The following is a 144,179-nucleotide window of genomic DNA, read 5'->3' as shown; positions in this document are numbered from 1 at the left end:
CTTTATTTTTTTCAACAGACCCTAAAGAATGCCTACCAAAAATTAAGTCCGTAGAAAGCAACACAGAAGTATAGAGCAAATGAAAATAAAAGTGTCCAACATAAGCATCCATCTCTAGCACAATTTGTAAAAAAAAGTTGAAACAAAACAGCTAATACAGTCATTTAGTGAAACAAAAGAAGTTTCAAGTACAAAAACTTTGCCTCCTCTATCAAAATGTAAACCAAACCAAAAAACAATTAGCAGAAAATCAGCTATCACTACAGATAAAACTGCTTCTTTAAATCTTGATATAGTTCAAAGTAAGCATACCAAGAAAAGTATTTTAGCCAAAATGTTCTGTCACAAAGTCCTTCAAAATCTTATAAAAACAGGAGAGAAACCAGGTTCAACGCTTAAAACCTATCGTAGGAAATTAATCTTAGAAGCGTTGATAGACAGTGCAATTCTTCTCAAAAGAAAGTTATTTATTTTAGTGTTAAACAAAATGAAACCACTAACAAAACTAAAAACTAAATTACAAAAAATACTTCTCAATAAATGAAATGTCAACAGAAAGAACTTCTTAAGTATCTGCAGAGGTGAATGGAGTCACACTATGAGCACAGAACCATACTTTAATGAAGAAGCGTACAAACAAAAGCAAACAAATACTATTGCCATAGATAGCAGTGGTCGAGGTGATGAAAAAGTTAATAATACCATAATGGAACAAGAAGTACTCCTTACAAAAATATGTCCTGAAAACTTAAAATTACCCCTCCATTCAACTGAATTAGAACGTCTAGTGTACAAATGGCCATGCACATCAATGTGTAACATTCCCAAACAATTTTTCAAGTCTTTACGCCAATTCCTCAATGAATATGTGAAAAGCAAAGACAAAATCAAAATTAAACTACTGCAAAATATGGATACCTGTCCAGAACTCAATTACACAGGACTACAAGAACATTCATTGGCCTGCATTACAGGACCTACTTGCAAAAGCACCTTCCATGATATCAAAAGGATATCAACACATCATTCAACTATAAGACATCTAGTTTATAAACTGTACTATGCTAAAAGTCATGCTTTAGCACTAGCCAATTTAAATAACATTCTTCTACATGGTACAGCAAAAGACCTACTAGAAGAAATCGACTATATCCAGAAAAAATATTTTGGAAGTAAAACCCACTTACAGAATGAAATAGCTGTAAACCAAATTAGTAACAAGTCTACACATGGCAACCTTTACCTACACACATACAAAAAAGAAATAGTAAAATTTAAAAGTACATCAGCTGAAGTACCAAACCATGTGTGTGTATGTTGCCGCAGAACTTTATATAAAAGTCTAGTTTATAAACTGTACTATGCTAAATGTCCTGCTTTAGCACTAGCCAATTTAAATAACATTCTTCTACATGGTACAGCAAAAGACCTACTAGAAGAAATCGACTATATCCAGCAAAAATATTTTGGAAGTGAAACCCACTTACAGAATTAAATAGCTGTAAAACAAATTAGTAACAAGTCTACACATGGCAACCATTTACTACACACATACAAAAAAGAAATACTAAAATTTAAAAGTACATCAGCTGAAGTACCAAACCATGTGTGTGTATGTTGCCGCAGAACTTTTTATAAAAGTAACACAAAAACTGAAGACCTATCTATTCTGAAATAGAAGACAATGAAGATTCTAAATGGTTTGAATTAGCTCTCTACCTTATAGCAGAAGACAAATACGAACTAAATGACCCCGTAATACTTTGTAGTTACTGCACTACAAAACTTGACAACAACCAAAATCCTTCATGTGCTATCACAAATAATTTGGAATTATATCCACTACCAAAACCCCTTCAACAACTTAATTTATATGAGAGCATCATAATTCAAACAGTGCACCCATTTTAAGCAATAATACGCCTTCAACCAAAAACTGCAAAATTACCTCCCTCTGAATTAGTGAAAGGTAGTCATGGAAAAGTAGTGTATTTACCATTAGACCTAAAAGAAAATGTGCACACTATAGGAGTGCAACGTCCAATGCAACAATCTTTAATTATCTTGGTAAATGAAGTACCTACAAAAGACAAAAGAATTTGGCAACAGCTGGTATGTTTACGTAAAGTTAGAGAAGCCTTGCAATATCTTAAAGAGAATAATGAATATTACAAAGAAATTAATATTGAAGAAAACTTGAAGGATACAACTGAAATAATTCAAGAGACACAAGAAGCTGGTCAATTTGAGCTCCTAGATCCTGCTACAATATCAAACACTGTAGACCATTATACAATTCCTCCATTGCACTCTAATGACACCATAGAGTGCGTCAAACAAAAGGATCACCAATCAATTTATGGGAAAAAAGTATAGAAGCACGTGCTTTTCCTCTAATCTTTCCTACTGGCAAAGGAGGAAGGTACGATTATAGACCAATTCAAATATCAGCAAAGAATACCGCTCATTACGGATGTATTCTGAAGATCCCAGATTTAGACAAAATGTGGAATACATATTCCACCTACTCTTTGAAAGTGAGCTAGCAACTTTATGTTACGGAGTTGCACACATATTAAAATCAGGATCACACTTTCAAAATATGACAGCTAGACAATTATTACAAAAAGTGCAACAAAAAGATGAGGTTTTACAATCAAATATTACAAATCTATTAGCAAATATGCATGGTACTAATGGGGAAGGGCCATGGGGAAATGGGGAAATACCGCCCCACCAACCTTGGAATGGGGCGGTATTTCCCCATTTCACCATGGCAGACACGTTACAATACCGGCACCAACCATGGTGCTAATAGCGCCATGGTTTAGCACCGGTATCGTAATGAGGGCCATAGTGTTAAAGGTAAGTCACCTAAAAATACATATTACATAAAAAGAAAAGAAGAAAAATATATCAATGATTATAATGCAATCATTTCCCACTTAAGGAATTCAAACATAGATGTGCAGTACATTGCAGACAAATCTACTGCAGTTGCACAATATGTCACAGCATACTTAACCAAAGCAGAAAAGACAGAGCTGCAAGACCTCTGGAATGACCTGTCATCAGATAAAACAGTGTCTCAAAATGTATACAGCTTGGGCATAAAATGCTGTCCCATAGAGAATGTGGATCCTATGAAGCAGCTGATCATTTAACTGGTAATGCACTGTATGGTAAATCTGAAAATATAGTATGGCTAAGTCTTCGTCCACCTAAATCTAGAAAAAGAGTTCTAAAATCATACGAATATATAGAACCAATAGCCAAACATGATCCCAACAGCCAAGACATTTTAAAAAACAATTTATTGGACACATACTACCCAAACAGGAGTACCACTTTGGAAACCATGTGTCTATACCACATAGCCTAAAACTACACATACAAAATTAATATAAAACCTGATGAAAAAAACGGTAAATAGAGATTGACAAACTCTGAAGGCAGCTTAGTAAAACTCACCAAACCAAATTGAATTAATCATATCAAATTGTCATTAAAGACTCCTCAACATAAAGAAGTATATTACATGTCCCTGCTACAACTCTTTTAACCATGGAGAAAAGAAGAAGAAATACTAGATAACTATGACTCATATGAAGATGCTTTCAAAGCAAATGAAAGCACTATAACTGAGGTAATCTTTACACAGTACAAAACAATGTTGCACAATAAACAGCAACACGAAGAAGAACTCCAGGCCCAACTAGATAAGGACACTCCTGACAGTAGTTAACCTTCTGTAACAGGAAGCCAAGAACCACTGGGAGAGCCACTAATAACAAATGAGGCAGAATTAGCTATGATAGAGTAGAAAACACCATGTGTCAGTATGAAGATAAGGAAGACTTAACTATACTACAATCAAAACTAAACAATGAGCAACGTAGCATTTTCAAAAAGTAAAAAAAGAAATTGCACATGGTGTACAACATGAAAACAAAGAATGTACCTGCCAAAATCACAAACCTATACTATTGTAGGTCCGTGGTGAAGCTGGTTCTGGCAAAATATTCCTAATGAAAATCATCAGTAACCTCCTTCAACAATTGACAAACAACAAATTGTCAGCTGTTGTCACTGCCCTCACAGGATTAGCTGCCTACAACATAGGTGGTGTAACTTTACACCGATTACTATTCCTGCCAGTAGAACACCAAAAGAAATTAGACTATTACAAACTTTCTACAGAAGGTGCAATGGACCTATGCAGAGTATTGAAACAAATGAAAATGCTTCTAATAAATGAAGTGAGCATGGTGTCCAACCTCTTATTGGCTTTGATTCACCTCAGATTACAAGAAGTACTCAAAAAAACTATGAAGAGCTCTTTGCAGGAAAACACATTATTGTTTTCGGAGATCTTCTTCAATTGACACCAGTAAAAGGTGAGCCTATTTTTAAAACATTAGGAAACAAACTCTGCCGTAAAACTGTTGGCAGCATTGCAAATGTCAACCTTTGGCAACATTTCCAATACAGAGAATTAACAGAAAACATGTGGCAATCTGCAGATCTCACTTATGCCAAAATCTTAAAAAGTATCAGAGTTGGTATACTTTCTAAAGAAGCAGAAGCAATATTGAAAAACCGCACATTCATGCACTTTATGGGGATAATGCATGTGCTACAGATGTTATAGAACAATTAACCCACAAAAATGTCAATTGTATGGCCTTAATGCCAACTCTTGCAAGCTGTTTCAAATTCAATGAAATAATGTTAAGTAAAGAAATGCAACCAATAATGGAAATTAGCGCCACAGACAAACTAGATGTACATGGTATGACACTACCCATGTGTGACCAAGCCACAACAAGACTAAATAGTTTAGAAAAATCAATCTCAAACACAGCAGGCTTGGAAAAGATATTCAAATGATCCTTAAATTACAGAGTAATGCTTAAACGTAACCTTGACGTGGACCAAGGACTAGTTAATGGAGCACTGGGTACAGTTGTTGGCTTTCAAACATACCCACCTGACAACAAAATTCAGTTTGTCAATATTCTCTTTGACAAACTTTCAGAAGTAAAAAGGATAGGATGCTCAACAGCTCGATTCCTTCTCTTCAAAGACATGTATGTATGCAGAGAACAATTTTCTCTAACTCTTGCATTCGCAGTCACCATTCATAAATCACATGGTCTTACCCTAGACAAAGCAATGATAGACATTGGTAACACCGTCTTTAAAGAAGGCACGAGCTACGTAGCACTATCACGCTTACGTACACTTGACGGTCTATTTCTAATCAACTTTGATGCAAGTAAAGTTAACTCTGATATTCCTTGCATTTTAGAATACAATAGACTTTGCTCACTATACACCCCCCCATCTAAACACATATTCTGTACCACAAGAACTAAAACGTTGAAAAAGAAAACTAAATCAAACAGAAATGCAACAGGATGTCACTGCAAGTCCTCCAAAGAGAGTAAAAGAAACTAAAACTTCATCAATTACCACAAACATAAAAGAACCCATTAGGGAAAGTAAACCAGGTACTTCATCAAAGAAGGAAGACAAACTAAAATAAAATCAATCAGATACAGAACTACCTGGTGCATTTAAACTCTCAAATATAATTTGAGTAAGTTGCTACGTAAATGTAGCAATTAATATTCTATTTCAATTGCCACCAATTGTTGACAACATTTACTTACACAGTACAGACCAATTGTGTTTGCAAATGTTAGTACTTCACAGAAATGCAACAAACAATCCTGATAACACGTATAGTGTTTAAGGCATAAGACAACAATTGGACTACTGTGCTGGAATGGTTAAATTCACTATAAACTCACAGGAAGATCCACAAGAATTTCTAATGTACTTACTACAAGTACTGGAAAATAAAAACATACCTATAAATGAAATCTTCCAGATTTCATACATGTGGAAACATACATGCACTCTCTGCAACAATGTGGCACAAGAAGAAATCCCCAATGAATGCTTCGTATATATATATATATATCAATACCTAATTGTGAATCCGTTCCATTTCAGCAACTTGTACAAAATGCAAACCATGGTAGATTATGTACTACCTGTAATTCGGATAATTGCTCCGCGTTAGTAATACAAACACATAGTAAATACGTAATACTAATGCTTCTACATTGCAATGCAGATGGTACCAAAAACAACTGCAACCTGACTGGATTCACACATGGTCAAATTTCACTTGGTATGAAAACCTTCACATCAATAGGTATAATCTACCACGCAGGAGCCACAACCAATTCAGGGCACTACACTGCATATATAAAAAAGAAATGTGGATGGTTTGAATGTAGTGATAGTACCATTACTCTAAAGCAGAGATTACCAACAAACACTTATTTAATGTTCTTAAAACCAAAATTTGATAACTAAACTGTGCTTAAACCTTAAGTAAACTTATTGTAAAAAAATATGAACTGTTAGAATATTCCAAAAGCTATCTAACTGCCCAAAGATTCTAAAACAACTAATCAGATAAATGAATACCACTAAATTAGAGCAAAAAATAGACAGTTAGAATACTCCAATTGGTATCCACCTATCCCAAAATTTAACAATATCCAAACAGATAAATCAATACCACTAAAATATATCAAAATATCAAAAAATAGACAGTTAGTCAGTGATGTCATCAATGACATTTGTGATGTCTTAGCAGTGCCCGGTGGTGACGCGATTTATGGTTGCTTAGCTTACCATAACTGGCGAATTTCAGGGGGTTTTCGGTTTTACTTGGAACCATAGGTCCCTTTAACAAAGTTTTTTCAGTGAATTTCATAGGTTTTTAGTAGCTCAACTTAACCATAACGTCCCTTTAACAAAGTTGTTTCACTGAATATATATATATATATATATATATATATATATATATATATATATATATATATATATATATATATATATATATCAATGTCAAACTCTGATGTTAATCAGGCCAGATGAGCGGCACTCTCACTCTCCATGCTCAAAGGACGAAAACAATCCATCCGGATACCGTGTCTTCTTTACCAAAGTCAATCTTTATTTAAATCCATAAAAACAACACAGCTAAAAAGCTATTTAGCAAATATAAGCCATGAAAAGTAAGGCTCTCCCAAAATGTGAAAAAATATTGACGCGTTTCGCGGCAAAACTCGCCGCTTGTTCACAACCACAATCCCGGTTGCACAAGTGTGTTTTTCTTAAAAAGACATTCAACCAGCAAGCAAACTGCCAATGATTGGCCACGGTGAGATGAACACAAAAAACAGACCATTTTCTTAATGTGTTATATTGCTAACTAGCTAGCAAAAACCCTCCCACCATCATGGAATGGTTTTAACGTCGTCTCCATGCACCATGTACTAGTATATTTGAACCAGGAGTTTCGACAGTAACACGCCTGTTTGTGCATGACTGAGATACAAAGTGTAGCATCCCGCATCTCGTGATTTATTGGGAAGAATAATTGAATGTATTAATATCTTTCCCATCTCTGTATGGAGAAGTGATCTAAAACTGTTTATCAGGACCCGAGAGATGCAGAAACGCTGCACAACATGCAGTACCTTCAGCCAAATGATTACAGCCCGTTTGGGGTACACATTACAGGATCATGTGCCATTGTTTATTCTGCACAGTGCAGAAAATGGCTCGAGTTATTATAAATGATATCTAAATTGGTTTTCATTATTTTGGCTACAAATGAACTAAAGTGGAATGTTGGCATCTATGATTTACAATGCATTAAAGCTGGAACTACATTCAATATCTAATATGCAAATTATTCCCACCATGTAAGGTCCATGTAAGGTTCCTTAGAGGTGTCCAATGCTTAACGCATACTGTTACTAAAGTGCATAGTGCCAGAACAGTTGTTATGAATTAAGCAACACTCAGTATAAATATTACAAAATGTAAAATTTGTAAAACAACATTCAAATCCTAAAGTGCAAAGTGTTAATAGCAGCATGATTCTTCTAAATTGAGAAGTACAAATCTGGCAGTCATTACAGAAGCACTAATAATACAACATGATTTTGTGATCCAACATGTCGAATAGCTGTGTCTCAAGTTAATCATCTCCGTAGACTCCCCCATAAATGTTGAAGGTTGTTAACTCCATTATAATACAGTGCCTAGTGCCAATTGTCATCTATTTCGAATAAAGAAAGGAAATCTTTTCTAAAGACCAATATCTGCTCTATTTTGCATTGTCAGTTTATCATAGTGCCAGTAGCCATCTCAACAATAAACTTGGCCAAAAAGCTTTCCACACTTGTCAACCACAAACTAAATATCCAAAGAAACAACCACCAAGTTGAAATGTAAATATAAAAAAGAGAATAAAAACACTGTATATCGAACAACCCCTGTACAGAACACTGCTGCTGGCAACCAATTGTTCTGATGGAAATATGGTCTTAATATTTCTAAACTTTGTACTCCATGGTCACGGTTATTAAACATGAATTAGGATCAAATACTGTTCATATAATGAGCTCAAAATCCTCCTATATGGTCCCATACAGGGTAATAATGTTACTTATTGGCCCAAAAATGTATAGAGTTCCTCATCGATATTATGACCGTTGGGAAATTTGCTCTCAAAGTCCAAAATGCACCTGGTTTCTTGTGGTCGCAACAATTTTTCTTTGTCGCTTCCTCTTGGTCCAGTGCCTATTTTCTGAATGCCAAAGAAACCAAAGCTACCCATGTTCTTGTTATGATTTTCAGCAAAATGTTTGGCCATCGGGTAATTCACATCGCTGTTAATGATGGCACATGCATGTTGTTGGATGCGTATTTTCAATTTGCACTTAGTGCTGCCTATGTACCATTTCTGGCAGGAACAGGTAAGTACATAAACTACATATTCTGCTTCACATGTGATGGTCTCTGGTATTTCGACCATTTGTCCTGTGACAGGATGTTTAAAGGAATTGCAGTTATTGGCAAATTTACACATGTTGCAACGTGTACATTTGTGAAAACCCTTATTATTGTTTCTTAATCAATTCTTTTTGCTGCTTTCTTCAAGTTTCGGCATATAACTTTGAACAAGGGGATCCTTAATAGACCGATTTCTTCTGTATGTTATTTCGGGCCTATTCTTCAAACTGGTACATAGGTCCCTGTCCACCATGAGGATTTGCCAATACTTATGTATAATTGTTTAATGAATGACACTTGAGTATTAAAGGTGAGAATGAGGCGTATACTCTCTGTTTCTTTGCCTACATTTGCTTTCTTGCTTGATCCTGATAGGAGACCCTATCTCTCTTTTGATCTTGCTTTGAGATAGGCCCTCTCTATCACTTTCTTTGGGTACATTTGACGTTTGAAACCTTGAGCTGTAATTTTGCTTTGCGAGTCAAAAACTTCTAATGTGATTTTGTTTCTTCTGAGTCATATGAACTCTCCATATGGGACACTCCCAATTATTTTTTTGGGGTGTCCGCTTTTTGCATGTAGTGGGGTGTTACATCCAGTGCTCTTTCTGTGTAGCTCGCAAGTTACTTTGTTATTTACAATTCTCACATTTACATCTAAAAAAGTAATTAAAGTGCGGCTGTGTGTTTCCGTAAATCTCAGGTTGTTAGAGTTCTGGTTCAGAAGTTTCACAAAGTCCAACCATTTCCTTTCTGTGCCTTTCCAGATTATAAACAAATCGTCTGTAAATCTTTACCACAGTACCACATTGTCTGTGTACTCGCGGTTTACAATCTGCCCATACCTCAAGTTCCTCCCATGCTCCCATTGTCAAGTTTACATATGATGGCGCAAAGGTTGTGCCCATGGCAGTCCCCTGCATTTGCTTAAAGTATTCATTATTGAACAGAAAAACATTGTTCGTGAGGCAAAGATCAATCATTGTAAGGAGCATCTCGGTATGTTCCAAATAATTCAGAGAATTGGTATTCAGAAAATGTTGGCACGCCTTTTTACCGTATTCATGGCTGATGGACGCGTATAATGATACCACGTCCATGGTCACCATCAAATAATCTGATTCCCATGCTATGTCCTCAACGCGCAACAGAAAGTCTGAGGTGTCTTTAAGGTATTACGGAGGCACAGATACAAAGGGAAAAAGGGCCTCATCGATATATTTGGACATGTTTTCGAGAGCTGAGCCGATCAAACAGACAATGGGCCTTCCTGGTGATTTATTCAGATCCTTGTGTACCTCTGGAAGAAAATAGATGGTGGGTACAATAGAGTTGCTGATTGACAAAAACTTTTGAGTCTCCTCTGTAAGAATGCCTTGTTGTTCCCATCCCGATAGGAGTGCATTTATTTTGGTCTCCAATTCCTTAATTGGCTTGGTGCTTATTCTTGTATAGCATGTTTTGTCATTCAGCTGTTTGTATGCTTCTTTAATATAGTCTGTTCTATTCTGTAAGACTATATTATGCCAGTTGTCTGAAGGTTTGATGATACAATTTTGCAGCTCCTGTAGCTCTGTTAAGGCTTGTCTGTCAAGGACTGACATATTATCCTTGAATTTCCGGTTATGTTCCTTCCTTAGCAAAGTTTTGAGATCTTCAATAACCAAACTCTGAAATGCTTCAATGTTACTTCCAGTACTCATAATGGGATTGAACCTGGACTTTTGTTTAAAATTGCTTTTGGCTGTCCAGTCTGTTCTGATGTTAAGTTCTTCAACTCAATGGGCTCATCTTCGGAGCCCATGTCTAGGACCTTTTCCAAGCCTATTAAATCTGATAATGTGTTCATTTAATTTATTTTGACCCATTATTTTCTGTATTGAGCATTTCTTTATTTCATTTGTTGCAAAGAATTTCTTTAGACTTATTTTACGCACATATTGGTTGAAATCAATCCTAGTTTGTAAATAGTAATTTTTTGCATTGGGACACAAGCTCTGACCCAGACTGAGAACTTTGGTCGGGCGGGGGGGTGAGAATATGTTCAGATAAGTTGATTATTTTGAACTTGCTGTCATCTTCTTGCTCCGTATCACTTAGTTTCCAGAGTGCAGAGATCTGGCCGGGGTAGTGCTCTTTGTATTTCTGGCTCCTCTGCCCCCTCCTCGTGGTTTTTTGCCACCTCTGCCTCGCCCCCAGTTTTGATTTCCCCCTCCTGTTGACTTGTTTTTCCTGCCGTCCTGGCGCAGTAGATGCATCTCGTCTAAAAAATAAAAATTAAAACGAATGGTGGGTTCATCTGTCTCACTGCTGGTTAAGTCTGACTCAGATGCCGAGTAGGGCTCACTAGTGTTGGTTTCGGTTTCTTCAGTGGGCTTCGAATGTTTGCTCAAGGACACTTGTTGCAGTTGATCAAATCTTTTAGCAAAGGTGTACACTCTTCTCCTATCGTAGACCTCCTTATCTCTGAGGAACTTCCTTTTTTTCCTTTGGTTAATCTCCTCTTCATACTCAACCAAGTTTTTCTGCTTGTTAGTTTTCAATTTTTTTGCCGTTTTTCGTTTCAGTTATTTTCTTCAATTGATTTTCCACTGCACCTATTTTTTCCAACGTCTTGATACGGTCCGCACCAGCATATTTTACCAACAGTTGTAAAAATGTTCTTGAACACCCATTGGTTGCATCACTCCATTCTTGTAGCATCATAGGATCTTGTTCCTCAAATGAGGGAATAGTGAGGATTCTTAGACCACGTGGGATTCTACCCACCTCCATGTCGTTTTGGAGCGAATGCTCTTCCCACCATTTGCTTACTTCTTTTTTCTGTAGCTTTTCTAATTCCTTCAGCAAACCTATTTCGCTGTCATCTTTGGGTGCTGGTGCAGCCTGTGTGGTGGTGTTACTAGCTTGCAGTGTTTCATTGAACAGGGATATTGCTTGTGCCTTCCTTAATGCTTCTCTGTTAATTTGGGAGTTAGCCATATTGTGTGTTTTTGTTGAAATGTTTCAAAACGGTATCCCAGCACTTTAATTTGACGTAAATAATCGTCAATTAATATATATTGGGAGTGATACTGATAATATGTTTAAAACAAATAACAAAACACAAAGAAAGAATAGCACAAATAAATGATTGGGAAATGATTGCATTGTAATCATTGTTGTATTTGGATGCTTCATCCCTTTTAATGTTTTATGTATTTTTAGGGAATTTGCTTTTTACTCTGTGTCTAACAGAAGACATCAAGCGATTTACTTTTCCTTTTTTGCAAACTGGTATAGGGAAGCCAAAGTGACATTTGGTATAGTATTTTCGTTTGTTTTCATATCTACCTCAGCAGTATTTGACACATATGTTTTTGGAAGCGAAAAACCTATGTATGTAGGTCACTATCCGTGGTTTCTGAAGGGATGTCACAGCTAAAGTAGTTTTCAATAAACTGTAAAACATGGTATCACTATCATGGCCAAATTAGGAGCATCTTTTATGCACAAAAGCATGTGTATGTGGGTTGCTCCACTGGATTGCTATTCTTTTCTCCAAAAGAAGAGTTAAACTTCTCTGAGCAGAGGGGTATTTTTTTGCAGATAAAAAGCAGCATGGCATGAAGCAATAATGAAAGTACCTTGATACATTGACTGGTGTTTTATTTCTATTCCATCTTAATTAAAATTTTCAGTGCATAAGAAGTTGAGCAAGTCATCCCATGTGTACTCTGAAAAACTTAAAGTAACAAACCATGTAGGTGGGTCTAGGTTGCTTAGCATACAGCGTTCATCATTGTGATGTTTAAACCAGTATTCTTTTGTACCGCACATGTTTGCCAAGAGATTTGTGACTCCAAAACTTCATCTGTATTTTTTATTTTTTTTAAGCAGTTGGGTAGCGGATACGTTTAAAAAGTTAAAGCCTGTTTTTATTGAGTGTACAACTCCATAACATAGAGTTGCTAGTTCACTTTCTAAGAGGAGGTGTAAAATGTTTCGGGCATTTTGTCTGAATCTAATCATTCTTAAAGAGCAAAAAATTCTGATGCACTAATTTGAGTGGACCTTTCATCATATCTTCCTCCTTTTCCTGTAGGGAAGACTAGAGGAAAAGAACATGCTGCTACAATTATTTTCCCATATACTCATTGGGGATGCTTTGGCTTGATGCATTTGTTATGTTTCTAATGCATCCTCAATGGTATCTTTGGAGTGTGGTTTGTAAAATGTATATTGGACTAAAATGTTGGCTGCAGTAACAGGATCTACACATTTAAATTGGCCAGATGCTGGTAAGTTTTGTATAATTTGGGTGGTTTCTCTTAAGTTTCTCTTAAGTTTTTCTCTATGTTTATATCTTTGTAGTATTCATTGATTTCTTTTAGATACTGTAGGCCTTGTCTAACTTGGTTTAAGTTGACTAGTTGTTGCCAAATATTGTTGTCTTTTGTTGGAACACCATTAATTAGTATAATCAAAGATTGATCTATTGGCTGTTGTACTCCTAGAGTTTGTACATTTTCTTTTAGATCTAATGACAAATATACTACTTTGCCATGGGTGCCCTTTAGTAACTCGAATGGAGGTAATTTGGCTAATTTTGGTTCAAGGCGTATTATGGCTTGAAATAGGTGCACTGTTTGTATTATAATGCGCTCATGCAAGTTAAGTTGTTGGGGAGCTTTTGGAAGTGGGAATATTTCTAAGTTGTTAGTGATAGCATGTGATTGCATTTGGTTGTTGTCAAGCTTTGTGTTGCAGTGCGTGCAAACTGTTAGGGGGCAGCTATTTCGTATTTAGTTTCTGCTGTTAAATATAACGCTAATTGGAACCATTGGGATTCTTCAAAGTTTTCTATTTTTTAGGCTAGATCTACTATTTCTGTGTTCTTTTTATAAAACATTCTGTGATAACAAACACATTTTTGGTCTAGTATTTCAGGCGATGTGTTTTGAAACGTAGCTTTTTCTTTTTTGTAACTCTTTATTAGGACGTTGGTGTTTATGTCAACTTCAGTTCCAAAGTATCTACGATGGATGTGCTCTATTTCTTGAAGCAGTTCTTTGGGTGTTCCATGTAGGAGAATGTTATGTTTGCAGTTCTAGAGGACATTTTGCATAGTATATTTGAGGTGCAAGATTCTGTATAGTAGAATGGTGTTTTGCTAACATTTGGATGTGGTGGATCATGCTTTCACAAGTACTAGACAGGTTGTCTGGTTTGTAAAGTTTTCATTTTACTTGTGTCTTTTAGTTTCACATAGTGATTGAGGAATTGTCAAAAGGATTTAAAGGATTGTTGGCGTACATTACACATTAAGCGGCATGTCTATTTGTACACTAGACAGTTTGGCTGGATGAAAGGAGCAGTTGGTTCAAAGTTTGTTCATTTAAATATGGTTCAATGCTGCTTGTGTAAATCCATTCACCATTACTGAAGTTTGAAAAGGTTTGTATATTGACACTGCAGATGTTTAGAAGTACATTTTATAATCCATTGATTAACTTAGCTAGTAGTTTCATGCTGTTTAAAATCAATACAAACAATTTTCTCTTAAGTAGAAAAGTGCTGTCAATTAGAGCTTGCAGGATTAGTCTCCTGCAGTAGTTTATATGGTTACATCATGCCTTTTCAGCAGTTTTTTATAACATTGTGAAGAACTCTGTGGTTGAACATCTTCTGTAACATCCGTTTTTTGGATTGCTTTACCATTAACACTGGCAGATAGAGTTTTGGGTTAGTTAGTAGATCTGCTTTTCTTTGTACGTAATGTTTTACTTTTATTTTTTGTAAGAGGGGCCTTACCTTTTTTAGTCATGGCTGGATTTGTTTTGTTGAGTGAGGTTATTAACTCTTTTGTTTTAATGTTTTCTATACATTGTTTCAGAGGTGGATGACTTTATGGTGTCGTTTTATTCTTATCTGCTCTATTTCTTATTTCTTTTCTATGGACTTGCTTTTTAGTAGGCTTTTTGTTGTGTCTGTTGGGAAAAGAGAAAGTTTGCTTTGGAAGGTTGTGTAATGTATATGCATGTAGGGTGCATGAGTCTGTGGGTGTGATTGTAGAGATGACTACAGTTCTGTTTAATTGTGAGGTGGTATATTAGGTGCGGTTGGGAAGGTTGTGAGAGTAAGAGTCTGCAGAGGTGTGATGCAGTTGGGTTAGTGAGTAAGGAGTGGTGGCGTAATGTAATCTATGGTGGTGTGTAGATGGAATTAGTAAGAGTGTCAATGGTGAAATATAATGGGCTAGAGTGAAAGAAATGTTGGTTTGAAAAGAGTAGTCTGGGGTAATATATTGTGAAACTGTGCTGCTGTAATTACAAACCTATACATGGTACATTAATGTACTTACTTTTTTGGATGCATAGGGTATTTGGTTTTCGGTTGTTATCTTCGGTAGTGTGCTTCTTTCCTGTTATTGTAAAAGAAAGTTAGTGGGGATATGTGGTAATGGTGAAGTACTTTTAGTAAGCAAGGTTGATATTTATGAAGGAAGGTGGAGTGGTGGGAAAAACAGTTAATACAATTGGTGGATGGATACAAATGTTGCCTTTAGGTGCATTTTCATAAGAATTAAGAAATGTGTATGTGCATTTGTAACGGCTCTATTAAGTTTTGTAAAAGAGAAGACAAGTTGATGGAAAATATTTGTAGTTCACTTATAAATGGCAGTTGGTGTGTGGAATTCTAATATGTTAGGAGTATATAGATACTTGCCAATGTGATGAAGTCTAATCTGTAGGTGTTATGTGGTGCTACATTTTTTGTTGGCATTCTGGGACTTTCAGCTCCACTTTTCCCATTGTGAGAGTAGGAGTACAAGTCAGAGAATGTAAAGAAAAAAGTATGACTTCATAAGCAGCTGAAAATTGGAATGAGTTATTGATATTGATATTGATATTTTATTTCTATTGTGTTCATACACAAGTGTTATGTAAGGAAGTATACATGTACTGTCAATATTTTAAACTGGCACACACTGAGTGCCAATTACATGGTATCTATTGTATCTGCTTTTACTTCCATTTATGAAAAAGTGACACCGTGCTGCTGTAAATGCAGATATGCATTTTCAACTTTCTTCAAAATGGTTCCCAAAAAAATATTTTGAAAAGCAAAGCTTTTTATATGTTTATTTTATATATATGTCACAGTTTTTAACCTTGAAGTTAAGTTGTGTGTTTTTCTTTGCTTTCTGGGAAATGTAATTTGAGTTTTATAAAGGGCGAAGTTGAGTTGGAAGTGACAGAATGCAAAGGAAAAAATAAAGACTTCATAAGTACCTATAGATTGGAATGGGTGATGTTGGGATGTATGCATATGTTGTGAACATTTTAAACTGGCAAACACTAAGTGCCACTTAAAAACTGTCTAAAAATCTATTTGTATCTGTTTTTCCTTTATTTTATAAAACAGTGACACAGTGCTGATATATATGCACATATGCAATTTTAAATGTTCATCACAATGAATTTTTTGAAGAGCAGAGCATTGTAATTGTTTCATGTGCTCTGGTGATGACTGCTGCACTGCATGGCATTTGCTAGAGTGGTTAAAAAAGTGAATATGCTTATTGAGAAGCTTATTACAGGGTAAATAGCCAATGAGGGACTGTTGAGAACATGAAAGTGGAAAGGGTAGAAGGGCTGCCCCTGTGATATTGGGTCTGCAGACACTGTGGTAGTACGTGGGTGGCACGTGCAACATCCAGGTCTTTTGTGGATGCCTGGCATGGCAACGGGGTGTGTGGGGATTAGCCAACCAGGTTTGGTGGGTGTGGTATACAGGACAATAGGGTAGCAGAAGTTGTGTTTGCAGGAGTTGTGAGAGCACTGACATTGGCTATGGCTATGTGTTTGAGAGGCCAGATGTTGTGGGTTCTTGAGGCCTCTTCAATTCAGTCATTGAAGGTGTATGCTGAAAATCATGGCATTGAAAAGGCCCAGGAAACAGCCAGCTTTACTTGCCAATACACTTGTGTTAAGTCTAGGTACCGGGATTGCCATTCCTGCTTCAGAATCCCATTGATTCATAGCATAATGTATGTGTGACCTTTGGCAAGCCGATTTACCTGCCGACAGTCCATAGTATAGGTCTATTTTGTTTTGCCATCAGAACTATGGGGCTGGCCCAGTCACTGTTCTCCTTGGTGAACACTCTGAATTCCAGACTCTTTTCAACCTTCTTGTTGATGACCTCAAAAGCAGCCACTGCAACAGATGTGAATGCAATGCGGTAGTATTATATGTCTCCATGTAATAATATAGACACATTCAGGGTCTGTGTATACCTGATTCAGACCGATGGTATGGGTTTTGATTTAGAAAGATTGCCTTATTATACAGTCTAATTCCATGCCCTTAGAGTCTTGACACCACTCCCATGTGTCTGCCTTTATAGTTGTCTCAGGGGTTTGACAACTTTGGTTCTCAGATATTTTGGACTACAAATCCCATCAATCCTAGTGATCATAGTCACTGTAGACCGACCATGCAAATTGTAGTGCAAAGCATAATCAATGGTGAGGAATCATGGAATTTGTAGTCCAAAACATCTGGCGATTTAGAGGTTGCAGACATTTGCAACACAACATCAATGGGCCATTGTCAAAAGCAGGTGCTTACTCAGGTCAATGCAGGTTTGTAAGTACTGCTCTCTTAAGAACCAGGTTCTTCAGTGCTGAAAATACTACAGCCACCTTATCCATAAACCACAAGGCACACAGGCATTTCTGTCAATGCTGCATTCCATTTTATGAACCAAATTGTGTTTGGGATATTTTTTAAACTCAGCATTGGAAAGTCTCAGGGGCAAACTTAGGTTATCTGAATAAAAAGTCCCTCACCAGTTCTTTCATGTTTTTTTTCTGCTAAACTTTGGGCCAAAGCCTCCCTCTGACAGAGACTACTCATCTTCTATGACTCTTGCTTTTTGTTAGGGAGAATTCTCTGTTTAGGCTGAATTTCCTAACCTAGTGAGTCCCCCAGCAGCTTTGCTGGATTTCTGGAGTTTGTTTTTTCATCCTGCCAAGAGTGAGACTCTTTTTCTCCCACGCTTGGACATGATTTGTGGTATTTCTTTGAATTTTAAGGTGTTCTATGGGCTATGGGGTCTTTTACTCCATAGGGTCTCATGTGTTTTGCTATGTTTGTTACACAGCACCCTCCGTGTCGTAACACTGGGGTGTCCTAGGTGACCCCCACCATAGACTCCATACCCTGGGACTGACTACTGTCTCCCAGGGCATGTAAATTCACCATTGGCTTTACTAGACCTAAATTTATTAACAGAAGCAGTACAAACCATCCTATTGTGGACGTACTGGTAGGGGTAATTCGATTACCCCTGGGTCTGTTGATCGAGGGGGCACTGTCCCATCCGCCCTCGTCGAGTTTTGGCTGGTGGCAGTGGATACTACTTTTTAATTTCGACCGCAAATATATTCTATGGGATTTTCCCATTGTTCGAGGCTAATACTTTTTCACATTAGTCTATAACATACCGCCAGGTATTTATTTAATATTATTCTACCGGTTGGTATTTTCTGCCAAAACTCGGTTTTAAAATGGCGTATGTGTTCGCCTCTGTAACTCCAAACCAAAGGTCGAGCCCTTTGTTCCACTTTTTGGCGGGCTTCTACACAGAAGCCTCCAAAAGTGGTGCCACTCTGTCTGGGTACCACAGGGGGTTTGGGAGGGGGTTTAGGCACCCTGGACTGAGTTGCCTTGCCAACTCATGTCGCACTCTTGTGTGATTGGCCCAAGTGGTGAGCCTCCCAGCTCACTACTTAGCATGTTTGAGTGACAGGTAGGCTGAGTGAATGGGGGTTTTCTGCAAAAAAGCAGGGCTTTGGGGACTGGAACTTCAGAAGTCGCCACAGGACCTAAGAATCCGATGAGGGTAAAGCTGAGCCGACCTGCAACGACGACACCACCGGTGGAGCCCTGCTGAACCGACTCACCACTTCCCAACGACAGAGGAGATCTCCCTGCTGGAGAGTCTTCTTCCCTTTGACTGGTGGGAACAACCAGTCCCTTGCTTTTTCTTCGCTTCCAGGACGTCTAGTGGTCGAATTGCACATGCTGAGCACCCCGGCAACCGGATAGCCACTAAACCTTGTATGGCGACCAAAAGGTGGTGCCTTGTGACTGAGCACTCCGCGGCTGGTCTCTTCCCTGGTGGTGCAGCGATCTTCAACTTTCCTCTACGACGAGATCATCTCTTCTTCTGGCAAAGCCCCGACTTGCATCCACCACCAGGAACAACTGCCCCCGCCGGAGCTGTCTCTCCACTCTCAAGGGACTGTGCCCGCCTGGCTGCCCTTGAAATGGTTAGCGTGGGGTGTCTTAATCCTTGCCTTTCCGCTCGGTCGCCTCCAGACCTTCTTAACTTTTCTTCTAAAACTGGTCCAACCTTTCGGTGACATTTGGCTACAAAGACTTGAAGTGCCTGGCCTCTGAACTTTGTGATCTACAGTAGACCCTGCCTTGCTTGCCTTGCATTTGTTTCGTAAAAGTGTTGGTACTGAGTTGGTTTCATACCCTGCCTTTTTCTCTCCCTTTCTAACGAATACTAGAGTGCCATCTAGGTCAAGCACTCACCTCTGTCTGCAAATAAGTGGTGTCTTTGAACTTAGACTTGTCGAAATATTGTTATGGGATTGATATATACTTATAGTAACTGTGATTGAAGTTGTTTGCCATATTAGTGCCAGTGTGTTTTTCGTAGATGTGTTTTTAAATAAATAACTATATATCGTTACACCCAAGCTCTGATCAGTGTCTGCTTGTTCTACTGTGTAAATTGCCCTATCTTGTATACTCTAAATACTGCCTAACTCGTCTTGAGAGAAGTCTGACTGCTCAGCCACAGCTACCAGGTAAATCTGGGTGGTGCAGACTGCTACCAATTGGGTTTACTGCTAACTTCTGTAGACTTAAACTTTTTGCAGTGGTCCCAGAGGGAACTGCACAGGTTTCTGCATAACACTTTTGCACACACCTCTAAAGATATATGTAAGAATACAAGCTTGGTTTCCCACTTTTCCTTCTCCTATGCTCTCTTAGAGTGGGAACTAGATACCATGTTGGAAGATCCAGAACCCACATTGTGTGCATTTCCCACTGCTCCTGCAGTTTCTTCCTCTTCCTGGCCATCTGAAGATTTGGGGATTTCCGCAATAGATCATGGCACATGGGTACACACTGTTGTGAGAACAAATAACACGGTGTAAAGTCAATACTATTACTCAGCTGCTGTGTGTCTCAATGTAGTATGGGTCAAATTGCACACTCCTCATAAAGTTCATATTTTCACTAATGGACAAATGGAAAGTGGTATTGTAATGAATACATCATCTACGGTAATGGTATCTGAGCAATGTGGCACTTTTATTACTGGAATCACACACTGTTCTGAGGTATAAGATGGGAAATGATACAGACAAGTTCTTCAAGCAAGTATCCAAAATTCTAGACCTTTTTGAGAAACACAAACCTTCAGAACTGATGAAGGCTGACATCGAAATTAGACTTTAAGGAAGAGCCACTGATCAGAGTCTACAAAGAAAGAGATAATCCTAGCCATTTGCAATACATCCAATTATCCTGAAGAATTGTGAAATCATCTCTTACGTTGTCATTGCTGGTGAATCCTATTGCTCCTTTACCCCAAGTATTGACCATATTTTGGCCAGAGCCTAAAGAAACATTGTTCTGATGCCCTGTCTTAAAAGGGCATATTCAGAACTAACAGCTTGCTATGATTGCTTATCCTGACTCAGCAGACGAAGAACAATTCCCATCAAAATTCATGGTGCCCAACAATTCCTTCTCATTAGCATCGATAAAAGCAAGCAGTTGAAGATCCTCAAGTATATGCTTTGTTCTGTGAATTAACTTATCATGTAGAAAGTCTTAACCGACAATATTTTTGCAGAAACACAATCTTGGCTTTGTACTGTAATTTAAACCAACAGTATGATGTCATCATACTATTACGTAATGTGATGTCATCATGGGAACGTTGTCTTCATACCTTGGAAAAGTTTTTAAAACGATGTTAAGCACTTTGAAAATTAGTTAATACCTTGAGTAAAAGAAGGCTGACAGTTAAGAAACTACATTTTAACTCAAATAATAATTCAGATAGAAACTTATAGACTTTATTAAAATATTCTGCTTTCTGACGTTTTGCTGTAGTTGAAAATCTGTTCATGCAGATATGAGAAATACAAATTCAGAATAACGGAAGAATAACAATCAAGAGGTAGCCCCAATGCTTCACTTATATAATCTTTGCGAAAATCGTATCATTAATGAACATATTGAAATAAGCATTTTATGATTTAGGATGAAAAATGGAAAACTAAAAATGGGATAGAATAAGAAGCAAAAAATAAGATCTTTGAAAACAATGTGTGAACATTTGAAAGTCAATTTGCTACACAAAAATGTATCTAATTACTTGAAAACTATATAATAATGTTGGGTCGTCCAATTTTGAGACACTAATCCAAAATTCACTTTGTAATATAATGTTTTACAAAACACATATATTAAATTATATTCATACTTTTCATGATCTTAGTGATCGAAACACATTGTAGCTAAAATGGTAAGGGCCTCATTGTTACTGTGACATTCCGGAAATAAGGGTGCCAGTCGCACAGTACCTGCACCCTTTTCGGATCGCCACAGTACAAAGCTGCGGGCGGGGGCCGTTGTGTCTGACAGGTCTGACCTGCCGGGTGCAACGGCTAGTAACTGTGCCAGTGCTTCTGTGTCCCCACTCACATGGAGTCCTATGCGGCTCCTTGGGAATGGGGACTTACATTTTCTGGTGCCTGTCTTCCCGATCCACTGGAACTTGTAATGTCCGCGTGGCACCAGGAAGTCATGTGCCATTAAAGTGTTACGTACATATTCATCTCATTAGGGTGCTCTTAAGAAAGACGTAAATAAAGTTTTAATGTATATTAGAGATTTTCTTTGAAAATTATTTTAAGGTGAAGTTGCAGTTTAAAAAAAAATCCTCGACCTTAAGATAGTGACCCACCGTCTTTATCAAAACTTAAATGTACCTATTAACTAACGATGCAAACTGATCAGGCATTTGTTCTTCAAATACCTGAACCTCAAAAATATTTCATCCTAAAATATATGCTGTGTGCGACTGCGCAATACAAGCCACATTCATTCCTGTCAGAATATCATACTGATGTGGACATTAATAAACCACATGCCAGGCGCTACATCTCAGAGTGATCTCTCTTGACACTAATACTGGGAAACATTGACTCTCACCCTGGTGGATGAGTAAAATGGATGGAAGCATAGTCTCTGTCACACCTATTAAGGCCAAGCTTGTCTAGCACACTCATTGTCAGAAGCAAATACATGCAGTAAAATGTTGGTTGCATTATGGAGTTACCCTCACTAGTAGGTCATTTTCCTTATGTGCGACATATATTAGTCAATTTCGACCATGGATTGCCATATTATTAATTCATAGACTCGCTGTTGGATGAGCCCCTAACACAACAAAGAATGTCTGGTTCTCATGTAGGCAAAGCTACAGGTGTGAGGTTTTCTGAAACTATAGTCGACTGATGTATTAACGTCATGTGTTTAAGTATCAAATTGTTCACAAATGTACTTTATGATGTGTGTATCATATTATGTTCTATTGTTCCAATGTATGCCAATTTGTGGAGCTATTATTTTGAGATATGTCAAATTTGTATATGTATTGATGTGTTTCGGTGTGTGTTGGAAGTAATGATGTCATTTTGCATGAATTAACATGTATTATTCTTCATGTATGTTAGGTATGGTGCTTGAATTAATGTGATGTTTTATTGTAGAAAACACTATGCATGGTCACTGCTGACAGGCAACAATGTGATTCATGTACACTTTAGGAAAAACGTGAAGAACATTTTATTTGATTTGTGTGTTATTGTATTCCTGATTTATATTGTGCTTAATGTTAGACTCCTACAGTTCGCTGAGTGTGTTGACCCTGAGCCATAGTCCTCTAGTTGGCTCTCTGGTTCCATTAGGAGAGAGAATAACAGCCTGGATTATTTTGTGGATCTGTTTGTGAGAAGAGTTTTATGTTATGGCATGTACAGTCCTTTTAAAGAACAACATGGCCTTCAGAATGCACCCAGATTCTCATCCCCATCACTGGCGACTATTCAGCTTACACCAAGGCTTTGAACGATGTTTACCTGGTTATCCAGGCATGGATGGCCCAACACGAACTATGCCGTACCAACGACAAGACTGAGCTCCTCATCTTGGGTTCCCCACAGCGTCTGAGCAAACTAGAGCCATCCTACCAGTCACTTACCATAGATGGCAATACCATCAAAGTCTCCAAAGACACAAAAACATTAGGTTTTTACCTTGATGCCACTCTATCCTTGCCTTGACAAACAAATGCAGTCAGATCAGCCTCTGCCCACACGTGTAAACTTATTGCAGCTAGTAGACCGTTTCTGACTACCATGAACAGCGTCACCCTAGCCAGAACACTTATTACGTCTAAAATTGACTATTGTAGTGCCCTCTACTTAGGGACTAGCCAAGGGAATCTGAATAAACTACAAATCACCCAGAACAATGCTATTAGAGCAACGCTAAACATTCCTAGAAAGCACCACATTTCCGACTCCAGAATCAACTTGCATTGGCTACCGGTCAAGCACATTGTGAAATAAAACTGTCATGGTGAGGTCATAAAAGTGGCGTATAATAGCAAGCGTGACCCAATGAGTGGGATTTAGAAGTCAAAGTGTAAAAACAGCCATATTCAATATAAGTTAGTTTAAATCGTGTCATGGCCCATATGGTAAGATAGCTCTCCCAGTAAATACTTCTTTTTTGCAGTAAATATAGTATTTATTGTTTGTTATTCCACTGATAGTGATATCTTTTACTTTCCTTAAATGCACATACCGTTTTCAAGTTATAGTGGGATCTATTCCGTTTTGGTCAGTGTTCCTGCGTTTCCATTTTTGTTGGAAATTCTAAATTGGTAGGCATATTGGCAATGGGATCACTTACCACAAATCACAGATGTGTTTCCGTATCTTGGTTCCCGGTGGTGTTTTTCTTAAGGTCTCAAAGGGTAGTGGATATGTGATGATATTGTCCTGGCTCCTCTGGTGTGGTGAAAAGGTACTGCTGGCTTGAGCACTGGCTACTGCAAGTACTTGAGAGTGTGAATACCTATTATCATGTATGTTATTGGTGGGTGTAGATTGACAGGCCGATTCATGGAATTAATGTGCGCTGAAATTTTCAGCGCAAGCGTGCGAAAGCGTGTGAATCGCAGTGCCAGTGAGAAAATCTCAGCGAAACCCGCCCACAGTGATTCATGGAAGTCCGTGCGCCTGTAAATCCCAGGATGTGTGCCAAAATTCTGTGTGGCGCACGCTGGTGCACATGTCTCCAAACAGCGTGCGCTACGCGCACAGCGAAATCGCACATAGCGCGGCGCACACAACAAAAGTAGGAGGAACAGAGGGAGTGACACGCGGAATGTGGAACAACACGCAAAAATGTGGGCGTCACGGGGGAAATACAGGAGGCAAATGCGCGGAACGCCCACACGCACATTCAAAACACGTATTCATGGATTCGAACTATAGTGGGGGGGGGGTTTCATAGGCCACGCAGTCACGCTGCCTACACCAGGTCTTGGCCATCATGACTGCACGCCCATCAGTCCGCAGGCACATATACCTGCCCTGAATACCTGCAGAAAGGCAGGCTGCCGTCCAGGATTTCTACGGGGTGGCATAATTCCCCAAAGTCCTAGGTGCCATTGATTGCACCCATGTGGCTCTACATCCCCCCAGGGTATCAGAGCACATCTATAGAAACCGCAAGCACTGGCATTCCATCAACGTCCAGGTAGTATTTGATGCCAAGGGAATCATCACCTCAGTATATGCCAACTATCCAGGCTCCACCCACGACAGTTTTATTTACAGAATGTCAACCCTAAACCGAGACCTAGAAGCTGGGCGGCATGGCGATACATGGCTGCTCGGGGAGTATAAATGCCACAGCTCATGCATGCATGTCAGATACTGAGTAATGTCACAACCCCACTAATGATAGCCATCAACACCTCCCCAGGGGACAGTGCCTACCCTCTGAGCACCCACATGATGACGCCAAGATACAACACACGCCCACATTGCAACCCGAGGCATAGTGGAGCGCACATTCGGAGTGCTCAAGTCATGCTTTCGCTCCCTTGACAGTTCTGGCGGGCAGCTATTATACGCTCCCCCAGTAGTGTGCAGGATCATAGTGGCAGCATGTGTCCTGCACAACGTTGCAACACACCGGGGCCTGCCCGTGGACATGGTGGTGCCCCCACATCCCCAACCACATGCACGGCTGCTACACATGGGAGGGGAAAGGGCACGTGGTGAGGAAGCCCGTACGCAGCTGGTGGCTAATTACTTCACCTAAAATCACACCCCTGTGGAGTGCACACAGCCCTGGCACATACCATCTGACAATCAATGATGATGACATAAGGGACAGTCAACTGTCACAACCATACCAGCCTGAGATTGGTCACCTGGAAGTGTTACATTGTGTGCATCCCTACCTACACAAACACCACCAATGCTGTGTCATCAAAAGACACACTTCTATGCTGCTCAATTCATTACCCCCTTGCAAAATACAACATGACAAAAGTGCCATGTCACCCAACCCCTCCCCAGCACCGCCACCCAACACACCATGGCATGTCATGCTATGTGAGAGCAAACAAAGCAATCCCCAAAACCTGGCACAAGTGTCACAAAGTACAGTGTCCCTAATAGAAATGGCCACACACAATATGATCCCAGTAATGTAGAACTAACAACACACATGACCAAATACTTACCAACAATACAATGCAGCTACACAACCCCAAACATAGCAAAAACATGACAGTACTAAGTTAAAGTAGTGGTAGTCTTACAACCTGATTATGCCAGTACATCGACCCCTTCCAACTGTACAGTGTTGCTGCCACGCAAATGTGTAAGTGCACTGCTTACAACATGAATTCCATCTCAAAAGTAGACGGCCTTGTGAAGACATGAGGAATGAACCTGCAAATTAGGAGGAAGACATGGATGCACACGCACATATCAATACATCATGCAGTGTACAATACAACAACAATATCCACTAGGAATGTATACACAGTATTGACTACAGACTGCCCACACAGCTCATGGGCGTCCAACGTCACTGTGTAAGTCACTGACACTTGGGCACACCCTTTGCAAGCCGATGGAAACGGGAAGCAGGAGGGGTGTGTGTCTCACAAACCCAAGCATCTAACCCAAACTCAGAACAAGCCTGCATGTGCCCAGCCGGAATACAGTGGATGCGCACGGGAGACACGCAAGCCAACACACTGTAAATAAAAAAAAAAATAAATAAATAAAAAATAAAACATCAAAAATAAAAAATGGCCATGTGGGGGCTGGGAGGGGGGAGGCTACCCAGGAGGTCCGAGGACAGGGTGCGCACCAACAGCCACCTGTGTGGATGTTGGGAAAAAAACACCTCCATGGGCTCATGGCCTGCACGGCTATGCCAAAGTGGGAGAACTGCTGCTGTCGCTCTCATCACCCTCTGCTGCTGCATCAGGAGGTGGTGGTGCTATGGGAGGCAGCCCACGCAAATCCTTGGTATGGTCCTCCATGGCAGCAAGCATGCGGGTGTGGAAGGTCTCGTTCTGGAGGATTATAGTGCGGAGATTCCCATTCAGCACCTGACGTGATGCCCGGATCTCCTGCCGAGTTGCCTGCATCTCAGCTGAGAGCGAACTAGTGAGCCGCTCCAGCTGCTGTTCTGTCCTCAAGTTAGTGGAAGCCTCAAGGTCAACAAGAGTCTCCCTGACGTGATGGAGTTCTACCCTCAGGGCTTCCCTGTGGCCCTGGGACTCTATTGATATCGATTGGCCTAGAGTCTCCAGTGCCGCCTGTCTGTCCCTGTTGGATGCCAACATGTCCTCCCTGTGTGATTGCAAATTGAGTCTGTTGCCTGCTGTAGTTGCTCCATCTGCCTTTCAGGGGGGGGGCAATGGAAGTGGCCACCCTCTCCATTGCTTGAGCCATCATCTCAACTGATGCTGCCTGTTGGGTTGCCATACCGTACATGGATTGTTCCCATGCGGTATTGCCTGGTGGCGTACGGCCACCGTGTCGGCGGGCACCACACCTGTTTGGAGCAAGACGATCTTCGCCTTCCTGTGCCGGCACTGCCTGAGGCTGCAGGACTGCATTCCCCCTCTGATCTGCTGGCCCAGGAACAGGATCAGATGTTGTGGAGTGTGACCCTGTATCCGTAACTGCCAAATGCGGACTTACCAACACTGACATCCCCCTAGAGGGTTCTACCCCTGGTGCAGGTGGGTTGGACAGAACAGAATCCCTGCCAGAAACACTTACCTGCGACGGCACATAGGTCTCATCATCCGAATCAGCATCTGGATAGAGGTCTGGGGAGGTGCACCCAGAGACACCTCTGGACAGAATGGTCTGCAACAAGATTGAGTTCTCACCCACCACCACACCACGTCCCCCACTGGTGCCCGGTCGTGCCTGAGATTGCTCCTGGGTCTGCACCATCTCATCAACCTCAACAGCATCGAGTATGTCATCCCCTGCAAAAACATGAAAGACAAAAATGGAAACAGGCATTAGCACCATAGCACACAAATAGGCCTAACAAGCTACAGAACCAGTACATGATTTACACATGTCCCACATGACTGTAACCCTCCCATGCATGCACTGTCACTGAGTTGGAAGGGGAGGCAAAAGGCAGACACTGATGATACCAAGATGGAAGAGCAACACATTTGCTGCATGCTGTGTAGCACTGCCATCACACATTGGCCTGTGAGTGGCATGTCCAAAACACATACATGACACATGCCATCACACAGATGGCATGTACCATAGCCATGGTACATTCCACAAGTACATCCATATGTCAGTGAATGAGTACTGTCAGACATCCATTGAGATGGACATGATGAGATGAAAAATGCTACATAGTGTGACAAAATGTGCATGTGCCACACACTGCAACACATCCAGTGTACAAAAATACAGTGATTGCAGGCCGATGTACACATCAATGGTTGTGCACTTCAACATGACAGGAAACAACTATCATGTTCCACATTCAAACAGACCCCAAAAATGTATGTGATCAGGCCAATACTCAATCAGCCTGAATGGTCAAATCATTCAACTAACAAGATAACACATGTGGGCCAATGTGGGGTTCATCAATGACAGAAGCATGTCACAAATGTGACAATAGGGCTGAGGAATGTGTAGCAAAAGTGGGAGAATTGAAACAATCGGCCTGAACGAACACTGAAAAATACAAACAATGTTGTTACAAGATGCCACTTCAATGGCAACTGCCGTACTGTTGCACTAAAATGTTCAGTGAGTTCATTGTCCTCTTGTGGAGACCCACCGCCAGTCACCAGAGTAGCGTCATGATTTGAGGCCAGCTTGTTCTTTTCTCTGCGTTTCAGGTCATTCCACCGCTTCTAGCAATCATCAGCTGTGCGCCTCACAAATCCAAGGGCACTTATGCGGTCCGCAATGGTCTGCCAGTGTGCCCTACGTTGACCAGGTGTGGTCTTGCACCCTGCAGTCACCAACATTTCGCGACTATGTGCCGACACATAGGACACAAGTGCATCAAGTTCCGCTTCATTAAAGCAAGGCTTCCTTGATGTGCCGAGTGTGTAGCCGTGTCTGGGGTCTCAGCCTGTCGTGCCAGAGCACCCTTCTTCCTCTTCTTTAAAGGTGGAGCGGAGCCACACTGGCTTACGCCGCTCTGGTCAGTAGGGGCAGAATCACTGGTGGACTGGGTAGTAGGAGTGTGGGAATGCACAATGACCATAGGTCTTGATGCAGGCATTGGTTGCAGGGTAATGTTGGCAGAGGGAACTTCAGTTTGATGGACCTGGACTGACACCGTCCTGGCTGCGAGAGTCAGAGCTGTAGCGAATGGAGCTGCAGCTGCCCTGCAGCCTCCCCACCCTGCATACTTGGGGCAGCAGATGACATAGCTGCCCCAGATCCACGTGGCTTGGTGACAACAACTTGCACCACCACACGTGGCCTAGACTTGCTGACCTGGAAGTCAGCCTAGGAGTCATCCTGTGCCAGGTCAGGTGCCTCAATGGGCTGGTCTAACAGGGGCTGAGCTGGGATGGTGTAAGCCATGTTTCCCTCAACCATGGGGGGGCATGGGTGTCCCTGATTGTTCCTCCCCACATGGGGGTATAGGGGCACCCTGCAAATCCTGGCCACGTCCCCTACCGTGCCCACCACGCCCACCTTTTGAAGGTCGGCCACCTTTGCCTCCCTTACCGCTTGGTCGCCTCCCAACCATGGCACTGATGTTGTTGTGCGTATGGGAGTTGCAGTAAACTATTGTCCTGGGCAATTGGGGGTAAAACGGGTAGGATACTAGATGGAATTTGTACCCTAGTGCTCTAACAAGGCTGTCTGTGACACCTGGGGGAAGATGACGGGTCACGCAACGCACAGGCAGCCCAAAATCAAAAATAAACGTGCATGCAACCCCTCGTAAACCATGTGCGTGAAAAAATGAACCTGCACTACGCTGTGCCACCCAGAAACACAAAAATAAGCGTACGTGTAATACACGCAGCCTACAATGACCTCTGAAGGGGAACGCGACACACGGGGCAAGCACAGTTGCTAAGTACGTGCGGAACTCACCGTCTGCCTGGAATAAGAACGTGAAAAATACGCACGTGTGCGCGTTGGCAACACCCCCGCCAAAAGAAGAATTGTACGCTGTCTGAGGAGACAGGACAAAAGGAGAAGTGAACTCTGAGGAAACAGGCCCAAGAAAAAATCAGAAAATAGCTGTCAGAGGTAACAGGGAGTACCAACTAGAAACGCTGTGAAGTAATCGCATGTGAACCGACAAGAAGTACAGATTTCACCCACTCGCTCTCCACGAAAAGCACGTACAAGGAAATGGTGCCCTACAAGTTTCTTTTAAACCGGCCCACACGTACATGTCAGATACGTGTGTACTCGGGCCCTTTCCTCCAATTACACGCGATGACAATCGGACGTGCAATTTTTCCATGTGTGCTCTGTCATCACGTGCTATGAGGGAAACGCCAGCGCGCGTAATGTAACTTATGCGCTTACGCGCTAAGGCGATGACACTCAGACGTGCAGTTTTTCCACGTGTGCTCTGTCATCACGTGCTATGAGTGAAACGCCCGTGCGCGTAATGTGATTTACGCGCTTACGCGCTAAGGGCCTTTGGTCCAATGAAATCGCGTGCGTGTGCTGACGTGCTTACGTGCTAAAGCCCTTTCCTCGAATTACACGCTGTATCAAGCTGGCCACGTGAAAACACACGGAACACCACGCTCCTGCCTCTGGGGTTGCCATGTCCAGCACAACACCGTCTGGCAGCACTGGCAACCCCCAGCCAGAGAGGCAGAAGGCCACCAGCTTCACTGCCACCAAAGTTGGTGTCCTGGTGGAGCAAGTCCTGGGGAAGTATGACGCCCTCTTTGGAAGTTTGTGCGCCGACAATGAAGGACGGACCAGGATCTGGATGGACATCCTGACTGCCATCAATGCGGAAGGGGTGGCAGTCCGCGCATTACATCATGTCAAGAAGCGCTGGGAGGACTTCAGGTCCAGGACCCTCAACAAGGCCCGGTGCCTCGCTAAGGCAGCGGATGCCAAGGGGCGCTGGGGCCAGCTGTCGAACCATCAAATGAGGGTGCTGGAACGCATATGCCCAGCGCTCTACGTCCAGGCCTTGAGAGGCAGACCCGTCTGGAGTCGAGTGGTAAGTGTACATGCATGTTGATAGTGCGCTGTGCGTGTCATGGTGTGCCAGTAGTGTGCAGGTTGCACATGTGTTTATGTAGGGCCGTGTAGGGATGTGTATGAACATGGGCGTGAGGCTGCCACATGAGAGTCCTCTCAGTTGTGAGACACATTGATGGTGTATGTGTTGGTAAGCATGCTGGGCAAATGCAGGTGTCGGAGCACACATGTTTGAATTTCTGTGTATGTACATTGGCATGGTTGTGGCATGGATGGTGGTTCATAATGCATGTATATGCACTGTGTACATGTGCATGTTTGTGTATCTGACAAGTGTGCAACTGTGATGCAACATGGATGCACGTGACACTGATATGTATGGATGAATGGCAGATGTGACATGTATGTCGATCTCATCACTGCAACAGTTGGAGTAGATGTAGACATGCATGTAAGCGTGGTGGCGTGTGTGCATGTCTAGTGCACTCCTTGTGTTTCATGTGATGTCAGGCTCACCTTTGGCTGTCCATGCTGTTGTATGTGTATGGATGGTGCTGCCTGGTGCAATATTGCTGTTGAAATGTTCATGTGTGTGAGTTAAAATGACATGTGTGTCGTGGAATGTGATGCTGTGTCGGTAGTTAAACAATGCCACTCATGTGCAACTGTCAGTCCATTGTACAGTACCCTGATGCCAGTGTTATATCTCTCCCTGTCAGCAGCATCAACTGAAGAAGAGGGCGGAGAGGGTGCTGTGGAGCACAGCGGCAGGGATCATCCCGCCAGCCAGAGACGCAAGGCCCGGCTCCCCTCCCAGGTTGTCATCTTGTCGGGGAGTGAGGAGTCCGGTGCCGTGTCCCAGGCCACAGCTGCCGAGGGAAGGTCCAAGAGGCAGAGGTCAGAGTTGGACTCCTCGGCAGCAGAAGGGGCAGCTGAGACCCCACAGGGTCTGACGGAGGAAGATGGCACGGAGTCATCCAGGTTGGTGGGGGGTTTGGTGGAGGAGGAGGCCGTGCAAGGGACAGACACGGGGCCTGGAGGTGGGGATTACACTGGTGCTAGTGGTGCAGTGCAAGGGCAGGGACAGGAGGCAGCACAGGCCACCGCGGAGGTGCCTGTGTGTGATCCTGTCCCCGATCCTGTGACTGCATCATCCTGCACCAGCAGGGATGCCTACGTCCAGACCCGTTTTCAGGGAGGGAATCTGCTTACAACAACTGGCCTTCCTCTCCCTACGGACTTGGTTATCCGTGACCCGGTTGAGCCTGTCCTGGGTGGGGTGGCGTTGCCTCAATGGGCCATGCGAGGTTACCTGCAGTCTTTTCATAAGGAGACTGCACGTCATCTCGAATGGCTCGTTGACCGCGTTGACCTACTGGGACAGCTCACCAGGGCCAGATTCCTCTGTTTGCTGGACTTTGTTCCAACCCCCTCCTCAACTGAACCCCCTATTCGCCAGTCGTACTCCATGCCATCTTCCCCCCCATGTATCACCTGGGTACCCTGTGGAGCTGCCTCTGACCCTGCGGCCAGGCTGGTGGAGGACACATACCTGCCACAGTTGGGAGTCAGACGTCCCGCAGGGGTGTCCACATCAACAACTGCACCCCAGCCGGAGGAGGATGTGCAGGCAGCAAGAGCCAGGGCGCAGGCAGAGGCACAGCAGCAGCAGCACCAAGGTGGGAGCCATGATGGCTCGGGCCTTCATCATCAGAGGGGCAGGCATCGGCCAGAGGGCAGGAGGACCCAGGACTGGAAATGTCTTCCGTGTGGCAGTGGTTAGGCCATGCTGTAGATGCAGAACAGCAGCGGGCAGAAGAGGCATGGCTCACAATGGTCAGGGCGGAGAACTCCATGCGGAGGGCCCTGAGGCGGGCCGAGTGCCTCGAGGCAATTCGCAGAGAGTTGGAGGAGAACATGTCATCATCCCTGCGAACCCCTGGGGCCATGGAAGAGGACCGCATCCAGGACATTGAGCAGGAGTTCGATGATGCCCTGGACGTCGGACTAGCCCGCTGCCATTGTAAATAGTTTTTAGAGTTAGGTTTCCTTTTCGTTTTCCTTTTATTTGTGGTCAATGGACAATGCCACACACATTTGTATATAGTTATATTTTTAGGTAGTTTCTTAGGTAGGTTTCATTTGTTTAGTTGGGCTCATGGACCCTTTACATCGTTGGACAATGGATTGATTTATTTTTGGGATTTTTGCACATGGATTAATGGATTTTTATTTTGGACAATGGATTGTATATAGATACATCATGGATTCATTTGGATTTTTTCAGGACAATGTATTGTAAATAGTTGGACTATGGATTGATTATGCATTTTTATTCATCATTATGAACATGAAACAATGGATATCTTTTTTTTACATTTTTTGGGATTTGCGTTGGTGGAGGGAGAGTTTGGACTGGTTTTCTTTCAAATTGTTTTGCATTGCTTATCATTTTCATTCTTTCATCTTTTTCAGATGCTTTTCATTTCATGGTTGATATTTTGTTATCCTTTCATTTCATTTATTTATTTATGTACGTAATACATTTTCACATTTTAGTTCCATGTGTGGGATTTGCTCATTGCGTTGATGCATGTGAAATTGTGGGTTTACACAGGCAATGCCAACCAGTGTATGTGTGTGATGGACATGTGTTGATGTACATAGTTAAGTTTTGGTTTGTGTCTTGAGATAGGCATGTCAGTGTGGGGTGGATTGGGAAATAATTGCGTCTCAAGAATGGGGTGGCGTGATGTGGTATTTTTTGGTGTAGAAGTGGGCCATGACTATGCATCTTTATTTTGTGTAGGGGGGACATGAGTGGGGCCTGCTGGCAGGTGCCCTGCACTGCTGGGGGTAAGGGTGCGGGGGGGACATGAGTCGGATATGAGTGGGGGCCTGCTGGCAGGTGCCCTGCACTGCTGGGGGGTGGGGGTGCAAAGGGACATGAGTGGGACATGAGTGGGGGCCTGCTGGCAGGTGCACCTGACTGCTGGGGGGTGGGGGTGCAGGGGGACATGAGTGGGGGCCTGATGGCAGGTGCCTGTCATGATGCCTACCTCCAAGGAGCCAGACAGGGCCCGTCACCCTCAGAGACAGGCAACATGTATACTAGGGAAGTCCCAGCCACCCCAGATAGGGGCTCTTTGGACTCAGTCCTGGCGCCGTTGGCGTCAGGCTCATAAGGGATAACAGTCCTTGCACCATCGGCGCCAGGCTCATAAAAGATATGGAAGGAAATGTGTTTGGTGCAAACTTACCTGGCAGACCATGCTGCAATTTCCTTACCTGGCAGATCATTCTACAACTTCCAGATGAAAAAGGAACTACTTAACCACACGGGTGTGGCTGGTGGCAGGATACATACCTTCAGTGGAAGGATACATACCTGGGACTACTTGAAAGGCTATTTAAGCCACGCCCAGAGAGCAAACCACGATTCGCATTGTTCTACTCATAGCAGCTGGACGCTCACTGTGCCTGCTCCTGCTCCAGTCCTCGACCACGCCTGCCAGCATCCTGGAAACACCTAAGGATAGAAAAGGGAAGACGAAACAGGTGAAAACAAACCTTACCTGTTAAAGCTGCATTCCGGATTCAGCGCGCCAACGTTCCTGCAAAAAGACATCATTTTAAATACTCACCGCGTCGCATACATCTCGGCGCACTTCTCTTACCTGCACGTGGCGCCTTCGGCTCTGCGACGCCCATCCGGATCTCCTGCAGCATTCCAGCATCCACGGGGCGACGAAGAGAAGAAAGCAAGGTGAGAAGGGGAAAATAACCAAGAAGCAGTTACCCGCCAAGCTAATTCTTCTTACCTTCGGGTCGATGTCATTCCTTGGGCATTTCCGCACCCCGGCCCCTATGGGGAAAAAGCAAACATCACATTAGTGAATACAAGAACCGTAGCAAACGAACTATTTTAAACTTACCTGCTTACAAGTCGGTCTCAGCTTTTGCTTCGTACCGGCTCCATTTCTTCGGCATTCTCGAACTCCGGCCCCCAAGGAAAAAGAGACAGGAAAAGACAGTAGTGGGCCTACACCAAAACTCACCTGAAATCAGGTTTTCGACGGAAACCGCCCTCAGCCCGGAGTCTTCCATTACCTGCAAAAGAGAAGAGGAACAGTTTAGACTCAAGCTTGCCATAAACATTTACGGTACTTACCGGAACATACAAGCAAACTCGAACTTACTATCCAGTGACGTAACTGGATCCCAACGCGCCCCTGCATCAGAAGCAGGTTGGAGAGCTCGCCTTTTCAATCCCTAAGGTGAGTCTCCACAGGTAATTACAGAAGGGTTGCAAGGAGGGTGAGAAGGGGAACGGGAGATCAACACAAAACCCGCAGAGTATTAACCCTTCCTTTTCGCTCACAGAAGGGTATTCATCCGAGCCAGACAAGCCGGATTTGGGAACCCAGCCCACTCCATCTTAAGGGTGCTGAACATCTCCTTCGAAGAGGCCACTGCCGTCCAGACCACGCCCACGTCTCCGTGGGAACCAGGTGGGCGTTACAGTGCCCTACACTGCTGAGGGGTGGGGGGCAAGGAGACATGAGTGGGGGCCTGCTGGCAGGTACCCTGCACTGCTGGGGGGCGAGGGTGCAGGGGGACATGAGTGGGGGCCTGCTGGCAGGTGCCCTGCACTGCTGGGGGGTGGGGTTGCAGGGGGACATTAGTGGGGGCCTGCTGGCAGGTGCCCTGCACTGCTGGGGGGTGGGGGTGCAGGGGGACATGTGTGGGACATGAGTGGGGGCCTACTGGCAGGTGCCCTGCACTGCTGGGGGGTGGGGGTGCAGGGGGACATGAGTGGGACATGAGTGGGGTCTGCTGGCAGGTGCCCTGCACTGCTGGGGGGTGGGGGTGCAGGGGGGCATGAGTGGGACATGAATGGGGGCCTGCTGGCAGGTGCCCTGCATTGCTGGGGGGTGGGTTTACAGGGGGACATGAGTGGGGGCCTGCTGGCAGGTGACCTGCACTGCTGGGGGGTGGGGTTGCAGGGGGACATGAGAGGGACATGAGTGGGGGCCTGCTGGCAGGTGCCCTGAACTGCTGGGGGGTGGGGGTGCAGGGGGACATGAGTGGGACATGAGTGGGGTCTGCTGGCAGGTGCCTTGCACTGCTGGGTGGTGGGGGTGCAGGGGTACATGAGTGGGACATGTGTGGGGGCCTGCTGGCAGGTGCCCTGCACTACTGGGGGTGGGGGTGCAAGGGGACATGAGTGGGGTCCTACTGGCAAGTGCCCTGCACTGCTGGGGGTGCAGGGGGACATGAGTGGGGGCCTGCTGGCAGGTGCCCTGCACTGCTGGGGGTGGGGGGGAAGGGGTACATGAGTGGGGGCCTGATGGCAGGTGCCCTACACTGCTGGGGGGTGGGGGTGCAGGGGGACATGAGTGGGGGCCTGATGGCAGGTGCCCCGCACTGCTGAGGGGTGTGGGGCAAGGGGACATGAGTGGGGGCCTGCTGGCAGGTGCCCTGCACTGCTGGGGGGTGGGGGTGCAAGGGGACATGAGTGGGGGCCTGCTGGCAGGTGCCCTGCACTGCTGGGGGTGGGGGTGCAAGGGGACATGAGTGGGGGCCTGCTGGCAGGTGCCCTGCACTGCTGGGGGTGGAGGTGCAGGGGGACATGAATGGGGGCCTGCTGGCAGGTGCCCTGCACTGCTGGGGGGTGGGGGTGCAGGGGGACATGAGTGGGGGCCTGCTGGCAGGTGCCCTGCACTGCTGGGGGTTGGGGTGCAGGTTGACATGAGTGGGGGTCTGCTGGCAGGTGCCCTGCACTGCTTGGGGGTGGGGGTGCAGTAGTGCAGGCTGACATGTGGCTTGGCTGGGGTCATGCCCATGGTGGATGGGATGCTTGCGGGACATGACTAGGGGTGCAGGGTAGTCCCCTGTGGTGTGGGCTGCCTGCAGGGGCCATGGAGGGTGTAGAGGGAACACCTGGGAGGAGCCACACTGCCAATTCACATGTAGGACTACACGTGCACCCCCGAAATACACGTACCCTGCTGAAATCGCATGTGAGACTTCCCGCGCACCCCAGTTATACACATACCCCACTCACACAGGCCCTTTCGCGTGTGAAACTTCCCGCGCACCCCCGAAATACACGTACCCTGGTGAAATTGCATGTGAAACTTCCTGCGAACCCCAGTAATACACGTACCCCGCTCGCACAGGGCCTATCGCGTGTGAAACTTCCTGCGAACCCCAGTAATACATGTACCCCACTCGCACAGGGCCTACCATGTGTGAAATTTCCCACAAACCCCAGTAACACACGTACCCTGCTCGCACAGGGCCTATCGCGTGTGAAACTTCCCACGCACCCCCGAAATACACGTACCCTGCTGAAATCGTGTGTGAAACTTCCCGTAAACCCCATTAATACACGTACCCCGCTCGCACAGGGCCTATCGCATGTGAAACTTCCCGCAAACCCCAGTTATACACGTACCCCACTCTCACAGGCCCTTTCGCGTGTGAAACTTCCTGCGCACCCCCGAAATACACGTACCCGGATCCAATCGCGTGTGAGACTTCCCGCGAAACTCCGTAATACACGTACCCTGCTCCAATCGCATGTGAAACTTCCCACGAACCCCAGTTATACACGTACCCCACTCGCAGAGGACCTTTTGCGTGTGAAACTTCACACGAACCCCAGTAATACAAGTTCCCCGCTTGCCGTTTGCTGTTTGGCAGCCCTGTAAACTGGTCCAGAGTTAGCGCAGCCCTTTGCGCTGGATTGGGGATTTTGATGGCTTTTCCTTGCGCAAGGGCGTTCTTGGGGGCGTAACTGGCCTGCTGCAGGGTCGCTGCGCCACTTTGCGCCACGGCTGGTTTTGGAGGCTAAAATCCATGAATACCTTGTGAGTGGAAATCGATTTTAGCGCACACGGCTGACACAGACATTCACACGCGCACACTGTGCGCCAGCTGCGTGCTCCACTTATGCGCGAAATTCTATGAATTACCCCCTGAATTGTTACTTGTAATAATGACACTCTATTTTTATTTTACAAGTAAGATGATGAGATGGAGTGATTCGCATTAGTCACTGCTTTTTTCCTTTGGAAGTGTTTGATATGTTTATTTTATGTACAGTGTTTACTACATGGTGTGCACAGTTCTGTATGAGGATTCCCCTGTTAATAATGATAATGTTGGTGGAGCACTACCAAATGTTGGAAATACTAACTGTCTGATCAATTCTATCAAACCATTAGGAACTGGGGTAATTTAGTCAGGAACAACAGTGTGTTCCTAACAATCATAATAGATATCACGTATGTAATTTAATTCCACATACACTTTTTGTGTTCTCTTAAAACAATTACCTTTGTATAAAAAAAAACCAACTTTTTTAATATATTAATTTTTTCCACAGACAACTAACAGGTGAAGACGTTGTGTTCCTGCTGTTGTTCTTGGTTTTGGCAAATGGTTGGCTTTTGAAGATAAGTTCACAATGTAATTAGATGTTAAATACCTATTACTGAATTCCTACAGAATATGACAAAATGATGCATATCATTATGGTATGTATTCATAGATGATTTCAAATCTTCATAGACATTGAGGAAAACAGTGCCGCAAAATGATATCATCGCATTATGTTGAAGCATGTCTGTCATCTAAAAAAAGTTTATTTCAAATAGGTTTGATTTCATATGAATGTATTGTTATAAACAAAACAGGTGGAATCCGTTCGTATTCACTATTGACATTTTGTATTGATTTCAATGCTAAGGAATTGCTATACATTATTTTGAATTGCCTTTTTGTAATATGGATGATATGGATGCTTTTGACATGACTGTTTTATGATTAGGTTCCTTTGATTTCACTTGGTAGTTTGTTATCTATTGTTACCTGTATATAAAAAATATTTAAAAAATATATGTTTTTGAATAAATTGAAACTGTTTTAAGCGGTCAAAACGAGTATTTGTGGAATAAAATTACATAACAAATGCAATAAAATATAATCAATGTTAAAAGCATGGGTCAACAGTAGCAGGAGGCAGCTGGGCAGATTGTTATTTTTTTCTGTAATATATTACATAATAAAACTGAGATTTAGAGATTTATTAATATACTATTAGCCTTTCGGCTTTGTATATACAACAAAATACAGACATTAGCATAATCCACATGATTACAGGGCACGTCGAAAAGACGAAGGACATTATACATCTGGATAAACTTACAATGTTAAATATCAAGGATTATTAAACAATTATCCCAGACAACTTAAAATGTCAACAATACGCAAATAAAAAGACACCATAAAATAGATGGATTACAGTCAGAACCTTTCATAAAATGTTGCCACAACATAGTGGCAATACTAAAATCGATCTTATTATCATGACATTTGAAAAATGTAGTTTGCAACATAGCCAACCATTAAAATAAACATTAGGAGTTTCGCTTTGGATTTGTACAATCCCATCCGCCCATTTTTCATGCATGTTTTTGATAGTACCAAACGTGCCCATCGGGGAGCACTTGTCAATCTTCAAAAATGCTTGCATATGTTTTACAACAACGGTATCATTATCTAAATTAAACAGATTGTCATAGCACATAACTAATCTACTTATGTACTCTACTTTTATGCATTTCATATATAGGTCTAAGCATAGATATTCCACTGATATGGACGTTGGAAAACGCATACATTTTTGAAGGATCATCGCCTCAAGTTTTTGTAGGCGAGATATATATTTGTGACCCAATTTCTCAATTGCTCACATCAGCATGGCTCTTATTTTTGCTGTATACATCAATAGAATGGCATGTGCAGAATATCCAACATTCCTGCGTATAAAGGCTCTGATTACACAGGCTGACATGAGGCACCATGATTTGATTGCAGAGCATTGATCTTCCCACTTAAGCTTAGTGTCAATCACAATACCCAGATGAGTCTAGCTAGGAACCTGTTCCAAAGTTACTCCATTCATAGACCATACATGTTTCTTGGGAGTGGTCTTAGCTGGAAAAAACATTGTTTTATTCATCTCAGTGTTTAATTTTAACCAGTTTATGGTAGAATAGGCAGCCAATGTATCAAGCAGCCTCTGTAGGCCTGCTGGAGTGTGGTCAAGCAATAGCAAGTTGTCCGCGTATGCTAGCCATTCCACGGACGATGTGCCAAGCTTGACTGGAAAAGAAATCAGATTCACAAATGCATCTTTCATATCGACCAAACACAAGTTGAACAGGGTTGCTGCCACAATGCAACCCTGCTTGACTTCACAACTTGCAGGTATAGTCACCGTCAATTTCCCTGTTGCATCAAGGCGTATCCGAACGGACGTGTCCGAATACAATAACATGAACATTTTTTAACAGACCTTTGGGTATGTTCCATGAACTCAACTTATGCCATAATCGATTCCTAAGAACGAATCAAAGGCGATTGAGAAATCGATTAGTACACAGTATACGTTCAGGATTCTTCTTTTCCATCCATAATCAATGGCTGTGGGTAATAATATTAGGTTGTGTGTTGTGCTCGACCGTTGTCTGAAGCCAATCTGACTGTCTGGCAGGATGTTATTATTATGTATCCAATCGTTTAATTCTGTTAACAGCAAATATTTTAGATGGTATGTCGAGCATGGCCAGTATTTTGAAATTCTTGGGGTCGTCCCATGCACCCTTTTTGTACAATGTTAAGATGTGACTCACATTCCATGATTTTGGAATTCTTCCTATGTTACCAATTTGAACAAACAGCATATGCAGATCAGGGACCCACAGATCTGGCACTAGTTTGAGATATTTATTGCAGGTACCGTCCAGCCCCATACTATGGAATTTTTAAGCTGTTCAATAATTAGTATTATTTCCAGGATGGATGCCTTACATATCCATCTCTGATTTGATAAGGGGAAAACCACCTCTGTTTTTCAATTTGACCGAAGGTCAATTTGATATGGGCACACCATGGGCCTCATTACGACCCTGGCGCTAAGTGTTTAACGGCGCTGTAAAAGGCTGCGGCGCCGTTAAACACTTAGCGCCTTACTACGAGGTCCCTTTGCGGGACCCGACCTTAACGGCTGGTCTACACCAGCCGTTAAAGTAGGGACCCGCAAAGGGACCTTGGTGCTAAGTACGGTACCGCAATTTGCGGTACCGTACTTAGCGCCTTTCCCATTCCCATAGAGCCCTATGGGGCGAAAATGGGAATGGGGAAGGGCCATGGTTCAATGGGGAATTACCGCCCCGCCAACCTTGGAATGGGTTGGTAATTCCCCATTGAACCATGGCAGACCCATTACAACACCGGCACCAACCATGGTGCTAATAGCGCTATTGTGTTGTAATGAGGGCCCATGTCTCTTCCGGAATGCAATTTATTGTTAAGTCTCTTTTTTTAATTTACGAATTGCATCCCATTTCATGGATGAATTATTAGACTGTGCCAAGTCAGCAATCTGTTACCATTGCTCAATTTCACGATTCAGCTGGTGCTGTTTTAATCAACGATGATATCTATTTTTGATTAATTTTACTCTGGTCGATACATGATTGGAGCCAAGCCCTAACCTGGCATAACAGACAACATCAGCAATTGCATCACATACTCTTTTTTTTCGCAGTGCTGATTACCTTGTTGTTATATTATGCCCAGCTTTATTTGATCTTTCAAAGGGCTTTGTAAGCTCGGTTCACCTTCACTTCTTTTTGAATGGCAACCATCATGTCAGAGAATTGCCTTAGTATCCCAGGCTCAGTGTTTGATTCCACAGTATTACCTGTGGCTATACATTTTGGGAGTAGTAATTTAGCCAATTGATTAGCATGTTCCAAATTGTGTGCATGCCAATGTATTCGATTGTGACCATTATGGTCATAATCATCTAGAAAGCTATTACTATTTGGCAAATCTAAGAGGGCACAGAGAGGCAGCTGGTCGCTCTAGTCTCTAAATACTATGCCCATATAACGAATATGGGCAATGCTTCTACTGTTTACAAATGGGCCTCATTACGAGTCCGGCGGTAACCGAGCCGGGAAAACCGGCAGGTTACAACCGGACTAGTTTTACCATTTCGCCTCTGTGATTTCCTGAATCACTGGGGCATTACAATCCCGGTGACCCTGTTATTCCGGAGGCAGAATTCGGTAAATCCCCATTCCATAGGACTCCATGGGAATGGGGAATTGGAAACACTGGCACCATGCTGTAATGGTGCCAGTGTTTCCATATCCACCTGCAGGCAGGTGGTGTTAAACCCACCAGGTCAGACCTGGCAGGAGTGACACCTCCCGCCTGCAGAACTCGAGATCAGCCAGTCTCACAATGGTGGCGGCGGGTTTACAACCACCGCTATTTCCGGACTGGCTGATTTGTAATGAGGCCCATAGTCTAAGATGGAAGAAGTTTTACCAGCTACTCTTGTAACTGCCATGTTTGCATCACTCAGTGTGCTGACATTGAGCATAAGAATCTCATACAATGTCAGTAGTATGTACCACGGCTTCCCTTGCCTATCATTTTTTATAGACTTAATTGCAGAGGAAGCTTGCTGAAGGACATTGAACCTACTTATCGCCATGGGACAAAATTTTGCATTAAAATCCCCAGGGATCCATATCAGGTATTTGTGGATATACTGCTGCAAAATATTACCAACCACACTCACATTCACTTTTGTATGCCAAATTAGGGGAGTCATATATATCCAAAAGTATAATGACTCCTTCTTGATGCATCAGTTTAGCTGCAAGGACCTTTAGGGTAGATTCTTTCAACATGTGAACTACCCACGGGAATTTCACTGTTATTAAAAGACCTCCTTTAGGTCTCCCTTTTAGGCCTTGAATCGCAGGTTGCTGGACAGTGTTGCACCCATCAAATAATACACTGTTAGAGAGCCATGTTTCCTGCAAGGCTACTCTCCGGAAGCTATTCATCTTAGATACAAGGCCCTCTCTGTTACACACATGGCTGTGACCCCTAGTATTCCATGTAAACATCAGGTCATTTCAGCACTTCCCCGTCCTAAAATGTTGCTTGACAGCCACTGGGAACCACTGCCAGTACCCATGCTCTGTTACCTCATGACATTGCACTACAGAGTTGTTACTCGGGGGGACTAAAGATGTCATGGTCTTCTTCATAGTACTTGTTACTACCATTGGATCTGAGCCTTTCACCACCTCAACACCACAGCCTGTTGTAAGAGGACACTCAACTTGAGTGGGTGTCTTTGATACCGCACTTTGTGGATCCGTGGTTAGCCCCAATTTTGACACGGGTATGGTTACTACTTTTGACATAAAACCTAATCTTAATAAATCCACGTCATGGCTCATGACATAGTTCAAAATTGCATCGGATCTAAAACATATATTAGATATATACTCACCCGCCAGTTCCACCTGATCAACTATCACAATGTCCCTAGTTGCTATTGACCTTAGTGGAACAATAGAATGTAGGATATGCAAAACCGCTGAGCGATTCAATGGTGGTTGGTTTTCCTTGTGAAAGACCTGCTTCAGCTGCAGAGCTTTTGCAGATTTTATTAGAGGCAACACTTCTTTAATATGTGGTACTGTTTTTTGATTGCCCTCTACCTCTTTTGCAACTCTATTATTGATTTTGACTTTCCAAATCTCTGCTCTATTATTGATTTTGACTTTCCAAATCTCTGTCAGAGGATGGATTACAGTTTGTGCTGGACTCACAGCCACCACCCCTGATGCCTTAGCCAATGCTGATATGTCGGCTAATGGTGGCAACAATGACACTGCAACAGGTGCAGCATTAGCTATTGGGTCAATGGAATCATTGTTTGAGGATCCACTAACTACCTCAACTACTGATATTTCTAACTGTAGGGTAACGATAGTCTCTACCACAACAGACTCCGAGCTTGAGACTACCTTTGTGTCAAATTTTGCATATTTACACAATTTGATTTTATTACTGTACATAAATCCATGATTTACCGGTGCAGCCGGTTTCTTTTTTGAAGACGAGTGTCTACCACTCGGGGCTGAGATCTTGCAATGTTTTAAATGTTGCCGCATAGATTTCTTATCCACTTTTCATTACATCAAACACATCTTACCTGTGAGGTGACATTCTAGTGCCACATTCACAAGCAGATTTGTGACCCATAGTCAGGTTTCTATGTAACAGCAAGGATTGTACATCTAATTTTATTTCAAGGCACTCACATTTTGCGCCAAACATCTCGCTTGATGTTATACTATTGTCACAAGCACTTAATCTCATACTCTCACATGGATCACAGATTACTTTGGTCATGACTTCTTCTTGGTCATGATTGTCAGTAGGGACACGTTCTGAGACTAAAAGATCCTGAGCTCTCTTTTCTTTATGATTGATAGCAAGATCAACATCAATGTTATGTACAGTGGGAAATCCAACAGCATCTAGTCGCCCATTGACATGCAGAGATGTTTTCACCATTAAGATAGGAGTAGAAATTACCTCACTAAATGATGTCATCAAGTTATTACCAAGATCACCACATGACAGATCTATGAATGCCAATACTGACTGACCACCTTCTATTTTATTATGAACCATTGCATGTATAATTAATGGTTTACCTTCAGCCACAAGTGGCAACGCGACAGAAGTTGGAGCCTTATCCAAAACGCCATTCTTGTCATTCTTGTCACACGCAACCAAATCCTTGGGCATATTTTCCAACAAGGGAGAAATGGCATTGATGCCATCTATTTTGTTTGTGGTAGTTACACTAGGGCCAGAGGATTGTCTTACCTCACCACAAAATACATCATCAAGGAGTTTGGAACTAACACAGCCAAGTTCATTGGTGAGGTCACTTACTAACTCTTTCGCCGCTGCACTTGTACTAGCAATAGGCAATGGTAATATTTTTGGAAACTGCGTCGCCAGTTGTTTTCACAGCATACCTTGAATCTCAGGATGTGTAATTACTTTGGGGAGACATATACGTCTCCCACGTAAAACCTTATGTGAATAAAGGAATTGGTCTCCAATACTTCTATTCATTTTGCTGTTTTGTACTAAGTTTAATTAAAGCCCTCTAATTTTTTTTATTTTTTTTTGTCGTGGTTCAACACTCACAATCACATAATGCATTTGGTAGAGTAGCCGTGTGAAACAAACAAACAACACCAAGCAACAAACTGCACTCGATTCAAGCCGTTACATACCATACACACTAGTAATTTGAGTTGCTAAACTGCTCATGTTGGCTTGCCATAGCTTTTTTCCACTTACAAAGAACCTTGTTCGATAATCTTACACTTGTAGCTTACTGCTAACAGTACTCAATCACAATAGGGTGATATAAGCAGGCGTCCAGAAAAATAGAGAAAATACTTAGAACAGTGGAAGTCAACAGCTGACAGAAACAGTACCTTAATTATTCCAATGACGACAGAATATATTCCCAATATATGTGTCCCCAATATATGAGACATGTGAACAATTTGCTTCTTTATTTTCCCTGTTGATTCAAAAATACACATATGCATGTGCACACACACGCATACACACATGAATATTACATTTATATCTATCTGCAAAATATAGATTGTTTAGGATTTGAACAGAAGTAATGAAGATATTCTAGAAATCAGTTGTCTTTCTTCAAATAAATACTATTTCGTTGTCCCTATCCATCTGCTTCATATCTCGGTTGGAGTTTGTTTTAAGTACAGTAACACAAATTAAGATACCTGTTCAAGAGTTAAAAGTATTACTTTGCATGTAGTTATTTACTATCTGGATATAAATCAAAGCTGTGAGATTTGATCAATGGATAAGGCTAACTATGCTCTATTTCAGAGGGCTTATGACATTTGCTGTAACATCTTATGCAGAGGCACGTGTCTGCCCATCTTTATATATAAAGCGAATGTATGTATGTGTGTGTGTTTGTCTGACTATAAAAATCTACATCGTTGAACCCATGTCTACCAAATTTTGCATGGATTTCTCTTTTTTCTGGGGCAATATCATAGTCTATGTTTGGATGCAAAAATCTTATATGCAAAACATTTTTGGATGTGTGTCTGTATGTTAGTCCGGCTATGCAAATTCACACCATTGAACCCACGGCTACCAAAATGTGCATGGATTGTCTAGGGCAAGATTGTAGTCTATGTTTGGATGCAAATAATTAACTCTGTAGACACCCTCATTTACTGATGCTCACCCAAATTAACTACAGTAGGTACTAGAAGGAGGCAACATTTTGAAAAGTGTCTGAAGCAAAATGTTTGATGTATTGGTTATTCCTTTAAAATGTATTACTATTAAAGCATTTTTTAAGCGAATTAAAAAAAACATTTATTTTTATCACACCACTCCAAATATGTGAAATGGCAAGGCCAAAATGTATTTAAATTCATTCACTAGAAGAGAGCACAATCAATCAATCTTTCCTGGACATTTTCTGAAATATGCTAAAGCCATTGAGTGACTGCAACATGCCACACAAAAAACAAACATCACTTGGAAAAGCTCCATCTGATGTTAGCGAAAATCAATATCAAGAGCTTCTGATACACAACAACAAACAGCAGCTAAACTTGCCCACCAGAGGACAAGAGCAACATCTTCCAGGGCACATGAGACACCAGAGCAAACTGAAGCAAGACTTGCCGACAAGAGGACAAGAGCAACGTCCTCCAGGGCACATGAGACACCACTCGATTAGGACACGGGCAACACTGGGTACCCCGGCAAGTTGTTTATAAACACACATTCCATCTATTCAGGATGAGCCTTTAGTGATCTCAGTGTATATATACTGTTTTTGCAATTTCTCTATAATAAGCCTTTAGATCACTACTAAAACCCCAGTACTTGGTTTCACTTAGTGTAGCGCTGAGATGGCTATTAATACCTTCATTTATTCTGAGTACTTAAATTGACCAGTATGGATGGAAACAAATTCTCTGCTTTAGCAATTCATTGTTTGAAATGTTATTGTTTTGGTACTCACGTCTATATATTTTACACTATGGATAAACACTTTGCCATCATTTCTGCTATAGGGACATTTTTTAAATGTGGCATGTGTTATTGTATAGGAGGCCCCACAAAGTGCACCCTCAGATAAGATGTAATATTTGCAGCCTGAATATAGGACATAATGCAGAAATTGAAGAGTGTATGTCAGATTAACAGGCAGCATGACAACTGTATCTTGCAGTAAAATCAAAGAAAAGATTGTGTTTCTGAGATTTAGGGACGGACCCATAATTTAGCTTTAAGAGCATATACCTGGAAGAACATCCACACCTTCAAACACTGGCCCTACACTCTGTTAGCATGGGACACAGGCTTTGGCCACCTCTACAGCCGTTGCGGTGAAGGATGATTATCAAGAATCAAGTTCTCCACCAATTGCATATGAGCATTATGACTGTGCTCCTTTTAGGTGTAGTGTCCTCATCAAAAAGGAGAAGAGGAGACGGTTTCATAGTGGCTCCTAGGGGGGGGGCAGCACTAACTAGTCACTATTAAACACTAACCTACCCACCGACAGCAAAATAAGTCATAGATGCCTTTAGCAATATAGAACAATTACCAGAACTGATTGCAAAATTTCATTTAACCAAACGATAACCCGGGGAGATGTTTTCTGACGTCATCCTCATTTTGAAACTCCTTCATTTCAATTCAATTAGTGTCAGCAATGCCAGCCTGCTATGTCAAATCCTTTAAATTGTCTAGTCTGCCCAACTCAAGCTGATATAGATTTAGATTTTCATTTAATGCACTTTATGAAAGTTGACCACTGACAGGAATAAAACAATTAAAACAATGCAACAATAAAATAATAAAATACAGAAAGCCCTAAAAACTGCCTCAATCTAAAACCTCCCAAAAAAATGATGGCTTGGTTGAAAGCATTTATATATGTACACTCTGGGTACTGTTACCTGTATAGATAGAGAAAATAGTACGAACGGATACACATGAAAACTCCAAAACATGCACCACTTAGATTGGTGTAGAGATAAGTATAATTCGAGACATTATTGTGCATCTTGAGAGTCAGAATGGGGTTATTCTAATTTTTTTGATTTGTCAAATTCCTCCCCTGTGGTATTTTGCTTCCTTTGATACAAGGGCCCAGTGAGTGCTCAATGAATCGGATTTCTAGTATGTATATCCATGTCTCATATTTTACCTAAAACAGTAACGTCCTTATATTTGCATGATGTGTTGAGACCTCTCACATTCTGTGTTTGTTTTGTTTTTATATTTCAATTTGTAATTGAAAATAAATAAATAAAAACATATGCATTACTATACAGGTTAGCCTCCCACATGATAACACCACCTATACCATGCTCCATCCCACCACCCACAAGCTACCGACTTGCCCACCTCTGCATACATACCACCACCTCATACCCCACTATAGCCTCCTCCACAGTCACCACCCAAGCAGCCAGCCCACCTACTCCCAGCCCCCAACACACGCTCAATCATCGCCCATGCCACATATGTCAGGGACCTTATCACTAACCACAATTTGGATATCTTGGCAATAACAGAAATATGGCTACACCCTGCCGCAGACCAAGCATTTGCCATTACCATCCCTGCTGGCCACACCATCCTCCACTGTGACTACCCTTCTCACGAAGGTGGCGCTGTCGACGACATACATTTAGACATGCTGACCATCAAAACCATCTTGACTATCGCTTCCCCCTCCTGTGACATACTCAGCACAAGACTAAGACTATCACCCACCTCTACCATAGCTTTGCATGTCATCTACCGACCCCTGGACCTGCTAAACCTTTTGATGATGACCTTGCACAGCTTCTCAGAACTAGCATCAGACCTATCTCCAAAGTCCTCCACATAGGAAACTTAAACTTAGGACTTAGAGACCCATCAGACATAAACAACTTCTCTCTTGCACATTCCTTAGCTTCTCTTGGATTCATACACACATCTTCAGCCCAACACACCAACTAGGAAGGTTTTTAGACTGGCTTGCAGACCTGAATTACAATGCAACTAATATAGCCATCACATCCAATCTCTGGTCTGACCAGTATACTATCACCTTCAAGGTGCCTGTAACCTCTGCCCAGACAATAATTGCCCTCCTCCTACCCCCGCTATCACACAATGCTCCTGCAACCTAACCAAGGAACACCTCCACTTTGTGCTCACAGCTGACCAAACCCTTGCCTGCACTACTCTTTAATCCCAGTGACTTGCTTGACACCTACAATAAAGTCATCCTGTCAGTTACAGCCTCCATCGTCCCTGATAGAACCTAACAAAGCTAAACCAACTACTTGCATACACTTTTGTTTTACACCTAATCTCCAATCCATGCAGATCAAAAATCATTCAATTGATGCCAGTTGGCACAAATCCCCATCAGCATCCAACACAGCCAACTTCCTCAATTTCTCAAAGGAATACAAGCAAGCCATCCTTAAAGCCAAAGCCAGTGCCCTCTTTAATAGTATCTCTAACACCCAATCCAAGTCAAGTGAACTATTCTCTATCTTCCATGAACTGGAGAACCCATCACACTTATTGACATCTGCACCAAAGACGACACCAGCGCCAAAACTTCCGAATGCACTCAGTAGCAGAATTGCCACCCTTCAAAAAAAGAAATGGACACTAAGCAAGGATCTATCCTTGCAAAGGCTCACAAGCATGACCACACTCCCTCCCCACCCCATTTCACTGACATCACCTTCAGTTTATTTCCTGTCACAAAATCTGAAATCTCCAACCTCATCGCTGGACAGAAACCCTTAGCTTGCCAAGTCGACTCCTGTCACACTCCACTCATTAAGGACTGTGCCGAAGCCCTTAATCCAATAAAACTTTAAAAAGTACTACAGGGAGTAACAGGTAGGTATGCACTAGTCTTCTGTATTCTGACAGTTGGTCAAAAGCAGCAGGAACAGCATACAAGGCCCCCTGAACACCCTAAAGTAAGTAAAAGGGAAAAGGTTGTATGTTGATGATCGATGCAAAGACCCTAATTCGCCACGAGATTGAATTTGGGATCTAGCCTGCTCAATTTGAAAGCTTACAGGTATAGATACATTTATATAATGTGATTGAAGCCGACATCACCTATAGAGCTGCAGTCTGCTGCTATCAGAACCCCATATTGAATGTATGTAAGAACAGAAGACAAGTTATCATTACAATATTCGGATGAATCAGAGGATTCTTAACGCTATTTAGAGATTTACAGCTGGATAAGTGGAGGAATAGCATGAGGATTTGACCCATCTGTTACAGTACTAATGTAGGACCACACCGTACTTTGTTCCAACATTGACTTTTGATGACGAATTTAGCTCATACTACTAAGGGTTTTAGTTACTGACAAAGTTGACTTGAGTATGTCCGTTTGGTCGAAACATGTGTTGGCTGTTGATTTGTTGGATCCTGCCAATAAATCAAAACATTTGCACAAGACAATTTTGGATTTCATATACAAGGACTTTGTGCATTATTGATCACAAATTAAAATAACTGAATTAGGGTCTTTGAACGGATCAAACACATTTTCTCTTTTACTTAATCCAAACATCACTGCTGCTGTCAACTCCTTTTTCAGCAACAGTTCTATCCCACCCGCACTAAAGGGAACTTGGATCTCTTCTCTAATAAAAAAAAAAGGACCACTCGACCCAACCATTCCCACCAACTGTCATCCCATCACCACTGTCCTTTTCCTACTAAAAATCCTGGACTGTGCTACATACATTCAGTTACAAGCGTACCTTGAAAATCAAGAAATCCTCAGGCCATGACAATCAGGCTTCCATCCTGGTCATGGCATGGAGTCAGCACTCTTTGACCTAAAAAAACAATTGAATGACATTCTGTGACTCCGGGAGGTTTCTAGTGCTAGACCTATCAGCAACTCTTGTTCTGGTCAACTGCCAAACACTCTACCATAACCTTACCACAGCCGCCAACTTTTCCCCTGAGGCCACCAAGTGGATTGGTTCGTTCTTTGCAGACAGAACTGCCTGCGTCTTCGCTGAAAGTGTGGCTGGTCATTCAACTCTACAAATATCTATACCAAACCACTCTTTGACCATCTTGACTCTCTCAGCATATCCTACACAAACTATGCTGATGATACCCAAATACTCATCCCCTCTTAGGCAAGTATAAACAAGACTCACACCATACCTATAAAATCTAGGGCACCATTCAAGCTTGGATGGCTGCACATTATCTCTGTCTCAATGATGATAAAACAGAGAGCCTATTAATTGCCCCCCCACACGCTTAGCCAAACTTGACCCAGCCTTTTGAACCTTCACCAGTGATGCCTTCTCCATCCATGTTGCCTCCCCATCAAAACTCTGGGTGTCCACTTGGATTCCAGCATCAGCATGACCCGCCATATCAATGTGTTTGCATCACCAGCAGCCCACTCCTCACAAGACTGCCGGACCATAGCTAGAGCAGCAGTTGGTTCCCGGCTTGACTACTGTAACTCCCAACTCGCAGGCACCTCAGAATTCAAACTGAAAAAACTCCAAACTATCCAGAATAATGCCATCCAGGTTGCTACGAACCTAAGCAAACAAAACCACATATCAGCTCACTGAAAAGCTGCACACTGGTTACCAGTCAGAGAATAAATCACATAAATCACATTTAAAATCCTCTCCATCACTGAATGATGTCTTTCTAATTCTCATCCACCCTACCTCTTGGATAGGATCACCATGAAAAGTTTTTCCAGACCCATAAAACCAATCTACACCCACAGACTGACCACCCCATGCTTTAAACGCACTAGAGCTGGGGGCTCCAGCTTCCCAGCATCGCCACCCACTTGTGAAACAACCTTCCTCCTAGAACCATCATACTGACCATTCAGGAAACAATAAAATATTGTTCAATTTTGTCCATTCCTGCAACAAACTAACCAGCCCTTACTGTTGCTCTCCACCTCCCCCTTCCCTACCTCTTCTCCCACCCCTCCACCATTCATTCAACCAGCGCCTTGATGCCTGTGGGTTTTGTGCGATCTACAAATGCAAAAATAAATAAATATATGCATGTACCTTGTCCCTCTTTCTATCCAGGTGTCCAAATTTGGGGAGAGGTGATTACACATCCAGACTCACCCTGACAGCTCCCATCATATTTCTCTTACCTATTAAAAAAACTGCTGTCATCTACTGCTCGGGTCAAAGTCCCTCAAGATGGACATTAAGGACTCATTCTCATGTTCTGACAAACCTTCCCTCTCTAAAAGGGGCATGATTGATTTGATCATAACGAGTTGTAACCTGAGCATCGGAACATACAAGGCGTAAGGGTCACAGCCTCCACATGACAAACCTTACAATTTGCATTTGCAGAGCAACTCCATCTCTTCATATTATTGCCTAATTCTAAATTGTCGGCTCTTGTGAAGGCAAAATAACATCTTTCATTTGGTTTTGATAAGGTTATCAGATAGGGTTTGAAGGTGGTAATTCCCCAAAATACAATTATAAGCTCATAGTAAAAGGGCACACCCCAGTAGGGAATGAGACCAGGAGAAAGTTTGAGAGTAAACAAAGTTTTACAGACGTAATGCATGCAGAGGACTCTGCTGCCTTGACCGCGCTCTGCCAGAGAATACAAAAACAGTACATTATAAGCCTTAGAAGCGTCACTAATTATGTTTCCCTATAGGTACATCAAATTACATTTGTATTGGTGAGAGACTTAGATACATTATAGTTGTGTAGGGACCCGCTCTACACAATTGACTGACAGCTTGGAGGTCTGGTAGGCATCACGTGGGTCAGCTGGGCTCATCCTTGCGAGGTGAAGGTCAGGACGGGTCCATGGGAGGAGAATGCTCTATCTAAACTAAGCTACACACTATCTCCTGACATGCAGTGAATAATGCAAAAACATAAACCACATACTATCATACGAGGATGCCTATAAATTGTAGACTCTTGTTTATACATTTGCGCCTCAAGTCTTTGTAGAAGTACAGGGTAAAAGGGTCTTGCCCTCCAGGTGTGTTATCGGGGGGCTTGATCTAGGATTTATTTGTCATGGTGCCAAAGAGCTTGAGGGAATGGATTGATAGGTGTTTGTTTTAGGCTGGAAATATGATGACATGAGACCCGTTATAGTGGGGCACTCTAGGGTGGTCAGTGGGGAAGGGTCACTCTCCTGCTACATCAAAGAGAGAATGGAGGGGCAAGGTTGTGCAGGAAATAACTTCCAAGGGTGGGGGTGAAAGGAGCAGGAGCAGGTTTGTGGAGATGGATGGGCCACAAGTAAAGATTCGCCACGGTCACACACAGGGCAGTGATCTCAGAGGAAGCAACAGAATACACTTTTCACTTGTACCAATTCGCACCAGAGCCTCGGTGAAAAATGAGCGTGGATGGCACAGACATGGGAGGAAGACATGGGGGCTGTCAGTGTTTGCTGTGCACGGCGCTGCACAGGGGAGATAATGCTTTTTTGTTAGCAGGATGCAGCCTAGTCCAACAATGGAGCCGGGAGGTGCACAAAATGCAGTCGAATGTCTTTTGCAATAGCCCCTCTTCCGCTGTTGACAGGGAGGATGTTTCCCCACTATTGCACAAGCATTAGGTTTCTTCTTTGTGCCGAATGTACGGGAGCGGGCAGAACAACTCCTTCTCCCTTACATTCTCCCTTTCTTTACATCTAAAGTAACAAATTACTTTTATTGTTATTGCCACTCCTGCAGTGCTCAGCCTCTTTTACCGCCTCGTCCCAGGCACGGTTCCCTTTTATGAGCATTCAAGTTCTGCATACCCCTCTTAAGCACTGACCCTGCCTGGCATACTCATCAGGAGTACACGTCATATATATACCCCCATCTCCATACAGGTCCACCCACACCTCACTGTACCATTGTAGTTCCTGGGGTTCCTTGATAGTTGTGTGGTACAAATTGTTCACCCTGTCCCCAGTGTTACGATATACTGCTGTCACACAAAATTTGGGTTCTGGGTTATCGCCTGTCTGTATTTTTGCATCTTTCATTGCCTGCACCTTTACTGGACTGGCCATTGTCACCATCATCATTGCACTACTAGGCATGGATCTTGCACAACATCTAACGCCTACCTGGCACACACAAAACATCAGCAACACAAACACTATAGCAGGGACAAGTATTTTCATGGTGGTCCCAAACCAGGAAGGGATCCAGTCAAAAATGGTGTTGAACCAGTCGCTTGGTTGTACCCCACCTTCTTTCTTCATTCTTTCTCCAAGGTTGTGAACTGCAGTTATCAGCTGTGATAGGGTCCCATAGTTGGCATCAGCAGAGGGTGCGAATGTGCAACATGCACTCCCGATTTTTAAGCAAACACCACCGTTCACTGCTGTGAGGAGGTCCAGGACATAGCGGTTTTGCATGGTCACCAACCACAGGGTTCTAAGTTCTACTTTGATGATGTTGAACCCCTCTTCAGTGTCGTTTGCCAACTGTATTTGTTCCCACCTCACAATTTGGAGCCATTTGGCATTGGCTCGTGCCTGGATGCTTGGTACGAGTGATGCAAAAAATGTCTCTGCGGTATTGAAGAGTTCGTACTGGTCAGGTATTTGTGCCAAAAGTTCTGAGGATTCTCTGGAAATGTAGTTCGATGCTCTCTGGACTGGGTGGAAATCTCTGTCTTCGGCTGGGGCCTCCCTCTGGAACAGCCTCCCTGCCACTCTAAATCATGAGGAGAACCATCTCCAGTTCCGGAAGCACCTCAAGACCTTCCTCTTTTCTTCTGCCTTCGCTCCCCCTCTCCCCTGCTGATCTGTTCTCTCTTGGCACCATGCACCTGGCCACACTCTGTCCTCCGGGACCAGGTACCTGCTCACCCTGCCACCCTCCCGCACTGCCTCCGGGCCACCCCTTGTAACCACACAGCTCCCCCCTTTTTCTTCCTGCACTTATCAGACCTACCCTGTCTGCTGCCTTAAACGAAGCACTTGCACATTTCTGGCTGCACTACCACTGTTTGTTACCTTTATTATATATTTATTGTTATTTATCTGTTTCTCCTCTGCTTCACACTTTCCACTTCTCCCCTTCCATGCACTTTTCCCCTCCCACTCTCCCTTGCACTTGCGCATTCTCAATGTCATTAGGCCTAGAAAGATCACTATTTTGTTCTCACTTGTTCCCCTCCCTTGCCTTGTCGCGCTCTGAAACACTTGTGTGCAAGCGCGATAAAAATAAAATATCAATATCAATATCTTCCTGCGAGACTCTCTGTCCTGTAACTCATCTCCCGACAGGATGTCATATGTGGGGGGTTCTTCAGTTGTTGACTGGGGTGCAGCAGACATCCTGGCGGACACCCTCTCCCCATGACGGTGGGAGGTGCAAGCATGTTTGTTTGCCGCATACCCAGTAAGTGTCCATTACGGCTGCTATGCCTTTCTTCAAGTCGGCTAGGACGAGTGTTTTATTGCAGTGTTAATTTGATCCCGTTGGCACTTTTCCTTCTCCGTGAAAGCAAAGTGCATAGTGTACTTCTTGTTGTATCTTGATGGGCTTTTCGAGAGCTGTTACCCATGCCAGTTTGGCGATGTGCTGAGACCAAGTGGGAGTGCATGTTTATTTGACCCATTGAAATGTTTCCTCTGACAGTCCTCTCAGTGCTTTTACTTTGCACATTACTGTTTCTTTTTGCCACCTATTTTCCGCAAACATTGTCCCTTTTATAACAAAAAATGTCTCCTTCAAACTTACTCCTTGAGGCTTCCTGTGGCAAGTACTTTCATTTGGCAGCAGCTGTATTGTTACTGTGTGTGCCTGGAAGGTACTCCGAATTCTACAAAGTGCTAGATGAACGAGACACTGGGCACTCATCAAAGGCATTTCCTGGTGTATGAGGACCTTGAGCATTCCAGACGCATGGGGTATTAAAAAACAAACATAGCAACTTTCTTTCATTGCCTGTTTAGCCATGGCGCTCATATAAGAGTACCATTTATTGGACTGATCAGGCTGACGGGGTCTTCCACTTCATCTAATCCCAGACCATGATACACATTGTATCTTTTAGGTTCCGCCCCCCTTTTCCACCATCTGATCCCCCTAGACCATTGTGTAACTTCATTAACTTTTTATACTGTATGGGGAAAATTCCTGATCAAATTTCATCAGTATATTCACTAGTGCTCTGCCAACGCTGTGGGATAGAATACATTTGTGGGGTTGGAGTTTGGGACATAAAGTGCGTGTACTCACCATTTCAGGTAGATTCATCGGTCGGTTGCATCTGTACATGTGGTGGTACTGATACATCAAACATTGAATTGTCACCATTGTAATCATTTGAATTGTCACCATTGTAATCATTCAAGACATAGGGGCCTCATTATGAGGAAGGCGGTAGGGGGTTAACGGGGCCGGTAGAGCTGCAGGACCCATTAACCACCTACCGCTTCATTACGAGGTCCGCTTGCAGGACCCGCTAAGGACACCTGGTTTTACCAGACGTCCTTAGCGGGTCCTGCGAGCGGTCCAGCATGCTAACAATGGGCCCGTCATTAACAGGCCCGTTGTTAGCATGCTCCCCATTCCCATTGAGCCCTATAGGGGCTCAATGGGAATGGGGATGGACCGGGTCCGGGTTCCCTGAATGGGGAAATACCGGGCCCTCCAAGGTCGGAATGGCCCGGTATTTCCCCATTTAGGGAACCCGGACTCAGTACCCAGAATAGGGGTAGCCATGCCGCAAAAAGCGACATGGCTACCTCCTTCCTCGTAATGAGGCCCATGGTCATCATAATTCATTGCAGAGTATGTAAATGGTGGGGCTTTGACATTACGAATTTTGTATAGAGAGGTGAGATTAAGATTTGTGGATGCATTATAGGCCCAGATCACTTTAAACCCATTCCAGATGAGGATTGATCCCTCCTGTACCAATTTTACCCCGCCCCACTCTTCTTTTATACCTTCCAAAATAAAAGACATTCTCCAGTACAAACCTAAACAAAATAACATTATAGAAAACACTATCGGAAAAAAATAAAGCCAGCACTCATAAGAATACGCTATAGTAGCGCTAACATTTCCACTATTGCTATCTACATCTGTGGCGTTGTCATTGAGGGCCCTCGTTTCCGCCATATTTTAATCTGAAGAGGGCAATACAATTTGTTAAGTACACATACAATCCTTAAAAAACTTTACACTTTTCTTTTCTAAGCAGCTTAGTCAAGAGCAGTTGGGAACAGAGAAGAGAGAGAAAGAGAGAAAGAAAGAGAGAGAGAGAGATTTAATCACAGTTCCACTTCATATAATTAAGAAGCTGTGCATTGCAATTCTATTTACATTTCTCTTTCGTTGCTGGTATTTACATTTACACCTATTCTGTGAACCTTTCCTTATCATGGGGCGTGGGAGTGTTCCCCGCAGAGTTCTGAGTGTCATCCCAGAGTTGTACATTTGGCAAGTGATGCATTCTATTGTCATTTTTTGTTAGGTGCTCTGGGAGGTTGGGGACGAACCACTCATCTTGAAAATCCATGGCATTGTGTTGTTTTGAGGTGTGAGCTGTGAAGTGGAGCTGCTGGAATGCTATGTGTAATAATTCTATAGGCATTACTACTTTCCCTGATATTTACTGACGCCAGAGGAGATCCGTTGGTGATTGTCTGCAACCCCTCTTTACCCATATTTGTTGTTCCTCATTCGGTGCACGTATTTGTAGCTCAATTATCTGTGAAATGGGCACTGAGTTATATTACTCTTCCTTGTTATCCTGCGGGTTATTTTTAAGTTTACATTCTACTACTTGGGATTTGTGAAAGTATGCCGCCTGCTTTGCAGCGATAGCTGCTGCCACATTTCCTTATGAGATGATGTCATTGTTATTGGTGGGGGCCTGGCATTTTACCAAAGCAATCACTGAGGGCTCAGCTAATGCTTATATCAGATCATTTAATAACTGAGCATGTTGTACTGGGGATCCGTCTACCCTCCTGAAACCTCTCCTCCGCCATCATGATAGCCCTGCATGTACTGTGGTCATCACGTACGCCAAATCTGAGTAGATTGTCACTGAGCATCCTTTGGCTGTGTGTAATGCCTCAATTAGCTCTATCAATTCTACTGCTTGTGCTGCATAATGTGAGGGAAGTCTCTTTTGCAATATGATCTCATATTCTTCCCCCTCCAATCTCACTACTGCTGGACCTACATGTTTCTCACCTGTTTCTGGGTCAATGGATGCAGACCCATCCACAAAGTGCTCTTCACCTTCCCCTAGAGTGTTCTCACTTGCCTTGTGAATGTGGTCACCCTCCCCCTCATAGGTAGCACAGTCATGTTCCTGCATGTCTTCCACTGCACATGTCTCTGTGATAAATATGGCTGGGTTTACAGTTTTACAACGCACTGCGGGTATGTTTAGTCTTGAAATTATTATTTTGGATGCTGTAGCCCGCTGTGTAGTGAGTGTGGATTTCGATCGCTCTAGTATCGCAAACAAAGAGTGTTAAAAATAAAATCTCACTGAGCATCCCATCACTATGGAGGTGCTTTTTTCAATTGCAAAGGCGGCTGCAGCGAGAGCCTGTTCGCACGCAAAATGTCCCTGCATCACACAATCGAGAGTGCCACTGTAATAGGCCAATGGCTTGTGGCCTAATGATGTTTTCTGTGTTAATACTGCCGTCATGAGTGTGCCAGTACAATGTGAGAATAGGTAAAACTCCAGCTCATTATCTGGGGTCGCAAGAACGGGTGCTGTTGCAATAATGTTTTTTATTGTGTAAAATGCTGTGATCATCTCTTGTGTCCATATTATTGCTGCACTCTCCTTTTGTGCCTCTTTGAGTGCCTGAAGTAAGGGGTGTATGTATGCTACTTAAGCAAATTAATGGTCAGTATTTTATGGGCATTTAACATATATATATATTTATTTTTAACAGACCAGGTACAAAAAGAAGAAAGGCCAACAAAGGACATAGAGGAAGACAGGCTGAAAAGGACAGAAGTGAAACTGGACATACTAAATGACAATTTTAACAGTTTAAAGCAATTTGTGGAGGAATATGTGAGAGGAAAAATACAATATCACTGTCCCACCTGTACCTGCCCCCTTCTCCATTTCCTAGTGAACCACCCCCAAACCTTCAAGAAGAAAATAAACATTTTGATGAAACATCCATCGCTTCATCCCCTCACAAATCATCCCCTCACAACTAGCCCGTGTTAAACCCTAATTCCCCTATATGCGTTTCAGTATCTGCTTCCCCCTGTATTTCTCTTGATTGATGTGTGTGTGTATTGACATTTTTTTTGTGTTAGTTGTAGTGGAAGGTTTTGAGGCAAAAAGAATTTTTGAAAAGAGTTAAAATGTCCGCGGACAGCCACCTGGTCGAGCTGGCCATAAGCAATAGAATATGGATGTTCTAATGGCAATACACCTACCTGTACCAATCGCAACCAAGATGGAACTGATCTTAGAACGCACCAGCTGTTCAAGTTGTGCGTAAATGAACAGAATGGCGGGTCCTAAGGACATTATACCTCTCTGTACCGCTCACAAACAAGATAAAACAAGTTCTTAGAACACACCAGGTGTCCGGGATGTCTGTAAAAGAAACAAAATGGAATTGTCCTAAGGACACTATACCTGTCTGTACCGTCCGCAGCCAAGATGGAACTGTCCGCAGTGGCCGGAATGTCCATAATCAAACAAAATGGAGGTGTCCTAAGGACACTGTACCTGTCCGTACAGTCAGCAGATCATGTACGCACATGCGCACAACACCCATAAGTACTGTGAACATCGGGCCTGTCGTAACTGTCTGTGTCACTTATGTTGCACTTTTAATTAGTTTCTGGACCCGAACAGTGTCCGTAGAACACCCGCGCACATGCACACGTCTGTTACTCTGCATTTGCTGTCCAGCGGGCACCCATTTCCCTCGCGGATGTGTTCACGACATCATCATGTGACCGCACCCACACTGAGCGTGTGGACTAATTTGAGCAGTTTGTCTGCTTCCGCAACATTTCAAAAGAACTTATACACACATGGGAAATTATTTTACAGTATAAAATCACCATTTCACATGCCCCATACAATGGGCCTACCTTTGAACATATTGTTTAGAATTTTTGCAATGCTTTTGAGTGATCAAAATGGTCACGAGCCGCACCCCTACAAATGGCCACACCCCCAAGCTCATCTTCATTGTGCTTCTGGCTATAGCAGATTGAGTTGTGCTGCCTTTACTGCTGTACCGAACATTAGCCGACTACTTCTTACGGCATCCATGGCTACTGTTGCTTCATTAGCCTCAGCACCACCCCCAAACCCTCCGCCACCACCACCTCCCCTAGGGCCTGCAGAGAGAAATACGGGTGAGGATGTAGAGAGCGAGGAAGAAGAGGAAGAAGAGAATGAGGTGGAAGAACTCTGCACTACAAGCACTCGCCGGGAGTCGTGGGTGTGGCGGTTGTTTACCTTTTTGGGAACGTACCAAAAGCACGTGCGAACCAGGTCAGGTGTAAGCAGTGCAAGTTGGTGCTGAGTCGCCGGAGACCTGGTGCATACAGCTTTGGTACGACAACCATGAAGCGACACCTAACTTCGTTCCACAGTGCGGACATTCGCAAGGTGGTGCCATGTGAAGAACGTAGTAGATTGAGTTCCTCCACAGCATCCTCCATGTCCAATCCTCTCACCTCAAGAGACACTCCTGTGGGGGAGCGCATCACTCGAGCTGCCTCACAAGCCATTAGCGATGCTGTTGACCCTTACCTTTCAAGGGTCACAATATTGTGTATGTACTGCGACGCAGTACTCTGCAGGGGGGAGAGTCTTCGAAGTGCTTTTGAGGATACGGTCACAGAGCACCAGAAGAACTGCCCCCTACCTAAGTAAAGCCCACCCTACATCTTTCTCTTTCCACATGCCCTTTCTTATCCCCGTGCTTGGTGTCCCTTCCTTACCCTCCTTTTCCCTCATCTCCTAGTGTGTCGTGTGCTGGAAAGCAATAAACTGGAAAACAACAAAAAAAGCAAAAAAGGCTCTTTTCAAAGCTGCTTTTCTCAGTTTAACAATAGAACTATCAAGTGACCATTGTAGGCCCCCGCGCATTTTTCAAAAAGTCAGCGGACAGTCGTAGGACGCACAAAAATGGAGGGTGCAAGCAGAGCAAAACCAATGCACTTTTTTCGCTGGGAGTAAGTGGTGGCTCTGAAAAGAGCCTTTTGGTGGTGTTTTGTGTGTTTCAAAAACTGTGGATCCGAAAAAACGGATTGCCAAATAGGTGACTATGAATCCAAAAAAGGTTGCAATGCATTATGTACTTTGCGAAGAAAAATCTAAATGCCAGCATATGTGAGATGGACTCCATCTCTGCGAAAAATGAAATTCCTGTGAAACAAAATGTTTTCATTGTGGAATGAGGACATACCAGCATCTCTTAGAAAGGCACAAACAGTCGTATTGACACTGCGCCTCGCTTTCTCCATTTGTGGACCAAATGCAGAAGAAAGCAGCTATATTTGTCTTTGTGCAATACAGGAAAACATTATTTGGCAATTTGGAAACATGTCCATGACCTTCGCAAGACCTTCCTTCATTTCAAATTGCAAAGAAATTCCAGAGACATGGCCGAAACTGTTTTCTCCGCAATGAATGATAATTATATCAGGATGACGCTCTGTCTGTAAAGTAGCACAGAGAGGTACCAAGTCCAGCCACCTCATTCCATGCACGCCATGCCAGTGCACTTCCACATGAGGAAATCCAATATCTGCAGATAGACCACAACTTTCTGCATGCACCTCCAACCAATGTATCCATGAGTCTCCCAAAATCCATATAATCTGTTTCCGAGCACACAGAGCCATGGCTGTCTGGTCTCCTGTCAGGGAAAAGACGTTCTCACTAAATTTCTCCATTCAGAACACACCCACTGAACTTTACTGACCAATCCCTACCTTTGCACATCCTCATTTGCATGCGTATCCACCCCAGAATCCCCGTTGGTAATACGCGCTGCCTGCAGACTACTGCCATGTCCGCGGACACGTAGCGGATCAGAGCGTGACGACTGTACATTTAAATATTATTCCCCTTTTCCCCTTTAAGGTGGGCTCTGAAAAGAGCCGTTTTTTTGTTTGTGTTTTGGGCAGATGCCTTACAGACACCTATTATTTTGTTTTTTTTTAAATATTTTTTCTTCTTACTTTACTCCTACAATCATTACAGAACCTTCTCCAAAGCAAGCCTTACATTCCAAAAGAAGATGGGAAGATGGGAAGATAACGCAACACCATCTGCTTCAAAATAAGCTGCATTACTGGGAACAACGTTCTCGTGGCTGCAGAAAAAAAATACCAGCTCGTAACATGAAAGCATGCATGCCGCGATTGATGTTACACCTCCCAATACTTTGATCAGGACAGAAAACAGAACTGTTGTCCCATTTTCCTCTAGGGAGTAAGCCAGAAAAAACTACTTTCGCAGTTGGAACGACTGCTGCACCAACTGTTTCAAATCTTCCAACAAAGTATGTGAACTCAGGTAGCCCAAATGGCAAGCACTGTAATGCAAAAGTATCACATGGGGAATGGTCATCCTATGCATGTCTCTGCAAACTTGGAGAATAGCTGCAACATTGCAATCAGTCTCCGCGCTCCACACCACCTCCACTCCTCTCACATCGAAATTGTGTGCCACATGTCTACTTTCAGAATAGCGCTGTAAAACATGGACAAAAATATCTCCAAGCACCAAAACCAGGACTCTCTCCACCTCTGCCATCTTCAGTACACGCACCGTCTTTCGACACAAAAGAGCAATGTGAACATCTGATTGGCTGATGCCTACAGTCCCCTTTCCATGCTGGATTTGCTGTAGAACCCTGTATGTGGCACTCCCTACCCGCGCACAAGCGCTGTCTAAGTGAGGCATATAACTCTTAGCCAGTCCTTCTACCCTATCCACATCACTCGAGAATCCATTCCCTCATTGGACACAGCTAAGCAGTGACACAACCATCCACCAATCACATTCAACATCTCTACATCTAACTCCGTCATCAACATTTCGCACTTCAAATGTACTATTGATCACTCTGAATGGAAGTCGCATATCATTGCAAAGCACCTACTTCAAAAACTACTGTGCAAGTGTCGCGGATTTCTACGTATAGATCCATGCATGCGCACATGCATGAGTATAAAGTACAGGTATGCATATTTTAATCAGAGAACATGTGCAACCCTTATGATTTCATTTGAACAAATTAATGCCACTTAATCTGCATAGCCAATACATACCAACGCCCCCCCTTTAAGTGCAAGAAATCCGATTTTTCATTGACAACCCGCACTACTTCTTACTGTCTCTGCCATAACCTAAACATACGTAACAACCCTCCCTATTTAGCGTGAAACTCGATTTTCCATTGGAAAATGTCACAATTTTCTACTGTCTACTGCCTACATTAATGCTACTTCCAATGCGATCGTATGAGAAAAATAAACGCTCCCGATTGCTGTGGTGACATCTCCCTCTGAGGGTGTCCCGTACTTATAATATGAAAGTAGTCAAATTTTTCCCATCTACTATAATGACCTATCACTTACAAACCTCTCTGCTATGGACAACACAGCTTAAAAAAAGCAAGGCATTTTCATAAACTAAAAATTTTACTCATTTGCGAATCACGTTCAACTAACATACTGCAAATAACATACAAAGGCAGCACATAGTGAATTAAAATGCACACATGCACTGTGTTGAGATATCAAAGGAGAATACTCCGACGAAATTAACGTGTACAGTAACATCACTGCTTTAAACACACAAAGTTACTAACTTCTTCTTTTTACAATTGCAGTGAAGACTACTGAAAATCAACAGCATCTACACTGCAAATGACATATCCGAAGAAACCTGGTAATTCCGCAAAAAAAGTAAGTACAGTATTACCTTTATATTCTTACTGTTCCTCAAAGAGACTGTGTGGGTTATTTATTTAATTTGCGCACCAAAACAAACATTAATTTCTGAACCATTCCACCCACAAATCCCCATTTATTAAACAAAGAATAACAGGCAGAATGGCTCACAAATCCCTGTGTTTTTGGAACTCAAATAACATACAGAAGCCTTAGAATGTTAGTACTAGAAAACAAATAGCGGTTTCAATTTTATACCATTGTGTTTACTATTAAAGCTTCTCCTCACCACTAGCTCACTTTGTACTCTCATCTGAAGCACAGTGTAGTAGTATAAACACAGAAAAATAGCCTTCCCAACTCATTGTAAAAGCCCAATGCACATTCACACACCACCACAAAGAGCTTCCCCATCAAACTCATGCACGCATGCACACAGCACACATACATTGTACAACAGACCAAACATGCCTTCTTTTTTTCAACAGACGCCAAAGAATGCCTACCAAAAAGCAAGTCCATAGAAAGGAACGCAGAAGTAGAGCAAATGAAAATAAAAGTGTCCAAAGTAAGCATCCTTCTGTAGCAGAGTTTGTAGAGAACGTTGGAACAAAACAGCTAATACAGTCATTTAGTGAAACAAAGGAAGCTTCAACTACCGAACTTTGCCTCCTCTATCAAAATGTGGCACGAAACACAAAACGTTTTACAAAAAATCAGCTACCAGTACTGCTAGCAATGCTCCTATTAATCCTGAAATAATAACAAGAACCCATAGTAAAAAAAAGTATTTTGGCAAAAATGTTTCACCACAGAGTCCTTCAGAATCTATAAAGAAGAGGACCGAAATCATCCTCAACCTTTAAAACCTACCGTAGAAAATTAATCCTAAAAGCTCTTGTAGACAGTGCAATCTTTCTCAAAAGGAAGTTGTTTATATTAGTGTTAACCACTAACAAAACTAAGTACTAAACTACAAAAGAAAATAAATGGAATGTCAACGAAGATAACTTCTTAAATATTTGTGGAGGTGAATGGAGTCACACAACAACCACAGAACCATATTTTAATGAAGAAGCATAGAAACAAAATCAAACAAACACAATTGCCATCCATAGCAGTGGACGAGGGTAGGAAAAAATCAATAATACCATCATGGAACAAGACACACTGTTTAGAAAAGTATCCCCTGAAAACTCAGAATTACCTCTCGATTTGACTGAACCAGACCGTCCAGTATACAACTGGCCGTGCACGTCAATTTGTGACATTACAAACAAATCTTTCAAATCTTTACGTCAGTTCCTCAATCAGTATGTGAAAGGTAAAGACAAAATTAAAATGAAAGTGCTGCAAAATTTGGATATCTGTCCAGTGCGCAAATACACAGGACTACAACGACATTCATTAGCCTGCATTTCAGGACCCATTTGCAAAAGCACCTTCCATGATATCAAAAGGATATCAGTACATCATTCAAATGTAAGAAATCAAGTGTATAAAATGTACTGTGCTAAAAGTCCAGCTTTAGAATTAGCCAATTTAAATAACACTCTTCTGCATGGTACACCTAAATACCTACAAGAGGAAATCGACCGTATCCAGAGAAAATATTTTGGAAGTGAAAGCCACTTACAAAATGCAATAGTTTTAGAACAGACTAGCAACAATTCTGCACATAGCAACCTTCTATTACACACATACAAAAAAGAAATACTAAAATTTAAAAGTGCATCGGCTAAAGTACCAAACCATGTGTGTGTGTTGCCGCAAAACGTTTTACAAAAGGAACACAAAAAATATAGAGGTAACATACAAAATAGAAGACAATGAAGATTCCAAATGGTTTGAATTAGCTCTCTACCTTTTAGCAGAAAACAAATACCAAATAAGTGAACCCCTAATATGTTGCAGTTACTGCACTACAAAACTGGACAACAACCAAACTCCTTCAAGTGCGATCACAAATAATTTGGAATTGTTCCCACTACCAAAACCCCTGCAGCAACTCAATTTGAATGGAGCATCATAATTCAAACAGTTCACCCATTTCAAGCAATAATACGCCTTCAACCAAAAACAGCTAAATTACCTCCCTCTGTATTGGTGAAAGGCATTTGTGGCAAAGTAGTTTATTTGACATTAGATCTGACAGAAATGTACACACTCTAGGAGTGCAACGTCCAATAGAGCATTCTTTAATTGTCTTAGTAAATGGTTTACCAACAAAAGACAGAAAAATTTGGCAACAACTGGTGGACTTACATAAAGTTAAACAAGCCTTGCAATATCTGAATGACAATTATGAATACTACAAAGAAATAAATATTGAAGAAAGCTTAAGGCAAACAACTGAAATAATTCAAGAGTCATCAGAAACTGGTCAATTTGAACTTCTGGATCCTGCTGCAGTATCCACTCTTTTGGACCATTACACAATTCATCCATTGCATTCCAATGAAAGCATAGATGATGCACTAGAAACTTACCAAATGCGACAAACCAAAGGGACACGAATGAGCATATGGGAAAAAAGTATAGAAGCACATGCTTTTCCACTGCTATTTCCTACTGGCAAAGGCGGAAGATACGATGATAGTCCCACTCAGATTACGGCATCAGAATACCGCTCATTACGAATGTATTCGCAAGATCCCAGACTCAGACAAAATGTGGAATACATATTCCACCTACTCTTTGAAAGTGAACTAGCAACCCTATGTTACGGAGTTGCACACATTTTGAAATCTGGAACCCACTTTCAAAATATGTCAGCTACGCAATTAATACAAAAAGTACAAGAAAAAGATGAGGTTTTACAATCAAGTATAACAAATCTGTTTGCAAACATGCGTGGTACAAAAGAATACTGGTTTCCGATGGCACAGAGATGTACGTTGTAAGATCAGAAACCTTGGACCACCGATTTGGTTTGGTACACTAAGTTGTGCAGAATATGCATGGGAATATTTACATGAGTTCCTACGCATATCAAACAACAACAAAACCAACATAGGTATATTAACACCTGGAGAACTTTGCTCTCTAGATCCAGTTAATGGGTCAAGATATTTCCATCATCGTTTCATTGCTATGCTACCCTTTATTTGTAATAAAACTGTTCCTCCACTCGGAGAAGTGCAACACTTCTTTTGGAGAAAAGAATACCAAGCGAGAGGAGCACCACATATTCACATGCTTTTATGGATCAAAGGTGCACCTAAATTTGGTCACGACAGTGATGCCACTGTTTTGCAGTTCATCCAAAAATATGTCACTTGTGAAATCCCTTCACAACGGACGCATAGTGACCTGCTTGGACAGATTTTACAATTTCAAAGACACAAATGTGGCAAATATTGTCGTCACAAATACAAAAGCAAAGGGAAATACTACACCAAATGCCGCTTTGGTTTCCCTGGACCAGTTACAGAAACAGGTGAAGTGAACAACTTCATGTCTTCAGTTCCACATTGTGTTAAAGGTAAATCACCTAAGAACACGTATTACATAAAAAGAACAGAAGAATTAAAATATATCAATGATTACAATGCAATCATTGCCCTCTTATGGAATGCAAACAGAGATGTGCAGTACATTGCAGACAATTCCACTGCAGTTGCACAATATGTTACAGCCTACTTAACAAAAGCAGAAAAAACAGAGCTTTAAGACCTCTGGAATGACCTATCATCAGACAAAACACTATCTCAGAAATTGTACAGCCTAGATATAAAAATGCTCTCTCATAGAGAATGTGGCACCTATGAAGCGGCAGATCGTTTAACCGGTAAACTGGAAAATCAGACAACATAATATGGCTAAGTCTTGGTCCTGCTAAATCTAGAAAAAGAGTTCTAAAATCATACGAGGACATAGAAACAATGGCCAGAAATGACCCCAAAAGCCAAGACATTTTAAAAAACAATTTACTGGACACATACTATCCAAACAGGAGTAGAACTTTGGAAAGCATGTGTCTATACCACATATCTCGAAACTTTGCATACAAAAATAATATAAAACCCGATGAAAGCAAAGGTAGATATAGAGTGACAGAGTGTGCAGGCAGCTTAGTGAAACTTACCAAACGAAGATTAATTAATCATGTCAAATTGTCATTAAAAACTCCTCAACAGAAAGAACTATAATACATGTCTCTGCTACAACTTTTTAAACCATGGAGAAAAGAGGAAGAGATACTACATAACTATGACTGCTATGAAGATGCTTTCAAAGCAAATGAAAGCGCTATCACCGATGTGAACTTTATGCAAACTTTATGCAGTACAAAATAATGTTGCACAATGAACAGCAACACCAAGAACTTCAGGCCCAACTAGATAAGGACACTTCCGACAGTAGTCAACCTTCTGTAACAGGAAGCCAAGAACCACTAGAACAGCCACTAATAGCAAATGAGGCAGAATTAGCTATGACAGATTGGAAAACACCATGTGTCACTATGAAGAAGATATAGAAGACTTAACTCTACTACAAGCAAAACTAAACAAAGATCAGCGCACCATTTTTGAAGAAGTAGCAAAACAAATTGCACATGGTGTAGAACATGAAAATAAAAAATGTACCTGCCAACATTACAAACCTATACTGCTGTATGTCAGTGGTAAAGCTGGGTCAGGAAAAACATTCTTAATCAAAATCATCAGCAAGTTCCTTCTACAATTGACAAACAACAAACTGTCAGCTGTTGTAACTGCCCCCACAGGTTTAGCTGCCTAAAACATAGGCGGTGTCACTTTAGACCAATTACTACTCCTTCCAGTAGAACACCAAAACAAATTAGACTTTTCCAAACTTTCTGCAGAAGCTGCAATGGAACTACGCAGAGTATTAAAACAAATGAAAATGTTACTAACAGATGCATTGAGCATGGTCTCCAACCTAATGTTGGCTTTGATTCAAGAAGTACTTAAAACAAACTACGAACAACTCTTTGCAGGGAAACACATTATCGTTTTCGGTGAAAGATGAACCTATTTTTAAAACCTCAGGACACAAACTCTGCCATAAAACTGTTGGCAGCATAGGAAATGTCAACCTGTGGCAACATTTCCAATACAAAGAATTAACAGAAAACATGCAGCAATCTGCAGATCTCACTTACGCCAACATTTTAAAAAGTGTTAGAGTTGGTGTACTATCTCAAGAAGCACAAGCAATATTGAAAAACCGGCACATTCATGCGCTTTATGGTGATAACGCATGTGCTACTGATGTTATGGAAAAATGAGCGCACAAAAATGTCAATTGTATGGCCTCAATGCCAAATCTAGCAAGGTGTTTCAAATTCAATGAAACAATGTTAAAAAAGAAATGCAACCAATAATGGAAATTTGCGCCACAGACAAATTAGACGTACATGGTATGACACTACCCATCTGTGAGCAAGCCACAATAAGACTACATACCTTAGAAAATTCAATCTCCAACACAGCTGGGTTGGAAAAAATATTAAAATTATCCTTAAATTGTAGAGTAATGCTTAAACGTAACCTTGACGTGGAGCAAGTGCTAGTCAATGGGGCACTGGGTACAGTTGTTGGCTTTCAAACATACCCACGTGACAACAACATTCAGTTAGTCAATATTCGCTTTGACAAACTTTCAGAAGTGAAAAGGATAGGGTGCTCAACTGCTCGATTCCTTCTCTTCAAAGACATGTATGTACATAGAGAACAATTTTCTCTAACTCTTGCATAAGCAGTCACCATTCATAAATCCCAAGGTCTTACCCTAGACAAAGCATTGATAGATATAGGAAAAACTGTCTTTAAAGAAGGCATGAGCTACGTAGCACTATCACGCTTACGTACACTTGACGGTCTATTTCTAATCAACTTTGATGCAAGTAAACTGAACGCTGATATTCCTTGCATTTTAGAATACAATAGACTGTGTTCACTTTACACCCCCCATCTGAAACCATATCCTGTTCCAGAAAAAAGTAAAACGTGGTAAAAGGAAACTAATTCAAACAGAAATGCAACAGAATCTGACGGCAAATCCTTCAAAGAAAACAAAATAAGCTAAAACTTGATCAATTACCACAAGCAAAGAAGAATCTATATGGAAAGTAAATCAGGTACTTCTTCAAAGAAGGAACAGAAGCTCTGAAAAAAGCACTCAGAGACTGAACTAGCTGGTCCATTCAAATTTTCAAATGAAACTGGTGTGAGTTGCTATGCAAATGTAGCAATGAATATTCTATTTCAATTGCCACCAATCGTTAAAACTATTTACTTACACAGCACAGACCAATTGTGTTTGCAAATGTTAATCCTTCATAGAAACGCAACAAAAAATCCTGACAACACGTACAGTGTTCACCGAATAAGACAAGAATTGGACTACTGTGCTGGAATGGTGAGATTCACTATAAACTCACAAGAAGATCCACAAGAATTTCTAATGTACTTACTACAAGTACTGGAAAACAAAAACATACCTATAAATGAAATCTTGCAGATTTCATACATGTGGAAACATACATGCACTCTCTGTAACAATGTGATACAGGAACAAATCCCAAATGAGCGATTTGTGTATGTATCCATACCTAATTGTGAATCCATTCCATTTCAGAAACTTGTACGGAATGCGAACCATGGCAGATTATGTACTATGTGTAATTCAGATAATCACTCCACCTTACTGATACAAACACATAGTAACTACATTATACTTATGCTTCTACGTTATAATACAGATGGCACCAAAAACAACTGCAAGCTGACTGGATTCACACACGGTCAAGTGTCACTTGGAAAGAAAACCTTTACAACAATAGGTATAATCTACCACGCAGGATCTACAACCAATGCAGGTCACTACACTGCATACATTAAAAAGAAATGTGGATGGTTTGAATGTAATGATAGCACCATTACTCTAAAGCAGAGATTGCCAGCTAATTTTACCAATGCGTATTTAATCTTCTTAAAGCCAAAATTTAATAACTAATGTGCACTTCAACCTTACCAAAAATTCAAGTAAAAGACTATAAACAGTTAGAATACGCCAACAGGTATCTAACTGCCCAAGAGTGTATAACAACCACACAGATAAATGAATACCACAGATCCGTAACAACAAATACACAGTTAGAATACGTCAACAGGTACCTAACTGTTGTTAACAATCAGCAACCAGGCAACAGACATAACATTAATCAGAATGAACAAGGAAACACTCAAAGAAAACAAAGAAATAGTTTGTAGCATAGCAAAGAAAAGGTTTTTTTAATCCGAAAAGGATTTTTTTCCCCCAGACCCAAGGATTTGAAAAACAAACACAGAAACTGAGCAAAATGCACAGAACACTGGTTTGTGAACTAAATATGAGAGTAAAAAAAAAAGCTAAAATGTCTATTGTACAATGTAATAAGTCTTCATAAAATACAAACACTAACATGCTCTTTTCTTTTATCACAGAAATTAAAAAATGATATTTCCGCCAAGTACTTAAGTCATGTAAGAAGTATATGGATTCTCAACAAAGTAAACAGTAAGTATAATTGCACTCATGTCATACATATTCAAATCCACATGTGTAATCTATGGCACTAATATGGTGCAGTGGCTGTAGGCAGGTCCTAGCGTCTTGAATGCATAACCTACCACCTACACCCTGCGGCCAAGCGACCAAGACTATAGGTCCTACCCACAACCTTCGCAGCATTTCAAAACCATGGTGCTTGTAATTTCACTACTTATAAGTTTACTCTTGGGTCTGAGCCATGCACCTAAGACTCTAGGTCGTGCACACAACCACCGCACCACAGCACACCCATGCTCACTTATAACCTCACTGCTATAACCTGGCCAGAACCACCACAGCATATCTCACCCATTGTGGCTTCTAACTTCACTACGTAAAAAGTTGGGTTTGGGTGCATGGCCTTCGGCCATGCAGTCAAGACGCTAGGCCCTCCCCACAACCACCTGAGTGATGTTCGATACTACGGGTGTATCTATAGCAGTGATATACTGCAGTGGTTGTAGCCAGAGGCTACAGTCTTAGCTGTATGTCCATAGATATTGCAATGTATGGGTGTGCAGTGGCTTATAACTCCAGTGCTTATAACTTTGTTCTTGGGTGCATGGCCTTGACATAGTGGGAAAAAAAGGCTCACACTCTTTCCAGGTAAAGAAATCAGGTCCTCAAAATCCAGCAAAGTTGGTGGGGGTCTCTAAGGTGAAGGGAATTAGCACATTTATGATAATTCTCCCTAACACTGACCCTTAATCCCTTCATTTTACCAAACTAAACTGTGTAACCTGAGCAAGCAAACAAATTCCTTTATTTAAAACCATGTTAAGATTTATTGTTTGAAATTCTGAAACCAGTAACTATTTGGTGTGACCACAAAACAATAGCACTCTAATTTACAGGCGCTGAACCTAATCTCTTTTTGCCTGAAAAGATCTATAGACATTGTCTCTCCAAGTTGTATTTTCTCTTACCAGAAAATAGGGCACACGTAAGTAAAGCAACCCAATATAATGTCCAACTGCCTACCAAGTATGATATGACTTGTTCTCTGCAATTAGGATTTTCTCTGAACATGGAATGACAACACAATTAGAGACTGTATTTGACGGAGAAAGATGAGGAGTGTCCGATGGGGACAGTGGGGGGAGGAAGAGGTTTGAACAAAGAATACATTCAAGAAGACTGGGAATATTGGCAGCAGTGAGGTTGAGCAGAGAATTGAGAGCATGTTGCCCAAAATGGGCGAGGCAGGATGAGGAAGGAGGAAGGCAGAGGCGAGGATCAGCAAAGGAGTAAGGGAGAGAAGTTATGGTTACCATTTATTGTAAGGGATGGAGCGAAGGGGGGCCAGGCTGGTGACTCGGAAGGCTGCAGGTGGCATTGAAGTGAACAGATGCGTGCGCCTTATGCATGCCTTTGGTCTGCTCAATGTACTGAAACAGTACCAGGCAACACATATTTGATTTAATTTGTCATGCGCATATTTGTCTTGCAGAGGATAAGAAAACCAAGACGACTTGTTTGCATATGAGGGGAGTTGGAGAGAAAAAGGACTAGGAACTAATCAGGATACAGAAAAAAGAGTCACACTGTGACAAATGAACTTCCGGGGCACCAGTGGTCCAAATCAATATCGGATTCTAAACCATCAATCAACCCGGCACCTCTAGTACACCAGAAGGGATCCGAGCACATTGGAATACAAGTGAATTATAAGAGCTCCTTGTCCAATTTTGGTAATGTGAACAGAACGGCAGGCCTATCTCCACAAGGTAGTGGATTGTTGGTTAGTTGCAACACAGCGAAAATACAATTGTTACCCAAGGATAAAAGGGACTGTCCAGTCAAGGTTGTATACAAATATCTACTTTATTATTGCTACAGCAGACAGTTCTAGCACACTACAATTACAGCAAATCCTGTAAAGCAACACAGAGGACAGACAGTTTCATGAAGGAAAGGGCTGCATTCTGGATACTGACAGGAGGGTAGTTGGTAAAGTAATCAGTCTAACAGTTCAATTTTATTCGGTCCCAGCATCAAGGGGGTAAAGGGTCATAACTGTAGGGGCATTTGGAGAAGAACCAGGGGGTCAGAACCACAATGTACCTGGTGCTGAAGAAGTTCTTGTTGCTCGACAATATCAAGGCAGTTCCAGGGTGCTTTGCAGCCCTTGAGACAGAGTTAGCGGCGGGAGACAGCTGTGGGTAGCAGGCGGCGGGCAGTTCGGTAAACGAGTCTGGACAGGCGTCTGCAGGCTGTCCGGTGCAGCGACGCAAGGCCAAGAAGCATTGGCTCTGTGCTGGTTGGCGTATATGGAATGCTGGTCAAGGTGGCTCGGAGGGCTCTTGTGGTTGTGGCATGACAACAGTCAGCGGTGCAGACGGATGTGGTTTGAGGACTCGACTGTCTCAAAAATGTCCTTAAAAGATGGACGCTGGATGATGCTTGTATGGCACGCCTCCTAGTTTCCTCGCAGGGCTTGTGTCCTTTCAAGGCGGACGGTGCAAAGCTCAGGAGATTGTTTGCAGGCAACAGCCTTGTTCTTTGTCCAGAGACTCTCCAGCACTTCCCACCTAGGAAGCCTAGGAAGCTTGTAGGCAGAAGCTTGAAAGGCACGCTGTGTGCTGGCTAGGTACCGGTTCTGGAGATGCTGGATGGGTCCTCTGAGTCTGGTATCTGCCTCTGTTCCCTGGGGGATCTTGCTTCCCTCTTGGAACAACGGTCCTTCCTTCACTGGTGGAAGATGTAAGGTAGACTGTAAATTCATCTCAGGTCCAAATGAGTCCTTCTTCTTTCTCCTTTCAAAGTCTTCAGATGATCTGCTAAGTGAGGGATGCAGCCTTCTTTTAAAGCCAAATGGGCCCCAGTGATTGGTGCAGGCCTAAATGAACCAATCCTCGGTCCCACCAACAATCTTCTGTTATGCATGAGGTCAGGACCAGAGTGCCCTGCAACAGGACAAGGTAAGGGGTGACAACATATACCTAAGTCCCACCCATCTTCCTGTCTGTTGTAGACTGTGGGATGTTTTTATCCACGCATCCAAGCCCTACCTCAAAACTGTGCAGTACTGGCATTGAAAACATCATGATGGCCAGAGCTTCCCAGAAAATGCCCAGGGAAAGGCATGAAGAATAGGCTGCCACCCATTTTGCCGATGTTATGGGCACAGAAGGGCACTGCCTAAAACCACCATTGGACTACCCACACAGTAGTCTGAAACCATTGGGAATGGCAATGCTGATTGCCAAAAGCAACCTAGAATTGTGGGGAATTCATTTTCTTAAATCCCAAAAATGGGTGCATTACCAGTACTCACCACTATCAGAAAGCCGGCGTTTTAAAACAACACCAGACTTTTTTTCTTTTTCGTGTAAAACTGAATAAAGGAACCCAAAGCAGGCCAAAGAAAGACTTACTGAGAGGTGGATCCAATGTAAAGTTATATTCTGAAGTGACTTGAAGGTTTATAACAAGACTGGCTGAGCTGTGGATTTCAGCAGTTTAAGTAAATTTGGACTGAAAGACACTAAAAATCTAAATGTTTAAAAGAAATGAGTGACCTACTTTTGAGTGTCACATAGGTTGCAATTGTTTAAATGTCATAGTTTTAAACTTAGAATCAGAATTCTAGCTGCATATGTAAAAATGGTTAGTTTTATTTGAATGCAGAAAACTGGGTAACTAAAAGTGACATTAGCTGGGGCCTGGCTTAAGGAACTGAATTCTGCCCACCAGCTACCCCCGACAGGAGTTGTGACTTGCACAACTGCTGTGTTCCCAGGCCTAGCTGCCTTTTTGCTGCTCCCACCAATAGGGATCTGACACTTCTCTGATTGAATTATCAAGGGACTGCTAGAGACTAAACATAGGACCCAGGCAGAGGGTTTATTGAAGTGGCCATAAATGGCTTCCTCTTGAACAATGGGCCTTCCAGGGCCCAGGAAAATGTTTTATTATGGGGGCCGTAAATGTGGCTTCCTCCTGGAAGGAAAGGGGAGGAGCACTGCATGTGAGAGCAAGCTGGCTTGGCAGAAACTGGGAGGGGGAGAAACTGGAGACAGAGGCTGAGCTTGAAGAAAGTGGAAAGACTGGTTTCTGTACCATGTGACCTGAAAAGACACACCCCTGTAGCCAGAATATGGTTTTAGAAAAAGATGAATAACTCATAGTACGGTCTTGTCATAATTATTTAAATGATACCATAATTCTTGTGATTTTTCTGCCCACATTTTAAGAGGTTTTTAGAACCGGTGGCATGATCTGGGGGCAAGCTAGCAGTTAAGAGGGTATTACTTAAAATGTATGCATGTTAAAAATCTGATACTTCATCAATTAATGTCTGCATGCCTTGCACACATTTGGGTAAATTTGAGTAAGAATCTGATATTGGTAACCTGACCAAAAAGTGATGTATGTTGCCATTTCTGAATGCAAGCTCCCAGGAAGAGCAGATTTGGACAGGGTATACCTCCTGTGATATGTGATGGGTGCATGTAATTTTAAACAAATGTGTACCTGTGCAAATATGTCTTTGGGTCAAAATATAGATTGTGTGTAATTTGACAGGGGTGGGTTCTCTGTACCATAAACAGACCTCATCATGATGACACTTCATTTCATTCCCCCAATCAAAGGGAAGAGGATGAAGTGGCCAATGACAAGTGGAGAGGGGTAGGGCCTAGGAAGCTAGCCTTTCCACCCATTTTCAAAACACATAAAAGCAGACAGTCAGGACAGATAGGGACATTCAATTCCATTTGCTGCGGAGCATGCTGCCAGACCATACCACATCCAGAGATCCAGACTTCAAATCCATCAATCTCCAGAGAAAGCTGTGCAGAAAGATCCAGAAGCAGTGCTGTACCCAGAGAGAGCAGAGCTGACCCAGACCACTGTTAGCAGAACCAGAGAGCTGACCCAGATCACTGTGAAGTGCAGAGACCAGACCAGAGTCCAGTCTAAAACCTGACCAGATCCGTGGCGAGGCCCATTTATTTCAAAAATATATTGTGAGTACCTAGCAGACTGTGCAGAACCAATCTCTTAGTTAAAATAATATAATTCAATCTATTTTAATCTAAGTAGAACTGCCTCCTAACTGTCACCTGTCATTTGTAAAGCTGTCACCTGTCATTTCTAGTTGCTAGCAGTCACTTGTCACTTTGAACTTTAAAATTTCAAATCCGAAAAACAACCTTCACAAAATCGCTCATATCTCCATGACCGTTTGTCTTAGAAACTTGCAGTAACTTTCCTCTGAAAGCTTAGAATCTTAGCTTTTCAAGGAACCTAGAATCGCATTCCCATGCAATACACTTTTGCCGCAATCGCGAAAAACGAACTCGCGAATTTGCCGCGATTTGCAAATTTCTCCACGTGTGAAAACATCAGTTCTTGCTTTCCTTGCTAAAATTTCGTTTGCCTCTTAAGAACCATCCCTGAATCATTGCTAGGGTGAGCCTGGACTAATATTAACTTGATACCACTCACCGTAACCTCTAGAGGGAATTAAAAGCATTTTAGCATATTTTTCACTTCATTGCCAGCACATATAAAATCATTTTGGGCCTGTGTTTCAAACTTCTGTAGTCTAAGCTTGCTGGGGTGAACTGAATTACATTTGATTGCATTTCTGAGAACTGTGTGCTTTCCTTCCATTTCCTTGCATTGCATAAAGGGGGGGAGGGGATTGCCAGAGAAAAGTGATTACATTGTTTTGTTGAATCATATTGAGTATTTTCTGTATTGCATATTCATTCAACATTACATCCATCTGAACTTATATAAAGCATTCTCTACCACCTTATTCTTCTGTTCCTATTCACAAGTGTGCCAGTGCCAGACTATCCATTATTGATTACTGCTCATATTAAGTGTCATATTCAATTATTAAATTATTATAAAGTGTGATATATATCTATTGTTTAAATTATCAAATAAACCTTTTAACTTGCAAAACAGAACTACTTCTTGGCTCAGTGGGGTTAGGGGGATTCCAAAAGAGGGGTGTTATATAGGGGTAGTCATCCAGAATGCATGAACTGGACATAAAGATATATCAATAAGGGTTTCCATTCAGTATCCCAGACTAGGCATTGACTTAGCTGTAGTGTTGAATTGAATCCTCTTACAAATTGGGGGCTCGTGCCGGACGTTTGGGTTAGATCTATCACTTGTGCAGATTAATACAGCGTGCCAGCTGACCAGATACACATATCCGGTCGGATCACCACGCTGTGTTACGCTGTAAAGCACTCCTCAAAGGAACGCTCTAAGGAAAAGGTCTGTTTTGCAAAAATAAAATACAAACTTCTGTAAGTCAGGAAGGAACTCAAATTCCAGAATGACGACCTTAGTAGACATGAAAATAGCCAGAGAGCACTTCTTACATAAGTTATTTGTGAGAGGTGAGTGGACTCACCAGGACCGCATGGTCTGGTTGCAGGCCATCATGCAACAGGTCACGGAAACAGGGTCAGATATATGGAGAGATCAGGGTCCCTTACATGTGGCCCTGAGTGAACTATACATGGCTCCTAAAGCTAAGGATGAACAAGACAAGATGGTTAGGATAGCGGCATACCTGTACCTATATATGGGAGACATGCAGGATAAATGTACTGAAAGCCAAGATCTGGCGAATAAGCGACAGATGGCGTTAGAGAAGGTCCAATCTGACCTGGTCTCTTCTGAGCAGAGGCTGCAGGGGAGCCAGGAGTCAGAAAATGAGAGTAGACAGCACATCATTAAAATAAAGAGGGATATGGACATCCTGCAACAGGAAAAGGCTGACCAGGATACCAGATTTCTGGCCTTGCAGAAGGAGTACCAAGAAGGTTTGGACTCCCTACTGCAGAGCCAGAAAAAGCTGGAGCAACAGTTAGACTTCAATAGGGCATGTGCTGAGCAGGTAGTCACCCTGCAAAGCCACCTAGATAGGGAGAAGGCAGAGAGCAATAAACTGATTTTGAAAGACCTGGATACCCAGGCAGAATTTGACCAGGAGCGCCAGAAAGCTGGTGCCTTCCAAAGGCAAAGGGACGACCTGGCGGCACAGATGCAGGCTCTTAGTCAGGAAAGGGATACCTTAGGCCAGGAAGTCTGCCACTTAAAAAGGAAAATGGAAGAAAATCACCTGGCCCTCCAGGGACTGGGTGACCTCCAAAAAGAACACCATAACTTGTTAGAGCACACCAGGAAGGTGGAGGATGCTCTGGAAAGAAAGGAGCAGGCCAATAGGGACACAGCTCAGGAGGTAACCCTCCTGCAGCAAAGACTGGCCCAGTGCTCCAGGACCAATCAGGAAACGCAGAGAGAGAATGAGGCTCTCTGCCAGCACAATGATAGGCTCCAACAACAGGTAGCGATGCAAGGGAGACTGATAGAGTCTAGTAAGGCCTTAACTGAGGAACTGAAGGCACAGGCTCTTGCATTGCAACAGGGAGAAGGGGCGGATAGAGACCAGGTTCGCTGGGAAAGGGAAACTCCTGAGCATAACCTCTGGAGCCCTAGTACCAGAGGCCTTTATATCTCTCAGTCCCTGGACTCTGCCACCCCCATATCCCCTGGCGCACATGAGCACCGGGCCACAGGGATGGCAGATTACTATCCAGCCAGAAGCATGGGGCTCATAGGCCAGTACCTCCCAGGAATGGATGGGCGGGCATCCGGGTATGGGCACCCAAGCACAGTGCAATTTAGTGGGGAACCCCAGGAGAGTAGGACCATTAAGGGCATCCTGAAAACCTCTGCCCAGTTAGGTCAGTGGGGGGGGTACCCATCAAATCCTGACAGCAAAGAGGAATCTGAAGACTCCTCTGAACGGTACAGGACACAGGAGACCAGGTCCCCACATTCTGCCAGCCATTCCCAGGCTCGCAGAATCCGGGAAAACCTGGAAGATCAGACAGGAACCTCTGGGAGCAGTGCCTCTGAGTCAGAGGACGAATGGACAAGGGTTACCCGAACCAAAAAGGCCAATAAGGCAAAAAGGGCCTTGCTTAAGGACCCCTTAAAGCAGATTAAGGCAATCAGGAGCGTCATCACGCCTTATCATAAGAACGCCAAGTATTCTGTTTGGGAGCACTTAGAGTTGTTTGAGCAAATGATGGAGACTTTCCATTTGAAGGACAGCCAAAGCTGTATTCAATATGAAAAGTGGACCTTCTCCCCGGAATACTCCAGTTTCTTTGCGGGGCTGGAGGACCAAAATCATTTAAGATGGTCCACCTATAAGGCGGCCATCATGAAACATTTTTCTACTCATAGAAATCCTCAAGAGGCTCGCAAGGCAGCCTACAATTTACAATGTGGGGAGGATCAGGCCCCACAAGAATTTGTGCAGGAGTTAAAGCGTGCTTTTGCACAGACCACAAGAAGGGTGCGCACGGATAGCAGAGAATTTATTAATACGTTTTTCCATGCCTTGCCCAAATACATAATGACCCAGCTCGTGAGAGATTTTCATGAGAAAAGATCTTTAGAATGGGTCATTGAACAAGCCACCCGCATCTACGAGGTGCAGACATCGGTGGAAAACAAAAACCAGCCCATAAACCCCAAAACTAACAGCACCCCTGCTGCTGCCAAGGTGGCAGAGGTAAAGGTTGCCCCCGTTTTGGATTTGGAGATGGGGGGGCCTAAAAACCTACCTGCACCTTATAATGCTAGGCCCAGAAGGTCCTCGGGCCAGTCACAAACAGGGAGTCAAGGAGGTAGTCCCACAAATGGGGTCCCTCGCTCTCCTGACTATGTAAGTCCCCGTTACAAGGGAAACCGACCCATCCTGGGTTATGTGTGGACTCCTCCAGCCCAAGGGGGGGGATCCAGCCAAGCACCTAACCCAGGGAACTTCCCTCCCAACTTCCCACAGGAGGGCAGAAATTCTCCAAATCCTGGGCAGAACTTTTTCCCCAGGTATCCACCCAATTTCCAGCCCCAAAATCATCCATCCTTCTTTCCCCAATTCCCTGAGCCCAGACAACCTAATCCGGGAGAGGGGAGGCCAAGGGTGGAGGGGTACCAAAATCTTCCCAACCAGGGGTACTACCAAAGAAGGGATAGCTACCCTTCCCGGGATCAGCCCAGGGGAGAAAACAGGGCCCCGTATCAGCCTGAGCGGGTTTCCCAGTTAGAGCGCCAGGTTCAAAACATGGCGCGGGATCTGGGTCACATACTGAGGGCTCAGCAGAACCCTCAGATCGGCATGCCGGCGCAGAATGCACCCAACTCTGGACCTGGTGCTCCAGAACAATGACGGGGGCAGCACCCCGATAACTCACCGGTTCCCAGGGAGGAGGCACAAAGGGAAGGGGGGTGTAAAGCCTTGGAGGAAGCTTCCTTCCTCACTTGTAAACAGCCCCTGGAAACCCAGGAACCGGAAAAAAAATCTCTTGCCCCTGAAAATCTGCCTCCTAAGGAGCAGAGGGGGGGTAGGAGAAACAAAAGACCCAAACAGACTCAGTTTGAGGAGGAGGTACAGATCTTCCAATTTGAGGGAGAGGGATCCTCAGAAGATCCTGGGAAAAGGATCTTCTCCTTCAGAGAGGGGGGAACTCCTCCCAAAGAAAAATGGGTCCCTAGGGATGCAAATCCAGACTGGGGAGATGTGGAGACTGAGCTACCGCCGCCCACCATCTCATCCCAGAACCAACAGCAAGAAAATCCCCTGGTTCAAACCCATCCTGGTGACTGCCTCCAAAAAGGGGGGGGCGGCCCGGAACCGGAGCCAGGGGAACCCACAATGGCTCTGATCTTCAGTTGCCAACTTTTTCTTTCAGATTCCCAAGGCTCTCCACAGAATTCTGCCCAAATCTCTTCGCTAGCGATGTCCAAAACCAGAAAGTTAGCCCACCAGTTGTCCAAAAATGTGCATTATCTGTGCCCCCTTGAGGAGAAGGAGGGAAGATACTATGCCCCGGTACAAGTACAGGGGCAGGGTACAATTTTGGCACTGGTTGACCCTGGATCTCAAGCTACCCTTCTGTCCAGAAGGGCCTTTGACGAACTGAATGCAGGAAGGGGAGAGAATTACCAAATTCCTCTCACCTCTCTTCCTGGACAACTGCAGAACTTTGACGGGAAGGAAATTCCCGTCGAGGGGACTGCAGACTTGGACATTAAGATCGGGCGACACAAGGTGAAACACCCGGTCATAGTAGTGACTCCAGAGGGCACCCCTTGTTTACTGGGGAATGACCTCCTGAGGAGGTTGTCACCCTTAATAGATTGCGTAAACAAGGTCCTCTGGACCCAGACTAGCCGACCAATAAAATTAAAACAGAGTGTCAACCATGTTAGTTTAAACGGCACCTGCCACATGGTTGAACAAAAATCTGACCAAGTAGAATTTCACTTCCAGAACAACCAAATTCCAGACGTGACAGTAATAGCAGTAGGACAACAGACTGGTGATGGAGGGTCCTCTCTATTTCTGAAAATCAACCTTCCTTCCAGTCTAAAGTGGTACTCCACGCTGGAAGGAAACACTCTGAGATTCTATACTAATCCACAATCAGAAACTCCCACTCCTATAGTCCAGAAAGATGCGAAATCAGCTCAGAGCCTGGCTGATATTCAGCAAATTGGAGAGCAGTTGTTCATCCCTGTCCAATTAAATGATGGGAAGGACTCTGTTCTCGCTCGAGTGTGTGTGAACAACGGTAAGAGCTTCATCAGCGAAGCCATGTTCCGCCAACTCCCAAAAGATCCAGCCATTCCCACATTCAAACTGATAGACAAATGGGAAATGGACCTGGAAGCACCTAATTCCAAACATCTCCTGCCAAGCAGGTGTATGCTCAAAATCTCCATTGGCAACAAGAGCATAGTCCACAATTGTTGGGTCGTGCGAGACGTCCCTGCCGCCTTTTACTTAGGCAGTGACATTCTCAATCGCTTTGCCATTAGTTTGGACCTAATAAACTTCAAAGCTTGGTCCCGATTAGCGGATAATCCCATGGGCTTTGATGATCCAGAAAAAGCATTTAGGTCAGCTCAATTGCTACCTTATGCAGTTGAAATTCAGATCAAAGAGGAAGTCACCATCCCAGAAAGGACCCGACAATTCTCCCTGGAAGTGAAAGCTAAAAGAGGACAACATTTGAAAAACCCTGCTGCTTACATACATCTAAACGCTTCTCTCCAATAGCAAGGGTTGGGGGTAAACCCAACTCCATTAGTCAACATAGAACATGACACCATTCCAATAGAGGTGGATAACAGCGACTTAAAGAGTATTACTCTAGCCGCAGGCACCATTATTGGAATGGCGGTTGATGACCGACATTTTTCCATAGATTTAGGTAATGAACTGTTAGGGCCAATCCCCAAGGACTGCTTTGACAGTGACAGTGATGACAATACAACACCAGACAGGATTTTTACCCGGCATGGGGGGAACTTCCTGGTGTACACTTCTTGCCCTTATGGTAAGGAAGATGTGACTTGTGACTTCAGGAGGGATGAGGTGATTTTCCAGGTCCATGAGGGTTGCCTTTCCCACCTGAGGCCTCCAGTCCAAATCAGCACTCTGACCAGGGACTTCTCCACCCAGCTGGAGGAGGCCGCTGAGATAGCCAAACCAGAAGTCTTTCCAGGCTTCAGGCAGATGGTGGAAGAGAGAGTCAACCTAGCTGATGCCTGTGTGACTCTGGAACAGAAGCAAAAGTTGAAACAAGTCTTCTTGGATTTCCAAGATCTCTTTGCGGTAGACTCATATGACTGTGGTCGCACCGACATCCACACAACAACAATCCCCACGGACCCTGGAATGACTCCAGTGTTTGTGAAGCAATATCGCTTGCCTCTCGCATCAATGGAGTCCCTTACTGAAATAATTAAGAACCTTGAGTCCCGGGGAATAATCCGTCCAGTCCACAGCACCTTCAATAATCCGGTGCTGGGAATATTAAAGCCAAACGGCCAGTGGAGACTCTGCGCTGACCTCAGGGAGCTCAACAAATGGGTCCATACTTCCCGATGGCCTCTTCCCTACATTGACCAAGGGCTGGCCCAGATTCAGGGGTCACAGGTATTCACTGCAATAGACCTGACCAATCGATACTGGACTGTGCCTGTCAGTAGGGAGGACCAATACAAACTGGCTTTTACCTTTGGGGGCCAGCAGTACACATGGACCCGGACTCCCTTCGGATACCTTAACTCCGGTAATGAGTTCCATATTTTCCTACATAAGGCCATGCCCGACCTGGGTGCGAGGGGTAACCTGGCTTATGTAGATGATGTCCTCATCAAAAGTTCATCTGTGGAGGAACACATAGCGGAGATCCGTTATGTTCTGACGCAGTTGAGGGCCGCCGGAGCAAAACTTTCCTTTCAGAAAGCAGAGTGGTGTAGAACCCGTGTTAATTTCTTGGGGCATGAGATTACTCCTCAGGGTCTCTGTCCCCAGGAAAAGAAAGTGGAAGCACTTCAGAAACTGAAAGACCCCACAACTCTGCGGGAACTAAGGAGCCTCCTTGGACTGACTAATTACAGCAGAAAGTTCATTGAGGGCTACGCAGAGATCACCAGACCCCTGACTCATCTCCTGAAGGGGGGGGTCAAGTGGGAATGGGGTCCAGAACAAGCCGAGGCAGTAAGACAACTCAAAAGAAGCCTCTCACAAGCGCCCTGCCTAGCTCACCCTGTCAGAAACAAGGAGTTCTTCCTGGAGAAGGGGTTCTCTAATACGTGCTTGACGGCAGTATTATACCAAAAGCATGACAAGGCCAATAAAGTAATCTCCTATGCGAGCAAAACTTTATCCTCCGTGGAGGAAAAATTCAACGATTGTGAGAAGGCACTCCTGGCAACGGTGTGGGCATTGAAGAATTACCGCCCGTTTATCCAGGGGGAACACATCATAGTGGAGACTCCACACCAGCCTCTGCAATATCTCCAAAGTGATAGAATCCGGGCCGGAAATGTGAGTAATTCCTGAATTACTTCCTGGATTCTGTCAATGCAAGGCTTTCCTGTGGAGGTCAGATATGGCCAAAACAAGAAGAGTCCCCTCGCGCAAGGTCTGGCTGACTTGCATGATTGTGCCAGAGAAAACTGTCTCGAGGACAAAAGTCTAAAAATAAAGGACAACATGGAGGCATACCTTAATTCCCCCCACAAAGTCTTTGAAGAGGACAAGTGTGAGGGAATGCCCACTGTCTATGTGGATGGATGCTCGTACCATGTTGACAACGACGGGGAGAAAGAACTGGTGGCTGGCGTAGGGAATGCATGGTTGAATGAGTCCCCAGAACCCTCCGCTGGATACAAAATTGGTCCCCGAAGTAGTCAGGTGGCAGAATTGATGGCTGTGCATCAGGCCATCCTCACTGCTGTCCAGCATCAACTCCACGAACTGGTCATAATCACAGATTCGGATTATGTACGGAACGGGTTCGTGGAGCACCTGGTTAATTGGAAAACCAGAGGCATGTTATGTGCTAACAACAAACCCTTGAAACATGGGAAGTTGATCCAAAACATTGATGATCTGGTCACCTTGAATGAGATGACCATCTATTGGAAAAAGATCAAGGGTCATTCCAAAGTAGAGGGACCAGACAAAACTGGAAATGACTTAGCTGATCAGCTGGCCAAAACCGGGGCCATCCAAGGGGATCTAATTGAGATTGAGTCCCTGTTGGGGGAAATCCAGGTCACTGCTATCACTAGGTCCCAGACAAATGCTCACAATGACCTTTCAATTGCACAACGGAGTAAGGAGACCCCTGATGCTGATTTGATTACCGCTCAGAAGGGGGATCCAATAATTGGTAAATTTTACCAGCACATTGAGGACCCTGAGAACTTTCCCCTGACGGATACCGATTACATTGGGAAAGAGGACCTAAGAGTGTTGATGAAATGTCCAAAAATGTTCCGAATCCAAGACGGTTTGCTGGTAAGGAAATCCAAAGCGGGCCACGATCAGTGGGTGGTTCCTACCTCATTCCGAAGCCTGATGTTAAGTCACGCCCATGATGCGGCCACCGCCGGTCATAGGGGGTTTCACACAACATTGGAAATCTTAAGAGAGGTTGCATACTGGCCACACATGGGGCAGGACCTCAACCAATACTTGAAGGGGTGTCTTGTGTGTGCACAATTTCAGCCATCATCCCTCACGCACCGTGCGCCTCTCCAAAAGAGGGGGATGACACTGCCATGGTCAGATTTACAAATCGACTTTGTAGGCCCCGTGATTCGCTCTGCTAGGGGGAATAAGTACATGTTGACTGTGACATGCTTGTTTACCAAATGGGTGGAATGTCTCCCAGACCCAAATTGCAAGGCAGAAACTGCAGCTGCCCTGATGATTAACTACATCTTTTCCCGTTTTGGTCTACCTCAAAGGATTGAGTCAGACAGAGGTAGCCACTTCACTAGTGAAGTGATGACAAAGATGTGGGAGATACTGGGGGTCAAAAGGAAGTTGCATATTGCTTACCGGCCAGCTTTTTCTGGGGCAGTAGAGAGATATAACCGAACCATTGTGAGCATATTAAAGAAATTTGTGGCAGATTCTGGGCCAAGTTGGGACATCTGATTACCTCTGGTCCTAATGGCCATCAGATCTTCCCCTTCATCTGCAACCAAAATGTCCCCATTCGAGTTGATGACTGGACGCAAGATGGTGCTTCCTCAGCATTTGCTCTACAGGACCCAAGAGCAGACACTGATAAATGCCTCCACAACTCATGAGTATGTGGAGAATTTAAGGAAACACCTTCAACATGCTTTTGCTTATGCTCAGCGGAATCTAGAAAGATCAGCTGATAGCATGAAGACCCACTATGACCTGAAAACTTCCAGGAAGGAATATCAGGTGGGGGACCGGGTCTATCTATACAATTTCCAAAGGAACCAGGCCAAACAGCGAAAATTTTTGCCCACATGGAAGGGACCCTTTGAGATTATAGACAAAATCTCCCCTGTGGCCTACAAGATCCGCATCCCCAAAGGCGGTTTGGCAGAGGGGGAAGACAAGTGGGTCCACATTAACCAGTTGAAGTGTTGCCATCCCAGGCACACTCTGCAACAACTGGAGGAATCCTCTGGAATCCTAGAGGGTACTGTCTCAGATTAATTCAGTTCTAACTTAAAAGATCCTACATATCGCCTATCAAATTCTGAGTTTCTCAATGTGGGTGTTTTTGTTTTTGAATGCAAAAAGAAATGTGCATGTTCATATGTTTTGACTATAAATTTATATGCCACCCCACTATATCAATGGTGGGGGAGAAATGTCCATGAATAGGTATTGCCGCTCTTCCTTTGTCGTCCTAGGAGAAAGAAAACCTGGAGACGGGCCAAGGAGGACGATCCGGAGACCGGGAGCAGAGACGCAAGAGGGCCCAGTGTACCGCCCAATACTCCCATCAGGACCGGCGAGGAGAACCGATCGATCCGACCGGATGGAGGAAAAGTGCTGAACTGTGCCATCTATTGGAAGAAGATGAGGAAACATCCCAGGTCTTGCGAGTCCCATCAGTGAAACAGAATGGCCATCGCAAGAGGGGGGCTTGTGGGATGTTTTTATCCACGCATCCAAGCCCTACCTCAAAACTGTGCAGTACTGGCATTGAAAACATCATGATGGTCAGAGCTTCCCAGAAAATGCCCAGGGAAAGGCATGAAGAATAGGCTGCCACCCATTTTGCCGATGTTATGGGCACAGAAGGGCACTGCCTAAAACCACCATTGGACTACCCACACAGTAGTCTGAAACCATTGGGAATGGCAATGCTGATTGCCAAAAGCAACCTAGAATTGTGGGGAATTCATTTTCTTAAATCCCAAAAATGGGTGCATTACCAGTACTCACCACTATCAGAAAGCCGGCGTTTTAAAACAACACCAGACTTTTTTTCTTTTTCGTGTAAAACTGAATAAAGGAACCCAAAGCAGGCCAAAGAAAGACTTACTGAGAGGTGGATCCAATGTAAAGTTATATTCTGAAGTGACTTGAAGGTTTATAACAAGACTGGCTGAGCTGTGGATTTCAGCAGTTTAAGTAAATTTGGACTGAAAGACACTAAAAATCTAAATGTTTAAAAGAAATGAGTGACCTACTTTTGAGTGTCACATAGGTTGCAATTGTTTAAATGTCATAGTTTTAAACTTAGAATCAGAATTCTAGCTGCATATGTAAAAATGGTTAGTTTTATTTGAATGCAGAAAACTGGGTAACTAAAAGTGACATTAGCTGGGGCCTGGCTTAAGGAACTGAATTCTGCCCACCAGCTACCCCCGACAGGAGTTGAGACTTGCACAACTGCTGTGTTCCCAGGCCTAGCTGCCTTTTTGCTGCTCCCACCAAAAGGGATCTAACACTTCTCTGATTGAATTATCAAGGGACTGCTAGAGACTAAACATAGGACCCAGGCAGAGGGTTTATTGAAGTGGCCATAAATGGCTTCCTCTTGAACAATGGGCCTTCCAGGGCCCAGGAAAATGTTTTATTATGGGGGCCGTAAATGTGGCTTCCTCCTGGAAGGAAAGGGGAGGAGCACTGCATGTGAGAGCAAGCTGGCTTGGCAGAAACTGGGAGGGGGAGAAACTGGAGACAGAGGCTGAGCTTGAAGAAAGTGGAAAGACTGGTTTCTGTACCATGTGACCTGAAAAGACACACCCCTGTAGCCAGAATATGGTTTTAGAAAAAGATGAATAACTCATAGTACGGTCTTGTCATAATTATTTAAATGATACCATAATTCTTGTGATTTTTCTGCCCACATTTTAAGAGGTTTTTAGAACCGGTGGCATGATCTGGGGGCAAGCTAGCAGTTAAGAGGGTATTACTTAAAATGTATGCATGTTAAAAATCTGATACTTCATCAATTAATGTCTGCATGCCTTGCACACATTTGGGTAAATTTGAGTAAGAATCTGATATTGGTAACCTGACCAAAAAGTGATGTATGTTGCCATTTCTGAATGCAAGCTCCCAGGAAGAGCAGATTTGGACAGGGTATACCTCCTGTGATATGTGATGGGTGCATGTAATTTTAAACAAATGTGTACCTGTGCAAATATTTCTTTGGGTCAAAATATAGATTGTGTGTAATTTGACAGGGGTGGGTTCTCTGTACCATAAACAGACCTCATCATGATGACACTTCATTTCATTCCCCCAATCAAAGGGAAGAGGATGAAGTGGCCAATGACAAGTGGAGAGGGGTAGGGCCTAGGAAGCTAGCCTTTCCACCCATTTTCAAAACACATAAAAGCAGACAGTCAGGACAGATAGGGACATTCAATTCCATTTGCTGCGGAGCATGCTGCCAGACCATACCACATCCAGAGATCCAGACTTCAAATCCATCAATCTCCAGAGAAAGCTGTGCAGAAAGATCCAGAAGCAGTGCTGTACCCAGAGAGAGCAGAGCTGACCCAGACCACTGTTAGCAGAACCAGAGAGCTGACCCAGATCACTGTGAAGTGCAGAGACCAGACCAGAGTCCAGTCTAAAACCTGACCAGATCCGTGGCGAGGCCCATTTATTTCAAAAATATATTGTGAGTACCTAGCAGACTGTGCAGAACCAATCTCTTAGTTAAAATAATATAATTCAATCTATTTTAATCTAAGTAGAACTGCCTCCTAACTGTCACCTGTCATTTGTAAAGCTGTCACCTGTCATTTCTAGTTGCTAGCAGTCACTTGTCACTTTGAACTTTAAAATTTCAAATCCGAAAAACAACCTTCACAAAATCGCTCATATCTCCATGACCGTTTGTCTTAGAAACTTGCAGTAACTTTCCTCTGAAAGCTTAGAATCTTAGCTTTTCAAGGAACCTAGAATCGCATTCCCATGCAATACACTTTTGCCGCAATCGCGAAAAACGAACTCGCGAATTTGCCGCGATTTGCAAATTTCTCCACGTGTGAAAACATCAGTTCTTGCTTTCCTTGCTAAAATTTCGTTTGCCTCTTAAGAACCATCCCTGAATCATTGCTAGGGTGAGCCTGGACTAATATTAACTTGATACCACTCACCGTAACCTCTAGAGGGAATTAAAAGCATTTTAGCATATTTTTCACTTCATTGCCAGCACATATAAAATCATTTTGGGCCTGTGTTTCAAACTTCTGTAGTCTAAGCTTGCTGGGGTGAACTGAATTACATTTGATTGCATTTCTGAGAACTGTGTGCTTTCCTTCCATTTCCTTGCATTGCATAAAGGGGGGGAGGGGATTGCCAGAGAAAAGTGATTACATTGTTTTGTTGAATCATATTGAGTATTTTCTGTATTGCATATTCATTCAACATTACATCCATCTGAACTTATATAAAGCATTCTCTACCACCTTATTCTTCTGTTCCTATTCACAAGTGTGCCAGTGCCAGACTATCCATTATTGATTACTGCTCATATTAAGTGTCATATTCAATTATTAAATTATTATAAAGTGTGATATATATCTATTGTTTAAATTATCAAATAAACCTTTTAACTTGCAAAACAGAACTACTTCTTGGCTCAGTGGGGTTAGGGGGATTCCAAAAGAGGGGTGTTATATAGGGGTAGTCATCCAGAATGCATGAACTGGACATAAAGATATATCAATAAGGGTTTCCATTCAGTATCCCAGACTAGGCATTGACTTAGCTGTAGTGTTGAATTGAATCCTCTTACAAATTGGGGGCTCGTGCCGGACGTTTGGGTTAGATCTATCACTTGTGCAGATTAATACAGCGTGCCAGCTGACCAGATACACATATCCGGTCGGATCACCACGCTGTGTTACGCTGTAAAGCACTCCTCAAAGGAACGCTCTAAGGAAAAGGTCTGTTTTGCAAAAATAAAATACAAACTTCTGTAAGTCAGGAAGGAACTCAAATTCCAGAATGACGACCTTAGTAGACATGAAAATAGCCAGAGAGCACTTCTTACATAAGTTATTTGTGAGAGGTGAGTGGACTCACCAGGACCGCATGGTCTGGTTGCAGGCCATCATGCAACAGGTCACGGAAACAGGGTCAGATATATGGAGAGATCAGGGTCCCTTACATGTGGCCCTGAGTGAACTATACATGGCTCCTAAAGCTAAGGATGAACAAGACAAGATGGTTAGGATAGCGGCATACCTGTACCTATATATGGGAGACATGCAGGATAAATGTACTGAAAGCCAAGATCTGGCGAATAAGCGACAGATGGCGTTAGAGAAGGTCCAATCTGACCTGGTCTCTTCTGAGCAGAGGCTGCAGGGGAGCCAGGAGTCAGAAAATGAGAGTAGACAGCACATCATTAAAATAAAGAGGGATATGGACATCCTGCAACAGGAAAAGGCTGACCAGGATACCAGATTTCTGGCCTTGCAGAAGGAGTACCAAGAAGGTTTGGACTCCCTACTGCAGAGCCAGAAAAAGCTGGAGCAACAGTTAGACTTCAATAGGGCATGTGCTGAGCAGGTAGTCACCCTGCAAAGCCACCTAGATAGGGAGAAGGCAGAGAGCAATAAACTGATTTTGAAAGACCTGGATACCCAGGCAGAATTTGACCAGGAGCGCCAGAAAGCTGGTGCCTTCCAAAGGCAAAGGGACGACCTGGCGGCACAGATGCAGGCTCTTAGTCAGGAAAGGGATACCTTAGGCCAGGAAGTCTGCCACTTAAAAAGGAAAATGGAAGAAAATCACCTGGCCCTCCAGGGACTGGGTGACCTCCAAAAAGAACACCATAACTTGTTAGAGCACACCAGGAAGGTGGAGGATGCTCTGGAAAGAAAGGAGCAGGCCAATAGGGACACAGCTCAGGAGGTAACCCTCCTGCAGCAAAGACTGGCCCAGTGCTCCAGGACCAATCAGGAAACGCAGAGAGAGAATGAGGCTCTCTGCCAGCACAATGATAGGCTCCAACAACAGGTAGCGATGCAAGGGAGACTGATAGAGTCTAGTAAGGCCTTAACTGAGGAACTGAAGGCACAGGCTCTTGCATTGCAACAGGGAGAAGGGGCGGATAGAGACCAGGTTCGCTGGGAAAGGGAAACTCCTGAGCATAACCTCTGGAGCCCTAGTACCAGAGGCCTTTATATCTCTCAGTCCCTGGACTCTGCCACCCCCATATCCCCTGGCGCACATGAGCACCGGGCCACAGGGATGGCAGATTACTATCCAGCCAGAAGCATGGGGCTCATAGGCCAGTACCTCCCAGGAATGGATGGGCGGGCATCCGGGTATGGGCACCCAAGCACAGTGCAATTTAGTGGGGAACCCCAGGAGAGTAGGACCATTAAGGGCATCCTGAAAACCTCTGCCCAGTTAGGTCAGTGGGGGGGGTACCCATCAAATCCTGACAGCAAAGAGGAATCTGAAGACTCCTCTGAACGGTACAGGACACAGGAGACCAGGTCCCCACATTCTGCCAGCCATTCCCAGGCTCGCAGAATCCGGGAAAACCTGGAAGATCAGACAGGAACCTCTGGGAGCAGTGCCTCTGAGTCAGAGGACGAATGGACAAGGGTTACCCGAACCAAAAAGGCCAATAAGGCAAAAAGGGCCTTGCTTAAGGACCCCTTAAAGCAGATTAAGGCAATCAGGAGCGTCATCACGCCTTATCATAAGAACGCCAAGTATTCTGTTTGGGAGCACTTAGAGTTGTTTGAGCAAATGATGGAGACTTTCCATTTGAAGGACAGCCAAAGCTGTATTCAATATGAAAAGTGGACCTTCTCCCCGGAATACTCCAGTTTCTTTGCGGGGCTGGAGGACCAAAATCATTTAAGATGGTCCACCTATAAGGCGGCCATCATGAAACATTTTTCTACTCATAGAAATCCTCAAGAGGCTCGCAAGGCAGCCTACAATTTACAATGTGGGGAGGATCAGGCCCCACAAGAATTTGTGCAGGAGTTAAAGCGTGCTTTTGCACAGACCACAAGAAGGGTGCGCACGGATAGCAGAGAATTTATTAATACGTTTTTCCATGCCTTGCCCAAATACATAATGACCCAGCTCGTGAGAGATTTTCATGAGAAAAGATCTTTAGAATGGGTCATTGAACAAGCCACCCGCATCTACGAGGTGCAGACATCGGTGGAAAACAAAAACCAGCCCATAAACCCCAAAACTAACAGCACCCCTGCTGCTGCCAAGGTGGCAGAGGTAAAGGTTGCCCCCGTTTTGGATTTGGAGATGGGGGGGCCTAAAAACCTACCTGCACCTTATAATGCTAGGCCCAGAAGGTCCTCGGGCCAGTCACAAACAGGGAGTCAAGGAGGTAGTCCCACAAATGGGGTCCCTCGCTCTCCTGACTATGTAAGTCCCCGTTACAAGGGAAACCGACCCATCCTGGGTTATGTGTGGACTCCTCCAGCCCAAGGGGGGGGATCCAGCCAAGCACCTAACCCAGGGAACTTCCCTCCCAACTTCCCACAGGAGGGCAGAAATTCTCCAAATCCTGGGCAGAACTTTTTCCCCAGGTATCCACCCAATTTCCAGCCCCAAAATCATCCATCCTTCTTTCCCCAATTCCCTGAGCCCAGACAACCTAATCCGGGAGAGGGGAGGCCAAGGGTGGAGGGGTACCAAAATCTTCCCAACCAGGGGTACTACCAAAGAAGGGATAGCTACCCTTCCCGGGATCAGCCCAGGGGAGAAAACAGGGCCCCGTATCAGCCTGAGCGGGTTTCCCAGTTAGAGCGCCAGGTTCAAAACATGGCGCGGGATCTGGGTCACATACTGAGGGCTCAGCAGAACCCTCAGATCGGCATGCCGGCGCAGAATGCACCCAACTCTGGACCTGGTGCTCCAGAACAATGACGGGGGCAGCACCCCGATAACTCACCGGTTCCCAGGGAGGAGGCACAAAGGGAAGGGGGGTGTAAAGCCTTGGAGGAAGCTTCCTTCCTCACTTGTAAACAGCCCCTGGAAACCCAGGAACCGGAAAAAAAATCTCTTGCCCCTGAAAATCTGCCTCCTAAGGAGCAGAGGGGGGGTAGGAGAAACAAAAGACCCAAACAGACTCAGTTTGAGGAGGAGGTACAGATCTTCCAATTTGAGGGAGAGGGATCCTCAGAAGATCCTGGGAAAAGGATCTTCTCCTTCAGAGAGGGGGGAACTCCTCCCAAAGAAAAATGGGTCCCTAGGGATGCAAATCCAGACTGGGGAGATGTGGAGACTGAGCTACCGCCGCCCACCATCTCATCCCAGAACCAACAGCAAGAAAATCCCCTGGTTCAAACCCATCCTGGTGACTGCCTCCAAAAAGGGGGGGGGCGGCCCGGAACCGGAGCCAGGGGAACCCACAATGGCTCTGATCTTCAGTTGCCAACTTTTTCTTTCAGATTCCCAAGGCTCTCCACAGAATTCTGCCCAAATCTCTTCGCTAGCGATGTCCAAAACCAGAAAGTTAGCCCACCAGTTGTCCAAAAATGTGCATTATCTGTGCCCCCTTGAGGAGAAGGAGGGAAGATACTATGCCCCGGTACAAGTACAGGGGCAGGGTACAATTTTGGCACTGGTTGACCCTGGATCTCAAGCTACCCTTCTGTCCAGAAGAGCCTTTGACGAACTGAATGCAGGAAGGGGAGAGAATTACCAAATTCCTCTCACCTCTCTTCCTGGACAACTGCAGAACTTTGACGGGAAGGAAATTCCCGTCGAGGGGACTGCAGACTTGGACATTAAGATCGGGCGACACAAGGTGAAACACCCGGTCATAGTAGTGACTCCAGAGGGCACCCCTTGTTTACTGGGGAATGACCTCCTGAGGAGGTTGTCACCCTTAATAGATTGCGTAAACAAGGTCCTCTGGACCCAGACTAGCCGACCAATAAAATTAAAACAGAGTGTCAACCATGTTAGTTTAAACGGCACCTGCCACATGGTTGAACAAAAATCTGACCAAGTAGAATTTCACTTCCAGAACAACCAAATTCCAGACGTGACAGTAATAGCAGTAGGACAACAGACTGGTGATGGAGGGTCCTCTCTATTTCTGAAAATCAACCTTCCTTCCAGTCTAAAGTGGTACTCCACGCTGGAAGGAAACACTCTGAGATTCTATACTAATCCACAATCAGAAACTCCCACTCCTATAGTCCAGAAAGATGCGAAATCAGCTCAGAGCCTGGCTGATATTCAGCAAATTGGAGAGCAGTTGTTCATCCCTGTCCAATTAAATGATGGGAAGGACTCTGTTCTCGCTCGAGTGTGTGTGAACAACGGTAAGAGCTTCATCAGCGAAGCCATGTTCCGCCAACTCCCAAAAGATCCAGCCATTCCCACATTCAAACTGATAGACAAATGGGAAATGGACCTGGAAGCACCTAATTCCAAACATCTCCTGCCAAGCAGGTGTATGCTCAAAATCTCCATTGGCAACAAGAGCATAGTCCACAATTGTTGGGTCGTGCGAGACGTCCCTGCCGCCTTTTACTTAGGCAGTGACATTCTCAATCGCTTTGCCATTAGTTTGGACCTAATAAACTTCAAAGCTTGGTCCCGATTAGCGGATAATCCCATGGGCTTTGATGATCCAGAAAAAGCATTTAGGTCAGCTCAATTGCTACCTTATGCAGTTGAAATTCAGATCAAAGAGGAAGTCACCATCCCAGAAAGGACCCGACAATTCTCCCTGGAAGTGAAAGCTAAAAGAGGACAACATTTGAAAAACCCTGCTGCTTACATACATCTAAACGCTTCTCTCCAATAGCAAGGGTTGGGGGTAAACCCAACTCCATTAGTCAACATAGAACATGACACCATTCCAATAGAGGTGGATAACAGCGACTTAAAGAGTATTACTCTAGCCGCAGGCACCATTATTGGAATGGCGGTTGATGACCGACATTTTTCCATAGATTTAGGTAATGAACTGTTAGGGCCAATCCCCAAGGACTGCTTTGACAGTGACAGTGATGACAATACAACACCAGACAGGATTTTTACCCGGCATGGGGGGAACTTCCTGGTGTACACTTCTTGCCCTTATGGTAAGGAAGATGTGACTTGTGACTTCAGGAGGGATGAGGTGATTTTCCAGGTCCATGAGGGTTGCCTTTCCCACCTGAGGCCTCCAGTCCAAATCAGCACTCTGACCAGGGACTTCTCCACCCAGCTGGAGGAGGCCGCTGAGATAGCCAAACCAGAAGTCTTTCCAGGCTTCAGGCAGATGGTGGAAGAGAGAGTCAACCTAGCTGATGCCTGTGTGACTCTGGAACAGAAGCAAAAGTTGAAACAAGTCTTCTTGGATTTCCAAGATCTCTTTGCGGTAGACTCATATGACTGTGGTCGCACCGACATCCACACAACAACAATCCCCACGGACCCTGGAATGACTCCAGTGTTTGTGAAGCAATATCGCTTGCCTCTCGCATCAATGGAGTCCCTTACTGAAATAATTAAGAACCTTGAGTCCCGGGGAATAATCCGTCCAGTCCACAGCACCTTCAATAATCCGGTGCTGGGAATATTAAAGCCAAACGGCCAGTGGAGACTCTGCGCTGACCTCAGGGAGCTCAACAAATGGGTCCATACTTCCCGATGGCCTCTTCCCTACATTGACCAAGGGCTGGCCCAGATTCAGGGGTCACAGGTATTCACTGCAATAGACCTGACCAATCGATACTGGACTGTGCCTGTCAGTAGGGAGGACCAATACAAACTGGCTTTTACCTTTGGGGGCCAGCAGTACACATGGACCCGGACTCCCTTCGGATACCTTAACTCCGGTAATGAGTTCCATATTTTCCTACATAAGGCCATGCCCGACCTGGGTGCGAGGGGTAACCTGGCTTATGTAGATGATGTCCTCATCAAAAGTTCATCTGTGGAGGAACACATAGCGGAGATCCGTTATGTTCTGACGCAGTTGAGGGCCGCCGGAGCAAAACTTTCCTTTCAGAAAGCAGAGTGGTGTAGAACCCGTGTTAATTTCTTGGGGCATGAGATTACTCCTCAGGGTCTCTGTCCCCAGGAAAAGAAAGTGGAAGCACTTCAGAAACTGAAAGACCCCACAACTCTGCGGGAACTAAGGAGCCTCCTTGGACTGACTAATTACAGCAGAAAGTTCATTGAGGGCTACGCAGAGATCACCAGACCCCTGACTCATCTCCTGAAGGGGGGGGTCAAGTGGGAATGGGGTCCAGAACAAGCCGAGGCAGTAAGACAACTCAAAAGAAGCCTCTCACAAGCGCCCTGCCTAGCTCACCCTGTCAGAAACAAGGAGTTCTTCCTGGAGAAGGGGTTCTCTAATACGTGCTTGACGGCAGTATTATACCAAAAGCATGACAAGGCCAATAAAGTAATCTCCTATGCGAGCAAAACTTTATCCTCCGTGGAGGAAAAATTCAACGATTGTGAGAAGGCACTCCTGGCAACGGTGTGGGCATTGAAGAATTACCGCCCGTTTATCCAGGGGGAACACATCATAGTGGAGACTCCACACCAGCCTCTGCAATATCTCCAAAGTGATAGAATCCGGGCCGGAAATGTGAGTAATTCCTGAATTACTTCCTGGATTCTGTCAATGCAAGGCTTTCCTGTGGAGGTCAGATATAGCCAAAACAAGAAGAGTCCCCTCGCGCAAGGTCTGGCTGACTTGCATGATTGTGCCAGAGAAAACTGTCTCGAGGACAAAAGTCTAAAAATAAAGGACAACATGGAGGCATACCTTAATTCCCCCCACAAAGTCTTTGAAGAGGACAAGTGTGAGGGAATGCCCACTGTCTATGTGGATGGATGCTCGTACCATGTTGACAACGACGGGGAGAAAGAACTGGTGGCTGGCGTAGGGAATGCATGGTTGAATGAGTCCCCAGAACCCTCCGCTGGATACAAAATTGGTCCCCGAAGTAGTCAGGTGGCAGAATTGATGGCTGTGCATCAGGCCATCCTCACTGCTGTCCAGCATCAACTCCACGAACTGGTCATAATCACAGATTCGGATTATGTACGGAACGGGTTCGTGGAGCACCTGGTTAATTGGAAAACCAGAGGCATGTTATGTGCTAACAACAAACCCTTGAAACATGGGAAGTTGATCCAAAACATTGATGATCTGGTCACCTTGAATGAGATGACCATCTATTGGAAAAAGATCAAGGGTCATTCCAAAGTAGAGGGACCAGACAAAACTGGAAATGACTTAGCTGATCAGCTGGCCAAAACCGGGGCCATCCAAGGGGATCTAATTGAGATTGAGTCCCTGTTGGGGGAAATCCAGGTCACTGCTATCACTAGGTCCCAGACAAATGCTCACAATGACCTTTCAATTGCACAACGGAGTAAGGAGACCCCTGATGCTGATTTGATTACCGCTCAGAAGGGGGATCCAATAATTGGTAAATTTTACCAGCACATTGAGGACCCTGAGAACTTTCCCCTGACGGATACCGATTACATTGGGAAAGAGGACCTAAGAGTGTTGATGAAATGTCCAAAAATGTTCCGAATCCAAGACGGTTTGCTGGTAAGGAAATCCAAAGCGGGCCACGATCAGTGGGTGGTTCCTACCTCATTCCGAAGCCTGATGTTAAGTCACGCCCATGATGCGGCCACCGCCGGTCATAGGGGGTTTCACACAACATTGGAAATCTTAAGAGAGGTTGCATACTGGCCACACATGGGGCAGGACCTCAACCAATACTTGAAGGGGTGTCTTGTGTGTGCACAATTTCAGCCATCATCCCTCACGCACCGTGCGCCTCTCCAAAAGAGGGGGATGACACTGCCATGGTCAGATTTACAAATCGACTTTGTAGGCCCCGTGATTCGCTCTGCTAGGGGGAATAAGTACATGTTGACTGTGACATGCTTGTTTACCAAATGGGTGGAATGTCTCCCAGACCCAAATTGCAAGGCAGAAACTGCAGCTGCCCTGATGATTAACTACATCTTTTCCCGTTTTGGTCTACCTCAAAGGATTGAGTCAGACAGAGGTAGCCACTTCACTAGTGAAGTGATGACAAAGATGTGGGAGATACTGGGGGTCAAAAGGAAGTTGCATATTGCTTACCGGCCAGCTTTTTCTGGGGCAGTAGAGAGATATAACCGAACCATTGTGAGCATATTAAAGAAATTTGTGGCAGATTCTGGGCCAAGTTGGGACATCTGATTACCTCTGGTCCTAATGGCCATCAGATCTTCCCCTTCATCTGCAACCAAAATGTCCCCATTCGAGTTGATGACTGGACGCAAGATGGTGCTTCCTCAGCATTTGCTCTACAGGACCCAAGAGCAGACACTGATAAATGCCTCCACAACTCATGAGTATGTGGAGAATTTAAGGAAACACCTTCAACATGCTTTTGCTTATGCTCAGCGGAATCTAGAAAGATCAGCTGATAGCATGAAGACCCACTATGACCTGAAAACTTCCAGGAAGGAATATCAGGTGGGGGACCGGGTCTATCTATACAATTTCCAAAGGAACCAGGCCAAACAGCGAAAATTTTTGCCCACATGGAAGGGACCCTTTGAGATTATAGACAAAATCTCCCCTGTGGCCTACAAGATCCGCATCCCCAAAGGCGGTTTGGCAGAGGGGGAAGACAAGTGGGTCCACATTAACCAGTTGAAGTGTTGCCATCCCAGGCACACTCTGCAACAACTGGAGGAATCCTCTGGAATCCTAGAGGGTACTGTCTCAGATTAATTCAGTTCTAACTTAAAAGATCCTACATATCGCCTATCAAATTCTGAGTTTCTCAATGTGGGTGTTTTTGTTTTTGAATGCAAAAAGAAATGTGCATGTTCATATGTTTTGACTATAAATTTATATGCCACCCCACTATATCAATGGTGGGGGAGAAATGTCCATGAATAGGTATTGCCGCTCTTCCTTTGTCGTCCTAGGAGAAAGAAAACCTGGAGACGGGCCAAGGAGGACGATCCGGAGACCGGGAGCAGAGACGCAAGAGGGCCCAGTGTACCGCCCAATACTCCCATCAGGACCGGCGAGGAGAACCGATCGATCCGACCGGATGGAGGAAAAGTGCTGAACTGTGCCATCTATTGGAAGAAGATGAGGAAACATCCCAGGTCTTGCGAGTCCCATCAGTGAAACAGAATGGCCATCGCAAGAGGGGGGCTTGTGGGATGTTTTTATCCACGCATCCAAGCCCTACCTCAAAACTGTGCAGTACTGGCATTGAAAACATCATGATGGACAGAGCTTCCCAGAAAATGCCCAGGGAAAGGCATGAAGAATAGGCTGCCACCCATTTTGCCGATGTTATGGGCACAGAAGGGCACTGCCTAAAACCACCATTGGACTACCCACACAGTAGTCTGAAACCATTGGGAATGGCAATGCTGATTGCCAAAAGCAACCTAGAATTGTGGGGAATTCATTTTCTTAAATCCCAAAAATGGGTGCATTACCAGTACTCACCACTATCAGAAAGCCGGCGTTTTAAAACAACACCAGACTTTTTTTCTTTTTCGTGTAAAACTGAATAAAGGAACCCAAAGCAGGCCAAAGAAAGACTTACTGAGAGGTGGATCCAATGTAAAGTTATATTCTGAAGTGACTTGAAGGTTTATAACAAGACTGGCTGAGCTGTGGATTTCAGCAGTTTAAGTAAATTTGGACTGAAAGACACTAAAAATCTAAATGTTTAAAAGAAATGAGTGACCTACTTTTGAGTGTCACATAGGTTGCAATTGTTTAAATGTCATAGTTTTAAACTTAGAATCAGAATTCTAGCTGCATATGTAAAAATGGTTAGTTTTATTTGAATGCAGAAAACTGGGTAACTAAAAGTGACATTAGCTGGGGCCTGGCTTAAGGAACTGAATTCTGCCCACCAGCTACCCCCGACAGGAGTTGAGACTTGCACAACTGCTGTGTTCCCAGGCCTAGCTGCCTTTTTGCTGCTCCCACCAAAAGGGATCTAACACTTCTCTGATTGAATTATCAAGGGACTGCTAGAGACTAAACATAGGACCCAGGCAGAGGGTTTATTGAAGTGGCCATAAATGGCTTCCTCTTGAACAATGGGCCTTCCAGGGCCCAGGCAAATGTTTTATTATGGGGGCCGTAAATGTGGCTTCCTCCTGGAAGGAAAGGGGAGGAGCACTGCATGTGAGAGCAAGCTGGCTTGGCAGAAACTGGGAGGGGGAGAAACTGGAGACAGAGGCTGAGCTTGAAGAAAGTGGAAAGACTGGTTTCTGTACCATGTGACCTGAAAAGACACACCCCTGTAGCCAGAATATGGTTTTAGAAAAAGATGAATAACTCATAGTACGGACTTGTCATAATTATTTAAATGATACCATAATTCTTGTGATTTTTCTGCCCAAATTTTAAGAGGTTTTTAGAACCGGTGGCATGATCTGGGGGCAAGCTAGCAGTTAAGAGGGTATTACTTAAAATGTATGCATGTTAAAAATCTGATACTTCATCAATTAATGTCTGCATGCCTTGCACACATTTGGGTAAATTTGAGTAAGAATCTGATATTGGTAACCTGACCAAAAAGTGAAATATGTTGCCATTTCTGAATGCAAGCTCCCAGGAAGAGCAGATTTGGACAGGGTATACCTCCTGTGATATGTGATGGGTGCATGTAATTTTAAACAAATGTGTACCTGTGCAAATATGTCTTTGGGTCAAAATATAGATTGTGTGTAATTTGACAGGGGTGGGTTCTCTGTACCATAAACAGACCTCATCATGATGACACTTCATTTCATTCCCCCAATCAAGGGGAAGAGGATGAAGTGGCCAATGACAAGTGGAGAGGGGTAGGGCCTAGGAAGCTAGCCTTTCCACCCATTTTCAAAACACATAAAAGCAGACAGTCAGGACAGATAGGGACATTCAATTCCATTTGCTGCGGAGCATGCTGCCGGACCATACCACATCCAGAGATCCAGACTTCAAATCCATCAATCTCCAGAGAAAGCTGTGCAGAAAGATCCAGAAGCAGTGCTGTACCCAGAGAGAGCAGAGCTGACCCAGACCACTGTTAGCAGAACCAGAGAGCTGACCCAGATCACTGTGAAGTGCAGAGACCAGACCAGAGTCCAGTCTAAAACCTGACCAGATCCGTGGCGAGGCCCATTTATTTCAAAAATATATTGTGAGTACCTAGCAGACTGTGCAGAACCAATCTCTTAGTTAAAATAATATAATTCAATCTATTTTAATCTAAGTAGAACTGCCTCCTAACTGTCACCTGTCATTTGTAAAGCTGTCACCTGTCATTTCTAGTTGCTAGCGGTCACTTGTCACTTTGAACTTTAAAATTTCAAATCCAAAAAACAACCTTCACCAAATCGCTCATATCTCCGTGACCGTTTGTCTTAGAAACTTGCAGTAACTTTCCTCTGAAAGCTTAGAATCTTAGCTTTTCAACGAACCTAGAACCGCATTCCCATGCAATACACTTTTGCCGCAATCGCGAAAAAAGCACTCGTGAATTTGCCGCGATTTGCAAATTTCTCCACGTGTGAAAACATCAGTTCTTGCTTTCCTTGCTAAAATTTCGTTTGCCTCTTAAGAACCATCCCTGAATCATTGCTAGAGTGAGCCTGGACTAATATTAACTTGATACCACTCACCCTGAACCTCTAGAGGGAATTAAAAGCATTTTAGCATATTTTTCACTTCATTGCCAGCACATATAAAATCATTTTGGGCCTGTGTTTCAAACTTCTGTAGTCTAAGCTTGCTGGGGTGAACTGAATTACATTTGATTGCATTTCTGAGAACTGTGTGCTTTCCTTCCATTTCCTTGCATTGCATAAAGGGGGGGAGGGGATTGCCAGAGAAAAGTGATTACATTGTTTTGTTGAATCATATTGAGTATTTTCTGTATTGCATTTTCATTCAACATTACATCCATCTGAACTTATATAAAGCATTCTCTACCACCTTATTCTTCTGTTCCTATTCACAAGTGTGCCAGTGCCAGACTATCCATTATTGATTACTGCTCATATTAAGTGTCATATTCAATTATTAAATTATTATAAAGTGTGATATATATATCTATTGTTTACATTATCAAATAAACCTTTTAACTTGCAAAACAGAACTACTTCTTGGCTCAGTGGGGTCAGGGGGATTCCAAAAGAGGGGTGTTATATAGGGGTAGTCATCCAGAACGCATGAACTGGACATAAAGATATATCAATAAGGGTTTCCATTCAGTATCCCAGACTAGGCATTGACTTAGCTGTAGTGTTGAATTGAATCCTCTTACAAGACCAAATTGTCTCTCTGGTTAACTGAGCCATCTGTGGCTCTTAATTAAAGCAGAGGCTCACCTTGAAATGTGTTCTGGGAGAGGACTTCCCGTCTCTCCCAAATCACATCCTTCATACCTCTGAAAGGGGTCTGCTCTGCAGGGACACCTGTGGTAATTGCTGGATCCAGACCGGCCATTGACTGCCTTTCATACAGAGAGGTGGGAACTAGCTTCAAGTTGACACATTGCATACCAAAGGGATGTTAGTCCCACCTTCCTGTTGATTCTTCCGCCAACCAAGCCTCTCCTCTAGGCTTTTTTCAATTATCTTGTTAGTATGCACTGCCACTCTCCAAAAGGAATGCAGATCCATGGAGCCTTTGATATTTAAATGAGGATGCTAATGGCTGGAGGAAGGTCTGCCTTCCCCCTCCTGGAGATGCTTTGATGGACCTTGGCCTGTCACATTCCAGCTGAATATGACAGGGGAAGACGGGGCCTGTAGGCCGTGTCTTCCAGGAGTACATGTGACTATGCGTTTGGTGTAGGAAGCAGATGGACTGTGTGCGGCATGGCCACACACAGTCCTCAGAGGTTATTCTCCCATCAGTCATTCTTTTTATTTAAAAAATGAAAAAGTCCAGGCAAGCACACTCTCCCTGTGCGGATGGTCGAATTCTTCACATGCCACACAGCCTCAACTTGTGAATCACCACCCTTCTGAGTGCCTGGTTCATCATCAAGGTGAAAGTACCGGCTTAGGCCATCTGCATTTCCATGCTGGGAGCCTAGCTTGTGTTGGATGTCCATATCTAATCCCTGTAGGGCTATGGCCCAATGGAAAAGCTTAGGCTTCTCCCCTTGCATGGCCATTAATCATCGCAGAGGCCTGTGGTTCATCTGGAGCGTAGAGTGAGACCCACAGATGTAGGGTTTCAGCTTCTTTACGGCCCACACGACTGCTTGTGCCTCTTTTTCTATGACAGCCCCGTTCCTTTCCCTTTGTGTCAACCACCTGCTAATGTTGGTGACATGTTGCTCTGTGCCTTCAGAGTTTGGCTACGCTAACAATGATCCAAACCAGGGCCGTCACGAGGGGGTGGCAGGAGGGGCAAACTGTCCCAGGCCTCGCGCTTACCAGGGGCCTCACGGCTCCCTCTCCTGAGTAGAAAGGAGGTAGCAGAGTCCTCCATGTTCTTTGTTCACACGGGGGACTGTGCTGTCTGCTCTCTGCACCAGCAATGATTTTGCTGTTTGTTGCAAAGCCGTTTGTCTCTGCAACAAACAGCAAAATAAATGGAGACAGCAGGGCTCAGAAGTCAACTTTGCTGACTCCCTGTTATTCCGCTGACAACGTGGATATGCTGAATGACAAGAGAGGGCTCCTCTCCTCTCAATCAGCGTGTTCACGCTGCTCAGCGTGAACACGTTGACTGATAGGAGAGGAGTTCTCTCCTATCAGTAAGCAGCATCTCTATGTGTCGAAGTAGTATGAGGGCCATCTGCTTTTGAAAGGTGCATGGAGGTAAGTTTAGTGTTTTTTAATTTTATTTATTTTAATAAAATGTGTATATATGTGTAATGAGTATGTATATGTGTATGAATGGATGCGTGCATGTTGGTGTTTATGTTGGGGTCAACTCTGTGTTTAGCTTTTATGTATGCATGCATGTAAGGATTTGTGTGACTGGTGGATGAGTGCATCTATGAAAGTGTGGTATGTGAGTGTGTGTGCCAGCCCCCACCCCTAAATTTAGCAGCCCTGCCATAATTAAGAGGTGGGGTCACTGCATCAGAGGTACACCTAGGCTAAAATTTCGGGGGGTGGGTTGGGACTAACACTTCAAATGTTGGGAGAGGGGCAAACTTACCGTGGAGGCATCTAACCTCTTTCCACATTCAAATGAGACTATTCTGGTGAAGCTTCAATGTTAAAGTAGCTATCTCCTTCATTTCTGAAACCCCACACTTAAGGACTACTGTCAGTGAGAATGAGATGTCTCATATCACAATGTCCCTTCTAATCACTCCCCTGGTATACAAGTACTAACCCACCATCACAATTTCTATTACCTAAATATGTCTGCATATGAATGCAAGTGCTAACAGCAAAATGTTTTGTGTTAATAATTGCAGGGCCTTTCTTAACAGCGAAGCCCAGGCACCGATTAACGTCTGTGTTCTGTTGTGTCTGGCCACGGCTCGGCAGGGGCTGGATGACAGTTCTGAAAGCGGATAGTGAGTGGGGCCAATAAACCCATTGCGCTGTCGGTCTCCCCACTGGGGGAGGGCATCTGGACCTTTCAGCTTTCACAGTTGAAATGGGCCCCAAATCAGCTTCCCCATGTTGGCCGTATTATAACACAGAAATGTACTGATAATCTGCAGCTTTTAACCACCTTGCTGCATTTTTTTGACTTTATTATAGATTTAAGCACTCCACAGGTGCCTTGGCCTATTTGTCCAATCTGTAATGTAAGGGGTGCCCCACAAACATCAAAAAGAAACAGGCCCCCACCAGCCCTGACATATCTTCTGCTAGCCCTTCTCCCACGTCCTTCCCAATTCCCTGAGCCCAGCTTGGAAGCTTAATAGCTATTGCACCTTCCCTTTAGCCATTGTCGCACCTTTCACCCCATTTCAGATGCTGTTTACTTTCATAATGCTATGCTAGTCTTGCGAGAGGTGGGCCAGCTAAAAGCTGAGAACAGAAGTTAAGACTTTGGCTTTATCAAAGTGAGTCTGCTGATATTGAGTGAATAGGCTTTTTTGCTCTGCATGTTTGATGCTGATGCCGCTCCTTATTGAGCGCTACGTGCTGGTGACACATCAAAAGAGGCCATCTGCCTCAAAGTGGGAGGGCATCAGCCCTCCCCAGCCAAGGGCTGGTGCCACCCATGCAACCAGGTCGAGCCAACAAAGCCCAACATTTCAGGAGGGGGCTAGAGCCCGATCTGCTCAAATGTGTTTCTCCACTGCATGGATTCCTTTTGTTTGGCTTATTAGGTGTACCAATAAGCCAAAACTATTGCTTTAGCGAACAAATAGTGAGGGAAATAGACCTTTTTTACTGTTGCATCCATCCTACCACAGTAAAAGGACTGCGACGGTAGGATTAGGAGGGTGTAAGTCAGGTATTGTAATCACCCCCATGAACATAATGCCTGTAAAACTGAGATCCTTTTCATTGGGACACCTGCGCCGGCTTTCCACCTCTCATTCTGGCCGCCCTCCTTGGGCCCTCTTCCTTTGCCTTCCTGTGAGGCAAAAAACCTTGGTGTCATCTTTGACTCCACTTCCCATTCCCCTCCCGCTCCCTGGCACTTCTCCCTTTCAATACCCCCTGCACTGTGGCGCCGTCGCACTTGCGGGATCTGAATGTCATAAGGCCTAGTAAGATCATCTGTATTGTCCTCCCTTGGTCTTCCCTTGTCTTGTCATGCCTAGAAACACTTGTATACAATGACGTATGCCATATAATAACATTTACCTCTTTCCCTCAGAGGATTCATCATCAGCAAAGTTAAAAATCTGCACCCCTTTTAAACCTAAAAAATGCACGTCAATATTTCCAGTACAGTGCACCATTGACAAGGGATTTCACAAGGGCTCCTGCTCAGACCTTCTAGTGGTCTTGGGGGGAAGTGCCTCACTTTCGAACCTAGCGACCACAGTTCAAAGCCCTGCCCAACATAGTTTAAAGCATGAACACACCACAGCATTCTAAAATAAACACATAGTGCATATAGATTTCTCAGGATTGTGGAGCTGGATCTGAGATCCTGTGAGTAATATTTTGCCAAATTCCAGTTCCTATGACAGCATTGAGAACAGATAGGGAGAAATGGCAGATGAGGAGGAACACAAAGCTTGTAGATGTTGTTTAGTTATTTGCCCATCCTAATGACTTTTCATGGCCATGCTAATCCCTGTGGCAATTCACAACCAGTTCCTGCCCTTCCCACCCAAAACACTTCCTTATTGGAACTCTTGAGATAGCTTTAATCAAGCCTTGCCATCACACTTTGTCCTCATGGTGTCTGTGAGTGTTTTCTGAAAGGAGTCTTCTAAGAGTTAATGAGTTAGTTTGGAGTTCGAAGCACAGTACCAGTGTAATGTAAATGTCTTGACCAGGTCTGCCTCCAGTCACTCTATTTAAAAGCACCCTGCGTGTCTTTTACTGAAGTCCTGTTAAAAAGAAACACTGACAAAGCCAACGGCTTGTGTATAAGTATTAGGTATTTTCCAGGCACTGCTGTTAGATGCTCAGGTACTCAAATCATTTTGCACCTGCTAACATCAATGGTTAGTAAATACCAATACAGCAGTGCCTTTCCCATGCCTACACAAAAGCCCATACTGTTAGAATTGCCAATGCTTGTTTTTCTTTACTCTTGATGCACAGGACTATACATCAAGGTTGAAGCAAACAGACTATTTGGCTAAACTGGCCCACCTTGAATTTAGGCCAGTCTAGACAGTAATAACGCTTATGGTGCACAGTCACCCAGGGCATACTTTCTGTGGCATGGCATTTTTACAGGCTGGGATTCCGTATATGGTAATAATGCCATATATTGGTGCAGCCTGCATGGATATACATGGGAACAACAAGCATGAATATATTTCTGTACTAATATATGTTGTGTGCAAAGTCGGTATGAAATGCATTGGGAAATGTTCCTGTGCACGGTTGATGACTTGCAACTATTGGGTTTTTCCATGTGCTACCATACAAAACCAATTACAAACTGTATGGATTTCTACCCAATTTTGCAAAGAAAGTGCTGTAAAATGCATAATTTTAACCCAATGTTTCAAACATTTTCTTGGGAGTTAGAAACCCCCTCAAGCAACCCTTGTTTGGTTTGGGCTCCCTCCCTGTGCTCTGTCGATCCTGTATAATTGGCTTAAACATTTAAGCCTCTTCAGTTCAGAAATTCACTAGCCTCCACTGTACATCATCTTATCTGACTGCCACTGTGTATGATGTGTGTTTTAATGTGAACACAGGGACAGGGTGCTCCTTAATACTGGCTTTACGCACCACATGCCGTCATGCCATCCTATATATATTTATGCATATGATACAAAAGCTAGTCTGACATAAACCTTTCTTCAGTAGAGAAATCTAACACTTTGCTGTAGTTGATAATTTGCATTTGTAGAAATAAACCATATTTGGGTTCTTCCACACAAACTCAAGGGGAGATTTCTCAAGTCTCCTATTTGCAGGGGTGCTGCAGCTGGCCCAGTGCAAAAAATCATAAGAGGGCCTCACCAAATGTTTTGCCTGGGGCCTCACCACATCTTGTGACAGCCCTGCTCCAAACCCAAAATCACAGGCGTCTGTCTGGATAATTAATTCCTGACCATAGTCTGGCACTTTCAGAACTGAGGCCCTGCACAATCCTTCCTCTTTATCCTGAATGGAGGTTTTTGCAGGCGGGGGTCCAAGTTACCTTCTTTTGCATCTTTTTGGATGTTACATCATTCAGGGGCATGGCAATGGTCCCATACCCTCTAACAAATGACCAGTTGTACCCAGTGAGACCTAGAAAGGCTCTCACCTGTGTCTGTGTGGTGGGGATGACCCAATCCTTCAAAGCCTGTACCTTTGCTTCTAGAGGTTGTTTCTTACCTCCACCAACAATGTGGCCTAGGTAAGTCATGGTACCTGTGCTATCTGGCACTTTGCAGCCTTGATAGTCAGGCCTGCATTCTGCAGCACCTGAAGCACTTGTTTCAGGTGGGATAAATGATCCTCCCAGGTGTTGCTGAACACACAAATGTCATCTAAGTAGCCGACCCTGAGGATTTCCTGTCCAGAGAAAACCTGGTTAAATATTCTGTGAAAGGTTCAGCAGCATCCTTCAATCCGAAGGGCATCACAGTGCACTGATAATGTCCTTCTGGGCTTGAGAATGCCGACCTCTCTCTCACTCCATCTGTGAAGCCGACCTGTCAATACCTCACTGTGAGGTCACAATTACCCTGGCCGCTTCCTGGAAGCGAGTTATCCCACCTCCCTGCCTGCCCATGGGAGCTGATTGGAGCATTTGATTTACCTACAACATGGGCCCAAAGACCTGCGTGCGGACTAGCATCCGTGCCATTTGCCGTCTCCCAGAGGCCAAGGTGTGTGCCTCAAACCCCTATCACCATGGCCAGCTATTTCCTAATATATTTTGTGCTTTAAAAGCACACGGAGCACGCTGATCTCGTGGAACCCCCTCTCCCCTGGCTGCTTCCTGAAAGCGAGTTATCCTGCCTCCCTGTCCGCCCATGGGAGCTGATTGGACCACTCCACTCTCATTAAGGACACCCTAGGGCAGCCCTCTAGCCGGCAGCCCCTGCATGTAAGGGTCCCAAGGCAAAGGGCGGCTCCTCCGTTGGCGGCTCCAGAGAGTGTCTGCAGGTGTCCACAGGGGAAGCCAGTGAAGCCAGCAATTAACAGACACCAACAAAAACTCTAAGTGTGGCATGAGTGGGGTGTACAGCAATTACTCTATACCAGAAAGCCCCCTGTCACTCTACCTTACCTTCCCATAACATAGGTCCTCATTACAAGTAGGTCGGTAAGGGATACCGGGCACCGGTAAGGAGACCAGTGCCGGTAATCCCATACCGCCCTACTACGAGGTCCCTTAGCGTGTCCCTTCCTTAATGCCTGGTCTGACCAGGTGTTAAGGACGGGACCCGTTAAGGGACCTGGGCGCAAATAATGGGCTTGGCATATGCCGGCCCGTTATTTGCGCCCTCCCCATCCCCATTGAGCCCTATGGGGGCACACATGGGAATGGGGAATAGTTTAGTAAATGGGGACTTACTGGTCCCTCCAAGGTCGAAATGGACTGGTAAGACCCCATTGTACCAAACTGGAGTCGGTACCGGTATGGGAGGCAGTCATGGCGCAAAAAGCGCCATGACTACCACCATACTCAGAATGAGGCCTATAGACTGCCATACACTTAGCCCATGCATACTTAGAAAAATGTGTGACCACCAGCCTGATTTTATCCATGCAGTATTTTAAATGTTGCCTTTCACTGCATCCTAACATACTAGTCAATGCTAACAAGTGTCACACCTGGAGGGAATTGTGGACGCTAGCCTGCGTCGCATCTAGATAGGTTTGTACCACACTTGCTAGAACTCTGATAGAAATGTGAATGTTAGCATGCACCATACTTAGATGAAATTGTAAATGTGAGCGCATGCCACGCCTAGATGAAACTTGAATGTTAGCATGTGCCACACTTAGAATCGAGAACAACAGCCTGCGCCGCATCTACATAGGATTGTGTATGTTAGCACATGCCACACCTAGATGGAACTTGAATGTTAGCATGTGCCACACTTAAACAGGGTGTTCCTAACGTTGGCCTGCGTCGCATCTCTGATATTTAAATTAGGCTGCTCATGGCTGGTGGACAGTGTGCCTTCCCCTTCTGAAGATGCTTTGATGTAACCGGGGCTGTCACATTCCAGCTAAATATGACTGGGGAAGATTGCACCTGTAGGCTGTGTCTTCCTTGAGTAGACAGCACCTGTGGGCTGTGTCTTCCGGAGTACATGTGGCTATGAGTTTTGTGTGAGAAGCAGATGGACTTTGTGCGGAATAGCCTCAAACAGTCCTTGTAGGGTAATCTCCCATCATTCATTCTTTTTATTAAAAAATCAAAAAAGCCCAGGCATGCACACTCTCCCCATGCGGATAGTCAAATTCCTCACACCCACACTAGTGGCCATTTCAGTACAATGACAACTAAACAGGATTGAAACCCCAGGCATACTTCAAGGTGCTGTGATCTAGGGGTTTGGGAGAGCTGGACATAGCACATTACACGTATGACCATCAGATATAATAGTCCTAAAAGTCGCATAGTGTATACTTCAAGAATACGCCCACAAAAGAAATGTAAAAGAATTAATCTGAAAGGGAATTAGTTACATTATAAGTGGGTAATTTGGATAGCTATTGTGCTTCTTCTGGCTCTCAAGGATTGGATTTACATACTTTGGCAGATGCTGCCTGCATTGCCATGTTTCTGTACATAGTTACTAGGATGTGCTGTCGCATTTGTCTGTGAATGTCTCTTGTTCAACATATAAAAACAAATCTGAGTGCTTTGAAACAATGTTCAAAGTGTTCAATCCGATTCTTCAACAATCAAAAGCAATGGATATGTATATTTCTTTTAGGGCACTTTCTGCTGCATCCACGATGTCTGTGTTCTTTCCAACAATGAAAGGAGCCCTTTGTATATGTGTACAACACTATTTTGAGTGATCTAGCTTTTTTATGTTTGGTCAAAGGAACTTTGCATGGGCCTCGTGAAATGTTTAGCCTAAATAAGATTCAGAACCAATACTCAGATCAATGGCTGCCTTTCATTTCCAGAATCCCTTTGTTGAGGCTAGAAATCGATCTCAAATAGGAGGCAAGGTGTATGGGCGGTGCTCTGCACTGACACAGCAGCGCTCTGCAAACGAAGGGCGCGCTCCTTGGAATCAAAGCCAGGATATCCAAAGGATCGCAAATGATGTTCTAGTCATTTATATTTAATATTGCTCTGCTGAATTCTGTCAGTTGATGTCAAACCCCTACAATGAAAGTCATGGATGTTTTTGGGACTTGTCATGTTTCTGATTCCAGGGCTGATATTTCTCAATAGGTCTACAAAGGGCAGAGTAGTTTTCATCAAACAAGCAGGTGTGGCGGCATCCCTTAAAGTCCCTCTCTCAATCTTAAAGGTACATACCTTTGTATTGTTGCTTGCAGTGCATAACATGGTGGTAAGCGCCATCCACAATGGTGAGTGAAAAGTGTTGCTTCTGTGACAGTACAGTCATAAGGGCTATTTCAGCCTGCAGGAACACTACCGCACGTGATTCTTTGAAAACAATACAGTATGACTCCTCAAAGCCTTGGACACATTCACTCATGTTGAAACATACTTGAAAAAGTTTTTTAAGCTACAACCAGCAAACCCTTCTAAAATGTCTAAAATGTCTTTTCGGTAAGAATTGTAGACGTCCTTAGACAATGGTAAAGCATTTTCAAACCTCCTACAAATCATGCACAAAGTATAGAAAGTATACTTTTTAGTTTAATATGCGCATTGCAAAATAAGGGGCCGATTCATGGAGTAATCTGTGAGGAAAAAACTTAATATGATGGCGCGAAATCGTGCGCAAGACCCTGTTCGTCGATTCATGGAACACAATGCGTAGGGTTTACCCGGGAGTTACGAGGAATCCGAGCCGGTCCACCACGTCACTGCAATCCGACGAACGCCTTGCACGAGACTCCAATAGAAGGGCCGGCCTGCGTAGCCACCTAAAAAGGGGGCGGAACATGTGGAATGAGAAAGAACAAGCAAAAATGTGAGCATTACGAGGGATGTTCCACCGTCATACAATCGCACCGCCAATACTCGTGCAAAACAAACGTGTTCATGGAATTGAACAAGGAACGCCAGGTCACAAAAAAGCACGCGCAAATCGAGAAACACCTACGCAGGCGATAGCAGGAGTAAACGTCAAGGTGCACACTAACAAATGCATAATTAGCACGCACAATCAACAAACACACAGATACAGCCACGATGAATGCACCATTTGTTACCAGGGCCCGGATCTTCCACCCAATTACCAGCGTTTTTGGGATGCCTGATGACCAGGTCTATGGCAGGTATAGGTTCCCCCCCATATAATTCTCGAGCTGGTCACAGAGTGGGAAGATTACCTCACATCACCCACCATGTGCTTCCAAGCACTGAGCCTCTTGCAAAAGGTGCTCAGATGCTTTGCATTTTTTGGCCACTGTCTGATTCCAGCGGACCACCGCCATAGTAGGTGGTATCTCCCAGACCATGCATTCTCACTGCTTACACCAGGTGTTGGCAATCATAACTGCACGTCCTTCCTCCCAAAAGTGCTAGGTGCCATTGATTGCACCCATGTTGCTGTACGTCCACCTCAAGCAATAGAGCACATCTACCAAAACTGGAAACATTGGCACTCCATCACTCTATTAATGTTCAGCTTGTGTGTGATGCCAAGGGCATCATTACTGAAGTGTATATCAACACACATGATAGTTACAGCTTCAGGATTTCCCTGCTACACTGGGCCCTGGAAGCTGGTAAGCATGGCAACACATGGCTCATTGGTGAGTATGAAAGGCCATGCACATGCATGCATTTTGCACACAGACCAATAGACACTGTCAACAAATGACAATGACACCATTCTCACCTCTACAGGGGACAGTGTCTACCCTCTGAGCACATATATGATGACGCCAATATGCAACCCCAACACAACTGTTGAGGTATGGTAAAACACTGCCCATTTTGAAACTCGAGGCATAGTGGAGCGCACATCTGGAGTGCTCAAGTCACGTTTCCACTCCCTTGACCACGCTGGTGGTGTGTTGCTATATGCACCACCAGTAGTCTGCAGGATCATTGTGGCAGCATGTGTCCTGCAGAATGTTGTAAAACGGTGTGGCATCCATGGACATGGTGGTGGCACCCCATCCACACTCACAGGCACCCCACTTGCGTATGGATTGCATACTAGATATTGCTTTTAAGCTGGCACTTCGGCCATTTGAACAATTGGGAAACCGACGCTGCCACAGATTATGCTAGGCAATGACATTATTAACACGGGCGCTGCAACAAAACAAGCATTTTGCCATTCCATCACTTTGGCTACCAATGGTAATGATTTGAACTATTAATAGAAACGATTTCATCACTATTTGGTTGACCGTCATTATACAAGCAGGATCTGCTATGTAATTTAAAACTTTGGTAATGTATTCTTTCTTTATTTCTTTATGCAGTTCCAGTTATCGGTATGTCCACTACACCATGTGGAACATCATCCCGTTCTGGCAGGATCATCTCCTTTCTTTTTTCCTTAGACACATCTATGTCTACCGTTGTCTGCAACACAATGCCAAGCTTGAATTTCATTTTGTCTTGTGCATTCACAATTAGGTGAGCATAATTTTTCACAAAATTTTTGGAGTATATGATTATATTGGGAAGAACTGCAAGCCGGTGGTTTTGCACTGTTTGTCTTGGAGTGGCCTTCAGCCACCAAATCACCCCTCCTTGATTATAACATGTTCCTGTTTGTGTTTTTTGCATTCCAAACTAGTAGAGAACCTGCTCTGCTGGCCTACATATCTTTCTCAGGATGTACATTCGGGAAAAAGTGACCAGTTCAAAAGGTTGAGATAACGGTAAACTGATAATTGAATTGTTAAACCTTTTCTCCCTTGAACAAGTATGGAGGGGAGCTTTCCCAGACACTTTTGGAGGGAGGTGGGTGCCCTGTTCGTCACCTCACAGACCATTTTTTAATTAATAAAATATTTTTTTAATATTTCTATGTATTGTTTTAGTATGTGAGTTTAGTTTTAAAATTTGTATATAACTCATTTATAGTTTGACTTAATTGTGGTTCTTGTTTTTCTTTTTGTCTGATGTTCTAGGCAAAATCATGGATTCAGCTTGCATAATTCTTTACAGCTGAATGCATTATTGTTCTATATATGCATTGTATTTCACTGTATATTCTAGTGGCATATATGTCCATGGGAGTGCATCGTCCTGAAGAAGATGGGCATCATTCCTGAAAAAGTTTAGATGCTCTGTACCATCGAAACTACTCTGTTTTCATGTCAGACCTGGTATATGCAATAGTTATGACAGTCTAGTAGTTGACGCATGGCACCCCGTTCGAGTTCTAACTCAAGAAATCATTATTATTGCCTTGTCCATGTATTTTTGGCTGTTCGTATATTAATTAGTGTGGCGTAGTTTCTGACCACATAGCCGGATGATCCCCTTCAACCGGCTTGTTGTTCAGATTGCTCGGCTACATTAGGTAGGTTATGATTGAATTATCAGCCGTGTTTTTAGACAAGCAATTTGCTTGGTCATGCACTTTATTTGTGAATCAAAATGTTGCTACCTAGATATGAGCTCGCAAACATGATTTAAAATGTATGTTTTAAATGTATAATGAAATAAAAATAAAATGTTCATGTTTTCTAATTATTTCTCTTTTTGTATGGTCTGATTTGTGGTTCTGAATTCGGTGACCCCTCTCCCTGTCCTTGTTGCCGGACTCCTCCTTAAACTTGATTTTTTCCACTGACATAATTTTGTGTATATTATTATGGGTGGGCAAAGGGCACGTGGAGAGGCTGCACGTACCCAGCTTGTGCAACCTCATTTCACCAAAAATTCTTCCCCTGTGGAGTGCACATGATCCCGCCAAATCCCAGGTGCCATTCAATGATGACAATGGGCCAATCCTCTGGGCCCACAAAACCACCCTCAGAAAGTTCCCTGGTAAGTGCACATTTGGGTGCATCCCTCAGAAGTAAAAAGACATTTATTTTTTTGTTTCCAAAAGAAACAAATTGAAGAGGTAGGACACCACTACCACGATGCCAACCATTTAATGAAATCACTCCTTTGGCACCAAAAACATCCCATATGACTAACTAACATACCTGTCAAATTTGTAAGCAGGGATAAATCCTAAAGCCTTATGTCTGAGCTTCAAGCCATACATGCCTCAAAAATTCACATGGACACAAACTACAACAAGCACAATGGCACATAGCTGCACACAAGTCCTATAATATCATGATGCGCACAAACATGTCCCTATTGTGGGGTGTAGAAAAGCAGTGCAGTATCGATCCACATGTTACTCAATCTGGCAACATGACCACAATAAACTCCTTCCCAAAAAATAAAATGAACAAGAGGAAATTTACAATTGTGACAAAGAGGGCGACACACCAGAATTGCCACATCCAGACATGCAGCAACTAAAGTAACCTTTCCATAACAATCAAGATAAATGCATATCTTACCTGTCCCCTTGGCATGCGGTAGACAGTCAAATTTCATCCAGTGAAATAGCCATAATTTCCTGATGGAAGGATCTGCAGAAAATGAACAAAATGAAACAGAGTGCAGCCAACACATCCATGTTCCCAAAAACTCAAGACCAACGCCCCTCGCCCAGCGACATACAACACATGCAAACAACAACTCACAAGACAACCATCAACATGTGTCACATCACAGCACACATGCAGTAACACCTACACTCTGCATGCAAATCAAACACACAATACAAACACACTGACATTCAACACCCCCCCCACTGCCTGTCCCCCTGAATGACATGCAGCAAATATGCATGTCACATATCCCCATTCACAAGACGATGGCACATACACAATACACGCATCAGTCAACATGTTGCATGAAAATGAGAAGACATCACATATGCAGATAATTGAGCCCCCAAAAAAGCAGGGACACCCCTGGAAGACTGCCAATGACATGACAAGGCATGCCATCACCTGCATAGCATTGGGAGAGTGCACTGAACACAGTCATGGGAGGCCATGATGCAAAGCACAAGAATGCATGTACACAAATACTCACTACTTCCACTCCAGGCAGGATTATGCTTGACGCAGCAATTTACAGAGGCCGATGTCACACCGGAAGGCTGGCCACTGTGGCAACTGCCATGGAAGACATAAGCAGACAAGACAAAGCAATGTGTTACTGCAAGCAAGGTTAATGCATGCTAAATGTACAATGCAAAGTAAAAGTGCAAGGTCAATGCAGACTACATTGTGACAGCATACAATTGGTGCAATTGTGCATTCAATTGAATGCAGCAGTACCATGCACCCAGCTGTGGTCAACTTGAAGCACTAAACACCATGGTGCAGCATGCATGCATCAAGCATGTGAAAACACCAACACTGCAAAACCTAATGTGCTGGTACACAACGTAACATCCCAAAAAATGTGCTTCACTGGTTCCATGGTTGTGGCTTGTAACTGGAGCTGTACACCATAATTGGTGAACCCTAACCAAGAGAGGCCAAATGTGCCATAGAACCATTACCCCACAAACAATGCAAGGGATGTGAAGTGTCACTCAGTACATCTGGTCAAAGTGCAATGAGGCATACAACACAACCACCATCAACACCTGTCGCAGGCCACAAACAGCTGGCCCTGACACCCACTCCCAACCATCCAAGAAATGGCCAAACAGTTGGAACTCCCCAAATTTTTAATATGAAACCAGTTGCCCCACCAAACCATAGAAACAACACCATGCCCAGACCTATCACCAGAACCACACCCTGTGAAACATGCACCCGTGAAGTAGTATCCAAAGTGATCATACACAGTGCAAGACTCCCAGCCAAACACCACACAAGCATCTGTAAACGGTATCAGGTAATATTATCCCCATATATATGGTCGCTGTATATAATATCGCTCGGAAAAGGTTGTGGCAATATTATATGGGTGACCATATACATAGGGACAGGGGCAGCCAAAAAAAGAAAAAAAAGGGTTTGGTGGTTGTGGGGGTGTCCCCCGCATGTTCCGTGCAATAATGTCCCCACAAAAAACAGCAATTTTTTGGCAATATTTTTGCATGGTGATATTTTTGAGGGGACATTAGTATATGGAACCCTGTAAACGCCCTTCACTTACTTGCACAGCGTACCCACCTGCCTTGCATATGATGCAACCCATCTGGGGATGCATCCCCTAAATGCAATGACATGCAAAGTATGCATGTATGACTGGGGCAGTTATTCCAATACAACCACATGTGCACCACAATTAAACATCTTGGTGATGCGTTACTACACATACTCCGGATGCACAATGTTGGGCACTCACCAGACATGTCCTCATAATTCTCCAGGCCTCCCACGCCTTGCACATGCTCCAGTAGAATGAATTGGCTCATAGCCTCTTCATGCTCAGACAGCTCCTCCTCCTCTGGTGACCTCCCTCCAGTTGCCAGAGCAGAGGCTAGGTTGGCCTTGGTGAAATGGGTGAGACCATTCCAGAGCTTCACTACCTGTCCAGCAGTGCACTTCTCAAACCCTAAGCCGTTGACCCGTGGCATGCTGCCAATGCACCATATGCTGAGCAGGTGTATGTGTGCTGCTGCACGGTGGTGACTGGTCATGTAGTCCATGATGATCTTGAGTTCTTCATCATGAAAGTTCTCCTTCCTCAATATGCCAGTGTCCTGTGCTGTGTCATTGGGTTGAGCCTGTTCCTGCTGTGCAGGCTTTGCCTTCTTGTCACAAGGTGTTGGTGCCACCCTTGTAGGCTGGGACCACTCTGGGCTCCAGAAGCTGGACCACAAGTAGTCTGAGGTATGGCATTACCCCCTGGGCAGCTGCCTCCACAGCACGTCCCTTACCCTTACCCTTTCAGGCTGGGGCAGCTGCTTCCACACCACGTCCCATAACCTTTTGGGCTTGGGCAGCTGATTCCGCAGCACGTCCCTTACCCTTTCGGGCTGGGCAGCTGCTTCCGCAGCATGTCCAGGAACCCTTGGGGCTGGGACATCTGCTTCGGCAGCACTTCCCGGAATCCTTGGGGCTGGGACAGCTGCTTCTGGAGCACGTCCCGGAATCCTTGGGGCTGGGACAGCTGCTTCTGGAGCACGTCCCTGTCCATGGCCATGTCTGCCCCATTTCCCTCTTGGGGCCTTTCGAATCATGTTACAGGTGTAACAGAAATATGGAAGGCACTCCAAGTAATTGTCCTGGGTAATTTGAGTGAGGGAGCAGTCTACATGATGGAAGATGTAGTTCTGTGGGAGCGCGTGGCCGAACAGCCATGGAATAAGCCGTGATCCACTGGGGCTCCTGAAGATCCAACATGAGCCTTCCCTGCACGTATGCTGAATGTGATGCCTTTGGGACAAAAACGATCTGACTGCTGTTGAAAATAAGCTGATCATGAAAAGGGTACTGGCGTGATGGACTTTGGGGCGAATGTGGAGATACTGGCGGAAACGAGGGCTGTGTAACATTACGGACGCACAAGTTAAATGGCGTCCACACTAGAACAAAGGGAGTGCTTACAGTGCCGGAGCCGAAATTGCAGAGATTGTGTCGTACGATGCTAGCGGCTGGCACATGAGACTGCAGAAGGGAGATAACGTGAGTAAGACTTCCTCCCATTGCTGCTTCGCGGTGGTTGCAACTGTAGGAAACCCTGAATTACAAGCAAGTCACACCCCGTGGAGATAACGTGCAAGGAGCCAGAGAGAAGTCCTGTTTTGAGGAGTAGCATGGTCCAGCTGCAGCCTGTGGCTGCCCTGAGTTGACCCCAGCATTGCGCTCGGTCCTGCCAGCATATGAGAGTCGATGACAGAAGAGAAATGATGTGATGCACAGCGGCGCGGCGAAGGACGTGGGAATAAAAGCGTGTACACAGATCTGGAAATGTTCTTGATATACGCAGTCTCAGGGGCGCACCGGCTATAGAACGTATCTTGGGAGTGCACAGTATTGAGCAGTCTGCCCTTGCAACAGAAATCTGGGCTGCATGCGGCCGTTGCATGAGAGAAAGTAAGACCAAAGGTTTACTAAGTGACAACTTCTCCATGGCACTGAGAGAAACCCATGCCCTAAGCGAGATTGGAACTTTCGCTTTCCCGACTACATGCAGAGGAAGATAATGCTTGATACAAAGTAGCGGGTGAAGACGGAAAGAGCCCCTGACGATACTGCAGCTGACGAATGCACGAGAAGGGAGGATGATGCCTAGCAAGGGCACTCGTTTCAGGCACTACACCAGGCGAAATATGGGGTTTATGGAGATGCACTCGTAATTGGAGCGCAAGGACGCGGACAGGGGCTGCAAAGCAGAACTGGTGCTGGATTGAACAGGATGAGAGCACATAGAAACAATACCACTAAATGGAACCATAATGGTACCGAACAATTAGTTAAATAAGTGGCCACATAAAGTATGCATGGCGTGATCAAGATGATGCCCGGCCACTGATCAGACAAGGAGTTGGCAGATGCAGCGAGATTGCAGTGGATCCTCTACAAACACGAACAACAATAATTAATGAATTCAAAGGGCCACACCGGACACGCAACTCTGCTGTAGTGAACAACTATACATAAGGAACCTGACAGGCGTGATGCCCTGTTGGCAATAATACAATGGACAGAAATTGGGTCGAGGAATGTCTGAGGACCCCCACTAATAATCAGTGGCCCCACAAGGTCAAGTAAACCTGAGAATAGGTGACAGGGGTACTCCACCCAAGACATAGTTGTTCACCGAAGGAAAGAAGAACGTATGAAGTGGTCCCATATTAGGGCCCCGATAACTGCTGAGAGGGTGTTGGTGTCCAGCCTGTGAATTGATGCTGCATTAGTGCCACAGGACTGAGCTAAGCAGGCAATTCAGGCCAGCGGACAGCAAGAGTGATGGTGCTCAAAAGTGGCAATGTCAAAGGAAAACAGCCTACGATGGACATTTTCACCAAGCCACCGCTATTCCCAAACATGCCCATACAGGCTAAAGATGATACACAGGGGAGGACAACCTCACCGTGGAACTATCACCTGATCCTGGACGCCATAACATAGCTGAAATCCTCATGGGGGACCAAGATTGATACGGCCATAGCGGAGCTAAAGGCGGTGCTGGAACTCAAAATCGACGCGGTTGGGCTGGACGTCATTCTCTTACGACAGGATGTCAGAGCACTGGTGGAACGCACGAGCGGTTTAGAAAGTGCAGTAAAAACTAATACAGATGTCAGCACTGCAAACGCCAGGGATGTTCACATATTGCCACAACAGGTGCACCACATCCACATGGTTGGACGACCTGAAGGGGAAGAAGGCTCAGACCTGATGAATTACGTGGGGAACATACTGATCCAAGAAATAGGTGCTGGCGTGCTCACCCAAGGGTTTGCGGTCGAAAGGGCGCATAGGGCACAGACCAGGAGGCATCAGCCAGGAGCTCCTCCCCGAGCAATTATTGCCAAAATATTGAACTACCGGGATAGGGAAAAGGTCCTGGAATATTTTCGCAAGGGCGGAACGATAAACCGAGCATCAGCAACTGTTACCATGTACCCGGATTATACCATGCTAGTACAGAGGCAACGTTTCAACTATGTGGCTGTGAAAAGACGACTGAGAGCATCTGGCTTTAAATACATGCTCTTATATCCTGCAAAACTCAAAGTCCTACACAAGGCCAAGGCGCTCTTCTTTGAGACACCAGACAGGGACGTCATTTTACAAAAATGCCAGGGGTAGCGGAAGTGACATCACACGACCCTTGACCCCCCCTGATGACATCACCAGAAGTGATGTCATTTGACCCCACCCTGAAGTGATATCGCGGGTAGCGATGGAATCCAACCTTTCACCCGTTGACAAAACAGGAAGTGGCATCACATGGCATTGTACACTACGAAAAATATGGTTAAGATATCACTATAATATGATGTACATTTCATACAAGAATGGATCGCCATATGTATCGAGTATGTATAGGCCCAAATTGCCAAATTACTGTGAATGCAAGCAGACGTCCATGACCAAATGATAATGATTTGTTATTATACAGCACTTACCCTTAAGCGCTTTACATAGAAGAAATATACACCCAATATCACCAAACCTGTGTTGGTATCCATTTATCAACCTCAGAAGAATGAAAGGCTGAGTTGAGGCGTTTAAGAACAGACTAAATCAGTGACTCACCCCCTCAAGTGTGCCTGAAATAAACCTTTAATGAGTCTCGCAATTATTGTATAGAATTCCAGAAAGACACATTTTTTGGCATTCCTATTCTTTCTTATTGAGGGTCAGTGCTGAAAGTGTCAGGCTTGTGGCACTCCTGTTCTTATTTTTCTTCTTTTTTTATCGGGGCCTGAACAAGAAAGCTAGCCACTCCAGAATTAAAGAGCCACATGGTGCTGGCCAATGCCAATTTTTTTTTTTTTTTTAGCGGTCGCAAGGGAGACCACAGAGGTCGCAAGGGAGACCTCAGAGGTCGCACTTGCGACCTCTAGCGACCCCCAAATGACGTCCCTGACACCAGAAGAGGCGACGAGCTGGTTGGATGCCCAAGGCTGCCCAGCGGATGCAGATGGCCCAGATCGGGGCAGACAGGATAAGTGAATTTACGTCTCACTACTGATTGCTTAGATAGATGTTAATGCAGTAGTAAAAACCGGAGGGGAACAGTGGGCATGTAAGCAAGGTATAGATACAGACCACTTTGCACACTCGTCATGTGGACTTGTTAGACTGGAATATACATATGAGCAATGTCAGATATGGGTTGGTCGTGCATGGCACACTATAGTATCAAGTCAGGAGATGCAGGAGGAGCGCGACTTTACCCCCAGTAATTAGATTAGTTGAATCACCAGTAGGGTGATCCCCCTGCTGGGTCCTGAGTACTGACAGTAGTCAAGAAAGGGCTAGATGCGAGGTAGCCTGAGATCCAGGGATGGAGCTGGGCATCAGTTGGGTTTGGGAAGGGTGGAATGGGGGCTGGTAGTTGGGGGGTTTGCTTTTGAGTGGGGTTAGGGGTGGGAGGGGAGTTGGGGAGTTTGGTGTGGTAGCAACAGTCAGGGAATGAGCTTACACCTATATTCCAATGCATATGGAGTGGATGGGAAGAGGGGAAAAGGGTGGGATGGAATATGGATAAGAGGGGAGACCTTAAAATAGCTACCTGGAATGTCAGGGGCTCAATAGTTATTTGAAAAGAAATAAGGTTACGATGTACTTGAAAAGATAAAGAATTGATATTGCTCTATTACAGGAAACTCACCTAATGAAAGAGAAGCAGGACATAGTGGGAAGGAAATGGAGAAGCACCACCATAGGAGCGACATACTCAGCATACGCTAGAGGAGTTATTATGTGGATAGCACCACATGGCCCCTTTAAGCTGTTACAATCCACCATAGAGTCAGATGGGAGGGTGGTACTGAAAAAGGCCTAGTGGAAAATAGAGAATTGAGTATCATCAACACGTATTTGCCGAACCAGGACACAGTGGGCTACCTCAAGACCTTATATAGCAAAATCAGCCCATATATGGGAGGGGAAGTTATATGGGTGGGGGGCGACTTCAATTGCACGTTGGATCCCATAGTAGACAGATCAGATAGGAAGACAGTGAAGCCCACCCCAGCTGCTAAGGCCCTTCGAACCCTATTGGGAGATTTTCATCTAGTAGACAGATGGCGGATGCATCACCCACAGGATAGGCAATATTCCCACTATGCAGCACCACAAGACTTACATACAAGTTTGGACTATATGTTTGCCACATCGGAGCTGCTAGGAGAACTAATGCTTTCGGAATATAAGGCTAGAGTCCTATCGGGCTACTCACCATTGATTGTGGAATGGCAATATTCTCCACCCAAAGCCCGGATCCCGACATGGAGACTTAGAGCAGAGGCCTTGAACGATGTGATTTTTAGAGAGGACCTGAAAAAGGAGATAGTAGAATAATTTGAATACAATACAGGGAGTGTGAAGTCAGCTGGCACATTCTGGGAGGCATTTAAGGTGGTAGTGAGAGGTGCAGCAATATCTAAATCCAAGGGGCTGCAAGGAGAGATCACTAGAGAGTTACATGAAGCAGAGAATAAACTAGAGAAGATTCTGCACAAGGGCAGACACTCCCCTGAGGAGATTGGGACTGTTAAAAGGTTGCAACAGGATTGTGAGAAACTCTGGGGGAGACTGTGTAACCTAAACTAAAAAAAACATGTAGAAAGACAGAATGTGGGAGGGGATAAGCCAGGCAGGCTGCTGGCCTGGTTGTACAAATGTCAAACGCCCAGATAGACAATTGGAGCAATATGGGACAAAAATGGGCAAACACTTGATACTCGAAGCGGAGTGAACAAATGTTTTGTAGAGTTTTATCGGCGACTGTACACAGATACAGGCGGGGATACGGAAACAGACATAATAGATACACTTGAAGACATTGGCCTTCCCAAACTGGAAGTGTCAGAAAAGGAGACTCTAGAGGCCCCAATTACCTTGGAGGAATTGGAGACGGTGATCAGGCTCTTACCTACCAATAAGACTCCGGGGGTAGACGTACTCCCTAGTGAGTTCTATAAAGTATACAGGGCGGAACTGCTCCCCCCGCTGCTGGCGATGGTAAATGAAGCATTGGAAAATGGAGTATTACCGGAATCCTTGTGGGATGCGATTATCGTCCCTCTCCTCAAACCTGACAAACCAAGCATGGACTGCGGGCCGTACAGACCGCTATCCATGCTGAACCAAGACAGCAAGATACTTACTGCAGTACTAGCGAACAGGTTGAGACCAGTCATCAATAGACTTATACATCCCGATCAGACTGGGTATGTCCCACATAGGAACATATCTGATAACCTTAGGAGACTATACCATATCATGGAACAAACGGAAATGGACTCACAGGAAGTAGCAATTGTATCATTAGACACAATGAAGGCCTTCAACTCTGTCAAGTGGCCTTGGTTGATGGCTGCCTTGAAAGGATATGGGATGGGGCCAGTGTTTTTGAGGTGGGTGCATTTGCTATGTAGCGCACCACTGGCCCGAGTTAAGATGGGTGCGATCATCTCTGTTTCGTGGCAACTTGCTAGGGGCACCAGACAGGGATGCCTGTGGTCCCTAATATTGTTTATTCTGGCTCTAGAGCCCCAGGTGATATATTTGAGGCAACATTTCAGAGAAGTGGGAGTTCCTATGAAGGGAGGGCTATATCTGATATCAATGTATGCTAATGATTTGCTGTTATATCTAAGATACCCCGAGGACAATCTAGAATACAAAGTGATAGATAGATACACAGCATTTTCTGGAATATCAGTGAATCCCAGGAAGTCATGTATATTTCCCCAGGGTAGGTATGAAGGGATACCATGTGAGGAGCTGCCGATACTCCAAATACAATGGGAAACTGTGACCTTTAGATACCTGGGGATTAATTTCTTGGCATTTTTTACCTTCTTTTTTAATCTGTTGCATGTGTGTTTTTTTTGCATATTAACTCTTGTGAGTAACCCTCTTGTCTTCTTGTTCTGCACTCGCACTTTAGGTAACTTGCTCACATTTTTTTTTTACCAATAGGGCCTCTGTGGCGGTTGCCCAACAAGAAATATTTCTGGACACTTTATTTGGTCAAGTAGGTGCTGCTTGTAACACTCACAATATGTCTAAACGTAAGGCCAAAGGCCCCCCTCTGATCTCCAATAAAACAAAAAAAGCAAACCCAGCTCCTTGGTGGTCAGGGTGGCTCCGACCCAGGAGGCAATTCTTTGAAACCCAAGGCCTTAAAAAGTAAGGGTCCTCAGATTTTGCCAGGACAATCAACCTTGAATGAATATCTGAAACAAATTGCAGGGAAACTTGAAGAGGGTATCCTACATAAAGAAAGAGCCATCAAAGTTGCCAGTTTCCAATCTAGTGCAACTGGGGAAAAAATAATGCCCCCCTTACCCTCTCCAAATTCCTCACTCCCCAGCCTTTCACAATGTCTTGAAACCTCACTAAATAATAACACTTCAGAAAGGGATTCATTGGGAGGTGGTAGAGTGGGGACCACGAATGGGGCTAGTACATTTAAAGAGCCAACAACTACTGTCACCCCTGACAGTTTGGCAGATAAAGGTTCCAATCTTAATTTGGTGGCGTCTCTAGATGAGTCCATTGAGTCAGTATCTAGTGAATTTAAAATCCTGGACACAGTGCTGGATAGAAAGCTTGCACCAGTTTTGGATAAAATAGACACTCTTAAAATTTCTGTAAGCACAACCCTTTGTGTTATGGAAAACCTTATAGGAGGTCTTAAAAAAGACATTCTGGAAATCAAAACTCTGTTTGTAGATCGAGTAGGGATAGTAGCGCCTGGGAGTATCCACGAAAACCCTGCTCATCACCCCTTACACAGCCCTAATAAACCACATATGGATGAGACTATAGTTCACAACACCACAGTTTTGGCTGCACCATTCTTGCTCCCAATACGCCATAATGCTTCCCGCCTGGAGGGAACTCTGTGGAAGGGGACAAAGAGTAGTTTGGAGATCTCAGCTGTGGGCTCACATTAGATATCAAAGGATAAATGTCTTTCAGGTGTGCAAGCAGTCCTTAATCTCCCTCCAGATGCTGCCCCATTGGTTGGAGTAATCACGGGGCTCCCCAACTTGATTTAGGCCAGGTGGAAACTACCCCCTCTCTTATAAACAAAACAGCACAATGGATCAATACTCGTCTGCCGGGGATGAAGGTGAATCCTATAGGTATTCTCATGGCCAGAAGGGTTTCATGGGTGGGGAAGCAACCTAAATGGGCAAAGGGGGACTGTGTGGTGGTGTCTATGACTGCTCCAGCTATGCTTAACTATGTGGTCTCTTCTATCAATCCCGAGTGGCGCTCGCACATTCCTCCTTCAGCCAAAATCGCCTTTTTTCCCCTAGGAGCTTTTTATCACGCAAGTCCCCCTTTGTCAGAACATCGGACTACCATCGAACCCTCAAATCCAGGTATGGCTCTGGAAGTTATTGGGGGTGGGAGCCCACCGGTCCCAATGATACCAGTAGTTTAGTTTAGTTTAGTTTATTAATTTATATTGCGCGCCAGACCCGAAGGTATGAGGGCGCAGGAGCAGTAAGGTTATTCTCAGCTTGGTTACAGTGCTGTACATTAATTTACAGTGTATGCATAGATTAATACAGTTGCGATGGATACAATGATATACAGTTTACAAATATACATATTTACATAGAAGCATAGAATGTAAAGGCAAGGTCTGTTATTGGTCATTATTCTTTAACCACTGAATGTAGTTACGTCTAAAGAGGGGGTAGGTTTGGGGTGTCCTTAGGGCGAGTGGTAAGGAGTTCCAGTGTTGGGCTGCTTTCACCTGGAAGCTGTTACCGCCCATTTTGGAGCGATTGAACCTGGTAACTGTAAGCAGATTAGCATTGGAGGTTCTGGTGGGCCTGTTGGGGGTGTATCTTTTTATTCTGTCAGCTAAGTAACGGCAGGCTGCATTATTGATGCATTTGTGGGTTAAGGAGGCTACTTTTAGCCAGATTTTGTCAGTAGTGGTGAGCCAGTTATGAGATCTCCTGATGTTGGAGATGTGTGCTCTCTTGGGGATGCTAAGCGCTGCTTTGAGAGCATTATTCTGCAAGGTCTGGATTTTATTAGTAATCTGTTTGTTGGCTCCAACATAAAGGGTGTTACAATAGTCAGGTTTTGATCAAACAAGGGCTCTGGCTAGGGTAATGCAGTTCTGAGTGGATAGGAAAGGTTTGGCTGCTCTTATAAGCTTACATGTGTAGGCTGTGGAAGAGACCATGGAGCTAAACTGTTTATGGAAGGAAAGGGCAGAGTCTAGGTAGATACCTAGGGTTTTCACTACCTTGGCTACCTTGATGGGGTTGCCGTCTATAATGAAACTCGAGTAGTTGTAGTCCAGTTTGTCACTGTGGATTTGACAAACCGCTTTCAGGCCCTGAGGGAAATAGAATAACTGGATTGACAAGCTGCTGTGGGGGAGGTGGTCCAGTTCCAGGACGAATTCAGAGAAGAAGGGGAATCTGGTCGAAAATCTCCTCTAGATGAACAGGTGTCCCCCTCTCTGTCTTGTTTGTGCAGGAATATAGCTAGTGCTGAGTCTAAGCTCTCTCAGGGGGAGATAGCTACCACTCTGAGGGAATATGATATTATATTCCTTCAGGAAACTTGGGCACTCTCCCCAATCTGCTTTGATGGTTACATTGTAGAATGTGTCCATGCGGAAAAGGGAAAATGAAGGAGATGTTTTGGTGGCCTGGCAATCTTGGTAAAGGAATCCCTAGCCATACTTTAATGGGGAGAGAAACTAAAAATCTGAACATACAATGCGTAATTGCACGCTATGTCAGGGGTTGTCCCCTATTTTTGGTTAATCTCTACAACAGTCCACACACTGCTAACCAGGGGTGGCCAGGGGCTCTGAGAGACCGTATTGAAGAATACACCATTGCCAATGGGAGTCAGCCCTTACTACTAATTATGGGAGGTGATCTCAATGCAAAATTGGGGGTGCGAACCCCAACAGTGAATATAGACCCGGGTGAAGATTTTTTGCATGGGGTTGCTCCTGCATAACTGGCGGATGGAAGAATATGCGCAAGGGGCTTGCAGTTCTGTGAATGGTTTCTGGAGTGGGGTATTCCCTCACTGAATGGTCATGTGGGAGTGGATTGGCCTGGGAGGCCAACTTTTGTGGATACCCAGGGATCGTCTACGATTGACTACTTTTGCGCCCACTTGTCGGACTGGCACTTAATAAAGGAGTTTGAGGTACTAAAGAACCTACGGAGTGACCACTATGCACTCCGATTGGTTATAGGTACAGACCCGTCAATGGTCCCATTTGTTAACTTTCCCCAACTGGACCAGTGTGGCATCAACCTCCTTTGTAAGCAGAGAATTAAATGGGCCAGACTTGCCCCCGGAACACGCAATTGTCTGTTTGTAAACTTAATATGGAGGAACTCTCCATTAGTTTGTCAAATGGATCTCCATGCTCCATAATTTTGGCATCTTAAAAAATTTGGAATTCTATGTCTGCCATTTTCCAAAGGGAATTTAAAAAGGGAACAAGAACCTAGAAACTTGTTTTGACGAACCCTGCTGAACAGCACAGATTAACCTCAAAGGTATTTTGGAGGCAAAAGACAGCACTCGACATGAGATAATTACTGCCCGGGTGCATTATAAACGCGTCCTGGCAAAAAGGAAGATCCAGGTGGAAGAGCAAGCCAGGGAAGATCTTATCCAGGTTGTGCAGTCAAAGGACTCTAAGACATTCTGGGAATTTGTGGCCAATGGACCCCCCCACAAAAGAGTAAAAACACATAATGAGAATAAGGTTAGTGCACTGGCTTGGTCTAACCATTTTAGCACCGTTTATAATGCAAATTCCCCAAATCTCTACATTGGGCCTAGTGGTTCCCATCTTCGCTTAACCATAAATGAGGTAGAGATGAACATTAAAAAGCAACTCCCCAATCGAACTCCTGGACCAGACGCCATCCCTGCAGATATTTTCAGTGACGAGGTGCACCTATAGGCCGCAATATTGAGAAAGTGCTTTAACGCATTTTTGGAGCTTGGTACTTACCCAGAAACATGGAGGCAGGCAATCATTTTTCCTATTTTTAAGAAGGGTGACCCTAGTAGCCCCCTCTCTTATAGACCCATCGCTTGATACCTCCTTTAAAATCGTTGGCCGCATGGTTTTGGCACGGTTGGTACAATGGATCTCAGACTCTGGGGTTCTCACAGAGACCCAATATGGTTTTTGTCCCGGTTTGGGAACTAGGGACCAGGCTTTGAACTTGTATCTGGTGGGAGCTACGTCTATATATGTGAGGGGTGAGCCTCTGTACCTAGCATTCATGGACCTTAGCACTGCGTTTGACAAAGTAGACAGGGCTATGCTCTGGGCGGTGCTCAGGTCCATGGGTTGCCCGGAGGATCTGGTCAAGGTCCTCCATATAATCCATGAACACACAACAGCTTTTGTTAGATTTGGGGAACAGGACAGTGCACGGCTTTCTTGACACCTTTTTGGGCGTCCACCAGGGCTGTGTTGTGGTCCCGGTTTTGTCTGCCCTTTATAAAACGGTGTCTATCTGGCATTGGTTAACTCCCATACCGATTATATTACGGTGGGTGGTGTCCCTCTCCAAGTCCTGGGCTATGCCCATGATATGGTCCTAATCGCTCGTACCACCAGAGCCTTACAATGCCTGGTGGATGTTTACACTCAATTTATGGCTTCCCATAAGTTGACTGTGAACTCAAAAAAATCAGCAGTCATGGCATGTAAGAGCCTGGGTGTTAGACATCTCAAGGTGCGCATAATCATGAGTGGAGGGAAACCTATCCCGAGGGTTACCAGTTTTGATAACCTGGGAATCTGCTTTATGGAGAACTGGCAAGGGTTTTGGCCATGCCGATAGGCAATGTATGAGGATGAGACAGGTGCTTGGGGGTCTGTTGCGCTTTCAACATAATTGCAAGGGGCGCCTAATTAAATTTATTCTTGAAGTATGCAGGGCCCAAAAAAAGACTGCCACTAATTACGGGGCAGCACTGTGGGGTATGGAAAGGATCCCTAAAATTGAAAATGTGGAGAATTCCTTTCTTAAAAAACTGCTTGGGCTTCCCCAGTCTGCTCCAAACTATGGGATACATTTGGAATTGGGATGTCCCCATATTACTGATGAGTGGTTACTGGCCCCAGTTTTCACTGGCTGGCAATATGGGCCAACCAGAAAGCCATCCTCTCACGTAAGATCATAAGAGCCCTGGTGAGTAATTCAGCAGTAAAGAAAATTCCATGGCTTATGTACATCCAGAAATGTATTAGACAGTTAAATTGTCCTAATCTTGTTTTCCCCTCAATCTTCTTGACTCTGTGTGCGGTCGATGCAAACAAGCAAATGTTTAAATCTATTCTGGTGGCAAACAGGGAGTCGGTTGCCTTGGGCATTCCTGCAAATAGAAGACATATTGTGTTAATATCTGCGGATGCTATTCAGCCGTACTTGCTCCACAGTGATAATCCTGCAGATCGCTGGCCCTTGACCCGAGCCCGGTTTGATTGTCTGTGGTTAGGGTCACAACAAAAAGTTGGACTCATAATGTGCAACCTATAGCTTGTCCCTGCAGTGAGTGGCCAGTGGAGGAATTTCTGCATTTTGTGCTGTTCTGCCCACACTACATAGACCACGGAAAACACTTGTGCCATTACTTAGGTCCGCTGGCATGTCTCTGCTCTGTGTTACCTGCTTTCAGCTGTTACCAGTGGCCTGGGGTATGGTGGACTACTTGAGAAGGGCTTGGTATCGGAGAACTAAATTTATTGGCCAAAACATGATTGAACTCTGAAATTCCATCGAACTGTTTGGATGTCTTCTGGAATTTTATTTTGATTCACATGCATGCACATTTTAAACTTCTTTCTTATGTAATGTTTGTAATTTCATATTACGGATGTTTTTTTCTAAGAAATTGTGGAAATGGATTTCTTATTGCTATGTATTCTTACTCTGTCTATGGTTTATGGATAATCTGTTTCCGAATAAACTTATAAATGAAAATAGATACATGCATCCTGCGACCTGTAATCAACTCATGAGGAGACAGGTGATGGTCTGAGCCTGGCTGATTGTGTAGGGCAAAGAGAGCCAGCAGAAGGCAATACATCCAATCCTTATGCAGTGTGTCACACAATCTTGCTATGCTCTCTTTCAGGAGGCCTTTGAGGCACTACACAATGCAATTCACTTGTGGGTGTTACGCCAAACTGAGTTTATTCCTAATGCCTAATAGGGATGTTATTTTTGCACAGAGCTCATTTGTGAAATGAGGTCCATTATCGGATTTCAGCACCTCACACACTGCCTATCGGAGGAACACTTTGCGTGCAAGGAATTTTGCTGCTGACATAACATCTGGGTGGGTGCATGGTCCTGTTTCAATCCATCTGGAGAAGGAGCACACCACCAATATTACATATTTGTATTCTCTGAACGTTTGAGCCATATCAATATAATCCACATGCAGGTGTCTGAACAGGCCAGTTGAGCGGGGTATTGTTCCTCTCAGGGTCATAGGTGCATGGCCTGCTGTATATTTCTGACAAGTTGCACAATTGATGATAAAGTTTGTCACTTGTTTGTGCAGGTTGGACATGAACCACTCACTGGAAATCTGCACTGCAATACACTCTTTGGAAATATGTGCTGGGTAGTGTAACTGTTCTAATGTTACTGTGAGTAATTTCAGTGGCATTACAGGCTTTCCTGTGTTTCCCTGTCGACACAGAAGATCTGTGGGGTATAATGAACAGCCTATTTTCCTCACAACTTCTGCTCTTCTGGCAATGCCCGCCCTTGTATCTCTATTAACTGTGCTATTGGGTGCACATTGTAACTTTCAGTCACTGCCATCACTTTTCATGGCCATCACTGCCAAACATTCAGCACGTCCGGAACTATTTAGTCAGGGCTCGAATTTTTAATCTTTATTGCGGGTTGATTGCGCTCATCTCTGTCCATTGAGCAATGAATACAGACACAATTCATAATATGCATCCTAAACAGAATGTGCTGTCGAACATTTACGTCAGACGCGCACGCGCGTGATGACGTCATGGCCTAACAACACATAAATCCCGTAACAACACACTAAATGGAGTCTAGCTATCCTGAGGGATCCTGACTTCTAGGGACATTACTTCGGATTAAAGGTAAGATCGTTGCCCTCAGACAGTGTTAGATCTACACTTTGGTGGACTAAATATACAAGTCATTCTCAATAGTTTAACCACAGCCCTATTTTTTGTATATTTTTTATATATTCCTTAGACCTGGGCTGCGCTCATAGAGACCGTAAACCGGACCCATTTGCGTTGTAAGCCGGTACCAAACGCTGCCCCCACTTCAGGAGTGAATATCTGTATTTCCATGTAAGCCCCCCCTTTTTTTATGCACTATATAGAGATTATCCATCCATGACGTCGATCAATAACCTGGTCACATTTTGGCCCCTTTCAACAGATACCAGTTTGAGAAGTGGAAGCCTGGATAGCTTCTTACCGTATCTAGCGTTTTAAGTTGGAAATCCCAATCCTGAAGACTGACCCACCCGGAAATCGGCCTGTTGACAGCGCTTGATAAAGATTAAAAACACAAGGTTAGAATCTTTGATGTGCCTTCCTTTTTAGTTTAGTCATCTACATATTAATATCTCTTTCCTTTAGCCACTTTACCGTCACATTTAGGAGCACTTATTCACCAATTATTATTATTTTTTCCAATAGTATGATAAATAGGATCTTTTCATAATTAATAACATCCATATTTCTATCACCAGAGTATTTAAATGGTTATGATGAATGTTTAGAGATGAATACAGTGATCACTACGAATACAAAGATGATGTAAAGACAGATGTATGATACTAACGTATTGAGTATATATTGTCAAAATTGTTGAAAAAAACGATGTCATATTATTAATGTAAGTACAATTGTAATTTCTCTCTAGAAATCACTTATTGCCCCTGATGAAGAGTGTGCTACGCTCGAAACGCGTTGGGCCCCTCCTGACTTCGACATCATGAATAAAAAGAAGATGGTTTCTTGTGACCTAAAATTGTTTGATTGAGAAATTTTCTTTCAAGAATATTCTGTTTCTGAAAATATAGATAATTACATTTAAGGCATGTTTTGAACATTACTAATTATTGGTCTGGTTTTCCAGACAAAAGATAGTGTGCAGGGGACGTGAGTTCCCGACTAGGGAACTTATTTGTATTGTCTCCATATCACGCAACCTAGGTGTCAAGGTTGCATCCTTCTCCCCTGCACCTTAAAGTACATCTTCAGTTACATCTAGTTTCTTCTCCACATCTATTATTCCTAATACATATTTGACTGAGGGTGTGCTTGTGGTGTCTATAATTCTTCTCTGGGGATATTGTCCCACTCCCTTCTCCCCACATTTCTGGTATCATATTTCTGCTCATCTTTCGCTCATCTCCTTCCTAATTTTTTCAATGTCTTCCTTTTCTCTTGCCATTCTCATGCTCTTCTCATTTAGACTCTTTACATACTCATCCCTTTCTCCTACCTCCCTCTTCCTTCTTTATCTTTTCCGTTCCTCTCTCTGCATCTTCTCTGCTGCTTCTCTCCATTGCCTCTCTTCCTCCCTTTGTGCATTTGCTCTAGCTCTTGCTGTGTCTCCCTCCTGACTTCCTCCCTGTTTGCTTCCTTAATTTATTCATACACCACTACTTTCACATAATTATTTTCTGTGCCTTTCCCATTGAGTTTCAACAATATTTTCCCCCTACCCATTTCTCTGGTTGCATCATAATCTCTTCACTCTCTCTATTACCTATCAGTATGCTTCTTGCCCTGTGACCATCTATCTGCATGGCTCTCACCCTGCAGAGCTTTTCATTACCTGCGCTTAGCTGCTTTTCTAAACTATGTAGCCCTCTATACTCTTCCTCACCCCTTAACTGTGTCTCTGTGCTGCGCCATGCTTCATTCTCCATTTGCACTAATGGCAACTTTCCTTTTACCCTTTTACCAATTTCACCCTTCTCCTACTATCATCACTTTCCGCATCAGGGGATTCATACCTGGGATTACTGTGCCCTACAGCTGCTGCTTGTACCGGGTATATTCCTGGGTTGGTTGAGGCTGGTGTGCTCTCCTAATACAGAGGTGGCACTGTGAATTGTGTGTGGATGTATGCCTCAGCTGCTGATGGTGGAGCTGTTGGCTGTGTGTAAGTGCTTTCCACAGAGGGAAGAGGCGGTGGTGCTGTAGGCTGCTAACGCTCCCTGTGACACATATTAAGCATCCATTCCTTCTTAGGCCCCTCTGTTTCTTCCTCAAAGGACTTCCAGAGTTCTAATACACCTAGCCTGTTCTTCAGCTTCCTGCCCTGTGTGTGGCATGTATGTGTACATGTGTTGGAGGACATTTGTACAGTGAGTGCCCTCTTGGGACCACGACAGGTACTTCTTCCCAGCAATCCTTTTCACCCACTCAGCATGATACATAATGATTCTGACACTTTATCCAGGGAATGCTTTGCATAGGTGATTTATTGGGGTACCTGATATGGTGACAACTTTTAAGCAGCACGCACCTTGGCACTTACACAGAATAAACAATGCAAAATAGTGGTCAGCTTACCAATAATTAGAACATAAATAGTCTTTAAAATTCTCTCACTCGTTTCCCTTACTCACACCTCCTCCTCACTTCAAATATACACCATCTATTAAATCCGTTTTCACTGTCTAGGGCCACACCCCAGTATCCAAATCCTACCTCTGGGTCATAACAACAAAATCTGCTCACATTCTAAATGTTTATACTTACCCCATCAACCTCTACCAAACAATACTATCTGCTACTCTCACAACATACAAAGAGAAAAACAACCTCTATTGGACCTGTTTCACAACACAACACAATGAGGGCAATAATCGAAAATGAGTAAAAACACAATACAACACAATAAAATACAGCTGTCTTCCGGTTTCTTTCTTTTGCCCCGGGGTATCCTTATCTCTCTGCTTCTTTAACTCTAGCCTTAAAAGAAGGTAGGCCCTCAGGGGCCCTACTGAGCAGTCTTCAAGGATAGCGCTAGATCTTGTCTAGGGCTATCCTTAATGAACTTCGGTTTCTTAAATATCATACAATACATTTCCCACCCTCCAATTGCTACCATGCACATAGCATACTCATTTTTCCATGGACCTTTAAGGGTTGTGGGCCCTCTGCTACCCTCAATTTGCCAGCTCCTCCCGTGGCTTCCAGCGGGCAGTGGGAGACCAGGCAGGGTTCCACTCCAAAGCCCGCCCCTGCTGTCCTTCCTGTTAAGTTGTGCACAACCAAAAAAGAAAATCTACTCTCCAGACCGATCCGCTGTCCAAAACGGAGGCTGGCAGGGCCCCCAACATCGACAAACTCCACCCCTACTCTGCTACCAGATAATAACCAGAGGTCAAATGCCAAATAGACCTCTAACTGTTATTTGTGAAAAAGAGACAACACAGAGTGATTTTGTTTTGCCAAATGCAAGGTAACCCAGTTTTATTTGCAATATAAACTGGGGGGAAAAGCAAGATTAACAGCCATACTCTCACTCAAGAATCTCTCCACATTTTAACAGGAAGCAGCAGGTTTTATAGGCATTTTGATGTCACGGTTATGAAAACCTATCAATCCTGGTCATTGGCTCCAACTACTAAGCTACATATATAATTCTATATGTCCACAACTAGTGATTGAACAATTCTTATATAAGATCTGACCCATAAACCATCCTATAAAGGGTGCTGCCTCATCATGCTTAAATAATATTAGTAGGCTCTAAATTACTTCTGTGGTGAAAAAAGACATGTGCTCATCGGTTAGCATGCGGTCACATTCTCCTTGACCTGGCTGCATGATCACATGTTTTATGTAGATGGGAAGAGAAGATAAGTGTATCACCTTTGTTCTTTAATTAAATAAAACAGTGCATGTTGTTCCTGCCATGATGTCTCAAGTCTCAAAGACCTGTACTTGCAACCACGCCAACCTGGTCTTGACACATTTGTTAATAACTATTATTATGTATCATTCTGCTTTCACCACATGCACAGTAATACTTGTCTTTTTAGTCACACCGCATTTCTCTGTCACACCTAGCCAATCACAGAGACATTAATCTGCCAACTACTTATGAACTTCCGGGATTGTTCAGTCTGTCCCATAGACTTGAAATGGTCTACTGTGTTATCGTAACTTAATTTACCTTGACAGCTTGATGCACACAATGGTATCTTGTTCTGGCATTTAACCCTCCCCTACGAAGCCTTGGGTTTTCACATTCCTTAGAAGCAGCTATGCCCAGCTAGCACAGCATTTCCCTGAATTAAATGGATTTGTTCAAACATGCCTAATTGGGCCTTTCCTTAAAGCTGCAGGGCTCTATTCTCTGCAGTGATGATGCGATTTAAAATGGCAGCTGCTTGACACATTATTTTGCTCTGAAGGACACATTTGATTGCTATCTATCGAGTACCTGGTGCATGCCTGGCACATGATATCTCTACCTATGGGTAGCAGCAACCTTATCTGCCTACAGGCATTCTGCACGACTTGTATAGTGAGTCCCTATCTTGGGTACACGCCTTCCTGTCACTTAATCTATTCTAGTTTAGAACACACTAATTGTGCAAGCTAATGCCTTATCTGTTCCCTACCCGTATAGCAAAACGAACTATTCTTTGTGCCAGCGAGCGTTCCAGGAGGATTTAAAATGCAGTTTCAAATGTGTCCTTTCTTAGATTATAATTTCTTTTCTTCTGAGGGAGGCGGGGGGGCAGAGCCTGATCACGCTCTCTAGTCATTAATTGCGCCACTACACTTGTGTCTGCGACGTTCTGGGATGGCAAGTGTGCCAGTTGAGGTAGTGTTGCCCTTGTCATGTGCATGCATAAGGCTCATGTGTATGTTCCCAAAATGGAAATGTGTGAGTGTGCATCATTCACGCTTGGATGCAACACAGGCATTTGGATGTCTGGCTGAGTCACGTTGAGGCATTGCAGTTCACGGGACTCTTATGTGATTGGTCATGGCATTGCTTGGGCCCTCTGAGTTGATGTGTGTGCATGACATGTGTATGGCCTTGATGCTATGGCATGCTCACATGTGCATGTGCAATTGATGCATGTGTGTATGGCATCCGCGATGGATTGATTGTGACAGTGGCATGTAGTTCTTTTGCTTTTGCTTGACAAATGAGTAGGACCCGTATTCTTACATTTCCCCAGTCCCTGGCAAAACAAGTTAGTGGACTCAGATAGGCACACAATCACACTTAGAGTAATCATTATTATAAACAATAAAAATGGCTCGTAATAGGCCCTTTATTCACTCAATATACATATACATTGATATAAGCTTGGCATCAATGGACAAACATATAATCAAACATATAAAAACATATAAAAAGAAGGCATCACTATTAATAAGGACATGCAAGACATCTTCATCTTGGCAGGTAGGCGAATAGATCACTCCTACTAACGGGGTCTGAGGCAGAGCGTCCTCCCTCTCAGCGAGACAGCATCACCCGGGGGTCCAAGTTTTAACTAACTTTGCCTCACAATGCCTTCTCGCCTATGGGGGCATATCCCGCCCCTCTCAGTTGTGTCTGCCCTCGGCCGAAGAGCAGATCACTAGTTGAAGGGGCAAGGAGTGGACAAAAAAAGGTCAGTAGTGGAAAAACCCAGCACCCCTCTCCTCGCATTCATTCCCAGACCCCCTTATCATGCACCTGCAGGATGCTCCGACTCCCTCCTGGTATTCATCCTTCAGTGGACAATACAACAACTATTCTTCACAGTAAGTCCACTCAGCAATGATATTTATGTAGCTATTTGTCCTTGTTCTGCTTTCGCTGATGAAATGCTTGTTTATTTTCTGAGGCCCGCGGGGTTTATAACAATGATGTGAGATGAGTGTCCAAAATGGCTGCGCACTGATGCCATGTTGTTTTAACTCATATTTCACACAAGCATTACAGTAGTTTGATGTGACTGTGTGGACTCAAGGCCTGGCAGGTGTCTGCATGGATGTGGATTTCATGTCCATGTGTGTGGGTGTCTAGGTTTATGGTTGTTCCCTTGACAAGTCATGTTCCTGTGAATGTTGGTGATGCCATGCAGGCTTTGGTACAGTACAATGATGTTGCTGTTCTGTGTCTTCTTTTCCACAGCTGAATCTGATGCAGAGGGTGGAAGCAGTGATTTGGAGCAGGGATGCAGTCATGGCTTCACAGGCAGAGGCACAGGCCACAGTCATGCCCCCATGACAGCTCATCTTCGGGGAGCGATGTGGCTGGGGCAGCGATGGTGACATCGGGAATGGCTGCAGGGGATAAATCCAAGAAGGTGAGGGTGGGAGTGAATTCCTCAGCAGCTGGGGCCAGGTAATGCCACACATAGGGCCTCATTACGAGTCCGGCGGTAACCAAGCTGGAAAAATCAGCAGGTTACCACTAGACTCGTATTACCATTCTGCCTCCGTGATTCCCGGAATCACTGGGGCATTACAACCCCGGTAACCCGGTAATTCTGGAGGCGGAATTCGGTAAATCCCCATTACCATGGAATCCCATAGGACACCATGGTAATGGGGAAGTGGAAACACTGGCACCATGCTGTAATGGTGCCAGTGTTTCAACGTCTGCCTGCAGGCGGGTGGTGTTAAACCCACCAGGTCAGACCTGGCGGGAGTGACACCTCCCGTCTGCAGAACTCGAGATCAGCCGTCAGCCGGTCCGGAAAGAATGGTGGTGGCAGATTTACCACCACCTTTCTTTCCGGACTGGCTGACTTGTAATGAGGCCCATAGTCATCCAAGTTGACAGAGGTGGAGGAGGTGGCCGTTGAAGCCCATCCCATGGAGCCAGGTGGGGTGCTGAGGTGGTTGTGCGCACTGCAGTCCTGTCCCAAGGGCATGAAGCTGTGCAGGCCACTGTGGAGGTGCCTGTGAAAAATCCTGCTCCTGGGCCATCAAATGCAGCAGTATGCACCTGCTGGGATGTTTCCACACAGACCCATCCCCCGTTGTTGGCAGGTGTGTCCACCCAGACCAACACCCCATGGGCATATGTGGGATTATGTGCTGACCCTTCTGGCTGGGTTGACGAGGCAGACAGGTGTTATTCATGATGATCTGTAGGCTACTCGTAGTCTGCTTACACATCATTACAATGATCTATACCGCCCCATGTCCCACTTGCAACATGCCTGTTCCATGTTGTACTCCATGGGAAATTACCTGCTGCGACAACCTCCTCGTCTTCCACATTTGTGTGCCAGTCATCTGCCAGGGTGCCTTCTGACCCAGATACCAGCAGGGACCCTGTGCACCAGTCCCACCCACAATGCCCCGTCTGGTGGAGATCACATCCCTGCCCACATTGGGAGTCCAAGGCACAGCAGCTGAGGTGGCCACCATGCCTACCATGGCACTGACAGGGGCACATCCAATGGAGGGACAGCAGGCACCTTTCAGCAGTACAGGTGCCGTTCGCCCCCAGGGATCATCATCAGCCTGGAGGGCGTACCAACGTAGCCAGCACTGGGCACTGACCCAGTAGGTGGCAATGAGGTTGAGGTAATTTATCGAAGGGCAGACCACCCAAAGGAGGCAGGTGGCAAGAGTGAGGCAGGGGGCACGCATAAGGCACAGATTGTCTTCCGTGTTCCGGCGTTATGGACGGCAGATCGTGGCAGGAACATGAAGCAGGAGTGGTGATGGCCAGGGCTGGGATTGTGCTGCATTGTGCAAGGAGGCGGGCTGCCATCCTGGAGGACACTTGCAAGGAGGAGCAAGGGATAGAAACACGGATGCTGGCCAACCTGTGAGCCCTCCAGGCAAAAAAGGAGCCCTGTCTGCGGGGGGAGATGTGGCGTGGGACCCAGCCCTTGGGGAAAGTCTGATTGAGATCTGTGAGGAGGGCTAGCCCGCTGCCTTTGTAAATAGTTATTTTGATGTTGGTTTACATTTTTATCATTATTTTCCCAGTTTTTCTTGTATATAGTTTGTTAGGCATAGGGTTTTAATTTCTTTTCTTACACCTTCATCCACCGTTTTTATTGTTAATCTTACAATACAATACATATTTTATTTTGTTACATTCCACACTTCATGCAGTTCATTTTTGTGTCTCCACGTTTGATAGATTTTCATAGTTTTTCAGCCAGTGCATCTCTCCATTGTAAGTCATGTGTCTTGTGGCATGCATGCATGTGTGTTATTGGTGTGATAGCTGTAGCTGGAAGGATGCACATGTGCCTGACATGCAGGGGTGGGTCCATAAGATGGTTGGGTCTGCACGGTATGTGCTCATTTTCTTTTAGCTGTGCAGCATCACTGTGTGTTTGCCGTCAGTGTGGTTGGGATGGAGGTAGGTGGGCTCACTGTGGAGGTGTTCCTTGGTCCTGTTAATGGCACTTTTGTTTGTAATTGCTCTGTTAAACCCATCTCATGCATGCAAGCCCACCAGCATGTGCAGTCACATACTGCCTTCCCTCATGTGTTGCTTCACCTCGGACACTGGAATGCAGTAGTGAGACATGTTTGCTCTTTCTGAATGGCAGCACAATTCTCCGGTCTCTGTGACTCATGCACTCTCTGACTGCCTTCCCATCACCCATGCGTTGCCATGTCATGTAATTGTTCCCTGTCAGGTAATTTGCCACCCATTCCACCCAGGTCACTGATGCTTTGGCGGTGTCAAGCCTGGCCATTGTTTGTGTATATTTCATATTTATTAGTAGGTTTACTTGTGTCAAGGGCACACATTCAGTTAGTGTGCTTTGATGCCTTAGCAATGTGCCATTTCCAACATGCACATGGCACTTGACATTGCATTCACTTATCACATGTGTATGGGGTGGCTTGGTTAAATTCTTGAGGGGTGTGTCAGCAGATGCTCCAGTCCTGGATGTATCTCTGGTGCTTCCTGTTGAACTTGTTTGCAGTGGACATATTGTTGTTCCACTTAATGGATCGGGCAGACCACAGAGGTTCAGGTAAGCAGCAGACATGCATTGCAATGGTATTGTGAGAGACTGTCAAGGGGTTCCTGGGGGGTGGTGTCCAGTCTGGAGGGAGCTGCCTGGGGGGTTGGGGGGGTCACAGGTGAGGGGGGCTGGGTGTGGTGCCCAATCCGGAGGGGGCTGCCTGTGGGGGTGTCCAGTCTGGACTGGGGGGTCTCCAGTCCAGAATGGGCTGCCTGTGGGGGGTGTCCAGTCTGGAGAGGGCTGCTTGTGGGTGGTGCCCACTCTGGAGGTGGCTGCCTGTGGGGGGTGTCCAGTCTGGAGGGGGCAGCTGGGTGGTGTCCAGTCTGGAGTGGGCTGCCTGTGGGACGGGTACAGTCTGGAGTGAGCTGCCTGATGTGGTGTCACAGGTGAGGGGGTTATGGGGTTGTGCCCTGTCTAGAGAAGGATGCCTGTGGGGGGTGTCCAGTCTGGAGTGGGCTGCCTGGTGCAGTGTCAAAGGTGAGGGGGCTGTGGGGTGGTGCCCAATCTGGAGGGGGCTGCCTGTGGGGGGTATCCAGTCTGGAGTGGGCTGCCTGGTGGGTGTCACTTGTGAGGGGGGCAGGGGAGTGGTGCCCAGTCTGGAGTGGGCTGCCTGAGGGGGTGTCACAGGTGAAGGGGCCAGGGGTGGTGCCCAGTTAGAGGGGGCTGCCTGTGGGGGGTGTCCAGTCTGGAGTGGGCTGCTTGAGGGGGTGTCACAAGTGAAGGGGCCTGGGGTTGGTGCCCAGTTTAGAGGGGGCTGCCTGTGGGGCTTGACCAGTCTGGATTGGGCTGCCTGTGGGGGGGTCCATTCTAGAGTGGGCTGCCTGGGGGGGTGTCACAGGTGAGGAGGTCTGGGGGGTGGTCTCCAGTCTGAAGGGTGTAGCCTGTGCTCATGAGGTATGGCCCGCATTTTTGCTGGGGTGCTGCTTGGCTTGCGAGGGAGGACCCAGGTTTTCGCTGGGGTGCAGCCTGGGCTTGTGAGGTGAGGTGCATGATTTCTCTGTGGTGCAGTCTGGGCTTGCAAGTGAGGACCCACATTTTCACTGAGGTGCAGCCTGGGTTTGTGAGGTGAGGAGTCTATTTTGCTGGAGTGCAGCCTTTGCTTGCAAGGTGATGCACATGGTTTTGCTGGGGTGCAGCCTGGGCATGTGAGCGAGGTCCCTTGTTTTTGCTGGTGCAGAGCCTGGGCTTGTGAGGTGAGGTGCGCAATTTCACTTGGGTGCAGTCTGGGCTTGCGAGGGAGGTCCCGTGTTTTCACTGGGGTGCAGCCTGGGCTTGCGAGGGGAGGCGTGCGATTTTACTGGTGTTCAGTCTGGGCTTGCGAGGGAGGTCCCGTGTGTTAGCTGGTGCACAGCATGGGCTTGCAAGATGAGGCACACGATTTTGCTGGGGTGCAGTCTGGCTTTGCGAGGGATGGCCGGCATTTTTGCTGGGTGCAGCCTGGGCTTGTGAGCTGAGGCGCGTGATTTCACTGGGGTACAGTCTGGGCTTAAGTCAAAGGTCCCGTGATTTTACTGGGGTGCAGTCTAGCTTTGCAAGGGAGAATCCGTGTTTTTGCTCAGGTCAGTCTGGGCTTGTGAGGTGAGACGGGCGATTTCGCTGGGGTGCAGCCTAGTCTTGCAAGGTGAGGCCCACCTTCTCACAGGGGTACTGGATGGTGGGCCAGGGGTGGCGCAGAGGCTTGCACCATGTTTGTCCTTTTGCTTTCTTTTTGGTGTGCTTGTGGGCATGTTGTGGTTGTTCCTTGCCCAGCTTGTGTTTACTTGAGTGACGGATAGTAATGCATCTTTAAATCCATGAATATACGTGACATGCAAATATGTATATGCACCACGGCTCGCGCAGAGTCCTTCTTGGCGTGCGGAGGTTGTCCTATTTCTGCACCTAATTCCATGAATCGGGGCCAAAGTGTTTCTTGTGTGACCAAATATTTGATTACAGTGTTCCAACATGGCTCACAAATATAGCTTAGCCATACAAGTTATTTACGTCTCTGGTGAAATAACTCTTCTGGGATAAGGGGGTTGGGAGACCAGAGTTCTTGTAATATTTAGGAATTTTCCATTAAACTCCTCATGGATATTTCGATGGTTTAGTTTAGAGAGCAGTCTGTAAGAAGCAGTACTTGGCCTAATTAATTTATAACTCTCTAGGGAGGATTATGCATACCTCCAGGCCCATTGGATAGTGTTGCGCTCACTAGCTATGCAAGCTCCCTTTGCAGGTGTGCCCCAGCAGCCTCAAGGTTCACCAGCAGAGAAGAGGGTGGCAAGTTCCTGGACCAGATGACTGGCCATCTCGTGGTGTATCAAAGCAGCACAAATGATGGGAAGTTCCTATGAGCAGAGGAGTGTATGATACGAGTGCAGAGAATACAGATCCCATAAATACCGTGCAATGTAGCAAAGAAATACTTGTAGTGCGCCAATAAAATTGGAAATGTTTGTTTGGAACTTCAATATGACAATAAATAGTCATCATTAAAAGTCATTGAAATCTGAGCCTCTTTACAACATAGTGAGCAAGGGCTCCACATCCGGAATACCCTTAGTAGCCAAGGTTAGAAATTCAGGTTTTGCAAACATTTACAAAGGTGTGGGAGTCTCTGCGCTGAGAACAAACATTGTTCAATTGCCCTGTTCTAAGTAGATTCGCCACTACATTCTAACTCACTGCACCCTTAGTAAAGGAGAAATATCCACTTGCATATCTCTCTAGTCCCACCCACAATGGCAGTACGGCACCAAAATGTTAGGCAATGTTCCTCTGAACAAGAGTACCATCAGCAACCCCAGAGACACCATCAGCATCCCCATATATGAGTTTTGGCTTTGTTGGGCCTCATCAGTGGGGTGAAGCTGAACTCTCTAATGCACAGTGAGCAAGGGGCTCAGGTCTTGAGTACCCATAATAACGACGGGTCCACTTCTGGATTACCCTTAAAAATGTAAAAATGTTCAATCCCCAGATTTACAAACATTTACAAAAGCACGAGAACCCTGTACTCAGAACGATCATGCTATGATATGATAAGTTATTTATAATGCGCCTATACACAAATGTTTCTGGGCGCTACAAGACAAGGAGGGGGAAACAGAAGGAGGACAGAACAATGATCTCACTAGGCCGTGTGTCATTCAGATCGCGCAAGTGCTGGGAAGAGGGAGGGGAGAAGTGCCATGGGGTGGGGGGTGAACAGGGAAGTGCAGGTGACTGAATAAGTGCTGCTGTATAGGTTGGCTCATAAATGCAGAGAGAACAGACTGTAGGGTTGCAGATACAGACCCTTAAGTGCTGTGCCCGAGTTCGATGGGTGGCCAGGTTACCAGTGCGCAGAGCATTCAGGGACATCAGCAGTGAAGGGGAAGAGAGAAAGCTGATGCGAAATGGAAGGTCTTGAGTTGCTTCCGGAACCGAGTTGGTTCTGCCAAGTTTGAGAGAAGCTGGGAGGCTGTTCCAGAGGGAGGCTCCATCCAAGGAGAGATATCTGCCCCCCCACTCTCTGCTTGGAGAAGCGCCGGACCTTCAGAGAGTTGAAGGTGGATGAGCAGAGAGCTTGAGAAGGAACATGTTTGGGAAGAGAAAATTGTAGTTAATGCTGTCCCATGCCCCGGAAAGCCTTTTGGACAATGAAAAGGGTCTTGAACTTCATTCTTGCAGCCACAGGGAGCCAGTGAAGAGATTTCAGAACTGGAGAGATACGATCCC

Source organism: Ambystoma mexicanum, chromosome 4p, assembly GCF_040938575.1.
Source record: "Ambystoma mexicanum isolate Mex_15411 chromosome 4p, UKY_AmexF1_1, whole genome shotgun sequence".
Taxonomy (NCBI): Eukaryota; Metazoa; Chordata; class Amphibia; order Caudata; family Ambystomatidae; genus Ambystoma; species Ambystoma mexicanum.
The sequence above is the reverse complement of the archived record's forward strand: the minus strand, read 5'-3'. Positions refer to the sequence as shown.